Source organism: Muscardinus avellanarius, assembly GCF_963383645.1.
Source record: "Muscardinus avellanarius genome assembly, chromosome: 22".
NCBI lineage: Eukaryota > Metazoa > Chordata > Mammalia > Rodentia > Gliridae > Muscardinus > Muscardinus avellanarius.
Window position 1 is genome coordinate 12,119,918 of NC_137808.1, and position 136,589 is coordinate 12,256,506.

The 136,589-nt window shown below is 41.6% G+C and overlaps 1 protein-coding gene across 3 annotated transcripts; it reads left to right on the forward strand.

Moving 5' to 3' along the window:
• Positions 1-47,398: 47,398 nt before the first annotated feature.
• On the forward strand, positions 47,399-121,011 carry CHL1 (cell adhesion molecule L1 like; the record flags this gene model as incomplete). Of its 3 annotated transcripts, XM_080718208.1 has the most annotated exons (26): positions 47,399-47,489; positions 52,170-52,278; positions 53,861-54,048; positions 63,827-63,949; positions 66,028-66,198; positions 67,370-67,417; positions 70,312-70,432; positions 77,185-77,369; positions 84,637-84,768; positions 88,589-88,729; positions 90,092-90,203; positions 93,728-93,894; positions 95,076-95,241; positions 98,467-98,591; positions 98,953-99,054; positions 99,240-99,437; positions 102,438-102,508; positions 102,915-103,137; positions 107,590-107,705; positions 108,120-108,324; positions 109,738-109,860; positions 110,235-110,414; positions 113,575-113,736; positions 114,351-114,482; positions 116,999-117,071; positions 120,792-121,011. In XM_080718208.1, the coding sequence occupies 26 exons, from the start codon at positions 47,399-47,401 to the stop codon at positions 121,009-121,011; spliced, it is 3,684 nt and encodes a 1,227-aa protein (XP_080574334.1). The 3 variants fall into 3 exon arrangements, with proteins under 3 accessions (XP_080574334.1, XP_080574336.1, XP_080574335.1); XM_080718210.1 differs by lacking the exon at positions 113,575-113,736; XM_080718209.1 differs by lacking the exon at positions 67,370-67,417.
• Positions 121,012-136,589: the final 15,578 nt, after the last annotated feature.

Here is a 136,589-nt window from a genome sequence, read left to right on the forward strand (position 1 = left end):
TGGAAGTCATATATCTCAAGCTATTAAAAACCACATCACGATAAAACCCTGTTTTGATAACGTGCTGACAGCGAATTCAAATAAGCAGGCATTTTCTATAGAGTAGCAGGGTCTCAGCAGAATTGGGTAAGTGAAATTCTCATATCCCCAAGCAACATGCATGAATCAATGAAAAATCCTGTAGAGTCAGGTGTGGCGACACACACCTGTCATCCCAGCACTTGGGAGGCTGATACAGGCGGGTCACAGGTCGGAGGCCAGCCTCAGCAACGTCACAAGACCGTCAGCAACTTAGTGAGACCCTGTTTTACAAAACGGCAACATAATAGGACCTGGGGTATAGCTTAGCAGCTGAGTGTCTTCTGAGTTTCATCCCTAGTAGCACGATAAAATAAAGTACTATTTGAAATTTCCATTGGATTTTGCTTTAAAATATTATTGCATTGCTATTTAAAATTCATGACATTTGTACAAATATATCCAGAAATGCCAAAAATATTAGTTAAAATTTTAAATCATAAAAATAATTTCTTTTGCAATACTGGGGATTAAACCCAGGGGTATTCTACCTCCTAGCTATACTCCTAGCCCTATTTTTTATTCTTTACTTTTTTGAAACAGGGTCTCACTGAGCTGAGAGGGCCTCACTAAGTAGCTGAGGCTGTCTTCAAACCGCAGTCCTCCTGTCTCAGCCTCCCTAAAGCTGGGGTTACAAGTGTGTACAACAATGCCTGGATAAATATAAATATTTTTAAGTCTCAGGATTTATATTAGTTTCTATAGTCATTATTTTGCTTGTATCATCACCCTGTTCTTTGTCATGGGTGTATATATTCTACTGTGTACATCTAACTCTGGAGTATAGAAACAGCTATGTTTCCAGTACATAATTTTTGTTAATTTTATATGTTATGGTGCTATTTTTTTTTATTTATTTTATTTTTTTCTTTTTTGGGTGGTACTAGGGGTGGAACCCAGAGACTTTCTACCTCCGGGCTATACTCCCAGACCTTTTTTATATATTTTTTTGGAAACAGGGTCTCACTAAGTTGCTGAGAGCCTCACTAAGTAGCTGAGGCTGGCTTCGAACCTGTGTGATCCTCCTGTCTCAGCCTCCCAAGTGCGGGGATTACAAGCGTGGACCACCACGCCCGGCTTGGTGCTATTTCTGTTCACATGGGACTTATGATTTTCTTCAAAGTCTTAATTTCAGTAATGGATCTTTATTTCTTTCTTTCCCTTTCTTTCTTTCCTTCCTTCTTTCTCCTTCTCTTCCTTCCTTCCTTTCTTCTTTTCTTTCTTTCATTGTACTTGGGATTGAACCTGTCGGCATTCTACCTATGAGCTACACTCCAGCCCTTTTTTAAAAATTATTTGAATACAGGGTCTTGCTAGGTTTCTTAAAGTCTCACTACAGTGCTGTGGCTGACCTGAAGCCTGCAATCTACCTGTCCCAGCCTCCCAAGTACTGGAATTCCAGCCATGCACCACCATGCCTGGCTGACAATAAATATATTTCTAATCCATAAAATTCATACCTCTTTTATTTCTCCTTTTGTCTTCCCATCCCAGAATATGTTCCTTGAGATTGCCAGCCGCATTCTTTACAAGAGCCTCTGCTTTGGCTCTGTGGCAATAGAATGAATTACACCTTGACTTTGTCCTCGGGTACCATATTGTATGTAGTAAATTAGTATATTAGCTGTGACATTTTCAATTGCAAAAAGCCACAGGGAAAGGGAGTTTTAAAGTCTCCTTAGTAGAAATGCTGTGCAGCTGTTCACGTGTTAGAAAATCAGATAGAGGATCAGGGAAAAGTCTATATTTCAAATCATTCAAAGCAAGCTGGGCATTCAGGAGCCTGAGACTGGAGGATCACAGTTTGTGGACAGCCTCAGCTATTTAGGGAGACCCTTTGGAACTCAGTAAGACTCGGTTTCACAAATAAAAAGACTAAAAAATAGGGCTGGGAGTGTAGCTCGGAAGTACAGTGCCCTGGGTTCCATCCCTAGTACTGAAAAAAGAAAGTTTGAAGCAGCAGTCAAGACATACTGGAGATGGAACCATAGCACATTCTATCTTTGAGCCATACTTCAACACTTTTTTTTTTTTTTTGTGGGTCTGGGGATGGAACCCAGGGGCATTCGACCTCCAAGCTACACCTCCTGCCGTATTTTTATTTTTTGAAACAGGGTCTCACTGAGTTACGGAGGGCCTCAATAAGTAGCTGAGGCTGTCCGTGAACCACGATCCTGCAGTCTCAGCCTCCCAAGTGCTGGGATTACAAGTGTGCGCCACTACACCCAGAGACTTCAGCACTTTTTAATTTTTTTTTTTTTTGAAGCAGGGTCTTTTTGGGTGCTGAGAGTCTGATTAAATATACTGAGATTGATCTCAATCCTCCTGTCTCAGCCTCCCTAGTACTGGGGTTACAGATGTGAATCACCTTACCCGGGTTTGTTTTTAAACTATAATATCACTGGCTTTGTTTACATTAGAGGTCGTGGATGGTGAAAGTATGAATAAAATTTGTTTACCTACTAGATATGTTTCCTAACTATTCCAGTCAGCTCTTGGCCATATTGTGATACTCCACAAGCTACTCAGCTCACTCCTTCTGAGATACAAAGCCAACCATACCTTCATTCTGCTTAAAATTCATCGATAACACTCCATTCCTCTTTGGGGAAAGATAAGTTCCTCTAGTGGCCTCCAAAGCCTCACGGAAGAGGACCCAAGGACCCAGCATTGACCAAATCGCCCTTGACTCCAGCAGCAACTTTTGGGTTGAGCCTTTCCTTCCTGGTATTTTTGTTGTCTTCTGAAAGCAGAACCTTCCCTGTGCCCATGCATCTGCCCTCTATACTTTTATTTTTCATATTTAACCAGCCTGTCCATCCTGTAATCCAGCTCAGCTATGACTTGCTGAGAGTTGTCCTCCCTGGGGAGCCCCTCATAGCAGATTCTGCCCTTCCTGAATGTGGCGTGGATCGTTGGGAAAGGCCTCTTTGCAGCCAATGTCAAATATAACATTTATAGAAAGTTGGTGTAATTTAAAGGTTATTTCACACATAGTGGATTAGTTGGGCATAGTGGCACACAGCTGCCTATAATCCCAGTAGTCTAGAGTCTGGAACAGGAGGATCACATGTCTGAGTCTAGCCTCAGTAAGTTAGTGAGGCCCTCAAAACCTAGTGAGACTCTACTTCAATTTCAAAAGTAAAATATGACTGGGAGTATAGCTCAGAGGTAGAACGTCCCTGGATTCAATCCCCAGTGACAGACACACACACACACACACACACACACACACACACTTTCAGGTTATAGCCAGAAATCTATCTATAAACAGGTAGACATTATATTCTTTCATTATGAATGTGTTTGCCTGCCAGAAACTGTACTCAAATGAGAATACTCAAAACTACTAAGCTGACTACAGCTGTCTCTTTGAAAAGCAGAATCAAAGTCAAGCATGGTCGAGCACCCCTATGATCCTAGTACTTGGGAGGCTGAGACAGGAGGAGCGCAGGTTTTAAGGCCAGCCTCAGTAAGTAGCAACAGACTCTCAGCAACCTATTTTCAAAACAAAACAAACAAAAAAAAATAGCTTGGTGGTAGAATGCCTCTGAATTCATTTCTAAGTATCACAATAATGAATCAATTAAACATAAAATAAGCAAAATGAATATGCGCCATGCTCAGATCAGTAAGTAGAAAAAGAACTACTTTTTTGAGGAGCTTAAACGACACAGATATGATAATTTTCTGGTGCATTTAGCATTTTTTTCTGTTGTTGTTTTTTTTTTTCATTGTGGTACTGGGAGTGAACCCAGGGACATTCTACCTCCAAGCGACATCCCCAGCCCTATTTTATTTTTATTTTGAAGAAGTTGATAAGAATCTCACTACTTGTTGAGGCTGTCCTCCTGTCTCAGCCTCCCAAGTACTGGGATTACAAGCTTGCGCCACCGCGCCCGGCTTTAGATCAGGTGTTTCCGTTGATGTTGTCACCCAGCAAGATACTGTACAATAAAGAGGTCGCCATTTGCCCGTTTTCTTTGCAAGCCACGCGTTATTTGACTTTGCATGCTTCTAGCAGGATGCTCACGGTTTAAGTTGGATACCTGGGGCTCTTTTTAGGGGCACCAAAGTCATAGGCAGTTGGCAAATTTCTCCTCGCCAGCGCTGAACGGGCTTAAACCCATCCAGTCTTCTCTGCGTGTTTCTTGTATTTACCTGCTCCTTCCCAAATCACCACAGCACTAGAAGAATCCAGTCCTCCTCCTTTCCCTACACACTACTGCGATCCTGGTGGAGTCTCCATTTTTCTTTCTCGCAGCCCCTATATCTTATGCTCAGCATTTTTATGAGACAAGAAGCAATCTTGGCCGTTTCTAACCTGGCAGTCTTGACAGTAAAGTTCGGTTAGCATGGGTTCGCATCTAATCTTTGTTACCTCTGTGTCTTTAGTGCCTGGCATGACGCCATGTTCTTGCAACAGCTTTGTGGTTACTGTTATTCTGTTTACCAAAGATGTAACTGCCCCTTCGAGGGAGGGGTGAGCGAGCGTTCAACTTTACACAGCTGCAGAGTGACAGAAACCAGGCTCGAATTCACTGGGTGGTTTCTGATCTAACATCATCTTATGAAAGCATTTTGCTGTATTAAAATGATTTCTTGCCAGGCAAAGGGTCAAACACCTGTCATCATAGCACTTGGGACGTTAGACAGGGAGGTTCACGGGTTTGGGACCAGCTCAGCAATGTAGTGAGACTCTCGGCAAACTAGCAAGATCGTCCTCCAAAATAAAAATGATAAATGGCCGGGGGTATAGGTCAAAAGTAGAATGCTCCTGGGTCTAATTACCAGTACCAGGGGGGGAAAAAAAAAGGAGTTTGTTTTAAATTCGTATTTATGGGTCAGATATTTATTGTCAGCATGAGAGAATGAATTAATTGCAGGGCGGAAGTAAATATCACTTTTGCTTTATAGCTATTATGGGTGCTTTCAACATCTGTATTATTTCTTAACTTCTGTCGATATATATTGATGGCTGAGGTGGATTCAGGTTTGTCTCATTTCTATAGGGAAAAAAAAAACCCACACACATATTTTACAGATTTAGTTGCTGTCTGAACGGACGCAATTTTGTCTTCTATAGTAAGAAATTTACCACTTTGCTTCAGAGGAAATTAGCAGATGGTTTCCAAGACATCGCTGGCAGGGAGGAGGAGACGTGGGGAGACCAGGTGTGCTGTCTTTTTTCCTGGCAGTCTCCCTTATTTTGTATTCATGAGACTATTGAGTGGGGAATTTAATAAACCAGCTATTGTTCTTTAATGAGAAGTCTTTATTTGCTGCAATTGAAAATAGCCATCACTGTGACTCAAAAGAATAGTTCTTACTTGGAAAAGAACACTCGTAAGGATTAATGTATGCAAAAGGAAATTTAGTCAGGTGTGGTGGTGCGTGTCTGTCATCCTAGTGCTTGGGAGGTTGAGACAGGAGGATTGCAGGTTTGAGGCCAGCCTCAGTAACTTGATGAGACCCTTTTTCAAAATTTAAAATGAGCTGTGTGTGGTGGTGCACACTTGTAAACCCAGCTTCTGGGAGGTTGAGACAGGAAGATCGCGGTTCGCAGACAGCCTCAGCTACTTAGACCCTTTGCGACTCAATGAGACCCTGTTTCAAAATAAAGAATAAAACAGGACTTGGGATGTAGCTTGGAGGTAGAATGTCCCTGGGTTTCATGCTCAGTAGTGCAGAAAACAAAAACAAAAAACACAAAACCAAAAAAAAATTAAAAATGAAATAGGGTTGGGGTTTAATCCCTATCATCATACACACACAAAAAGACTTCTCTCTACTCAGCAATCCCATTCGAAAATAATAGTTCTTGCTTTGTTTTATTATTATTGGTAGTAGTAGTAGTGTAATAGTAGTACTGGAGAAGGGACCGGGGGCATTCTTCCTCCAAGATATACAGGTCCTAGTCCTTTTTATTTTGTAATAGTAGGAATTAAACCCGGGAGCATTCTACCTTTTAGATGCATCCCCAACCCAATTTTTGAAATTTTATTTTGAAACAGGATCTCACTAGATTCCTGAGGGTCTCACTAAATTGGCCACCATTCCAGGCTCTACGAGTTACATTCTCTTACTCCGTTTTCTCGGTTTTCCATAACATCCTGTTATATCTGTAGTGACACTCAGAATAGATCTAGAAAAGAGGATCGGCTCAGAAATCGGTCAAGTGAAACTGTGGCTCGCTCCTCTGTTAGAGGATGCAAGTGTTTTGCTTTAGTCTGGTAACATCTTTCTTTTCCGTAATGAAGAGCTTTAGAGTTACAGTTTTCAGAGCTGACATCTGCGCCTGCAGTATAATTATAGAGCTTTGCGAGCTTGGGCTTTTGCGTTTTCTTTCGCAAAGCAGAGATTCGGCGATTCCGAATCCGTATGTCCATCCATGGGGAGGAAGTGGGCCGTCTCTCATCCTTCCACAATTCATGACTAAAACGCTTGTTCCAATTTAAGGAAGTAATAAAGCGCTCTTCAAAGTGCCACACAGAATCCTGTATTCATCTGCTCTATGGAAATTAGGCCAGGAAGTAAATTAAAATTGCAAGAATATTCAAAAAGGGATGGTTTGACTTAAAGTCAATATATGTGGTCGCTGCCTTCTATGATTTTAACCTTTTACATCTCCTGTTTGGGGATGGCGCTCTTCATGGACCAGAAGGGATTTGATTGAAATAATTTACACGATTCTCCACTCCCCCCCCAACCCCCCCTATGCTAAGCAGCGTCTAACCAGAGAGTTGTCGTGTTTGGAAAACACCACGAATCCGTGAGTTAATTTCATACCTGTCACGAGATTCCACACGAGGGCTCAGGGGACGTTTCAGCACGTCACTCTACCACAAACATGCGGTGACCCATGGCCAAAGGACCGTGTCCTAACATATGGAGACAACTGTCACCAGGCTTCAGGATTGGCATAAAATTAACCTCTTTTCCTCTTTGATCTGCTGCCTTTCTTTTTCCTGTCTGTCTTTCTTTCTTTCTTTCTTTCTTTCTTTCTTTCTTTCTTTCTTTCTCTCTTTCTTCTTCTTTTGCACCATCTGTCCAAGGAGAGATGGTATGTTTGGAAGCAACGGGCTAAGGCTTTAAGGATGCATCCTGGTAGATTTTGTGTGCTGAACTTACTGAATAGACAGAGGGTTGGCTGAAGCTGTCCTGCTCTTGCCCAGTAGAGCTGGTGTTTTATAAACACCAGGGGAGCAATCTACAAATGTCACATAAGAAGTTATGCTTTAGCATCTGAACTTCTAAATTGTGTGTGTGTGTGTGTGTGTGTGTGTGTGTGTGTGTGTGAGAGAGAGAGAGAGAGAGAGAGAGAGAGAGAGAGAGAGAGAGAGAGAGAGAGGGAGAGATATGCTGGAGATTGAACCTAAGGGCATTCTATCTCCAAGCTATCCCCATAGCCCTATGTTTCATTCTTTTTTTTTTTTTTTTTTTTTTTTTTGGTGGTACTGGGGTTCCTGGAAGCCCTTCTACCTCCGGGCTACACTCCCAGACCTATTTTAACGTTTTTATTTGGAAACAGGGTCTCCTAAGCCAGCGCGATTCTCCTGTCTCGGCCTCCCAAGTGCGGGGATTACAAGCGTGTGCCACCACGCCCGGCTTATTCTTTATTTTGAAACAGAGTCTCACTAAGTTGCAGAGGACTTCACTAAAATCATTATCATAGACACATATATCTATGAATTTACAACTATATTTTATTTTGCGGTACTGGGTATGGAACCCAGGGACATTATTCTTTATGTTGAAACGGGGTCTCACTGAGTTGCAAAGGGCCTCACTAAGTAGCTGAGGCTGTCTGCGAACCTCCATCCTCCCGTCTCAGCCTCCCAAATGCTGGGATCACAAATGTGCTCCACCACACCCAGCCTATTTTCAGATCTTCTCACATAGTTTTTGTACATATCCTTTGCTTCTTTTATTTACTATGCATAACTGTAATTACATTGCAGTGTATAATTACATCACAGTTGGGCATAGAGTGATAGGATACACACACACCACATCTGCTCTGTTTCCTTCTGAAGCCCACCCCATGTCCTTCCCCTCCCCGTACATATCATTGAGACTGGTGCTGATAATTGTGTACACATGCATAGTATCACTTAAACTGCACGCCTGCATTTTATCTCTACCCTCTCTGACCTCCCTGAACCCCTTCCATCACTCCATTGGAGTCTCTGCTCCTCTATCTAAAATTCTTTTAGTTTCCCAATTTCTGGCTTCCAATTGTGAGAGGAAAAAAAGACAAGTATTTGCTTTCTGAGACAGACTAACCACTTAGCGTAATATTCTTGGCTTCCCGTTTGTCTTCCTAGAGGAAGCTACTTTCTACAGCGAGTCTCTTTCCTCTTACGTTGAATACCTCTTAGGTTTGGTGAGTTCTGATATTCGAATACAATTAAGAACAAAGATGAATCCCCCAGTGCTTTCTCTACGCACCCATTCTGGGCAATAAATAGTGACGTTCTTCCTCAATCTCAGCCTCTTGCCCCGAATCCTGAAGTCATCAATTTTTCCTGGCATTTCTTAAATGGACTTTATTATTCAGTGAATTCCCTTTGGAAGTATAAATGTTAGTCCTTATTCGGTAGCTTTAGAAATTGATGGCCGCTGTTCTCAAAAGAACTGGAAGGATGGAAAGAGCAGAGGAATTAAAACAAAGGTGGTAGACAAAATAGTACAATTTAATACAATCCTAAGACAATGAGAGGACTGGGCAGTGACCGAGAGCTGATATGAAGTGGGATTGGGACCTAAAGACTGCCGCGTTGTGATTAATAGAAGCCAGAACCGTGAAACGCTGAGCCAGGGGAAATCAGAACTGCTCGTGAAAAGTTACTTGGAAATGTGTTAATGCCTTTACTTGACAACCATCTTTTTCTTTTTCTCAAGATGTATATAAAATCATTGCATGAAGAAATATATTTTAAAATCGTATTACTCAGTGTCTGTCTCTCTCTCTCTCTCTCTCACACACACACACACACTCACACACACACACACACACATACACTGAGGATTAGACCCAGGGTTCTACCTTTGAGCTATACTCCCAGCCCTTTTTTTTTTTTAATTTCTTAATTTGAAATACGGCCTTGCAAAATTACTAAGGCTGGCATCAAGCCTGTGATCCTCCTATCTCAGCCTCCCAAGTACTAGGATTCCAGGTATATGCCACCACTGCTAATTATAGTCGCATTTTGATAAAATTAGGTTTTCTCTAGTCCAAAAGAAAACCAAGAAATAAAGACCAACGAGAAGAAGTCCTTGAAGATGTTATGTTGTTGTATCTGTACTTGAGATGCGAAGAGTTATGTAATAATTGTGCTAAGTCAGGATTAGGATAAAACTTAAACACATTTTCCGGGTGTGGTGGTGCCCACCTGAAATCCCAGTACTTGGGCGGCTGAGACAGGAGGATCACATGTTAGTGGCCAGCCTCAGCAACTTAGCTAGGCCTTCAGAAATTTAGTGAAGCTCTGTTTCAAATTAAAAAACAAAAAACAAAAAACCAGAATACAGCGGGGGATGGAGCTCAGAGGTAGAATTCCTCTGGGCTCCATCCCCAACACCAAAATAATAAAATAAAATAAAAAATATAATGCACGTTTTAAAATGTTCTTGGTAGCCCAAGAATTTATTTTTAGTGACATCAGTGTTGATAGGGATTTTGTGTCTAAAACAGCTCAGAGGCAGACTGCTCCTGAGTTCAATCCCCAGTAACAAAATGTGATACAAAAAACACAACACAACACAACACCACACAACACCACACACCCTTGACACTGTTCTGGGTAGCCCAAGACTTTATTTTAATGCCGTCAGTGGTGATAGCGATTTTATATCCGAAACAGTGTGGAATTGTGCAAGGCTTTTCAGGAGGCTGGTGCTGACCCGAGAGGCATTTGCCATGGTTTGAGGGATGTCCCCCCAAGGCCCTATGTCAAGCCTAGACCACCAGCTCGGTGCCCCTGGGGGTGGCGGAGCGTTTTTAGGCAGGGCCTCCTGAGAAGTCCTTCAGGCACCGGGGCCATGCCATCTAAGGGCTTGGGGGCTTCAGCCTCTCCACCCCTGTGTCTCCTGCTTCCCGAGACCCAGAAGGTGGTTCTGCCCAGACTCCCTGCCATTTCTATAAGGTCTCCTCACCAACGCCTCAAAACCACAGGGCCACCACATCTTGCAGTTGAGCCTCTAAGACGGGAGCTAAGTAAACACTCTTTTCTTCATAAGTAGCATGCATCAGACATTTCATTATAGTGCCAGAAAGCTGACTCCGTAAGCAGCTAAGCCGTTTTTCTAACAGTAGGTTTGTTGGTTTGTTTCTTTGTTTTGTGGTGCTAGAAATTGAACCCAAGAGTGTTGTCTTTTCAAGCTACACCCCCAGACTATATATATATATATATATATATATATATATATTTTTTTTTTTTTTTTTTTTTTTTTTTTTTTTTAATTTGGAAACATGGTCTGGCTATGTTGCTGAAAGCCTCCCTAAGTTGCTGAGACTGGCCTTGAACCTGCCATCCTCGTGTCTTAGTCTCCCAACTATTGAGATTACAGGTGTGTGCCACCACACCCAGCTACACAGTAAATTTTTAACAAAGAAATACTGTATCCGGTATTTTATTATAGCATTGCAAAGCTCACTTAGTACAGTACCTGAACCACTTTTCTAACAAAAATTTTTTGGGCAGTTCTAGGGTTCCTGGAAACTCTTCTACCTCTGGGCTACACTCTCAGACACCTATTTTTTTTTTGTATATATTTTTTTTAAATTGGGAAACAGGGTCTCTTAAGCCAGCGAGGCTGACTTCGAACCTGTGCAATCCTCCTGTCTCAGCCTCCCAAGCTCAGGGATTACAAGTGTGCGCCACAACGCCCGGCAACATTTTTTTTTTTAATCAGTCTTCTTAAAAGCAAAGAAAGCCAGTTTGGTTTTATACAGTTTTAATCCCAGTACTTAGGAGGCTAAGACAGGAGGATCACAGGTTTGAGACCAGCTTCATTAACTTTGCAAGACTCTCGGCAACTTAGCAAGATCCTGTTTCCAAATGAAAAAATAAAATATCACTGGTGATGTATCTTGGAGGTAGAATGTCTCTGAGTTCAATTCCTAGCACCACAAAAATAACCAACTCACTAACTTAATGAGTTGGGATTGTAGCTCAGCCGTAGAATGCCCCGGATTCAATTCCCAGTACCAGCAAGCACCACCACCAAAGCAACAACAAAGTAAAGAGGGGAAAAAATCTATGGGAAATTATGTCCTTTTTAACAGCAAACTGAGAAGCCATAGACCATTTAGATAAAAATTAAAGTGCTGTGACTTTTTTAATGACCAGTAAAGACCAATTCAAAATGGTTGCTGATGTGTTTACTGTGTTGAAATGGGAGAGGAAGTTTCACCATTTGGAAATATCGCCTTTCTCACCGTCAACTGACTAATGTTCTCTATGAGGAAGAATCAATGTCAAGTAAAGAGATAATCCAGGAACATTTTTGGTTTGGGGTTGGGTGGTTAATTTAACAAACACTCTAATCTCTTGTGTCATAGGATGGAAGTAGCCTTTCCCCCATGGTTTTAAGACTTAGAGTAAACACACACATACCCACACAAACACACCGATAAAAAAAAAAACACATGCAAACAAACTATGGGTTAGAGAATTTCTAATTTTAGGCTGCACATTCTCTAACCCACTATTTGTCAGCTGGAGTGATTGTGTACGCCAGGCGACATCTTGGAAGAGCAAGGGCTATTTCCTGGCCTCTCAGGTGTGGAGCCCAATGATTCTTGTAGATTCTACGATGCCCAGGTTATGTGCACTATCAGGACTTATCCAGTGTTAATTTTCAGTAGCGTGCAAGCTGAGAACCCTTGTGTCTGTTCCAGCTAGCTTAATCTTCCGAGGATTTGAGCAGTAGGTTTCTGATTCTTCTTCTCTGCTCCCCAGGAATTTCCCAGAAGCTTGGTGTTACGGTTGTAGGAACCGTTCCGGGGACCCTATTAGGCTTCCAGACACAGTTCCCGTAGCCGCGGGTTCTTGTTCCAAACTAGGAATAGATATAACACGAGTCCGAACTCTTTCTGAAAACTTAAATGAGTTAATTATTACAAAGATAGAAATATAGGAGATAGCATAGGGGGGTGGCTCGAAAAGAAGTCACCAGAGTTCTAAATACAAAACAGCTTTTATAGATACATAGTCCCCCATCGTGCTCTACCAGGTCATCCTGTGACCTAGGTGTAAGTCCGCCCCTTAACTCCATGCAGGCCCCTTTTGGTATAATTACGGGGATCTCTGGCCCAGCAAGTAAGCCTAGGTCTCTTTGTTAGGACCAGAATGATCCACAAGGTCAGGGGCCACATGGTATCTGCTCCTCATTCACAGAGGTCAGCACGCTCCTCCCACACTCTTGGGGAAATCTTAGCTTCTTGCTAGATATTATTTATTATGTAAACCTGTTTTTAGAATGTGAAAGTCCTAGGTCCCACCTCCTCTATCCACTTGCTAGTTACTTTTATTGAGGGTACCTTGCATTATAACAGCTGCCTGAGTGCCTGGTACTAACCAGGCCCTAACTGCTTTTCTTTTTACAGATTTGAACTCCGCTTTTGATAAACTGATAATATATATCTCAAAACTTCTTTTTCAAAAATTTTTTTAAGCTGGGCATGGTGGCGCACGCTTGTAATCCCAGCGCTTGGGAGGCTGAGACAGGAGGATCACACAGGTTCAAAGCCAGTTTCAGCTACTTAGTGAGGCTCTCAGAAACTTAGTGAGACCCTGTTTCCAAATAAAATATAAAAAAGGTCTATGAGTATAGCCCGGAGGTAGAAAGCCTCTGGGTTTCACCCCCAGTACCACAAAAAAAAAAAAAAAAAAAAAAAATTTTTTTTTTTAGGCCATTTCCTAGTACTGGTACTTGGGAATGGAGATGGCTCCAGGAGCACTATAGAAAGTGGCCTCTCACCCAGGATCAGGGTCCTGAGCACCTTCTGCTTAGCATTACCATTTCACTCTCCCATTACCACTCAGTGTCAGTCACCCAGGCAAGCAGGGCTTGGTGGTACACACCTACCATCCCAATATCCCAAGTAATCTCTCTTAAGAAAAGCTAGGCACTGTGGTGCATGCCTGCAATCCCAGTATGTGGGAGCTTGAGACAAGAGGATCACTGGTTCAAGGCCAGCCTCAGCATATATATACACACAAACACACAGGCACATATACACCATCTAGGCAAAGCCTCCACCCTTGTTTCTTGTAAGTCAGGCACTTGGATTGTGTGCTTCTCTTGGGTGACCAGCTCCCAGGCAGGGCCAACCGATGGTGCATCTCAGGTTTGGCTGGAGCTACCAGGCCTCTGGAGCCTCTGCTATATCATTATTGGGCCTTGCAAAGGGCTCTCGTCCTGGTTAATTTTGTATGCTACCTTGGCGTGGCTATGGGGCCAGATGCTTGGTCAAAAATTATTCTGGCTGCTTCTGCAAAGTCTGTGGTTGGTGTTTGATGAGATTAACAGTTAAATTGGTCAGCTTTTCTTTGCGTAAAGCAGATTGCTGTTCATGACTTGGGTGGGCCTCATTCAAGCCTTTGAAGGACTTAATAGAACAAAGACTGACCTCTTTGAGCAAGGGGAAGTTTTGCCAACAGACTGCTTTTGAACTCAAACTGTAACTCTTCCCTTGGTCTCCAGCCTGCTGGCCTGCCTTGCAGATTTGGGTCTTAGAGTTTATCTGATTCCTCCATTTTTTGTCTGTCTGTCTGTCTGTCTATCTATCTATCTATTGTGTGGCATAAACACAAATATATAGATATACACATGTGCACACACACACATATATATGGAGAGAGAGAAATAGATATCCATAGCTGGCTATCTATAACACACACACACACACACATACACACACACACATACACACACACCGTTTTCTCTGGGAATTGAGATAAATGCAAAAAATGTTTTATGTTGGTTTGCAGTCTATAATTACTATTGTTAAATTTCTCCTTTCAATTTTGTCAGTTTCTACGTAGATTTTAGAAAAATATTTCTAAAACAAAAAAAAAAAAAGAAAAAAAAAAGATCAAGGTATGGTGGCACATGCCTGTAATTCCAGAACTTGGGAGGCTAAGACAGAAATATTGCAGGTTTGAATCCAGTCTCAGCAAAGTAAGGAAACCCTGTTTCCAAATAAAAAATAAAGAGTTAGGGGTGTAACTTGAAATAAGAATAGCTCTGGTTCAATATATATTCTTGCTAGGTACGCATATATTTGTGGTTGCTTTATTTTCCTGAAAAATTAAAAAATCCATTACTATGTCCCTTTTTATCTCTACTTACTTTTTTTTTCTTAAAGTCTATTTCAATTTGGCATGGTAGTACAGCTGTAATTTCAGTGCTTGGGAGGCTGAGACAGGAAGATCACAGATTTAAGACCAGCCTCAGCAACTTAATGAGACCTCGTTTCAAAATAAAATAAAATAAAAAGGGCTAGGTGTATAACTCAGAGGTAGAATGTTCCTGGGTTCAATCCTTGGTACAAAAGAAATGAGAAGGGAAGAAGGAAAGAAAGAAAAATAGAGAGAGAGAGAGAAAGAAAGGGAGGATGGATAGAACATCTAATATTTATTATAGATGCCCCAGTTCTTTTGGTTACTTTTCAAAAATATTTTTTTTCTCATTTTTTAACTTTTGATTTTTTTTTTTTTGGTGGTACTAGGGTTCCTGGAAGCCCCTCTACCTCTGGGCTACACTCCCAGACCTATTTTATATTTTTATTTGGAAACAGGGTCTCTTAAGCCAGCAAAGCTGGCTTCGAACCTGCGCCATCCTCCTGTCTCCACCTCCCAAGCGTGGGGTTTACAAGCATGCGCCACCACGCCTGGCGTTAACCTTCAGTCTGTTTTTTACCTTGGATTTTATCTCTTCTAGACAGCAATAGAATTTGGACATTTTAAAAATGATTCTGCCGCCGGGCGTGGTGGCGCACGCTTGTAATCCCCGCGCTTGGGAGGCAGAGACAGGAGGATCGTGCAGGTTCGAAGCTAGCCCCGCGCGCTGGCTTAGGAGACCCTGTTTCCAAATAAAAATGTAAAAATGGGTCTGGGAGTGTAGTCCGGAGATAGAAGGGCTTCCAGGAACCCCAGTACCACCCTAAATAAATAAATAAATAAATAAATAAATAAATATGATTCTGCCAATCCCTGCTGTTAATTACAGCATTTAATTTCTTTTTATTAAATGTCATTACAGGTAAAGTAGAATTACTGTCTAGCTTTATTTTTTAATTCTCCTTATGTCTGTGTCTTTAGTTATCCATTTGTCCATTACTGTATGCATTTACGTTAAAATATTTTCTAGCATATCATTTTATTTTTTATTTGTTTATTTTACTGTATTAAACATTGTGGTAGCTTTTGTAGAGATTACCTACTGGTATCAGCCACTGGTATAAAGGCATTCTTCCATTGTGTATCATAATATGCATAATTAAGGCCAAGTTGACAAATCCAGGGCTAGGGAGCTAGCCCAGGAGTAGAGTGCTGGCCTAGCAGTTGCAAAGCCCTGGATTCAGTCTCCAGCACTGAAAAGAAAAAACAAAACAAAACAAAAAAATACTTAGCAAAGATTACTGACGACGGTGTTGAGCTACGCACAGCGGCACGTATCTTTAATCTCACTACCTGGGAGGCTAAGATAGGATCACAGGTTTGAATACAACCCCAGCCACTTAGCAAGACCCTGTTTCAAAACTTAAAACGTTGAAAGTATTGGGGGTGTAGCTCAGAGGCAGGAGGCTCCTAGTTTAACATGCAGTATTGTCCCCAAAAAGGGTGGCAGTTCTCATTGGATGAGCGAGCGTGTTTACAAATGCCCAGGCTCCTGCGTTGGCTCAGCTGCCAGTATATCACTCGGCGATCTCTACCGAGTGTCTACCGTGTGCGGTTTCGAGTTAGTGGATTTACATTAGTGAAGTGTCAGTCCTTTCTGGGGTGAAATTTAGTGGGATTAGAAAAAGTGAATCAAAAACTCAGTAAAAGAAACCATCTCATGTTGTTCACAATAAACAGAAGGCTGGAAGGGGAAACCAGGGGCTACATTAGGTTATTGGACAAGAAAAGACTTTTGGAGGTGATGTTTAAGGTGAAAACTGAATAATAATAAGACATCAATGAAAAGATGGGAATGAATTATTCATTAATGTTGTCCTGAAAGTCTTAAGATGGACACAGTTCATCCTAAGTGTGCAAGCAGATGGTCATTTGGTCACATATCAGCTTACTTTTCTGTCTATACCTGTGAAAAACTCTGGAGTACTTATGTGAAAAACATTAGGAACTATTTCTGATTATTTGAAAAAAAACATTTTTTAAAGAGCTGTATATTTCTACCAGTATAAAAGTGTCCAGTCTTGTGATCATGCTTAAAATCTGGCAATACTTATTAAAGCCCACCATGGTGTATACAGGCCTTAAAACGGTCTATGCGACAAGAAATATAAATTGTTTAGGTAGGAACGGAAATGTGATTTCTAGCTTCATGAACTTTTGTCATTTGGGGAAATATTAGTGACCAGATAAAATTATCTACAGAAAAAAATCTGGCTTGATATATTGCAAAGGGAGCAGGGCAATAATATTTTTTTCTCCAGCCTCTGTAGGTCTAAAGACACTAATCAGATTAATTAATTTGCCGTGAATTTTAATTGTGCAGAGAGACCCATGGAAAATGGGTAAGCTGAATTAATGGGATTGTGTTTTGCATAATTATGTGTGGCTTTGGTAATGGAAACAATAAACTTCTGTGTAAGGGGCTCATTTTTATTTCTGTTGGATGAAGGGAATGAAATTAGGTATAAAATACTGCAGAATCTATTTGGTCATGACGTAGGCCGGTCACATACTCTGTTCTGCATTTTCGTGTATACGTTGTGTCCGCATGCACCTGCCACAGAGCTGATGTCTTGTGGCAAAGTGGTGAACAAGACAGATGTCACCACTGGCCAGTTGAGTCTAATGATGGAAGTCTAACGATCTCGTGATGAAAAATCTAACGATCTAATAATGGAAGCCTAATGATCTCATGATCTGGTGATGTTAATCTAATGGCATAATAGTGGGAATGGAAACATAAATGAAATAGCACATGGTCAGGGTCAACGCCACCACGCGGAAGACAAGCCCGGTGCTCTAACCCAGAACTGGGTGGGTGTGGACATCCTACACAGGGGCCTTGTGGGAAGACCCCCTGAGGAAGTGACCTCTGACTCAGATCTGAATTGTGGAAATAAGAAGCTGTTTGGGTTTTGTTTGTTGTGCTATGATCTATAATTTTTTTTAAAGGGCATCGCTAAATTGCTGGAGGTCTTCACTATCCTCTATCCTTCTATCTCTGCCTCCCAAGTGCCAGGATTACAGGCATGCACCACCACACTTGGCCCTACAGGATAATCCCAACTTGTTCATAACCAGCTTAGACCACAGAAGCATAGGGAAGTTCTTGTTTTATTTTTTTATTATTTATTTACTTATTTATTTTGTGGTGCTGGGGATCGAATCCAGGGGCATTTTACCTCTGAGCTCCACCCCCAGCCCTGTTTTTGATTCTTTATTTAGAAACAGGGTCTCACTAAGTTGCAGAGGGCCTCACTATGTAGCTGAGGCTGGCCGCGATCTGTGATCCTCCTGTCTCAGCCTCCCCAGAACTGGAATTACAAGCGTGCACCACCACGCCCGGCTAATTGTTGTTTTAAGTTACTTCTACATGAAATGAACATTCCTAATAAATAAGCTATTATTTGTGGGGCACGGGCTATGTCAGGTGCAGGCTGTGCATAGTGTTTCATTTCATACGACAATCCTAGAAGAAAAGAATTCTCGTCTTCATTTTACAGGTGACTCAACTGAGGCCAAGTATAAGTAATTTAGCTGGCCTTATATACCTGGGGAGAAGTCAGCTTCACAGAGGTGCTTATGAGCCTGTGATTTTTTTTAACTTAATTTTTATTTTTTGGTACTGAGGAAGGACCCAGAGGTATTTTACTTCTGAGCTACATCCCCAACCCCTGTTATTTATTTTTTATTTAGAAACAGGGACTGACTGAGTTGCTCCAACCTGTAATCCTCATGTCTCAGCCTCCCACGTCCTGGGATGAGAGGTGTATACTACCCTAACCAATGCAGTGATTTTTTTTTTTTTTTTTTTTTTTTGTACTGGGGTTCCTGGAAGCCCTTCTACCCCCGGGCTACACTCCCAGACCTATTTTTACATTTTTCTATTTGGAAACAGGGTCTCCTAAGCCAGCGCATGCGCCTGACTTCGAACCTGCACGATCCTCCTGTCTCTGCCTCCCAAGCGCGGGGATTACAAGCATGCGCCACCACACCCGGCAGTGCCGTGATTTTTAACCACTACGATTGAAAGCACAATTAAGGAAATGCTAAAATGGTTGTCTTCTCTGGCTCCCTTTATTCATGGGATTGCATCCTAAATTCTCTGCACTAAATTTTATATTCATGACTTAATTGCAGTATAAAAATATCCACTGAGCTGGGCATGGTGGAGCACACTTGTAATCCTAGTACTTGGGAGGCTGAGAATGGAGGATCATGGGTTCGCTGCTGGCCTCAGCTTCTTACTGAGAGCCTCGGCAACCTAGCGAGACTGGGATTGCAGGTAGGTGTCTCCCTGCCTATCTTGGTACCAATAATTTTAGCTATCTTTCTTTTCCTGGGAGTATGGTTGAAATACCTCTTCAGAATACGTGATAAAGCAAAGATAACTTAAGGTCAGGGCTCCAAGTTCGACATACTTAAGACAAGTGGTCTCTTTCCACCACAAAGTGAGCCGCTACTCTTAGGATTCATCTTTATTTCCCACCAGGGGCTATCTATCATTCTAGTATCTCCTCTCCCTGACTCTAATGATCATATAAAATCTCAGCAAACTTTAGGTGCCACGCATATCCAGGATTCCCAGAAACACAAGTAGGCGCGTATATAGTTTACTAACTAGCCAGAAGGTAATTCGCGATTGGTTGCGGTTTGCTGCTAATGAGGTGAAGGATACAGACCCTCTGGGTCCGGGCTTTGGACCACATCCATTGCTCCTGATTCTGCCCCAGCCCTGGGCCGCTGTTTCACAAACACTGTTGGCCGCAGGCGGGGCCCTGTAGGAGACTGGAGCCCTCCTCTGCCAACTCCCTACCTCCCGGGAGTCAGAGATCAGCCTTCCCATGACCAATGGTAGGTACAGGTGGCTTTACCTGGGTCTTTTCATTTTTGCAATCCCTTGCAAGGCACACCGGAGAAGCAAATTTTAAAGTTTTTCTCATGTTGATTGTAGTTTCAATTTTTATTCTTTCTTTCTCAGTGAGAATTGAACACTTAATAAGTAGAAAAAAGAACTCATCACTCTGCCCCTGTACGTGGCCTATGTCTGACAACATTTGGAGACTCACTGATACACACTTAAGAAATAGTAGGCTGAATGTGGTGGTCCATGGCTGCCTTTAATCTCCGTACTTGAGAGTTTGGGGATTGAAGGTTCAAGGCCAACCTCACTTAGTGTGACTCTTAGCAACTTAGGGAGACCCTGTTTCCGAATAAAAAAAATAAAATAGGGCCGTTTGTGTAGCTCAGAAGTAGAATGCCCCTGGGTCCACTCTTCAGCTCCACAGGAAAGAAAAAAGGGAAGAAATAACCATTTTGGTTCTGATTAATAGGCAAGTTAGAAAACTTTCTAACTTGGCTTTCAGTGAAAAACATAGTTACCCTGCAGATACAAGATTGGTAAAGGTCACTCCTCCGACCTATTTCTGGAAATATTGACACATTCGTATTAGCACTGGCTGACCAAGAAGCATTGACGTATGGTCTTTCAGAGGCTGTCAGGGAAGGTAATGAGCCTTGGTGCAGTCCCTCGCCTTGCCAACATTTTGTCTGCGGAAGGATTTTTAACATCCCGCTGACTTGGCGGGTCCTGTGGAGCTTCCCAGCAGGGAGACTGTCTTTTGCAGCTCAGCTTATAAATACAACCTTTACATGTTTAGAAATAGCCTTTTTGAGGCAGGACTTAAGTTCACCCGGGAATCCACATGCTCCTTTTGGCCTCAGTGCTGAACAAGAGAAAGAAACGCTCCAGAGGCTCCATCTCACTCTTCCTTTGGTGGCGGAAACGTGTATTATTTTCATTTCTGGCTTTCTTGTCGTTTCTGCCGTCCTGGAAGTCGTGAGAGTGCTCCTTATAAATTGATGCTGCAGACATGCTGAGTGCGTGTTTCAAAGCCTGTGGAAATCGCTGAGCGGCAGACACACTGTTTCCATTAAAGATGCTTTCGTGGAGACCCTCAAGCACTGTGTTTACTGCCGACAGAGGAGGTGCTGTTTGAAGGAAGCTTAGTCTTTGGAGGTTGCTAGGGGCCCTCTGTAGGATCCTTACCTATTTAAAAGCCAACGTTCGGTTTGGCTTTTACCATATATTTACCTATTGCTGTTCTCCTTGCAACAGCAATCACGAAGTCCTTGTAAAATCTTCCCTAAATAAAGATTATTCTAATAGAAATTGTTTTTATAGGACCACATGGGAAACTAAGATAGCCAACATAATTAGTAACTAATTTGCCACACCTCGGGAGATTAAACATTTTTTTTTTTGTATGTGTGATGGGAATTTAATGTAGAAGTATTCTACCTCAAAGCTATACCCCAACCCTTTGATTTTTGGCTTTTTGAATGGGGGTCTCACTAGATTGCCGAGAGTCTCACTACTTGCTGAGGCTGGCTTTGAACCTGCGATCCCCTCTCAGCTTCCCAAGTACTGGGAGGGACACTGGGATTACAGGCTTGCAACACCACACCTGGCTGAGATTAAACATCTGTGTGTGTGTGTGTGTGTGTGTGTGTGTGTGTGTGTGTAAGAGAGAGAGAGAGACAGACAGACAGACAGACAGACAGACAGACAGACAGACAGAGGATTGAACCCAGGATCATTCTACCTGTGAATTATAACCCAGTCCTATTTTTTTCTTTTTCTTTTCTTTTTTTTCTTTGTTTTACAGTATTGGGGTTTGAACCTAGGGTCATTCTGCCTCCACACTACACCCCCAAAAGAGTTTTTTCCTTTTTTTTTTTTTTGAAACAGAGCATTGCTATGTTTCTAATACCTAATATTTATGATGTTCCTGTCTTAACCTTTCAAGTACTGGGATTATAGGCGTGCACCACCATGCCCTGCTGCCCTCTCCCTATTTTATGTTTTAATTTTAAAACAGGGTCTCACTAAGTTACTGCAGACTGGCCTCAAATCTGCAATCCTTCTATTTCAGCCTCTCCAGTACTAGAATTACACATATGCACCACCACGCCAGACTGGAAGATTAATCTTATTAGGGGAAAAAAATGGATATTTTACCCAAGTTCTACCAATGCTTTTTAATGACTGTTATCAGCCTAATTCATAGGTTTACTATAAGGTGCAGTAAATATGTATTGATTGTTTCTCTGGATATAAATAAATAAGTGTGGCAGAATGTTTCAGGTTGGTTGGGGCTTTGATGAGGTACCGCCCCTATTTCATTCCCCTCTTTTCTTCTAAGATTCCAAAGGATCATTCTGTCACATGAGCAGAAGACATCATTGGACATATTCATGTATGTTTAATTCTGCTTCAATAAATATGTGTGTGTGTGTGTGTGTGTGTGTGTGTGTGTGTGTGTGTGTGTGTGTGTGTGTTATCGGGTTAAACCCAGGGGCCTTGTGCCTCTGAGCTACATTGCCAGCCCTTTTTAAATTTTTTGTTTTGAAACAAGTTCCAGGTAGGTTGCTGGGGGACTCACTAAGTTGCTGAGGCTGGACTTGAGGCTGTAATTCAGCTTTCTCAGCCTTCCAAGAACTGGGATTAGAGGCATGTACCACCATACTTGCTTGATTTCTCATATTATTATGTGAAAGAGCTATATATTTTAAAAAAATAAAAATAGGTTTCAAGAAGTCTATGTTTGGAATTCATTGAGTTGACTAGAAAGATACATTAATCATGCCCTTCCTAAGCTAATCATCTATTAGAGTCAGTCTCTCTGTTTGTTTGTTCTCTTATCCCCACTTTTATCCACGTATGAATGTTCAGTAAACCTATAATCCCAACACTTGGGAGGCCGAGACAGGCTGATTACAGGTTCAAAGCTGGGGTATGGTTACTTAGTGAGAGCCTGTTTCAAAATTAAAAAATAAAATAAGACTGGCAGTGTAGCTTAGTGGTAGAGTGCCCTTGGGTTCAATCCACAGAGCCATAAGAAAATTGGGTGCATTTCTTCTCTACTGAACAAATATGGAAATTTACAAAATTATTTCCTAAACAATAGTGTAATTAATAGGATACTTACATTGTATTAGGTATTATGTCATCTCAAGATATTTTAAAATATGCAGAGGATTTATGTAGGTTATTTTCAGGTACTAGGCCATTTTATTTTTATTTTTATTTTTTTATGCGGGTCTGGAGATGGAACCCAGGGGCATTCGACCTCTGAGCTATACTCCCTACCCTATTTTTTATTCTTTATTTTGAAACCGGGTCTCACTAAGTTGCGGAGGGCCTCACTAAGTAGCTCAGGCTGTTCAGGAACTGCGATCCTCTGGTCTCAACCTCCTGAATGCTGGGATGACAAGCGTGAGCCACCACGCCCAGCTTAGTAGGCCATTTTGTATAAAGTATGTATGCATCCGAGGCTACTGGCATCTGAACAGGATCCTGGAACCAATTCCCTGTGGCTACAGAGGAATGATTATATTTATTTGCAAGCGCTTAGAAACACTCTTGCTTACATTTATACTAGGATTCTAAACATAACTGCGTGGCCCTGCATAACATTGGGTATTTAAGAGAATAAGTCTTCTATTTTCTTTCTTTTTACGTATCCACCACAGTTAGGAGACTGTTGAAAGGCACCATGGTCTAAATCTTTTTAAATGATGTAATCACTTCAAAACACAGTAGATCTTTCTCCCTGAACTCCTAAAACCTTAGCTGCTCCAGTCCCCTAGAAAATGACAGCGTATCTGCTCTAATCTCCACACGTCCTCTTACGCACTTTATTACCGCTAGACTTTTTATAAACCTTAATGCAATGTAAATACTATGTAAATAAGTATTATTCTGTATTGGTCATGGAATAAGGACAAGAAGAAATCCATATGTTTAGTATATGCAATATTTTTGCGCAATATTAAATGAATTCTCAGTTGCATCTGGGCACATCTGTGAATGTGAAGGGACACATGATTCCATTTTTTTCTTTCTTTTTTTCTTTGTTGGTACAGGGAGGGAACCCAGGGGCATTCTACCTCTGAGCTACATCCCCAGAGCTATTTTATTTTCTATTTGGAAACAGGTTCTCACTAAAATATGGAAGGATTCACTAAGTAGCTGAGGCTGGCCTTGAACCTATGAATCCCCTGTCTCAGCCTGTGCTGAGATTACAAGTATGCACCCCCACGCCCAGCGTGGGTCACGAGTTTTCTAAAGAAGCAATTATTATATTACTGTCAGGACATACATGACTACAAAGGAAATAAGTATTGTCAATGTCATTGATAAGTTTGATTCATCTCTTAGTTAGATGTAAAATATACTGACGTTCAGGAACGGAGTTGACCAAAAGACAGATCTCGCGCCCCCACCAGTGAGAATTCACTACTTTTATTAATTGTGTGTGTGTGTGTGTTTTACTGGGGATTGAACCCAGGGTGTTCTACCTCAAAATTCCATCCCTTCACCCTTTTTCTTTCATTTTTTTGTTTTTGTTTTGAAACAGCATCTCACAGGTTGCTGTGAGCCTTGCTCAATTGCTGAGGCTGGCCTCAAACCTAAGATCCTCCTATCTCAGCCTTCCAAAGTAGTAGGATTATAGGTGTTTACCACTGCATCCAGTTTTTATCAATTTCATAAATATCTATTATTATATCTAGTGCATGCTTATTATCTTTCAGTCACTGTAATGTCCAAAGAAGGGTTTTATTACTTATTATTGTAATTATATTTGATAAAATGATAATAATTTGTAGAGAGATTAGACTTTGACTTTTTATTTTTCATTATGTGGTACAGGGAATTGAACCCAGGGGCATTCTATCTCTGAGCTATACCTTCAGCTCTATTTTATGTTTTATTTTAAAACAGAGTCTTATTAAGTTTCTGAGGCTAGCCACAAACCTGCAATCTTCCAATCTCAGATTCCCAAGTACTAGGATTATCTCCATGCCAGGCTACTAAATTTTGATTTTTTTCTCTCCTACTTTTTAATGTTCTTTCTTTCCCCCTCCTTCCTGCCTTCCTCTCTCCTCCTCCTCCCCCCCACACACACACACGCACGCGCACGCGCACTCTACCTGCCTATCCGTCCTGCTGGAAATGTACGATTGCTCTCCCAACCTCCACCCGTTCTTGCAGGTTTTCTTAGGAGGGCTGACTTGACATTTCTTAGCAGGAGGTCTATCGGAGTGATAAAGGGTTAAAGGCTCAGGAAGAACTACTTATCTTACATAAATATCCACCATACCAAAAGGGTAAACAAAGAGTCCAAAAGCAAACCATATTGAATTGCAGGAGTTCCTAGTGCCCTGAAGAAACAGAAGCAGCAGCTGCTTAAACATTGCTTGCCCTTTGAGTTATGGGCAGACACCCCGAATGTGGGGAACTGAAAGGAATATGTGTATGTGTATATGTACATATGTGTATGTGTATGTGAACACACACACACACACACACACACACACACACGTCACCATCTTAGGAGTAAAGAGAACACTTTGGAGAGCACCAAGATGTCATGTGGAGAAAGACGTCACTGATGGAAAATCCACCATGTTTTGTTCTTTGAAAGTAAGTTGAACAGCTATAGAATCAGAATCTACAACAATCCCTCAAGATAAAAGGGAGGTGTTTGCATACTCTAAAGTGGCAAAGGCTCCGTGTTTTGCCTTTGAACTGGAAGTATCAAAACGCCAATTAAATGCACGTGCCTTCTCCTTTCTGATTCCTTCACTATTAACTCTCTGCTTATCTTATTAAACAGAGATGCCCATCCCAAGCTTCCTGGGATTGTATTTTTGTTTTCTTTTGTTTCGGTACTGGGGACTGAACCCAGGGACAGTCTACCTCTGAGCTACAATCCCAGCCCTATTTACTTAAATCTTTGTTTGTTTTTGAATCTTCAAACAGGGTCTAAGTTGCCGAGGCTGTCCTCAAATCTGCATGCAGTCCTCCTGTCTCAGCCTCCCAAGTACTGGGACAGTCTTTTATGTTTTAAACAGCGATGGTCAGTAGATTTGTGCAATTATCTACTATATCTGAGTCGCTCTCATTGGGTTTGGGCTTTGAAGATGGAATTATGGCACCACTCTTTCCCGGAGAAGTTTAAGGATCACAGCACAACTTTCCCCAGAGAAATATTCTTATGATTTCCATCCCAACTGGCATTTCCTTTCTATGTTATTTTCTCTTTCTTTATTTTAATCTACTTTTATTGGTGCATTGTAGCTGCACATCATAATGAAGTTCAGATTGATGACGACATGCACGCACACAGTCCTTGGTGAACTTCTCTCTGGCTCCTCCTCCCCTGTACATGACATTGAGATCGGCCGTGATAATTTCACATATGTACGTAACACCAATGGAAGTGTTGCCTTCACTAAGTCTCCCTCTCCTCCTCCCCTAGACTCCTCCCTGGCTCCACTGGGGCTCCTCCTCCACTACCTAAAGTTCCTCTTGGATCCTGATTACTCCCTAACTTCCACATAGGAGATAAAACAGCACCCCTCACTTTCTGTGACTGGCTGGTCTCACATAACATCATGTTCTCCAGCTCCATCCATTTTCCTACATGCCATAACGTTTTATTCCTCCTGATTGCTGAGTAGAATCCCGCCGTGAGCGTCCTCCGTGCTTGTATAATTCACCTCTCCGCTGGGGTCCGAGGCCTGTTCCACGATTGTGCTCCCAAGCCCCTTCTGGGTGAACGCCATGATTGGAGTTGCACATCTCTTGAAATAGACCACCCTGAGTCTTTGGTACCTCACCCCAAATTTTTACCTTCACATCCCATTATGCATTTATGTAGTCACTGCCCAAGCCATATCTGTTCTCTCTCATAATCAGTCATTACTTCTGGCCTCTCACTGTATATTTTATTATACAGATCTTTATATCTTTTGGAGAAGTTAGGACTGTTTTTTGTTTTTTTCGGTTTTTTTGGTTTTTTTTTTTTGTTGTTGTTGTTGTATTGAAGATCAACTTTAGGGACATTCTACCTCCGAGTTATGCTCATTCCCTTTTATTTTTATTCCTCAGGCTGAAACAGGGTCTTGGTAAGTTGCTGAGGCTGGCTTCAAACTGGTACCCTCTTGTCTCAGCCTCCCAAGTACTGGGAGGATTGGCGTGTACCTACATACTTGTTATTAAGACATTTTCGTTGTTGTTCTGGAAGTTGAATCACCTTCCAATCATATTCCAGGCCCCTTTCCTGCTTTTCTTAAACAGGGTCTCTCTAAATTGCTGGGGCTGGCCTCAAACCTCCTGTGTCAGACTCTCAAGGCCTGGGATCACAGGCATGTGCCACCATGACTGGTGCTAAGACTTCCTTTGCATGTGACAAAAATTGGACTTAAGCAACTTAGTACAAAAATGGAGATTTTTAAATATCATATATTAAACTTTTGTCGAAACCTGGGTATACCTGGTTGTTGTGTGCTATGGGACATGGATCCTCCCTATCTCTTTCTCTCTCTCATTCTCTCTTCTTCCTCCTCCTCCTCCTCTTCTTCTTCTTCTTCTTCTTCTTCTTCTTCTTCTTCTTCTTCTTCTTCTTCTTCCTTCTCCATCTCTCTCTGTCTCTCTCTCTCTCTGTCTCTCTCCTTTATACAATTTTCTGCTTCTCTTTATGTCTGTTTTATTGCTAACTTTACTGACTTCTCCATGAGTTTAGAACCACAGTCCTTGAGAGTTTCTGATTCATGTTTTATTTTGTGATTTCTTTAACAAAGAAGAAAAGAATGCCAGGTGTCGTGGTACACACAGTCATCCCAGTACTCGGGAGGCTGAAACAGAAGGATCATGGCTTTGAGGCCAGCCTCAGCAACTTAGCTAGACCCCTGTTTTAAAATAAAAATATAAAATAGGGCTGAGGGTGTAGCTCAGAGTTAAAATGTCCCTTGGTTCAATTTCTAGTACCAAAATAATTTTTAAAAAAAATAGGGAAAGAGCAGGGGGCAATTTTTTAATTGAAAATTACCATGCTTTTTTTAAAAATCTTTTTTCATTGTTATCTTTGGCATTATTAGGAAGCAAAATGTAAAATGAGAGTACAGCCACAACTGATTTCTGACTTATAAATGCCCTTCAGTACGCTCTGAAAGCTTATCATAACCGTTCTCAAAGAACAGTGCTATTTTTAATAATGGGAGAGAGAACAGATTATATTCTAAAATCGCACACAACTTGAAGCACCCTGGAGACAGAAGAAAGCTCAATCCAGTAATAAAGGAGCGGTGTGTACGACTTAAGTCCTTGTGCCAGCAGAACACTTCAAATGCCATTTGGTGGCTGCTCCTGCCTGGCTTTGCTTTGTATCCCAGGGAGATGATCTGACCTTAAGCTTTTGTGAGCTTCAAAGACAGCGCCGTTCCTGCCTCCTCTCTGCGGGGCCGAAGAAACAGACCCTCGCCGAACGACAGGAAGCCAAATTGATTTTAATATTGTGAATTCTTTACTCTGATGTGGGAAATGTTATCTGGGCCACCTCAGTGGGCTAGTGATAATAGAGCCAGATTAGACTTCAGAATGCAGACCAACTCTGTAGGCCTGGCAGAGCTGGAAGGTCTGGGGCTAGAGTGTATTAGAAGCCCATCTTGATAATCAGCTCTGATTATATTAATGCACTCCGGAGAGAGCTGTGGTCTCTACTTCAGGGTATACAATCAATCTTCCCTAATGTAGCTCAGGAAACAGATAATATAGCAGCATGTAAATGTTGATCAGGGTATTGTCACTCTTCCATTACTATAGCGAAATACCTGAGATAATTGGCTAAAGAAGAAAAAAGGTTTTAGCTCATGATTTCAGAGTTCCCAGGACAGGATTAAGCAGACTCACTGCTTCTGCTGGGGGAGATGGATGGCACTGGCAGGAACCAGAAGTAGAGCGAACCTGCCCAGCTCTCGGGCTAGGAAGCACAGACGGAGAGCCCTAGGGTCCCATGGTCTATCTGGAGGGAGCTCGCCCAGTGTACTAAGGACTTGCTGCTAGGCTCCACCTGTCACAAGTCCCACCACCTCTAGCCAGGCATGGTGGCCAATGCCTGTAATACCAGTGTTTAAGAGGCTGAGACAGGAGGATGGCAGGTTCAAGGGCAGCCTTAGCAACTTAGTGAGACTTTGTTTCAAAAAAAAAAATAATAATAATAATAATACATAAATAAATAAATGGGCTAGAGTGCTGGGCATGGTGGCACACACTTATAATCCCAGCATTTGGAAGCGGAGACCGGAGGATTGCAGTTCACGGACAGCCTCAGCTACTTAGTGGGGCCCCTTGCAACTCAGTGAGACCCTATTGTTTCAAAAATAAAGAATAAAAAAATTAGGACTGGGGGGTGTCACCCAGAGGTAGAATGCCCCTGGGCTTCATCTCCAGTAGTGCAAGATAAAAAAAAAAAAAAAAAAAAAGGGCTGGGGTGTATCTTAGAGATAGAATGTCCCTAGTTTGAATTACTAGTACCAAGCAAGAAAAAAAAGGCCCACCACCTCTCAGGGGCTCCACGGTGGGGACCAGTTCTTTATAACGTCACTTTGAGGAGCCTTCAGTGGTGGTTGCGTGGACTGAATGGGAGCTCACTCAGAATTCCGACCAGGTATAGAAAATAGGCATAAAATCCCATTCTTTTTTATTATTTTTAAATTTTTTATTGGTGCATAATATTCGTACATCATATTGGGGTAAGAAAAACTTGCGTGTACACGCATGTACACATCACCAATTTAACCCCTACCCAATTCCCACCCCATTCCCTCCCCGTCCCTCCCTCCCTTGCTTGGTTTAGTGGTTGACTTCGATATGTTTAAGTCCATTGTGTGTTTTAGAGATTTTCCTCTTCCCTCCTCCTTTCTCCTCCTTTAGGTTGTCTTGTTCGCCCCTCTATAGGATTTCCTTTTTCATCTAGAGTTTCTCCTATGACCCATTTCTCCTTAGCTTTCGCATATTAGGGAAAGCATCTGATTTCTTATTTTTTGTGACTGACTAATCCCATTCTTAACAGAGAATATTTATTGGATACTAACCTAATCCAATAGGTAAACTTTAAAAAACAAGACTTCCGAGCTGGGTGTGTTGGCGCAAGCTATTAATCCCAGCATTAGGGAGGCTGAGATCGGAGGATCACGGTTTGCAGACAGCCTCAACTACTTAGTGAGGCCCTTTGCAGTTCAGTGGCACCCTGCTTCCAAAATAAAAAGACTAAAAAATAGGGCTGGGGGGTATCACTCAAACGTAAAATGTCCCTGGGCTCCATCCCTAGTACCGCAAAAAAAAAAAAAAAAAAAAAAATCAAGACTTCTGTGAAACTCTCATCTGACCCATTATCAAGGCATCAAGGCTCACTAAAGATCTCAATTATGAATTACTACTCATTGTAATTTCTAATTCCTTTAACCCATTAAGTCCCAAGTTTTCAATTCTGCAAATATTTCAGTGAGTTGATACACTGGCATTAAAAAATCACCATGTAGGGCTTGTATGTATCATTATAATGATTGATTTTGCGGGGCGTGGTGGCGCACACTTGTAATCCCCGCGCTTGGGAGGTGGAGACAGGAGGATCGCGCAGGTTTGAAGCCAGCCCACTGGCTTAAAAGACCCTGTTTCCAAAAAAAAAAAAAGTATAAAATAGGTCTGGGAGTGTAGCCCGGAGGTAGGGCTACAAGAACCCCAGTACCACCAAAAAAAGGGCTTCCAGGAACCTCAGTACCACCAAAAAAAGGGCTTCCAGGAACCTCAGTACCACCAAAAAAAGGGCTTCCAGGAACCCCAGTACCACCAAAAAAAAAAAATAAATAAATAAATATATAATAATTGATGTCATCATATTATGGCATAATTTTATTTTTTTATTATTTACTATGTATTAGGTAATTGTCCTCACATAGTTATAACATAGGATATATATTTGCATAGAAATAAAGCATATATTATAATTATATCTAATTTACTATATATTATGCTATAATAATATATAGTACCATAAATATATACTATAATAATATATTATCACATGTATTATGATAAATACCACTTATAATAATGAATTATGATAAAGATAATGTATATTTGTATATAATTATAGCATATATTAAATTATGATTACATAATTAAATATATTGTGATACTATCATATATTATAAATATCATTTATAATGTATTATATTATTGTATTAATAATACAGCATTAAAACTGTTCATTATGCATATATTCATTACATATACATATTTATGGTAATATTATATTATAATATGATAATGAGCCAGGCATGGTGGCACACACCTGTAATCCCAGTACTTGGGAGACTGAGACAAGAGGATCGCAAGTTCACAGCCACCCTCAGCAACTTGTAAGGCCCAGTTTCAAAATAAAAAGTTAAATAAGCCTGGGGTATAGCTCAGAGGTAAAATGACCCCGGGAATACACACACACACACACACACACACACACACACACACACACCAATAATGAAAACTGAAAACTCTCAGGGACTCATCCTCTTTCTGAGGGGTCTGCATTAGCCGCGAGCTGACCATCTTTGTGCTCCCCGTGACTACCATTTTGGGGGCCACAGATATCCACAGCTTGCTTAGTGTGCTGACCCCGGTTCTAGGTCACCTAGACCTTCAGACAGCAGAGTATACATACATCCCTGGAGACAGGCTTCTGTCTCTAACAGTAACACCACCAACAACAAAATCAAGAAAATGCCAAAGCGCGGCATCCTGGGATGCTTACGTCCTTCACTGTGAGCCTCTCACCGGCCATCTAGCCCCAGAACCAGCACCGTGCTGGCTAGAGACAGCGCCATCAGCTCTCCGTGAATAACTCAGCACTTCCTGGAGGTGCTTGTTGTTCAGAAAAGAGAATCTTCAGCAGTCGTGCAGCTCAGTGAGGAGATTCGGCATTGTCTGGTTATCCTTGTGGGACTCCCGTGCGGGCTCCTTGCTGTGAAAATCACTGCTTCTAAAGGAATGCATCCTCCGCCTACAGTGGCGACCACTGTTGCAGTCGCTTGATGGAAATTGTCTCCCCATCTACTTCTTGTAAAAAGAAGTCACTAGGTGACTGGCTGGGAGCTCTTATTTTATCAATCACCCCCTAATAATGATAATGTAGTCATGTAGTCATAGGTAAAATCCATTTCCTAATAAATGATAATGTAGTCGTGTAGTCATAGGTAAAATCCATTTCCTTTTTTGACTGTTTAGCTATGTAGGGTTCAGATGATATGACCAACCTCAGCACTTATGAAAATTTATCTCTGGAGCTATAATTTATTAGTGTGACTCTTACGCTAGTGGCAGAAAATGATAGTTTGAATCCTACATTCAAGAGAAGAGCTCTACAAAGAGAAAGAAAGGAGCCAGATGTGGTGGTACATGCCTGTAATTCCAGTACTTGGGAAGATTGAGACAGGAGGATCACAGGTTCAAGGCCAGCCTCAGCAAGGTAGGGAGGCCCTCAGCAACGTAGTGAAAGCCTGTTTCAAAATAAAAAATAAAAAATAAGGCTGGGGGTGTAGCTCAGAGGTAGAATTCCCCTAGGTTTTATCCCCAGTACCACAAAAAAATAAAGTAAAATATTAAATTGTGATTACATAATTAAATATATTATGATACTATCATATATTATAAATATCATTTATAATGTATTATATTATTGTATTAATAATACAGCATTAAAACTGTTCATTATGTATATATTCATTACATATACATATTTATGGCAATATTATATTATTGGGGGTATAGCCCAAAGGAAGGTAGATTGACTCTGGATTCAATTCCTAGTATAAATAAATAAATATATATTTGCTTTCCTTTACTTCCACTTACTTCAGAATATTTATGGAACATTCTTAATCACTGTAGCTTGCCAGTCGCTTCCAAGACTATGTTGTTGTCTTAGGAATCATAATACTATAATACGATAGGAAATGATAGAAGAAAATCCACATCTAATGAGAGTATTGATGTTGGAAACTTGAACCAACTTAAGAACTTTCACAGTGATGTGAGTGATATCTGTCCTACTTATAAATCTATAGCTACAGAGCTTTAAGATGCTTCGTGGCGTTCACTGAAGTCACCCTGTAGACGGGGCACTGCAGGTTCACGGCCCTCGGTTCTCTGGGCGTTACCATACAACTTTTTCACTTAACATATCAAATATGTGCCATTTATCATAAAACATACTTTATATTATGTATGGTATAAATAGGTATGTAATACATACAACATAAATTATATAAAAGCAGTAATAAATACAAGCCATGCCTTAAATTTTTTCAACATAAATTGAGAGAATAAAAATAGGAAATTTTTTCCTTTTTTGGTAATGAGGGTTTAACCCAGGGGTGTTATATCTCTGAGACACACACCCAGACCAATTTTAATTTTATTTTTTACATTTTGGAACAGGGTCTCACTAAGTTGTTGAGGGTCTTGATAAGTTGCTGAGACGGGCCTTGACCAATCCTCGAATTTATGGCAACCTCCTGTCTTCAGAGTACTAGGATTACAGGCATGCTCCCCCATGCTCATCAGATAGGATACTCTTTAACTTCTTTACTCCTTGGTTCTCTGACATCATTTTTCTTTACAATGGGAACATGTTTTTATTGTAGGAAATTAGTAAACTTTTAAGATGATATGTTGTTGCTGAGCATGGTGACAAACACCTGTCATCCCAGTACTTGAAAGTCTGAGACAAGAGAATCCCAGCTTTGAGGCTGACCTCAGCAATGTGATAAGAACCTGGTTCAAAATAAGAAATAAAACAGGGCTGGGGATGTAGCTTAGAGGCAAAGCATTCCTGAGTTCAATCCTCAGTCACACACACACACACACACACACACACACACTCACTCTCTCTCTCTCTCTCTCTCTCTCTCTCTCTCTCTCTCATAAAAACGGACTATAGTTTTTAGAAATATTCTTGACAGTGGAGTAAAAAGCCCAGGCTGATAAAAACATAGGCAGTTAATTAAATCCCAGAAAGTTGTCTCTTAACTGGTATCATTCAAATAGGAGAAGCTAATCAATTCAAAATGACAGGTAAGCTGATAGCACTTTACTGTTCCTATTTCTTATTCATGGAAAGTGCTGGCAAGATAGTAAGGGTTTCGGGATCTAGGTCCCTGGCTCAGAGTTCTGCATTAATTCGCCTCATAAGAGCACAGAGAATGATCAATCCACGCTGGCAGAGCTGCTGTCACCATCAGCGCAAAGGATGAGCCCAAGGAAATTACAAGTTCGGTATACATTTCTCATAAGCGCTTGGAATTTATGCTTGGTATCATACAGCTTCCAGTGAAAAGTACGGCTTTGAGGATTTGTACAGTGGCAAGCTTAAAGTTCTTAGAAACCTCTCCTAGGCACTCATACATCTGTTAGACTATTATTTATTTACTTGTTTATTTACTTATTTATTTTGTAGTACTAGGGATTGAACCCAGGGCCAGCCTCAGCTACCTAGTGAAGGTGTCCGCAACTTCTGTTTCAACATAAATTTAAAAAAAGAAATAAAAAATAGGGCTGGGGGGGGGGTGTAGATCAGAGGTAAAATGCCCCTGGGTTCAATCCCCAGTACAAAAGAAATAATTAATGTTTTTCATATGATTATATGGCTTTTAGTGTTTCCAACCAATACATTTCCTCAGGTTCTTTAGAGATATGTGCACAAAATAAAAGAGTAGAAAATTATAATGCTGCAGTAATACTATGAAGAGCAGAGGTGAGGAGCCTTCAGCCATGAACTAGTTATCCCGATATTGTAGCCTGTTCTCCCAGAAAGAATCTCCTAATTTCATGTTTGAGAGTTTAATATTCGCTAGCAATTGATAACCATAGTGGCTCTGCTAATCGCTACACAATCCTCAAGTGCATTAGGATGATCACAAGAAATAAAAACATATTTAAGTACTAATTCATGTGCAAAAAACCTTGGGGATGGCCTTAAGTTAACATTAATGGTTTATAGCTCTCTTCATTTTATAAAAAGGTTCCTTTTCATTTTTCTTTCTCTTTCTTTTTGACAGTGCCTTCAGACACAAAAGTTCATAGCATATCCCAACTTTTTTATGTTTGTATTCCAACCTAATTTGTTTACTTTTAATCATTAGGTTATTTTGATAGATATTGGTGGTTTCCAAGGCTCTGAAGAAGATGAGGGTTTCAGACCTCTTTCTCCCTCAACATAGCTACCATCTACTATGTGACCAGGATGATCCCAAGCTAAAGTTTCCCAGGCAAACATATGTTTATTAGCCATCAGATATACACACGTGACCATAGGTACATGCATGTGTGTTTGCATCTCTGTACATACAGCAGTCTTCCTCTGACTGCCTTTAGGTCAGTGGAGTCCCATCTGTTTAACCTTTGAGGTACTCAGAAAGAATTCTGCAAGAAAACTTTGAGAGAAACAAAGAGATAGACGTTTCAGTGGCAAAATTGAGCTGCCTTTCCGACTGGAGTAAACGGAGGAATCGCTAATGCAAACATTAGTGGAATCCTAGAGTACAATGAAATTATCTGTAGGCTGGAGGAGGGCTCTTTACATTTTATACCTTGTTCAAGTATCTGTGTCTGGAAAAATATTTTTTCTCTCCTTCCTTCCTTCCTTCCTTCCTTCCTTCCTTCCTTCCTTCCTTCCTTCTTTTATGGAACTGTGGATGGAACCTAGGGGAATTCTATCTCTAAGGTACATCCTCAGCAATATTTAACTTTTTATTTTGAATCAGTGTCTAAGTTGCTGAGGGTGGCCCTGAACCTGTAATTGTCCTGTCTCAGCCTCCCAAGTACTGAGATCACAGGCTTGTGCCGCCATGCCCAGCTTAGACAAACATTTCTAGTTTTTCTACCTGTATTAAATACTACTTGTTTCACTCTGAAACATTCTTTTAACATTCATTATAGGAACTAACAAGTCACATGGTATTTTTTTTTTTTTTTTCAAAATAGTGATACCAAGCTGGGCATGGTAGCGCAGCTTGTAATACCCCCGCTTGGGAGGCGGAGACAGAAGGATCGCGCAGGTTCGAAGCCAGCCATGCTGGCTTAAGAGACCCTGTTTCCAAATAAAAATATAAAAAATAGGTCTGGGAGTGTAGCCCGGAGGTAGAAGGGCTTCCAGAAACCCCAGTACCACAAAAAAAAAAAAAAAAAAACCAGAATAGTGATACCTAAAGCTGGGCATGGTAGTGCATACCTATAACTCCAATACATGAGAGGCTGAGAAAGGATTGAAGATTCAAGACCAGCCTCAGCGATTTAGCAGGACCCTTTTTCAAAATAAAAAATTAAAATATAGGGCTGAGTGTGTAGCTCAGATCAGATGTAGAAGGGATTAAATACTCAGTACCACAAATAGAGCTGGGGGTATAGCTCAGAGGCAGAATATCCCTGGATTCCAGCCCTAATACCAAATACTGAATTTAGTAGTCAATTCTGTTACATTTGGAGACCTAGAATAGTTTTCACTAATTTCCTTTTACATGTTAATTAACCACCCTTAAGAGGTCGATTAAAATTCAGCAACATCTACATAATTATACCAGTCTCTGCTAAAGTATTTTTAAAGTGAATTTTAGAAAATCCCCTTCTTTGCATGTGTTACTGGCACTTGTCAAACCACTAAATCCTATGAATATAGTCAGCCTTAAGTAGACTCTGATAAAAATAATGAGATTCATGGGAACTTCTCTTTCTGTTAGCCTTTGTAGAATTATGACAGCAAGTCTAGCAATGTGTAGCTCAAATGTTTAAAACATCCAAACCCATATTTAATAAGTGTTTCAAAAAATTTAATCTCTTAGTTGTCCTTGGATGAATGAGAAAATAATGTATTTAAATTTAATTGACATTCTGTACCTATGCAGTCTATTCTTTTGTGGATTTATGGAGAAAATACATTAATTTTTTTTCTAGGAAGATCTGTTGATTCTGTTCTTCATTCTGGTACCACACGAAGGCTGACTAGAATCTGGTGCCTGTCTAAGAAAGTTAGCAATCTCTCACTAATAATGAGCATGAGACAGGTTAAAAAATACCTTTCAAGTCCTTGTTTGTTTGTTTGTTATTGTTTGACTGTTTGCTTTTGTAGTACTGGGAATTAAAACCAGGGGCATTCTACCTCCAAGCAATATCCCCAGGCCCGCTTTTAGTTTTTATTTTGAAACAGGCTCTCACTAAATTGTTAAGGCCTTGCTAAATTGTTGAGGCTGGCCTCAAACCTGAACCCCACCTGTTACAAACTCCCAAGTACTGGGATTATAATTTTATAGTTATTGTGTGCCATTAAAATCATTGGATATACATTAAAAAACCATCTATAACTTAGCTTTATTGTTCTAATCTTATTTTAAATGTAATATTTAGCTATAGTCAAGCATTGTATATAATGTATTCTTTAATTCCAAATCACTTATCACTATTTTTATCACTATTTTTATCACTATTTTTTATCACTATTTTTCAGATACAGTGAGAACTATTTTTATACTTATTCATTTATTTGTACTGGGTATTGACCCCAGAAGTATTCTACTTCTGATCTACATCCCCAACCCTTTTTAATATTTATTTTTATTTACTTATTTTTTGTGGACCTGAGGATGGAACCCAGGGACATTCAACCTCCGAGCTACACCTCCCTGCCCTATTTTTTATTCTTTATTTTGAAACAGGGTCTCACTAAGTTGCAGAGGGCCTCACTAAGTAGCTGAGGCTGTCCAAGAACCGCGATCCTCCGGTTTCAGCCTCCCGAATGCTGGGATTACAAGCGTGTGCCAGTGTGCCCAGATTATTTTTAATTTCGAAACAGGGTCTCACTAACTTGCTGAGGCCAGCAGTGAACCTGTGATCCTCTTGTCCCAGTCTCCCAAGTACTGGGATTGCAGGTATGTGCAACCATGCCTGGCTTCATATTTATAAAGCCAAGAGCTTTTTGTCTTACTTGGGAGTATTCTATTTTGTCTTTAAAAAAATCTTTTCATTGCCGGGCATGGTGGTATACCTGCAGTCGTCCTGTCTCCGCCTCCCCCAATACTGGAATTACAGGTGTATGCCACCACACCTGGCAGTCATTGATTTGTTCACTGTCTCCATAGCAAATAATCGTGGTCAAACATAATCCAAAATGACTTACCACACAGATTACAGGAAAAAAAAAAAAAAAGATTTATTTTCCCACAGTTTTCTTGGAGATTTCAGGTTCAGTCCATGTCCGGCCAGGTCTGCAGAGCCCAGAGCATCATCATTCAGGTCTGCAGAGCCCAGAGCATCATCATTCAGGTCTGCAGAGCCCAGAGCATCATCATTCAGGTCTGCAGAGCCCAGAGCATCATCATTGCAAGCAGAGAGAGGGAGAGAGCAAGGGCTCTGCTTTCACCCTGGAAGCCAGAATCAAAAAAGCAACAAGAAAGGAATCCTAAGACACAAGCACAGTCCCTAAATTTCATTAAAGGAAACTACAGCCCTCAGGACTTAATTGTATCAACTCCAAACCCGAATCCATGATCTCTTCATGGGGCCATTCTTTGTCTAACCATAATACACATTGTATAGCCTTCTTTGAACTGGCATTTTCCCCTTGTCATGCATTTATATTTCTTACGTGTCTTCAATGGCTTGTTCGCTCATCTCTTTGCAGGACCAAGATCCCACTGACTGACTGTCCCACACATTTATCTACTTGCCTACTGCAGGAGGATGTCTTGGTTGCTTTTCAGTTTCAACAATTAGGAATAAAGAATTCTATAAATGTCCACATTTAGATTTTTGTGAGACATATTTTCAACTCCTTTGGCTAAGAACTGAGGAGTATGTGGTAAAGATTTGTATAGTTTTCGGGGAGCCCAGGGGATTGAACCTAGTACCATTCTACCTTTGAAATACGCCCCAGCCCTTCTTATTTTATTTTTAACTTGAAACTAAGGGTCTTGCTAAGTTGTTGAGGGTTCCACACATTACTAAGGCTGCCTCAAACCTGCAATCCTCCTGTCTCAGTCTCCTGAGTACTGGCATTACAGTTGTTCACCACTGCAGTCAGCTTATATATTTTCATAAGAATAATTACAGCGTTCTCCAAAAGGAGTATTTCAATAATCTTGCACAATGCATACTATAATTTATTAAGCACACAGTTTTCTTTTCACCAGGCGTATTGGTATACCTCACAGTGAGGGCTGGTCTCTTTCAGGTAGGGCTGTCTTAACCTGGGCAGAACAAGTAGGAGCACTAAGGCTCCTTTAGGATGCATGACTACTCTCTCGCACTCGCTCCCTAGTCATTTTGACAGTCTAGCGGGCCCCCTGCCTATCCAGCTCCACCCGGGGGAGAGACACTAGCTGCTTAGAAGCCAGGACACTGGAGAGTTTACCCCCTTGTGAGCTGGCCGTCTGGAATCCTCTAGAAACTACGCTGATGGGGTGTTTTGTTGACTCCAGCTCTTTGAGAGATGTACGGAGTGGCTTCTCGGGTTTACAATCATGTGGAAAAATGTCCTGGGCTGCACTCTTTGGTTCTGTGAATTCCAGCACTTGTGTGCTATTTCCTTAATTTCAAAGCACATTCCCTGTCGGAACATCACCGGTATATAAGGCGTTTTGTGAAAAATGAGTGTGAAGACAACTTGCACGTTGGTGAGAAGGTCGGGCCGCCGTGGAAAGGCTTGCTTTCCTGAGAGGCAGCAGATGGGTATTAACTTCAAAAACTGCTGTTGGCACAGATCTTCTGAATGTGAGTGCGGAGGAGATCAGAAGCCTCCTGAGAATGACCGGCGCTTGTTCCTGCTGATAAGCAGTCCCAGGAGAGTCTAGGAAATGGTGTCTGAGACCCTCAACCAGAAAAAGAAGACAGAACAAAGAATACTTTCTAAGTCCCAGGAAACTGCCTCTGATATTCCAACTGGAAAAGAAAACTCGAAGACGTACATAAACCCAGACACTCTACATGGCCACCCATTCTGGGAACCCCCGCCTTGGGGAGCTTTTATCTTTCTTTCAGGTTACGTTGGCTTTGAAAGAAAGAAAGCAATCTGTAATGAGGAACTTGGTGCAGACAACTCCCAGGTAGTGACTAGAAAATACATCTCAGGACATTGAGGCTGACAGGCCCCTAGGGGTGGCATGCACCTACCTCTCTTGGGTAGATTGCTTGGACTTTGAAGAAAGCAATTAGCAATTAGCATGTGGCTTGGGCTATTCCCAAGTGGTGTCCAGAAGGCACCTGCTGCACCCCAGGGTCCCTGTCGCCCGCAAGTTGAGCTGCCTGTGTTCCCTTCCCTTTTCCCCACTTGCCTTTCTGTTGTCTACAAGAGTCCTTCTTCATATTTCATGGGTAAGAACCCCGGTAAGAGAAATGTCCGTTTCATGGGGAGGTAAGATTCTATACTTTGTTCAAAAGATTTTGAGTTTAGGATGGTTTTCTTTTTTATTCTCCTCTATGGAAAAAATCAAAAGGCAGGAGTGGTGGTGCATGCCTATAATTTCAATACTTGGGAATCTGAGACAAGGGGATTGCAGATTTGAGGCCAGCCTCAGCAACTCAGTGAGACCCTATTTTATAAAAAAAAAAAAAAAAAGAAGAAAAGAAAATAAGGCTGGGAATTTTGCTTAGAGGTAGAATGCCCTTGGGTTCAATCCCAGTAACATACTCACACACTCACACTCTCTGTCTCTCTCAGTGTGTGTCTGTCTCTCTCTCTCTCTCTCTCTCTCTCTCTCTCTCTCTCTCTCTCCACACACACACACACACACACACACACACACACACACACACACACAAAATGTTTGTCTTGTGACACACATTAAGAAATAAACATTTCAGAGCCAGGAATGTAGCTAAGTGGTAGAGCACTTGCCTAGCGTGGGCAAAGCCCTGGTTTCTATCGTTGGTATTATGAAAGCAAAAATAACAAACAAAACAACAAAAGAAAAAAATTGAATTAGGTATCAATATTATTATTGTAGTTATTATTATAATTATCATCATCATCATTATTATCATTATTTGTGATGCTGGGGATTGAACACAGAGGCATTCTACCTTTGAGCTATACCCTCAGCCCCATTTTATTTCTTATTGGGAAACGGGGTCTCATTAGGTAGATGAGTCTCACTACTTGCTGAGGCTGTCCTTGAACCTGTCATCCTCCTGTCTCAGCCTCTCAAGTACTGGGATTACAGGTGTGCACCACCACGCCTGGCTGAATTGTGTGTGCTTATAATGTCTATTTGTTGCATGTGTTGGTAAATAAAAGAGGAAACAAATGTGTGTGTATGTATGTGTGTGTGCATGTGTGTTACATACAGTTATATTTTCATTAAGCTCAACTATAATATTTAATTGAATAAAGGTATTGTTAGTGATACTCTTTAATCACCCATTGTTATTACTGTCGCTGAGATTTTCCCCCCAGTAAGATAAATTTGCCTATCATAGAATCCACGTCTTTGAAAATAAGACACCCTATAAAATAAAACACCCTATAAAAATAAGGCATCTCTTCATGTGCAGGAAGGACGCATTAGCACTTCAAGGAGCTCTTTGTCACTTTCAGGATAGGAAAGGAGTCTGAATGCACGCGGCCATCACTTACAGTATTTCCTTTGTTTTTCAAGTGAAAAGCCATTAGCGGTTATTTCCGAACGGCTGTGTTTATGACACTTAGAAATTGATTTATGGTATCAGCCAGGCAGGTGATTGAACAAAAGCCTTTTAATTTTCTCTGTGTGTGCGTCTCCTCCCTGGGCTTGGAGGTTTTGAGTGATCCTGATCACACTTGAGGCTTATGGAAATGTGGGCGACCTCTTCTCCCCTCCCATGTCCTGATTTCAAATCAAGGGACTAGCTCAGGAGTGTTATAAAGGGACTCGAGAGGTGGGGGGAGATGGAGGTGACATCCACTCCATCACAAAGTGACAGCGAGCTTGATAGGGCTCAGGAACTCCTGCGCCCGGCTCAAGAGGGGGGAAGAGAAAATTTACACCATTTCAAGTTACAACACTGGCTCAGAATATTATACAAACCCGCCAAGTTATTTTTAAGACTGTTCTTCGGACGCCAGTATCATGACATATTCCTTCCTGCTGTCTGTAATGAAATTGTCAACCTATTTCAAGCTTCTGAGTAGAAAGAAAAAAATATATTGCTTAGTGATTTGGCTTGCAGAAGTTGATCCCAGGCTCTGCGATTCATAGTGGCTGAAACAATTTAATGTTTTTTTTTTTAAAGCAAAGAGGAATGTAACACCATACTTTGGTTTCTTTTTTTGGGCTGTGTACATTCCTTGTCTCCCCTAAAAATGGCGAATAGACAAATGGACTGTAGCTGACAGTTTTCCTGCCTTGCCTACTAACTGCCAGAGAAATATAGTTTGTATAGTAGTGACGGGAACTGTGGCCCTTTACCTCCCGCTGCATCTGCCTGGTTCTATTTTCTCTTTTCAAACTTGACCAGTACATGCTGTGAATAATTATTGAGAGAACATCTAAAGCATTTCCTGTTATTGTTAGCTGCCTTTTAACTTATTTTTTAATTATTATTTTATTGTATTTACTATTATTATTATTTTTTAACTGCCTGTGTGTGTGTGTGCATGTGTATGTGTGTGTATTACTAGAGATTCAGGCATATCCTCTGAGCTACATCTCCAGCCTTTTTTTTTTTTTTTTTTTTGGTGGTACTGGGATTCCTGGAAACCCTTCTACCTCCGGGCTACACTCCCAGACCTATTTTATACTTTTTTAAATTTGGAAACAGGGTCCCTGAAGCCAGCACTCCTGGCTTTGAACCTGTGTGATTCTCCTGTCTCCGCCTCCCAAGCGCAGGTATTACAAGCGTTAGCCACCATGCTAGGCTGGGTTTTTTTTTTTGTGTGTGTGTGTGGGGCTGTCTGGGGATGGAACCCAGGGGCATTCTGAGCCACACCCCCAGCCCTATTTTTATTCTTTATTTTGAAACAGGGTCTCACTGAGTTGCGGAGGGCCTCACTAAGTAGCTGAGGTTCAGCCTCCAAAGTGCTGGGATTACAAGCCTGCGCCACCACGCCTGGCTTAATTTTTTGTTTTGAAATAGGGTCTTGCTAGATAGCTGAGAGGCTCGCCATGCTGCTGAGGCTGTCCTGGAATCTGCAGTCCTCGGGGTCTCAGCCTTCCAAGTGACTGGGATGATAGGCCGGCACTACCACACCCCATTGAAACCTTCTGATTTTTAAATCCCAGCCTGCCCATGCAAATGATTTTATCCACCAAAAAGACAATAAAGGCATTTGCATTTCATTAGGAGCATTAGTGAACTGTGGGGTCAAAGGTTCCCCATTAACAGGGGACCATATTGTGAGGTCAAAACAGCCAGCAAATTTAAGGGCGTGGTCTTCCATTCCTAACACATTAAGAATGGCTTTTGACCTTCAAACTAATTTTAAAATCCTATGTTTACCTGTTTAGTTGATAGGAGTGGACCATATATTTATAATGGTAAGAAATCAGAATCCATTCTGATTTTTCACTTTTTTCTCATTTTGGCCTCTCTACACTTTATTAGTAGAATTTAAAATAACCTTCAACGAGAACAACAAAAAATTAATGAATTTAGGGGGAAGCATAAGAGAAAGATGGAAATGTGTCATGCAATTCGCTAACAGCTACCAAGATTTGCATAATCACCATAAATTTTTTTACGGTTTCTTTGGTTGTGCTGTGACTTTATAACCTTCTAAGCCAATAAAGGAAAAACATTGATTTATGTGATTTACTTGCATAGAATATACCAAACACATACACTGACACCCAAAGAGTCTCCATGTTTATCTGTATGTAACTCCTAACAAGAGATGGGGATTGCATGGTGGCATCAGGAATTCATATTTTCTCTCCCTCTCCCCCCCACCTGTTTTATTTTTATTTTTATTTTTGCGGTACTAGCAATGGAACCCAGGTTCCAGGGTCATTCTATCTCTGAGTTACACCCCCAGCTCTATTTTTTTTTATTTTTATTTATTTATTTATTTATTATTATTATTATTATTTTTATTTTTGGTGGTACTGGGGGTGGAACCCAGAGGCCTTCTACATCCAGGCTATACTCCCAGACCTTTTTTATATTTTATTTGGAAATAGGGTCTAAGTTGCTGAGAGCCTCACTAAGTAGCTGAGGCTGGCTTCGAACCTGTGCGATCCTCCTGTCTCAGCCTCCCAAGGCGGGGATTACAAGCGTGCGCCACCACGCCCGGCTCCTTTTTGTTTTAAATAAATGCCAGTAGGTCTTTCCATCATTATATCCACCTTCTGCCTAAAAGAATCATCTCACTGATGTTAGAATATGTCAGGTTGATTTCCGATTCCCGCAGTCTGGGTGATTAGTAGGGAATGTTTAGTATTTAAAATATATTAACAATAGCCAGAGACATTAAAAATGTCTCTGCTGTGGAAATGCTCAAACATACTTCAAAATGGACAAAGTAGTGTAAAGAATCTTTCTTTCTTTTTTTTTTTTTTTGCAAAGTTTCCACAATTATAATAGTGTATCAGTTTGAGGGCATGGTGGTGTACACCTGAAATCTTAGATTTGGGGAGGGTGAGACAGGAGGCTCATAGATTTGAACCTAGACTTAGCCACTTAGGAAGACTCTGTTTCAAATTAAAATATAAAAGGGATTGGGGATGTAGCTTAGCGGTAGAATGCCTCTGGGTTCAGTCTCCAGTATCACTAAGTTAATGTTAACTAATAAGTTAATTACTCTTTTTAAAATAAAGCAAAAAAAGAATTTAAGGGAGTAAATTGCTTCTAGATTTACAACCATGGAACTCTTTTATAAATCGGAGGAGACTGGAAGTCTAGTCCAATGATAGGGCGCTTGCCTAACATACACAAGGCCTTTGGTGGGACTCCCAGGGCATCCTTCTTGTTTCCTTATTGTTACTTCAGAAGCGGCCCTAACAGTTATGCTTGTCTAGTTTTTTGGGGATGGTGGTGGTGCTGAGAGCCAGAGGCTTTCTACATCTGAGCTACACTTCCAGACCTATTTTATTTTATTTATTTTATTTTTTATTTTTAAATTTTTATTTATTTTTAATTTTTTTTTTTTTTGGTACTGGAGATAGAACCCAGGGGTATTCTACCTTTTTCTAAATTTTCATTATTTAAAAAAAATTTTATTGGTGTATTATATTCATACATCATATTAGGGTAAAAAGCTTGTGTGAACATACATGTACACATCACCCATTTAGCCCCTACCCAATTCCCACCCCATTCCCTCCCCATCCCTCCTTCCCTTGTCCCCTTTTTTTTTTTTGTTCTTTATTTTGAAACAGGGTCTCACTGAGTTGTAAAGGGGCCTCACTAAGTAGCTGAGGTTGTCCTCGAACCAGGACCCTCCTGTCTCAGCCTTCCAGATGCTGGGATTACACATGTGCACCACCACACCCAGCTTTTTTTTTTTTTAATTTGAAACAGGGTCTCACTGAGTTGCTGAAGGCCTTGCTAACTTGAAGAGGCTGGCTTCTAACCTGTAATCCTCCTGCCTCGGCCTCCCAAGTACTGGTATTAGAGACCCGCATCTCAACACCCAGCTTGCTTGTCGATTTTATTTCCAGTGTGCTAATTCTTGTCTCTCTGGTGACTCTGTCAAAGCTGAGCTGTCAGGAAGGGTCAGCTACGTGATGTGACCCTAGAACTTAGACGGTGGAGGGGGTAGGTTTTTTTTCTTCCTAAGGATCAGCTACAAAATTGCAAAGACTTAACCCAATATACATTCTAATTCTTAAAAATTAATCGGCTTGGTTTTGGACCTGAGTTTGTATCATTCACAGGAGCTTTCTGACATCAGCTTTATCCTCATGTAGTTTCAAAAAGATAAATGGAAACATAATTTTGTTGCTGTCTTATTCTTACGAAACAAGATGCCTTTTATGAAGCTACTTGGGGGGAGTTGTTTCCATCACTTAATGGGATTTTACTTTCAGGGGGTCACATTTTAACTTTCAGCAATTTTACCCTTATAGCCTGGTATTTATACATTGCATAGATTCAGTAATCCCTCGAGAAGATAAGGTTAGAAGCAGAATTTTTCAGTATCAGCCGGGCGTGGTGGCGCACGCTTGTAATCCCTGCGCTTGGGAGGCGCAGACAGGAGGATCGCGCAGGTTCAAAGCCAGCCGCGCTGGCGTAAGAGACCCTGTTTCAAAAATATAAAATAGGTCTGGGAGTGTAGCCCGGAGGTAGAAGGGCTTCCAGGAACCCCAGTACCACCCCCCCCCCGAAAAAAAAGAATTTTTCAGTATCTATAGTTTGGAAATTGATGATGTCATCAATGTCTTATATGCCTCAAAATACACCATCTTACGTCGACGTGGGGGTCAAAGTAGCATCTGTTTTTGTGTATGCATGGGATAATAAGGATTGCTCTCGGGCATTCTGCCTCCAAGCTTCATCCCCGGCCCTATATTAATTAATTAGTTAATTTATTTATAGGCTTTCTAGGTTCCTGAGAGTCCCGCTACTTGCTGAAGCTTTCCTCAAACCTGCAATCCTCCTGTCTCAGCCTCCCAAGTGCTAGCATTACAGGTGTGCACCACCATGCCCGGCTTGTAGCATCTTTTTATGAAAGAGAATTTCTTAGGTTCAGACCATTCACTTAATACCATTAAAATTCCAAAGTCTAATCACCACTACTGAACAATTAGTATCTAATCAGCCTACAGTGCTTCGAGACCATTGAAGGTACCAGCTTAAATGAGGGGAATAGCTGGAATGGAGTCTTTTCTTTTTTTCCTCTCTCTTTATTGCAGGGTAGATGATATATGAGATAGTAATCAGGAAATATGTCCTCCTAAAAGCATTCTGGATTTAAAATTCTTGCTCCTTACAAATAGAGGGTAACTCATTATACCCACACATGGGACTCCATTAAAGCTATCAGCCTTGAATAATAATGTAACAGAATATTAAATAAATAATAGATTGAAAATGGGGGGCGATCTGTGGCTGTAAGTAATGAATTTATATGATTATTATCAAATTGTTTCAGGAAGTGAGAAGAGAAAAAACGAATAGGAAAAGCTATTCGTCTTTTTGTCCGTTTTTCAAACCAAGATGTAGCTTGGTGTGCCCAACTTTGTACAGATGTGGAGAGCTCAGTCACATATTTGAGTCAGTATCTGTCTTTTCTAAGTAAAGAAAGATTTTCTGAGTTGAATTTTGTTGATGAAGATAATCCGTTTCATCAGAATAGGGGGTCAATCAGCAAGGCAATTTGAGAATATTTCTAATATTACTGATACCACTAGTTATCTTAGCAAAATCCTGGAGTGACCAAAGATAACTTTTTTTCTAGTTCCCAGTTTATTTACAGATGGGAAACCAAGACTGGACAGAGAAGAGGATTGCTCTTACTCTAATCCATCGCTCTGGGGGACATGTTAACGGATTGAGAGATTTTCCTTTATGATCAGTGTAACTGCACTCAAAGTAAAAATATAAATGGAGCTGGATGCGGTGGTGCACCCTGTAACCCTGGTGCTTCAGAGGCTGAGACGGGGGCTCACAGGTTCAAGAACAGCCTCAGCAACGTAGCAGGACCTTGTTTTAAAATTTTAAAAAATTAAAGCAGTTATAGGGGTGTGGCCCAGAGTTAGGATGCCCCGGATACAATTCCCCAGTACTATATACCAAAAAAATAAATAAATAACTTGGCATAATAATGCATACCTGTTATCCCAGTACTTGGGAAGCTGAGACAGGAGGATCTCAGGTTCAAGACCAACCTCAGCAACTTAGACTCATTAACTCAGTTGTTTATCAAGAGTGGAATACATATTTCTTATCTGTGATAGTGACGTTTTCTGTGAGCTGATCTATTGTTCTCTTTTGTTTTTTAAGTTTCCAGGTCATCCACATTCTCCTTGGCTTTAAAGGAAATTAGGGAGGAGGAGATACCAGGGTCTTCTCTCTCTCCGAGGCGTCTTCTTCCCGAAGAGCAATGGGGACCCTTTTAAGTGGCAGCGGATTCATCGTCTCTCTCATTTTTCTCCTGGCAAAGCTGTCAGCAGCTTCTGAAATTCCCCTCTCAGGTAAGTGACAGCATCATGGCTATCCTGGAGTTGTATATTTGCATTTTGATTTTCAAGTAGGATACTCTTGAGTTGAGAGAATAACTTTTCCATCACATTTGCACAGATTTTCCTGCAATGTGTCATAAGAATTAATATCTCCCCCTCCCCATTTCTTCCTTCTCCCCCTCCCTCTCTCTCTCTCTCTCCCTCTCTCCCTCTCCTCTCTCTCTTTCTCCCTCTCTCTCTCCCTCCCTCTCTCTCTCCTCTCTCTCCTCTCTCTTTCTCTCTCTCTCCCTCTCCTCTCTCTCTTCTCTCTCTCCTCCTCTCTCCTCCTCTCTCTTCTCTCTCTCTTCTCTCTCTCTCTCCTCTCTCTCTCTCCTCTCTCTCCTCTCTCTCTCCCTCTCCTCTCTCTCTTTCTCCCTCTCTCCTCTCTCTCTCTTTCTCCCTCTCTCTCTCTCCTCTCTCTCCTCTCCCTCCTCCCTCTCTCCTCTCTCTTTCTTCCTCTCTCTCCCTCTCTCTTTCTTTCTCTCCTCTCTCTCCCTCTCTCTCTTTCTTTCTCTTCTCTCTCTCTCTGTCTCCTCCTCCTCCTCCTCCTCCTCCTCCTCCTCCTCCTCCTCCTCCTCCTCCTCCTCCTCCTCCTCCTCCTCCTTCTTCTTCTTCTTCTTCTTCTTCTTCTTCTTCTCTCTCTCTCTCTCTCTCTCTCTCTCTCTCTCTCTCTCTCTCTCTCTCATCGTTGGCCACTAAGATTATTTCACAGTGCAGGCTTTCTTTCTTCATTTTTGCCTCTTCTGCAAATTTGGTCTGTAATGAGAAATGGAGCCGATGGGCCAGGTGGTATTTTGCTGGACATCTTCAACAATTAGCAGCGCTACAGTTTTAAGCTTATGTGTTCAGGTGAGTTTGTTTTCAGGAGAATTAGGATTTAGAAGTTACTGCTGTTCAGCTCATCATGGCAAAAAGGAGGTGATTAAACTTTGTGTTCTTTGTGTTGAAAAAAGAAAACAACGGATCATGAAATTAACAAAATGCTGCTTTACAACTGAAAGTATAAGCTGATAATGATTCTAATCCTAGTTTGTTATATAGTTTAAATTTGTATAACAGGCTAGTCAGGGTAGTCAGTGGTCTGATGAATATATTAGTTAAAATATATGGCTAAAACTGGATTCAAACTTTTACTGCCTGTCATCCTAGTACTTGGGAGGCTGAGACAGGAAGATCTCAGGTTTGAGGCCAGCCTCGGCAACTTAGCAAGACCCTTAACAACTTAGAGACATAATACAACTCTCTCAGCAACCTACTTGAGACCATGTTTCAAAACAACAATAACAAAAAAAAAATAACAAAAAAGGGCTAAATGTGTAGCTTCTAGGTAGAATGCCTCTGGGTTCAAAACACACACACACACACACACACACACACACACACATACACACACACACGTACGTTAGAACAAATATAGTAATTAATAGTTCCAAAAATAGCATATCTGGGGACAGAATTATTATAATAGTATACCAAGTGTAAAAAGGTGATATATGAAGATGAGATATAAAAGAAGATATTGAGATATCTGTATTTTATAATTGGACTACAATTTCTTTTGTCTCTTTCATATATAGTCTGGAGAGTTATAACACAAGAGGCGGTGATATTCTTTCTTAGAACTTTTTAACTTTTTTTTTTTTTTTTTTGAGGATAGAACCCAGGGACATTCAGCCTCTGAACTATAAAACAGCCCTATTTTATTTTGTATTTGGAAACAGGGATTCACTAGATAGAAGATGGTCTCACTAAAGTCTCTGAGGGCCTTGCTACGTTGCTGAAAATATCCTTGAACCTATGATCCTCCAGTCTCAGCTTCTTAAAGTACTAGAATCACAGGTGTGCGCCACCACGCCTGGCTATTTCTTAGAATCTTGATGTTGGAAATGTTCTTTGTGGATAAACTAAATTCTAAAGAAATAGCCCTGACCTCAGAAAAGTTAATAAATTTAGAGAAGTGCTAACATTGAGCTGCAATTTTCCTTTTGAGATACTCAGACAGGCTGACTCTGAATGGGGGAGAGCTCTGTGATTATATAACATAACGTGTTTGAAAGCCATCTCTGAGGCTTGCTTTAAGTTACTTAATACAGCAATTTTACATCACAAAATGCACTTGTACTTCAGCCTCCTGACTTTCCCAAGTGAGAAACTCTTCTCAGCCAGCCATGGTGGCCCAGGCCTGCAATTCCAATCCTTGGGAAGCGGAGACAGGAGGCTCCAGGTTCAAGGCCAGCCTCAGCAATTTAGGGAGGCCCTCGGCAACCTAGCAAGACTCTTGTTTCAGAGGGGCTGGGGTGGAGCTTGGTGGTAGGATGTCTCGGGGTTCAATCTCCAGTACCATAAAAAATACCTTATTTTGCTGGGCCTAGTGGCTCACGCTCGTAATCCCCGCACTTGGGAGGCGGAGACAGGAGGATCGCGCAGGTTCGAAGCCAGCCTCGCTGGCTTAAGAGACCCTGTTTCCAAATAAAAATATATAAATAGGTCTGGGAGTGTAGCCCGGAGGTAGAAGGGCTTCCAGGAACCCCAGTACCACCCAAAAAAAAAAAAAAATCCCTTACTTTTTTATTCCTAACAGACAGTTAAGTCTCTTTTTTAGTCTTCTCAATTCTTACAGAATTCTACTTCTCTGCTCTACAGAAAAATAGACTTTGGATATCCCTTCACATTAGCTGAAATCTTTCAGCCTGTATTTAATATATCGGGTTTCATCATTGACCAGCCTGGCTGTACATGTTCTGGCTACCAGTCTAATTTTCCATGTTTTATTTTATACAAATATGCAAAGTCAAGTTAGGAGCGGAAAAGGTGCCTGTGGCATTCATCGTTCAGATTATTATTATTATTTTTTTTTTCTGTGTGTGTGTGTGGTATTTGGGGATAGAACCCAGGGGCATCCTACCTCTGAGCTTAACCCTAGCCCTATTTTCTTTTCTTTTCTTTTCTTTCTTTCTTTCTTTCTTTTTTCTTTCTATCCTTATCTTATTTTGAAATAGGGTCTCACTAAGTTGCTAAGGGCCTCTCCAATTGCAGAGGCTGGCCTCAAACCTGTGATCCCCCCCTCTCAGCCTCCCAAGAACTGAGATTACAGGTGTGCAACCCCATCCCGACTCCATTCGGATTCCTGACCATGTTCCTCCTTCAGTACATTCGTTCTCTGTCTTTTCTCGCTGGCTCACCAGCGGTGCAAGATGTGACATCTCCTATGTATTCAGAGCACGCATTTTTATGCTGGCCGCCTTGGCCGTTTATACATTTGCACGCTGTAATGTCCTGAGATAACAATTGTATAAAATATTAATGTTGTGCTTTCAGAACAGCTGAATATCATCCATTTAGTTGGGTCCTCCGGAGCACTCGCGGGCGAGCACAACGGACGCAGGTCTCCTGTTTGAATGCCAATGTGCCCGGAGTTTCTGTAATTGGCCTAATTAGAGAGGAAAGGATTTATAGTGGAGAATCTATATTCATATAAACACGCAAAGGTTATTAGCTCCAATCCCTGAATAATTAGTCACTGCCGAGCCTTTATAACCTTAGCAAATTTAAGAAAGAGTAATGTTGTAATAAACAAGTTGTTCGCACGTTATTAGCTGCTGTCTCAGGGACTGTTGTCTGGCGGGTTCTTCCTGGTCATTTATGACTCTAATACAATTCAGATAATCAGAATTTTCCAGACGGGCGGAGTGGCGCACACCTGTATATCATGGATATGCTATGTTCAAGACTTGAAACGGTCGCTTTGGAAAGCACGTTAATGATTCTTGTAAAAGTAAACAAGCCATGCGTGCTGGTGGCATGCACTGATAATCCCAATTCTTGGGAGGCCAAGACAGGAAGATTACAGGTTGGAGGCCAGCCTCAACAACTTATCAAGACCCTCGGGAGCTTAGTGAGAGTCTATTTCAAAATAAAAATAAAATGGGGCCGGAGGTAGGGCTCAGAGGTAGAATGCCCCTGGGTTCAAACCCCAGCATCAGATGCACAAAAATTAATTCTCCACCCTTGAATATTTTCTTTCTCATCATTGGGATGAAAGGAGAAGTAGCCAGTGAAATAATCCTGCGGTCCCAAAGCCTGATCTTCCGTCTCATTTTTCTGCCTGGGCTACACGACCATTTTTTCCTTGAAAGTATGACTGGCAAATTCCAGTTGTTCAGGTGGTTGACAGGGCGAATATTTTCCCCCACAATGAACTGAGTGAGCCTGTCACTGCCAGATAAACAACTGACAACATGTTGTCAGTGATAAAATGTGAGCGTCCAATCAGACATGAGAAATGCGGCCTGCTGGGCACGTTCATAATCCCAGTACCTGGGAGGCCGAGACAGGAGGAAAGCAGGCTCAAGGCCGGCCTCAGCATCTCAGTGAGACCCTGTTTCCAAGGAGAAAATAGGAAGGGTTGGTGATGGGGCTCAGATACAACTCCTCTGGGTCGACCCTCCACTCAAAGGATCATGAGGACATCTACGGTAACGGGAAGCAGGCATCCTGTTCCTGAGAAGTGACCCTCTAAGGAGAATTCTGATTTGTTCTACGGTCCGCCTTTTATCATCAGTCTAGAACTCCATTAAGAGTCTGTTCTCACTAAATCGCTCTCCTCCAATGTTTGCAGAGCTTGTTCTTTAAGCGTCTATTATGGCATTTAAGTCCAACAGGTCCCAACCATCACGAGACAGTCGAGCAGCCAGCAAGTGGCCTTTCCCTTCGACGAGTATTTTCAAATCGAATGTGAAGCCAAAGGAAACCCAGAACCCACGTGAGTAACCTTCACACCCGGGCGCTGCCCTGCAACAGGACCCCGCGGCCTGCCGGGCCCTCAGCCTGCAGCGCGAGCGCAGCGCAGGGTTCAGTTCATAAAATTATACCTTGGCTACTTTACCCCTCGCCGACAGCTCTTCCCGTCATGCAGTTCAGGCTTGCTGGTAACGCAGTGGGAAGTTAACTGTGCACAGATTTTCTATGGTTTAGTTATGTATTATTTTAGTGTAAGTTTATTATAATATACATTTATATATATAAAATATATATAAGTCAACAAATATATATATACTCATATGTACATATGCATATACTTATAAGTGTTTATATATAAAAGCATATGTAAGCCTGGCATGGTGGCGCATGTCTATAATCCCAGAACTTGGGAGGCTGAGACAGGAGGATCGCAGGTTTGAAGACAACGTCAGTAAGTACTAAGACTCTCCTTAACCTAGTGAGACCCTGTTTTAAAAATAAAGTCAGGCCGGGCGTGGTGGAGCACGCTTGTAATCCCAGCATTCGGGAGGCTGAGACAGGAGGATCACGGTTCCAGGCCAGCCTCGGCTACTTAGTGAGGCCCTCTGCAACTCAGTGAGACCCGGTTTCAAAAATAAAAAGATTAAAGCCGGGCGTGGTGGCGCACGCTTGTCATCCCCGCGCTTGGGAGGCGGAGACAGGAGGATGGCGCAGGTTCGAAGCCAGCCGCGCTGGCTTAAGAGACCCTGTTTCCAAATTAAAATATAAAATAGGTCTGGGAGTGTAGCCCAGAGGTAGAAGGACTTCCAGGAACCCCAGTACCACCAAAAATAAAAAAAATAAAATAAAAATAAAGTCAGGCTGAGGGTGTAGCTCAAAGGTAGAATGCCCATGGGTTCAACTCTTAGTACCACAAAAAGCACAAATAATATATGAGACTAAAAAGTACCAATGAAAGTATATATATACATATATATATATATATGTATATATATGCATATATGTGTGTGTATATGTACAAATCGATATAGACTTCATTGGTACGTTGTATTCTGACATCATTCAGAATGATAGGGACCAACACGCCTATAGCCCTTTGATGAGCTTCCCCCGAGCCAGATACTTTTTCCTGGAATATAATTCTGCCACTTTCATTTAAAACTATAAAGACTTATTTTATTTTTGGTCAGCCGGTCTCATTTTGAAGGAATTGGCCTAAAGAAGTGTTTGGACAAGTACCAGGAATGTTTGTGGAAAATAATATTTTTTACAGTCTTATTTGTAAAAGAAAAAAGAATGCCGTGGTGATAAGAATGTGTTTAGAAGCGTTAGCAAACAGAAACAGTGCAGCTGGCTGTGGTGGTACGCATGCCTGTCATCCTAGAACGTGGGAGGCGGAGACAGGAGGATGGCAGGTTCGAGGCTCAGCAACTTAGTGAGACTTTCATCGACGTGGCAAGGCCTGTTTCAAAACAGAAAAAATAAAACGGGGCTGGAAGGGTGCCTCAGAAGTAGAATGCCCGTGGATGAAGTCCTCATTATCACCAACAATTGAAGACCTGTTAGGAATTTTTAGGGTCGTTGATTTTACTTTCATCTTACAGTTTTCGGTGGACGAAGGATGACAAGCCCTTTGACCTCTCCGACCCGCGGCTGGTGCTGTCTCCCGGCGCAGGGACGTTCAGGATCCCGAACGAGGGGCACGTGGCTCCGTTCCAGGGGAAATACCGCTGCTTTGCTTCTAATAAGCTTGGAGTGGCTGTGTCTGAAGAAATCGAATTTGTAGTTCCAAGTAAGTGGGCAATGGAGACCGCGTTTTATGGCTGCGCTGGTGAAGTGTTTGACGGTTGTTCCCTTGGGCTATTGAAGATAGTAGTAACCAGAAGTAGACCAGTGGAGCTGAGCAAGGTGCCGCACGCCTGTCAACCCAGCACTCGGGAGGCTGAGGCCGGAGGATCGCGGTGCGCGGACAGCCTCGGCTACTTAGCGAGGCCCTCTGCAACTCAGTGAGACCCGGTTTCAAAATAAAGAATAAAAAATAGGGCAGGGAGTGGAGCTCAGAGGTCGAATGCTGCTGGGCTCCATCACCAGACCCACAAAAGAAAAAGAAAAAAAAAAAAAAGAAATAGACCAGTGGTAAACCAAATAAAAAGATGTGTGTGTGTGTGTATATGTGTGTGTGTGTGTGTGTGTGTGTGTGTGTGTGTGTGTGTGTGTGTGACTGGAGATTCTACCCTGGTGTATACGGATAAGGGACACCTGTTTCTACCTCCAAACTAATCCCCTTCCCTGTTTTAATTTTTATTTTTGAAAGAGGGTCTCACTCAGTCGCTGAGGGCCGCACTGAGTTGCCGAGGCTGTGATCCTCCTGTCTCAGTCTCTGAGGTGCTGAGATCACAGGTGTGCACCACGAAACCCAATGTAATAAAAGCATTTGATGCCACCTTATTGGGAAATATGCGTGTCTGAGAGTTACAGAGTTCAGTAGGAAAATGCAGCCATGGGCATACTTACCCACCACTAATGAGAGGGGAGGGATTGCCTCCTCTTTGGAAAGCACCTTGTCCTCCCCTCATTAAGAACACACTTACCTGTGACCCAGCTAGTCTACGCCTGGGCCTAGGCAGAAGGGCCTCTTGTCCATACATACCAGGAACATCTGTGCTACAACTGCCTATTCAAAATAGAATGGAGAGACTCCACCAGGCCACTCAGAGTAGACTGCATAAAGACACTGTGTTACATTCATGCAGAAAATATTCCTCAAGAACTTCATGAGTATACTGATCTATAAAAGCAAATCTTGGAGCCAGGTGCAGTGGTGCATACGGGAGACCTAGGCCTGAGAGGCGGAGGCAGGAGGATTGCGGGTTGAGGCCAGCCTCAGCAACTCAGAGAGACTCTGCACACAACTCTGCAACTCCGTGAGGCCCTGTTTCAAAGGAAAAAATACAATAGTTCTGGGGGGATAGCTCAGAGGTAGAATGCCCCTGGGCTCAATCCCCAGTACCAAAAAAAATCAAATTTTCGAGAAATATATGCAGTGTCATTTTTTTTTTGTACTTACATAAGTTCAGAATATGTAATTCTTTAGACAGTATGTTTGGGAGGATATCTTATTTGGTTAAGTTGTAATAAAAGTCAAAAACACGCTGGACACAATATTGAGGATGATGATTATGTGTCATGAATGTGAGGAGCCTGGCATCAGGTCTGTACAGAGAGCGAGGCTCATTTTTGTGTGTGTGCATTGAATGGCGCATACAAGGGTTTTAGTTGCATTTCTTTCTTTCTTTGTATGCTTGTGTGTGTGTGTGTGTGTGTGTGTGTGTGTGTGTGTGTGTGTGTGTACGCGCTACTGAGTACTGAACCCAGGGGCCTCATAACCTGCAAGCTAAACCCCCAGCCCTATTTTTAATTTTTTTACGTTGAAACAGCATCTCCCTACGTTGCCGAGGCCGGCCTCCAACCCGTGATCCTCCATGTCTCAGCCTCCCAAGTACGGGGATACCACAACTGGCTTACATATTTTACAAATGGCTTATTTTATATACTGAAAATGAGCAAGACTATAATGTACTGATTCACCTAAAGTAGACACTCTGGAGTTTGGAGATATTAGAGCGAAAACAATAAGGATAGCAAGAGCCTGTGAACTTGGAAATCGGTAGTTTAAATTTGCAGTGACATTCAGTAGGAAATACCCATGAATTCTGAATCAGAAAATATCACTGTAAAAATTGTACCTGAGAGTAATGGAGTTGTTTTATTATATATACAGTCAGCCCTCTCTATCTGTGGGTTTTACGTCCGTGGATACAGCCAAACTCAGGTGAAAAATATTTGAAAATAAAATCACATTTGTATTAAACATGTACAGTCCTCCTCCTCCTCCTCCTCTTCCTCCTCCTCCTCCTTCTCTTCCTCCTCCTCCTCCTACTCTTCCTCTTCCTCTTCCTCCTCCTCCTCCTTCTTCTTCCTCCTCCTTCTCCTCTTCCTTCTTTACATAGTAGTAGTAATAGTAGTAGTATTTTATTTTATTTGTGATGCTAAGTGTTGAACCCAGGGGTATTTAACCTCTAAGCTATACCTCCAGCCCTATTTTATTGATTATTTGGAAACAGGGTCTCACTAAGTTGGTGAGAGCCTCACTAAGTTGCTGAAGCTGGCCTCAAACCTGCAGTCCTCCTGTCTCAGCTCCCAAGTACTGGGACTACAGGCATACACCATTGTGCCTGGTCTCTGGTCTTTATTTTCTAAAGAATATAGTCTAGGGCCGGGCGTGGTGGCGCACGCTTGTAATCCCCGCGCTTGGTAGGCGGAGACAGGAGGATCGCACAGGTTCGAAGCCAGCCGCGCTGGCTTAAGAGACCCTGTTTCAAAAAATAAAAAATAGGTCTGGGAGTGTAGCCTGGAGGTAGAAGGGCTTCCAGGAACCCCAGTACCACCAAAAATAAATAAATAAATAAATAAATAAATAAATAAATAAATAAATAAAATAGTCTATCAGCTATTTTCATAGCATTTACATTGTATTAGGCACAATCTGCAGACGATTAAAAATATATAGGAGAGTGTGTGCAGAGGATATGCCAGTATTATAGCCTTTTATACAGGAGACTTGAGCATTACTGATTTTTTATTCAAAACTGATTCTTCATGGAGGCTTTGAGGAAAACCGCATATAGTTAACTGAAGTAAGTTAAGGGCATAAATATAAGATAGATGATAGATAGATAGATAGATAGATAGATAGATAGATAGATAGATAGATAGAATATCTGTTGCATCAGGGATGCCCCTAAACTGAATCTTAGTAGTTGCTATGGAGACACAGAGGAAGGGAGTAGCTACATCTAGAGCAGAAAAAGAAATAACAGGATATGGAATATGATTCTTAGATTTTTGGAACTGTTATTGATATATCATAGTTTTAATTAAAGTATACAGTAAATTGCTTTTTTGGTTAAAAAGTTAGTGCAGCATCATCGTGATGTAGTATTAGAACGACTCTAACATCAACCCCCCATTACTTGCATCCTTGTGCGGTTCCTCTGTCTTTCTACCCCAGGTAGCCTCTGTTCCAATTTCTACCTCTCTAAGTTTACTTCTCTGAATATTTCAGAGAAGAGGAACTGTGTGAGCTTGCAGCTTCCTCGATGTGGCTCCTTTTGCTGAGCATGTTTTGCGATTCACTCTTGTGGTTGCATTTATCAGGACTGTGTTTCTTCATGAACAGTAATCTATGATACAGCTATGTTCCACTTTATCTCTTTGCAAGCTGATGGCTCTCTGGCTTATTTCTGCTGTTTACTATTAGAAACAGTGCTATTATAAATTCTTTGCAGTTTGCAAAGTATTTCCTTGTGTACTTTTAAAATTTGTCATAACTATTAATATACTTAAAATCAGAGGACAAAATGAGCTGGCCATGGTGGCACACACCTGTAATCCCAGCACTTGGAAGGCTGACACAGGAGTTTCTCAAATGTGAGGCCTATGCTTAATAACTTAGCTAGGCTCTTTGCAACTTAGTGAGACCCCGTTTCAAAATGAAAAATAAAAAGGACTGTGGGTATAGCACAGATTGATTCTTGGATACGCTGACCAAAAAATGAGTAAAAGCCGGGCGTGGTGGCGCACGCTTGTCATCCCCGCGCTTGGGAGGCTGAGGCAGGAGGATCACACAGGTTTGAGGCCAGCCTCAGCTATTGAGTGAGGTTCTCAGCAACTTAGACCCTGTTTCCACATAAAGTGTAAAATAGGTCTGGGAGTGTAGCCCGGAGGTAGAAAGCGTCTGGGTTCCACCCCCCAGTGCCACCAAAACAAAACAAACAAAAAAAGAGTAAAAAGCAGTAGTGCAATCTCAATATGCTATTAAAATAATCTGAGGAAAAAGATTTAGAGGTGAAATTGTCTATAGAAATTTTAACAAAGCCTAGTCAGGTGTAGTGGTGCACACCTGTAATCCCAGTACTTGGGAGGCTGAGAAAGGAGGATTGCAGGTTTGAGGACAGCCTCAGCAACATGATGAGACCCTTGGCAATTTAGTGAGACCCTTTATCAAAATTGAAAACAGTAATGATGGTGTTGATGAAAGGTCTGGGATTAGCTCAGAGGCAGAACGCCCCTGGCTTCGATCTCTCCAGCACCACAATAAAATAAATAAATATATAAATAAATAAACAGTAACTCAGTTGATTAATTAACTAGATGCACTATTATATTCTCAGTCTCTCCTCCTTTATCTTTTGGGTAATGCAAGGATGCATATTATTAACAGCTGATGGCATTCTTTGATAGTCTTACAAATATAAGAATGAATAAAAGTAAGAATGCATTTTCCACATGCTGTTAAAATAACCTAAGTAATGATGGATTTGGAGATGAAATTTTCTATGCAAAGTTTTCTTTTTAATTTTTTATTGGTGCGTTATATTTATACATCTTAATGAAGCCAAAAACTTGTGTAGACCTCAATGCGCACCTCGCCCAGCCCGCCCCACCCAGTCACCACCCCACTCCCTCCCCAGCCCTCCCTCTCATGCTTGGCTTAGTGGTTGACAAAACCACTTAGGGTGACTAGGTGCTAGGTGTCAATGTTTTGCTCACCTTTGTTAATTCTTCAGGACAGTTTCCTTGAGACAAAAAAAAAAAAAAAAAAAAAAACAGGTTTTTAACCATTCTGACCTGGGAGAGAGAGAAGTAAAAAGAACAGAACAGAATAAAACAAACAAAAAAACACACAGTAGAGTGGCTTAGGCGTCCTTCTACTATGCATAAGCCCGTACCAATGAAAGAGGACTTTTCATTCAATCCCGAGTCCCACTCTGAATTTGAAAGGTTCCCGTAGCCCCAGGGCTCCGCACCGATTCATCTGAGTTTGTGAATGGTCCTCCGTGAGACTGGGTGAAGTGGGCGTCCAGCCTTGGCAGGAACTCATTACAGGCTTCTGGACTGGAGTCCTAAGTGGATTAATGGGGTCCTCTACAGGAAACAGGAATCAATTAAATCTCCTTACAGATGGAAAGTGGAATTAAGGGTAATGTGGCCCGCGGAGCTCCTTAGCAGGCATTCATGATAATCACCACAGTTTGCAAGCAATTTGCTAAGACATTCAAAGAAAATGGAAGACAACACCGACCCGGCCAGTCTGGTAAACAGAGCTACAAGTCACAATAGCAGAACCTCTTTGCCATGGGAAGATTAGCCCAGCCACAGGAAGAAACCAGACAACTCAGTCAATAAATCAGTAAATCATAGGTTGCACACGAAAGATTCCCCTAAAAAGGGGATTCAGATATCTGCATAAAATTGCATCCTTAAGACCCAGCCGGCAAGAAAAATCAGGGTTAGCAGTCAGAGAAAAGGCCTTGTTCCTTTGAATATCTCATCTCTCTGTGTATGGCTGTGTGTTCCAGGTCAAGTTGAAATATTTTTTTTAATTTGTTTTTGTGGTACTAGGGATTGGACCCAGGGGCTTCTACCTCCGAGTTACACCCCCAGCACTTTCTATGTTTTTATTTGGAAACAGGGTCTTGCTATGTTGCTGAAGGTACCACTCAGGTGCCTAGGTTGGCGTCCAACCTTTGATCCTCCTGTCTCAGCCTCCCAAACACTGGGATTACAGACATATGCACCACCATATCTGGCACAAAGTTGAAATATTTGAATAGTAGTCAGTGTGCATTGAGTGTTTTCTTAAATGTCAGAAACTATTTTAGTTGGTTTATATGAAATATGTATTTCAGATGGCTTTGATGGTTCATATCTGTAATCTCAGTTACCTGGGAGGCTGCGATAGAAGGATCACAGGTTTGAGAACAGCCTCCAAAAGTAGTGAGATTCTCAGCATACTAGTCATTCTCTGTTTTAAAGCAAAAATAAAATAGGGCTGGGGGTGTAGCTCAGAGGTGGAATGCCAGCTCACAGAAACTTAGTGAGATACTTTTTCAAAATGTAAAAATAGCTGGGCGTGGTGGCACACACTTATAATCCCCGTGCTTGGGAGGTGGAGACAGGAGGATCGTGCAGGTTCAAAGAGACCCTGTTTCCAAATAAAAATAATATAAAAATAGGTCTGGGAGTGTAGCCCAGAGATAGAAGGGTTTCCAGGAACCCTAGTACCATCATAAAAATATATTTAAAAAATAATAAAAAGGGCTGAGTAGACAGCTCAGTGGTAGAACTGTGCTGAGTTCAATCCCCAGTGACACACACACACAAAACCACACATGCATACACACAGCTGACAAGCCAAAGGAGTGTAGTTGTTCACACACACACAGATTATTGGTTACAATTTTTTTTAAAGCATTGATCGGTCTACACTAAATAATGCTAGTATTTATCATCAGAGAAATGCAATTAGTAAAAGTTAGTGCATTGATCGGTTTTAAAATGGAGTCTTATTTGAATTGAGGTTGAATTCATGTCTGCTATTGTGTTACGGTAATTAGATTTAACGTTTATCTGTGAGTGTTGAAATTTTCATTTTCTAACATAGCACTGGATGAAATAGTTTCAAAGTCAAGGCATATGACCTCCAAAATAATTTCTGACAAATTCATTTCCTTTACAATGTTTCTTTGGAAACCTTAGTTAATAAATATATAATTATTCTTCCCAATTTCCTGATATTAATTTCTCATGTAGTTAAAACCTGCCCCAAAGATTTATGACATGTGTTCAAGGTTTCAGTAGACTTATACATTTCCCCTTCTTTTCCTTCTTATGATTGATGCCTTAGAAGCTAGGTGGATTACATATTTATATTTTCAGAACTAGAATTTTATAATCTCAATTCAGTCACTGAGGCAATGATAGTGTCTCTCTGGCAGTCCTGTTTGAACCATCAGAGTTTTCTGCATACACTGAGGTAGTAGTTATCCAATTAGGGAACAATGCGTCCTTATTAATCATCTACTACAGATACCATCTATTGAGCTGAGCATTTACATTAAGCTTTGTAAAACTTCGTCATTAAAGGAGACAATTAGATGCATATGGTATTTTATAATCTTTATTCTCTTCCTGTGTTGCCCCTTGTAACTGAGCATAAATAGGGTTGACAATTGACTAACATCATCGCTGACTTCTCCTCAGCGTGCACGGACTTTAGTTACGGCAAATACATCTAAGCATGCCATTCGTATCTGGAGCTGTTGGCCCAGGATAGTTTTGTATAATCTACTCCATCTTATCTGTGTAAGGCTTGCTTTCTGCGGAATGACTCACATAACACTGGCCTTCAGTCAGAACCAACACTCTTATCAAGTGGCGGACATGTCTTTTTTCCCTACAGGATCTTAACATAGTAAATACATTGGACACACTTTCTTGCGTTTTGATGGGAATTTACGGCTACCTGTAGCAAAGGTGCAGCTCAAAATGACTGTTGATAAACGTTCCTGTAGTTGTCGGGGGAAATCTCGTAGAATAAGGTGACCCAGAGGGGATCGGTCTGCTACCGTTGGACTGCCGGAGGGCTGGATGTCCAAGGAGGACCGAATATATCTTCCTGGATTGGAAAGACTCTGCTGTATCCACACTCTCTCCTGCAACACTTAGCTCCAAAACATCCTTGCATCCAGACAAAAAGCCATTTATTCTAAACAGCTGGTGCATCAGTAAGAGAAATGTCAGCACATTCCCTCAGCCTCTGAAGAGTTGGGCAGAAGCTGACAGGGGTATATGATGTGCATACAGGGAACACGTAAAGCTTTTTTTTTTTTTTAATTTTAAAGTCTCAGCCAATGAAGAGATCAGTACATTTCCAAAGGGAAAAAAATGATGTGTGGTGAATCACAGACTTACTGAGACCCTATTTCAAATTAAAGAACAAAATTGGGCTGGGGGTGCGGCTTACAGGTAGAATGCCTCTGCGTTCAATCCCTAGTTACCCCCACCCCAAATCCCCAACTGATTTGAAAGGAACCCATAGAATTTGAGATCAATATCTTTTGGATATACTCATGAAGACTCATTAAAATATTAAACATTGATGTGAGATTTCAAATTCTGCAGAATTCTGACTTATATTTTCATTATAAAAGCATTGCTCTTTTAGGAAATTAACTCCAATATGAGTAGGAAATAAGAGATTGAAATATGAGAAGGATTTCCTTTCCTCTATCAATTTCATGTATTTGCAGTCTCATTACTGGAATTACTGGAGTAATTCCAGTGTGGGTGGCTTGCTTTGCCACTTAAAGGGAGCACATTTGACTTTTATTTGCACTCATACTATTTCGCCCAATATGAGCTTTGAATTTTTCATTTAGTGTGGTTGATGCTCTGAACAGAGTATTTGGTGATCACACTCACCAAAGGCCTTTGGGATAAAGTGGGGGGAGGGGGAGAGAGAGAATGAATGAATGAATGAATGAATGAATGAATGAATATCTACAGCTTCCAAAGAGAAATTGCAGTGTTTGGAAAAAATGATTTCACATCCATCACAATTAAAATACGCAAAAAATCTGTGGCTCGTAACTCAGTTCCTGAAACAACGTGTACAAGTATAGTTTTGCCTTATTAAAGTCATGCAGCAAAATGAACTTTTGTCTAGATGGGTTTCAAAATTCAGGGATATTTTTTAAAGTTCTTTAAGATATACACAAAATTCTTAATAGTATGTGTCTCCGCGGGAGAGGACTGAGAAGGAGGATGTGCCGTGTGAAATTTCTTGAAAATGCTCAATTAAACCGGGCCTGGTGATGCATCCCAGTCCTTTTGAGGCTGAGAAAGGAGAACTGCAGATTTGAGGCCCGCCGGGGAAATTTAGCAAGACCCTGTTTCAGAATAAAAATAAATAAAATAGGGCTAGGATGTGTCTGAGAGAGAGAGAAGATCCCACTCCTGGGTTCAGTCTCCAATAGCTTAAGAAAAGGTGAATTGTTGAGAAAGGACCATGTATTAAGATGGTAGCTCTGATACAGTTGGTATCTTTCCAAAGAAATCCAAGTCAGAATATTGTGGTAGTCCATGCACATCCATCTTCCTAGCAGCACAATTCACAGGAGCCACACTCTGGGGCCAGCCCAGGTGTTCATCGACAAATGAACGGGTTACACGACGCTGCTCTAGACACACCGTCCCAAGGAAAGAACACAGTTACGTCCTTGGCAGGGAAATGGGTGGGGCTTGAGAATATCAGCTAAGGGAGATGGGCCAATTTCAGAAATAGAAGAGCTGTATGTTTTGTCTCCGATGTGGACGCTGGAGAGAAAATGGCTAACAAAAGAGACCTCAGGTAAAGGAGCAGAGGCTCCCACGGAGCGATGGGAGGGTTCAGGGGAAGGAGGAGGGCGACGAGAGACATAGCGAAGGTAATAGTTTAAATGATGCCATGTATGTGTATGAAGTCATCAAGAACAATCTCCCTGACACATGGAGGGAAGGGGAGCGCTCGGGGTAGGCTCTGGTGGGAACTCAACCGAGTGCCGTGTGTGTGTGTGTGTGTGTGTGTGTGTGTGTGTGTGTGTTGCTATTACTTTGAACCTCATTATAATCTGTAATTAATATTTGGCAAGGTTTAAAGTCATGTCTTAAAATGATCTTTGCACCAGGTGTTCCAAAATTCCCCAAAGAAAAAATCGACCCTCTGGAAGTAGAGGAGGGGGACCCCATTGTTCTCCCGTGCAACCCTCCCCAAGGTCTGCCTCCTTTGCACATCTACTGGATGAATATCGGTAAGTGCGGCTCTGTCCTGTTAATTTTGGGGGTGCTTGAATTTCAGCATTATGAAAATAACGTAAAGAAACCGAGGACAAATATTTGTACTGAATTATCCCTGTGGAATCTGATAGATGTATCAGGTTTGACCCTGTGAAAGTCTGCCCTGCCCCTTAATATAAGCCAAAAAAGTACATACGTGAAGGCATGAGCAATTGCGACAGCTAACTCTGGATTTTGTTATCTATATTTTATTTTGAAGCAGGGCCTCGTTAAGTTGCCAGGGGCCTCACTAAGTATCTGAGGCTGGCCATGGACCCGCGATCCTCCTGTCTGAGCCTCCCAAGTACTGGTATTACAAGTGTACATCATCATGCCTGGATTCTTTATTCTGGAAAAGAAGGAGATAACACAGGTACACTGGTAATCCCGTGACACGAGAGGCAGAGACAGGAGGATCACAGGTTTGAGGCCAGCCTCAGCAGGTAAGTAAGGCTCTCAGCAACTTAGTGAGAACCCATTGCCAAAAATAAAAAATAGAATGGGGCTGGGAATGTAGCCTGGAGGTAAAATGTCCCTGGGATCAATTTCCAGTACTGAAGAAAAGGAAGGAAGAAAGGAAAGAAGGAAGGAAAAGAGGAAGGAAGGGAGGGAGGAAAGGAGAGAGGGAAAATATTCACATTATTTTATTTCTGTGAAATCCAATGGATTTGTAAAATTTGAGCCAATAAAAGCCTATCCCTGTCCCTAAATATAAACTTAAGTGTATATATTAAAACACTAGACACTCACTAAAGGTACTCTTGATGTGATCACATTTTTTTAAGAAAGAAGAAACTTGACAGAGCAGAGTATGTTTCTAAAGAAAATATTTCCTATATTTCAATCAACCCAGTTTCCTTTGGCATACGGTTCATGTTAGAGTTGAGGATTGTCTGTGTTTGTGTTATTTCTTAGTTGTATCTGTTTTCGCAACATTCTACCTGTCGGCTATAGCCACCCACAAAATACTGAGAATCGACTTTTATCCTTAATTTTCCCAAAATGTGACTCTTGCTATGAAATCCCAGGTTCTTAGGAATCCCACCGCTAGCGTGGGCCCGAGCATTGCTCCCTAGAGCTTTTTCACTGAAACCCACAGACACACATAATACTGGTGTAGCCTTCAGGAAGAAGACGCCAATAAAGCTGCTCTTGGCTGGAGCCCAAATTCCCAGACTCCGGTCATCCTAGAAGTTACAGGCTGCACCCTGGACAGCAGAGACGTTCATAGTAGCTGACCCCACTTTGTGGCAGCTCTGTTTAAAAAAAATAGTATCTGAATAAAATGAAAGTTGTAATTAAGGTATTAAGTGAATTGAGAAGTTTTCAGAGAAACCCTTGTAGAACCATGGAGGATTAATGGAGACCAGGATGGTAAAAAGAATCAGAGAAGTTGATTAGTGGGAGGGGATTGATTCACTGAGGAGAAATGAGGTATGGAAAGGAAATGTCATGTGATGTTAATGTGCTTATACGACTATATCCCTGCGGATGTCACTATCACGTACAATCATAATGCAGGAATAAAAATTTTTTAAAGGTCCTGGGCAGGGTGGACAAGCCTGTAATCTCAGCACTTGGGAGGCTGAGACAGGAGGATCACAGGCTGGAGACCAGTCTCAGTAAATTAGCAAGGCCCGCTGCAACTTAGCAAGATCCTGTTTGCAAATAAAAAATAAAATAAAATAGGGCTGGGGGTGCAGCTAAGAGGTAGAGTGACTCTGGGTTCAATCGCTAGTACTAAAAAAAAATTAGCATCTACAACAGCAATAATAACCATAATAAATAAATAAATAAAGTGAGGTCAAAGGCATAGACAATCTGCCCAACAGGGCTCTTCCTGGTTTAATGGACAAAGCATATTTCCGGGAGCTTCCTTGTTACTTATTTATTTTATATTTGCTCATTTGTCGCCCCCATAGCCAGAACAGGAGGGATGGACAAGAGAAGAAAATCATATCCAACAGCAGAAAAACACAAAGGACAGAAGGAGGAGCGGTGGCGGAAGGGACTGTTGCCCTTCTTCAATGACACGGTGTGTGTCTCTTTGCAGAACTGGAGCACATTGCCCAAGATGAGAGAGTGTACATGAGTCAGAAGGGGGATCTGTACTTTGCCAACGTAGAAGAAAAAGACAGTCGGAACGACTACTGCTGCTTTGCGGCATTCCCCAGACTGAGGACGATCGTCCAGAAAATGCCCATGAAGCTCACGGTTAACAGCTGTAAGTGCAGACCCTGTCGGACTCAGGCCCGTGTGCTGCATGCACGTGCGCGTCTGATTTCCTCTTGCCTTGGGGCACGTGAACCTGGGTGGTATTTTCAGCCATTGTTCGGTTCAACTCTAGAGATTTCTTCCAGATGAAAGAGACAGCTGTTACACAAAGATCCGCAGTCGCTCTGTCTCCGGCAGCCAGAAAAAACAAATCTCAATTCGCAGGCCAAATGTGTTCCATTGGCTGGCTGCAGGACCCAGCCAGTTCTAGTGGGCAAGAGACACGATAAAATTTCAGGCTTGGCTAAGCCACAACCTGGGCATTGACCCCCTGTGACCCCGGATGATCCCCCAGCTTAAAAACGGGAGGAAAAAATAACAGAGTCCAAAGGAAAAAGATTCCAGGTTAACATTTCTATCATGGCAAGCTATTGCTTTGTTCTTTCCAAGTTGGCAGAGTGATTTGAATGTCTCTTCTTTCTTTCTTGATTTTTTTTTTTTTTGGATGCCTGTCTGGGTTTCCAAACGAGAAAATGTAATTAGTAAAGGAAGAATCGTTAAGATTCAAAGGGAAGAGATAATCCCTAGGAGCTCCCGGGCTGAATACTTGGCCTTGGTGCCTTGCAAAGTTGGCATTACCATTTCATTGTCTAATTTGGTCCACAAGTTTTTCATTATTATGTGTGAATACACCATGCCACCAGGTCTTCACTAGAACATTCTCTTAGTGGCCCGGTTTCTCTCCATTGGAGATGTCTTGAATCCTGTCCACCTGAATTAGCATGTGATAACTTACTTTTAAGTACATTCAAAATTTTTCCCCTAAGCTGGGTATGGTAGCGCGTGCCTGTCAACCTAGTACTTGGAAGACTGAGACAGGAGGATCGCAGGTTCGAGGCCAGCTCAACTGAGATCCCGTTTCAAGATAAAGTAAATAAATAAAAAGTGCTCGGAGCTCAAATGGCCCCAGGTTCAATCCCCAGCATCATACATTAAAAAACATAAGAAAGTGTGGTTTTTTTCTATACAAAACTCTCTTGCCATAAGTGATGTTCTAGTGGAGCGAGATTCGATCTCATTTCGAAATTTTCCAAAGAGAAATGTTTGACTTCTCATCCTCGATCGATATCCGCATCTTCATTACGTGTGTTTTGTTTCTTTCATTTGTTTTTTCATTTCAGTAAAGCATGCTAACGACTCAAGTTCATCCACAGAACTTAGTTCCAACGGTAAGTTGAACGATACGTAGAGAGTTGGTGTTAACGTCCACCTTATATAACTCATTGCCATCTCGAAATCGGACCTCTGTAAGTTTATTTAAAAAGTCCCTTAAGCACAGAGAGTCTGTGGGTCTCTCTTCTCCTCCTGAATAGATGCAAAAGGAGTGATTTTTACAACTGTAGAGCTATATACCTATAATGACGCATTTACATATAATTAAAATATGTAGATGTGTTAGAAAAAAATCCATGGTATCTTAAGATACATATTCCAGTGTGGTTCAGCAAGGCGAGTTTACTTTTTGCAGAACGGGATCTTGTCACCAGTCAAGTTAGGTAGGCAAGAACAACGTGGTGGATAACTGCTGGGTGTTTTATGAGCCCCTCAATCTTTACGCCATTGGCTGAAGGGTAAAATGCCCCTGGGTATTCCAGTACCTGCCAACACACACACACACACACACACACACACACACACACACACACACACACACACAAATAAATTTATGAGAAAAGATAGAATTTTCAATCTTTTTTCTTATATTTGGTGGTGGTGGTGGTGGTGATGGGACTAGGGATTGAATTCAGGGGCATTCTCAGTTATACAATACCCAGCCCTTTTTATGGTGTTGTTTGTTTGTTTGGTTGGTTTTTTGGGGGGTTTTTTGGTGGTACTGGGGTTCCTGGAAGCCCTGCTACCTCGGGGTACACTACCAGACCTATTTTTACATTTTCATTTTGGAAACAGGGTCTCTTAAGCCAGCGCGCGCGGCTGGCTTCGAACTTGCGCCATCCTCCTGTCTCCGCCTCCCAAGAGCGGGGATTACAAGCGTGCGCCACCACACCCGGCGTGTTGTTTGTTTTTTAAAAACAAGGTCTCACTAAGGTGCTAAGGCCCTCTCTGTGTTTCTGAGGAATCCAGGCATGCACCACCATGCCCAGTTCCTATGAGATCTTCCTAACCTAATTTTTTTCCATCGAACAACAACTAAACTTGTGTCTCAAGTAAGAGGCCCAGGAAAACTGGAATTCTCTATCAGGCTGTATAATTTCTATGAGGAGAATCATGCCCATAAATGCAACAGTCGTTCTTTATATCTTGTGGACTGGTGACTTATATCACGAATGCACTGGTCATGTCAGTAGAAGGGATTCATCCCACATAGGAATATTTTGAGCTCAATATCCTAAATCTATATATTTCTCTTATCTTCATACCATTCCGTAAAAATCACTGAGCGTAGTTCATGCATGGCCATTATTTCTCAACAAACAATAGCAAGAAATTATACAGCAGGTGCACATTTATTCTGATACCTCACATTCCTCTTCTGATGGTAGGATGTCAGCTATCTCTCCATTGATTTATTTCCCCAGTGACATTTAATGAGAGGGAATAATGTATGTTTGCAGTTGAAGATTAAAACAGAATTGGCAGTGAACATGGAGGTCACTTTATTTGCTATTACATTTGCAAATTATCAAGAAATAAAAAAAAATAAAACCTGTCCCTTTGTAGTGACGGTACTTAGCAATCATTTTCTAAAACGTCATCTGTTTCTGAAGGCCTGAGACCATAAGGAGTTGTCTGAAAAGTCTGTTAAATTCACTAGCACCACACGTCGACCATAGAGTTCCTCAGTCAGAATGTGTGGACTGGAGACAGGCATGGTGGTGCATGCTTGTAATCCCAGGACCTGGGAGGCTGAAATAGGATTGCACATTTGAGGCCGGCCTCAGCAACTTAGCGAGGCTCTCTGCAATTTAGTGAGACTCTGTTTCAAAATAGAAATAAAATAGGGCTGGGGGGCTGGGGGTGTAGCTTGGAGGTAGGATGATCCTGAGTTTAATACCTAGTACAAAAATAAAAAATGTGGCCTGGATGCAGAGTCTGTGCAGATCTTTGCAATAGGAACCACATCGAATATTTAGAAGCATTAAATAAAAAAAAAATACAGCCATCAAACGTGCCAAGACACATGTATGGTCTATACATGATTAAGGACTAGAACAGAAGCTACACAAATATTCATTCAACACATTCAATTCTACCCGTGACTAAAGTGCAGACAATAAACTACACAGATACACTAAATCTGATTATATTTGACATGTGATTAAAGTGTAATATAAACTCAGAGTCTATGAATTAAGGCCTTCACCAAGAAATTATTTCTCTTGAATGATGTACAAACTTCTGAATGAGAAGAGGTGGTATACATCTTACCATTTATAAGTCTTAAGTGCTAGGAGTAGTACATCTGAGGCACCACCCGGCTTCGTGTGAGAGGTGCGGTCTATTAAATGAAAACACATTGACATGTGTATATGTACATATACTCACATATTCACAGATGTACACCTACATCGATTCATACGTTTTCATAGCGCTATAGAGCCAGGCATTGTGGCGCCCACCTTTCATCACAGTCCTTGAAATGCTGAGACAGGAGGATTGCAATTTTGAGGCTAGCAACTTAAAGAGACCCCATTTCAAAATAAAATAAAGGACCCCAACATGGTGGCGCACGCTTGTAATCCCCGCGCTTGGGAGGCGGAGACAGGAGGATCAGGCAGGTTCGTAGTCAGCCTCACTGGCTTAAGAGACCCTGTTTCCAAATAAATAAAAAAATATAAAATATAAACTAGGTCTGGGAGTGTAGCCCAGAGGTAGAAGGGCTTCCAGGAACCCCAGTACCACCAAAAATAAATAAATAAAATTTAAAAATGAAAAATAAATAAAATAATTGAATAAAAAGGGTTGGGGGTGTAGCCCAGATGTAGAATGCCCCTGGGTTCCATCCCCAGTACCAAAATAAAATAAGATAATATGACATAGTGATACCAAGTTTTAACTAAATTAGTTTGAAAATAATCTTGACATTTCTCCCCCTCTTTTCTAGCAAATTTGATCAAGCAAAGAAAACCCAGACTGCTGTTGCCTCCGGCGGAGGGCGGCAGCAGCTCTGTCAGGACGGTCCTCAAAGGGGACACGCTGGTGCTGGAGTGCTTCGCCGAGGGCCTGTGAGTAGCCGCCCACCTGCCCGGGCCTCTGGCCCTCCCCTGTAAAGGAAGAGACCTCCATTACGAATGCGCGTGCAGACACAGTCCTAAGTTCTTCTCTCTATTCTAATGATCCTGTGACTCTGTCTGGAGGAAGCCATTTGTACTTCACTCTACAGACTTCAGACGGAAATCGACAGGGAATGAGATGTCGGTCAATTTGTGACACTGGGAATGGAGAGCCATTCTCCTACCTCCTGGGGAGTCTAGACCAAGGCCGTCCTTCCTGCCCGACCTCGTCCACTGACCAGACTGTCTTCTTGCTCCCCAGTTTTCCCTCCGATCTTTTGTCTTGACCTACTTCTGTTTGTGAGGGTACTAGCTCTGCTTCCTTTTATTTATTTATTTTTTGTTTGGGGCACTAGGAAACTGAACAGAGGTATTCTGCCTCTGAGCAATACCCCCAGCCCTATTCTATTTCTTTTTTATTTTGAAACAGGATCTCGGTAAATTGCTGAGGCTGGCCTTGAATCTATCTATGATCCTCCTATTTCAGCCTCCCCACTACTAGGATTGTAGGCTTGCACCACTATATCCAGCATCTACTCACTTTTATTTCCCCCAAAGCCCAATTTCTCTATATTTTACCCTGCTGTTCTTTGTAAACAAAAAAGTCCAGAGGATGAAATTTAAGAAACTTACACATCGAAACCTAATGAATAGAACTTTCTTTCCACCTGAGAAAGCAAAACATTCTTTTTCAAACAGTCCACCAAAAAAAAAAAAAAAAAATCCTAAAAAAAAATCCGAAATGACTTCACTTGGTCATCTCTTGAAATGGTTACATTTATGGAACATCTGCTGTAGGTCTGTGTAGACTGATAGCTCCTTATGTAACGTTTGGTCATATAAAGTCACCAGATTGCCGGGCATGGGCACGCACACTGGTAATCCCCGCGCTTGGGAGGCGGAGACAGGAGGATCGCGCAGGTTCGAAGCCAGCCTCAGCTGCTGAGTGAGGCTCTCAGCAACTTAGAGAGACCCTGTTTCCAAATAAAATATAAAATAGGTCTGGGGTGTAGCCTGGAGGTAGAAAGGCCCTGGGTTCCACCCCCAGTACCACCAAAAAAAAAAAGGTCACCAGATTCCATCACTATCATCCCTAACTTGTGCGTGCGTGTGTGCGTGTGTGTGTGTTTGCAGTACTGGGGAATAAACCCAGGGGCCTCTACATCTGAGCTACACATCCAGTCTTTTTCTTTTTTCTTTTTTTTATTTTTTTAATTTATTTATTTATTTATTTATTTGGTGGTACTGGGGTTCCTGGAAGCCCTTCTACCTCCGGGCTACACTCCCAGACCTATTTTAACATTTTTATTTGGAAACAGGGTCTCCTAAGCCAGAGCGCGCTGCTGGCTTCGAACCTGCGCGATCCTCCTGTCTCTGCCTCCCAAGCGCAGGGATGACAAGCGTGCGCCACCACGCCCGGCTCTTTTTTATTTTTTGAAACAGGGTCTGCCCAGGTTGTTGAGGGTTTCACTAAGTGGCTGAGACTGGCTTTGAAACTGCGATGCTCCTGTCTCAGCCGCCCAAATACTGGATGACAGATGTCCAACACCATGTTCCCCTGTGCTTCATTACGTAACCATCCTCCACTCCTACTAGGAATCCCAGCAGGAGTGTCATGGGGAAAGGCATTCCATATCCCCAGCACCCAAGTTTATCCATGCTAACCTTAATCAGAAGCCAGGCATAGCGGTGCATATTTGTAAACCCAGCAAAAACAGGAGGATCACAGGTTCAAGGCCACCCTTAGCAACTTAGTGAGACTCAGCAATCTAGTGAGTCCCTGTTTCAATTAAAAAGTAAAAAAAAAAAAAAAAGAAAGAAAGAAAAGCTTGGAGGTGTAGCTTGAAGGAAAACAACCCTGGGTGCAATCTCCAGTGCCACACACACCTTCACATGGTTTAATCAGTCTGTTAGCTTGAGATTTGGGGCGTCTGTTTAATAGGACAAGGACTTAAAATTTTTAAATTTCAGATTCACTCATAATTCAGTGTATATTCTGACTGGCTTGTTTTAAATCAGATCATAAGTTGAGTGGTTTGACAAGCTTTGTGAATTTTTCTTCCCAGCCAAAATATCCTGGTTGTGTTTCTGTGTGAAACTGCCCATATATCCTGGCATAAATGACTCAGATGTGCTGGGACGCGCTCTCAGGTCAGGAAGTTTGGGTCTGTGTTATTTGAGAAGATCAAAGCCTCAGCGTTCAGCTTCAGTTATGGTGGTGCAGCCTGCTTTGTTGGCATTTAGACTTCTCCACAGTGGTACAAGTTACATTCTTTGGGGATTCCTCACTATTCTGGTTTGGGCAGGGCAAACCTTTTCAGTATTGATTTTTAGATTTCCGCAAAATGTCATCAGTTATTTCTTAATATGTTGGCAATGGCACAGATTATCTTCCAAGTTATAGCAATGCTGTCTTGAGCATTTTATTTTTTTTTAAAGTGTATAAAAGAGAAAATGTAAAAAAATATAGAAAAAGAAAAATAAAGTTGGGTGTGGTGGAGCACACCTGTAATCCCAATACTTGGGAGGCTGATGCAGGAAGATTGCAGTTTAGAAGTCGGCTTCAGCAGCTTACCAAAACCCTCCACAGCTCAGCGAGACTCTGTCTGAAAATAAGAATAACTAATATAGGGCTGGGATGTAGCTTGGAGGTAGAAGCCACTGGGGTCAGACCCACAGAATGCCTTTGAATCTGAGGAGCTTGCCTAAAGCACATATTTCAGTAAATGGTTAATGATAATAGAAATGTTGGATAATATTAGACAGTAAAACTTTCAGAGGACTATGAATGTTGAGCTTGGCGTCTATAGATTCTGCGAGTAAGGAGGAAACTGGGAATAGTTAAATGATACTTAGTTAATAGCTGAGCAGTTAAAGTGAGATTTTGAATCCCATTAAGAGATAAAGTATTTACACCCAGAGACCCTATTGAAAGATATGGCGGGTCCCCCCGGTGCACAGATACACGCGGAGATCCATTATAGATGGTATGGATGCCTTTATTCGTGGGGAGTCGGCCGCCAGCCCCCGAGGGGGCTGGTGGGGGAGAGTGCGTCTCTCTGCCTCTCCATCGGGCTTCTCTCTCTGAACTCTGAACTCGCTTCTTCTCTGATCGAGAGGCGTGGTCCCCTCTCAGAATCACCAGGCTCCGCCTCCTAGTTTCTGGCCCCGCCCCCTGCGGGCAGGGGCTCCAACCTTTCACCTATGTTCTGTGAAAAGAACACATTTGCAAAACATGTACAATGGCAATCGATCTACCATGAATTTAAGCTGAGTCACATCCCAGAACTTTTATTTATTATTATTATTATTATTTTATTATTTTTATTATTATTATTTTGTAACCAGATCTCGCTAAATTCCTGAGGCTGGCCCCCAACCTGTGATCTTCCTCCCACAGCCTCCCAAGTACTAAGATCACCGGTGTGTGCCACCACACCCACTGAGCTAAGTATGATTCTATTGGTAGAGACAACAATATAAATAACAAGCATAAGAATAAAAGTTGCTCAGGCAAGAACCTAACTAAGAATTTGAAATTGTTGCCAAGCATGGTGGCACAGACCTATAATTTCAGTCGGTGTTTTGGGAGGCTGAGACAGGGGGAATCAAAGTTTCGAGGTCAGCCTCTGCAACTTAGCAAACCCTCTGCAACTTAATGAGATCCAGTTTCAAAATTAAAAAATAAGCCGGGCGTGGTGGCGCACGCTTGTAATCCCCGCGCTTGGGAGGCAGAGACAGGAGGGTCGTGAAGGTTCGCAGCCAGCCGCGCTGGCTTAAAAGACACTGTTTCCAAATTAAAAAGTATAAAAAAAATAGGTCTGGGAGTGTAGCCCGGAGGTAGAAGGGCTTCCAGGAATCCCAGGACCACCAAAATTAACAAATAAAATAAGGCTGGGGGTCTAGCTCAGAAGTGGAGTGCCTCTGGATTCAACCTTCAATAACACACACACACACACGCACGCACGCACGCACACACGCACACACACACATGCACACACACAGGAGATTGATAGAGTAAACATGCATACAAAGAAAACGCAATAATCAATGTATTTTCCCTGGAAACACTGATGCACAAATATTGTTAGGTAATTTTTTCTTAAATTTAAAAAAAAAAAAAAAAAGCAAAAAGAGGAAAAGAAAAAAATTGGCAAGAATACATCCAGAGATCCTTGCAGGGATATAAACCCACTCCTAGATCATAATCTCCGGTTCATCTGAAACTTAAAATCATTTTATTTGATCCTGGAAAGGAAAAGGCATGAGAAGATTGGTAGTTTTCAAGGACTGGGAATAAAAAATTATGGTCTTGGAGAGAGTGAGATGCTTCCTTTATTAAAGCCCAGACTCATAATAAAAACTCCCATATTATAGAAACCAAGGTCCAGGACAGCCTATCGCTTGGCAGGTTGCCGTGTTGACAGATGGAGCAGAGAGACTTGGGTTTTGCATCCTGTGAGGGGCTGTGTGCAGGAAATCAGAAGCAAATACATGTGCCCACCTCACGCTACAGCCCTACAGCCGTTTCCTAAAGCAGCACGCCCTGCATTTTGCCCTTTTCAAATGCAAAGTGGTTGCTTCAGATTCATAAGGCAGCTAACGCTTGAGCCTTACAAGAAGAGAACAAGGAAAGTGTGTTAAGGGCCTTCATCGTCTTTTTTAATTTTAATTTTTATTCATTTATTTTTTGGTACTGGAGGTGGAAATCAGGGGCATTATACCACCAATCCTCATCCCTTTTGTAAAATTCTTTTCTTTTATATTTTGAAACAGGATCCTGCTAAGTTGCAGAGGGTCTCACTAAGCTGCTGAGGCTGTCCTTGAACCTGTGGCCTTCTTATCTCAGCTTCTCAAATCCTGTGATTGCAGGCCTGCACCACCACACCTGGCAAGGGTCTTCATCTTAATTTTCAATGTGCTTTTTGTTTTGTTTTTGTTTGCATGATTATTTAGTTATGTTAACCATTGCCTATGTAAACAAATAATTTTAGATAATTGGCACAAACACTTTGAGGCAATTATTTAATTCTTAAGTAGTAAATAACAGGTATTCCGTCCACAAGCATGTATTCTCAAAGGATATACAGTTGAGAGGAATGCAGATCTCTATGAAAAGCACAAATCTAATAGAATACACTAAATAAAAAACAGGATTAGATTCAGACATTTTCAGTTTATATTATGCCATTTATTTTTCCAGAGACATTAAGCCTATTAGTTAGCTTCTTAGAGTTTCATATTTCTTTATTGGTAAAATGATGATAATACCTAATTCAGTTGGGCATGGTGACAAGTACTTCTAATACTAGTTCTTGGGAGGCTGAGAGAGGAGGGTTGCAGGTTCAAGGACATCCTCAGCAGTATAGCAAGATTTTGTTTCAAAATAAAAAATAAATAGTACTAGGGATGTAGCTCAGAAGTATAATGCCCCTCAGTTCCATCTTCACTAGCATAAAAAACCAACACACAGAGAATACCAACCTTTATTCTATATGCAATAACCTCTCTTTTTTTCTTGCTGGGAGCTAAATTCAAGGGCGTCTACCTTCAAACTTTACACCAGCCCTTTTTATTTATTATTTTGAAACAAGGTCTTGCTAAGTTGCTAAGGGTCTCAGCAAGCTGCTGAGGCTGCTGGCCTCTATCCCATGATTCTCCTTTTTTAGCCTTCCAAGTACTGGAATTATAGGTGTGTGCCACCATGCCTGGCTTATGCAATATCTTTCCGCTATTAATAGTTAAAATGAATATGGTGAGGGAAAAACAGTACTAATAAAAATTTAAAAAAATAAGTTTTATCCACTCATTCATGTATCCCAACTGAGGAAGGGGAAAAAAAGTTCTCTGTCACTTAAAATCAACCATCAGTGCTTTTCACATAATTTTAAAATCATATTTGTTTTCCCAAAAAGGGAACTTTTCTAAAACCTCTTTGGCCTGACTCGACAGTCCTCTGTCCCTTCATCAAAAGGTGGAGAAAATTACATTGGTGCATGGCAGGCCGTTGTTTTGGTCTTTGTTTTTGTTCTCTTGTTTCTTTGTTTGTTTAGACTGAGTGAGCTAATTGTTCCTTCGCCCTAGACAAGGGAGTTCTGGTTCTTGTCTCTTTTCATCTGTTCCTTCAGGGTAAAGAAGTCAATTGAGCTATAGTGTCTGTGCTGGGGACTCAACTTTCCCAACAATGAGTGGGCTGCTTCTCCTTCCATTTGGCTTCAGATTTAACCCAGTTCTCCAGTATCTGCTTTGATAAGATAAAGGGGGAATTATAACTTCCCTCTGTTGAGTTGTACTTAGCCGTATTTTTCAGTCTGATACAGGAAAGGGGCTTTGAGGACTGACTTGTCAAAGAGAGTCACCAAGAGATTTTTGCATTTGGAAAATATCTGGTAATATTATTTACACAGACTCTACGTATGTTTTACCCAGCCACTCCCATTCAGGAATTACTTGTGGCTGCCCCTCTTAATAGAGAGGACAGAAGAATTCAGTGGAAATAGAGTCGAAGTGGAGCTTGCAATAAGAGGCTTACTTAAAACTTGATATTTACAGCTGGAGGGTTCTGTCCATTGGTCCGGCTGATAGAATTCAGTGGAACTTGACCACATATTTAAAACCTAGGTGAAGGGTGTATCCCATCCCCCAGGTTCCTTTGTGTTTAATATTTACTCATTTATTCATTCCTTTATTTAATATGTTTGCAGACCGACCCCACAGGTGGAATGGAACAAACTGGGTGGTGATTTACCAAAGGGAAGAGAAACAAAAGAAAACTACGGCAAGACTTTGAAAATAGAGAACGTCTCCTTCGAGGACAAAGGGAATTACCGCTGCGTGGCCAGCAATTTCTTGGGAACAGCCAGTCACAGCTTCCAAATTGCAGTGGAAGGTACACTGCCCGTCACGATTTATGTTTTTACTTTCAAGAAATGAACTCATGTAATTAATGGGCCTTGGCTTCTCTGGTTAGAAGTGTTAAGACAGTTCAGGGGTTTTTCCTTTTCACTGATAGCCCGGGCGCTGAATTATCACACCCGAGTTCATGTGGTTCAGCATTTACACGCCCACACCACAGGGAAAGGGCAGATGACAAGAAAAGACTTCATGTGAGGGATGAAATACAGGTGAACGCCATGATCTGTTGACGCTTTCACTGAATCTACTCTCCTGAACCTTTTTTTTTGTGAGAAATGATTTTTTTATGGTAATAACGTATGGCTGTATTTCCTAAGAGATGGAAATATTTTGATGATGTCTGGAAGAAAATGTAAATGTTGGCTTCTGGTCTCGTCTTCAGCTGCCGTGTCTCTGTAGCTCTGGTTCACCTTTCTGTACTTAAATTTATTTTCCTGCCATAGATACTAGATAAAACAGTTGCTGTTCCCTATCTTAAGTTTGTATATTTTTTGGTCCACATCTTGAGTTTAAGTGCTTTTCTTTTTTAATGTGGTATTAGGGATTGACCCCAGGGGTGTTCTACCTCTGAGCTACATCCACAACCCCATTTTATTTCTTTACTTATTTCTTTAAATTTTTTTATTTTATTCTATTTATTTATTTATTTATTTATTTATTTTTTTTTTTTTTTTGCAGTACTGTGGATGGAACCTAGGGACATTCTACCTTTGAGCTCTACACTCAGCCCTAATTTTTTTTTAATTCTTTTTGTTTGTTTGTTTTTGTGTGTCTGGGGATGGAACCCAGGGGCATTCGACCTCCGAGCTCCACCCCCTGCCCTATTTTTTATTCTTTATTTTGAAACCGGGTCTCACTGAGTTGCAGAGGGCCTCACCAAGTAGCTGAGGTCGTCCGTGAACCGCGATCCTCCTGTCTCAGCCTCCCGAATGCTGGGATGACAAGCGTGCGCCACCACACCCGGCTTATTTTTTTTTTATCATTCTTTATTTTCAAACAAGTTCTCACTAAGTTGCAGAGGGCCTAAGTAGCTGAGGCTGTCCTCGATTTTTGAAACAGGTTTAAAAGTTTCAGAAGGCCTCGCTAAGTTGCTGAGGCTGACATCGAACCTGCGTGGCTCCGCCTCCCAGGTCCTGGGACTATAACTGTGCGCCATCATGCCTGTCTTCACTACCTTTTAAACTATCGCTTATGAGGGAATAAGAACAAACTGTATGGTATTTATATTAATTCCTTATCAAAAATGACCCCAGAAAAAAGCACCTTGTATTTAAGCCATCTTTTCTCTGTAAGTTTGAGCCTTTCACATCAACTGAGGTTTTACTATCTTTTGTGCTTACAGAAATCAGTAGGCAAGCTGGACATAGTGGCACATGCTTCGAATCCCAGACCCTGGGAGGCTGAGACGGGAGAATCACGGGTTCGAGGACAGCCTCAGCAATATAGCAAAACCCTCAGAAACCTAGCGAGACCCTCCACAACTTAGTGAGACCCTGTTTTAAAGCACAAAATAAAAAAGGGCTGGGGGTGTAGCTTAGAGGTAGAATGTCCCTTGGGTTCAATCTCTAGAACCTAAAAGGAAAGAGAGGTAGAGAAGTGAGGAGGAAGGGAGGGAAGGAAGGAAGGAAGGAAGGAAGGAAGGAAGGAAGGAAGGAGAACGATGAGAGAAGTTAATAGAAGCTGGAGCCACGTTAGGTAGATATTGGGGCTGTACCTGGCCGGCATAAGGAGAATTATTCCGCCCACCAGAGAATCTGATCGTCGCTGACAATTTTCTGTGGGTCTGCCTACGCTGAGACCTTCTCTCCGTCTTCAGTTAGTTGACTGTATTGATGACGTTAATGGAATGGTGACTACATTTGTACTTGTTTAGTGCCAGGCGGGCTGAGCTATTGGAGGGAATTGTCTCTCCCAGCTACTGTCTAGTCAGCTACTGCTCCAGGGCTCCCATTATTGTTCCAATAAAGTCCACATCCCAAAGCTCCAGTGTGGTCCAGGAACACTTAAGTGATGGCCTATTGTTTTAATTAACAGGGATGAGGGGAGAGGGTCAGACACAAATTCCAGTCAGCAGTAAATGTTAAGATAATTGATTTAGTCACTGTCCGGTCCCCAGTCACACGGTTTCTACATCCTCGCCAGCGTGTGCGTTGAGAGTTAAGATAGGAAAAAAAGAAGACCATAGGTGAGACGGGCATGGTGGTGCGCACCTAGAATCCTGGTCCTTGGGAAGCGGAGACACGAGGAACCGGGAACACAGGTTCGAGGCCAGCCTCAGCAAATGCGCAACTTAGCGAGACCTTGTTTCCAAATAAAAACTAAAAGAGGGCTTGGATGTAGCTCAGAGATAGAATGCCCCTGGGTTCAAAGCCCAGGACCACAAAAAATAAGCCTGGCAATGTTGCTCAGAGGTAGACTACCTCGTACCCCCCCCCAAAAAAAAAATTATACATACATACAGAAGATAAAAGATAAAGAAGATAAAAGGTGAAAATTTCATTTTTTGTCTTGCAACAAAAGAAAAAAACCTACATAGGAGAATTTTTAAAAAGCCTGATATCTTGCATTCATAGCAACAGCTGGCAAAAGTGATCTCTTTTACTGGCAATAAATTATTCAGAGAGAAATTCAGAGAGCCAGGGTTTGAAAGACTTAGCTGTAATTTCAGGCATCATTCTTTGCTTGCGTATAATTTGGCTGAGCACTGCAATAAGGTATTTTTCTGCAACCCCTCCCATCCCTAGTGTACGTGCGTGCGTGCACATGTGTGCGTGCACGCACATACACACGCACACATCAGATGTGCCTAATTGTTCACTGTTCCTACAAGCAAGTTGCTGACTATTAGAAATACCTCCAGATGGCTGGGACATGGCGGCAGTAGCTGCATATTTTAACAATCTGGCCACAAATTTCTTGAGTCGGAAACTGGAGCTTTCAAAAGAATCGCAAGGGTTGCAAAAAGTAAAAAATAAAAAGTCGAGCCCATAAAATTAATTATGCAATTTAAGATGTTGTCTCTGGGTTTGGAAGGCAGGCAGGGTTCCTGAACAGATTGTTCGCAACCATTCACAAAGCAGTTGTGAGTATCACCTGCACACTGTAGGATGCACAACCGATGGGCGTACCATTTTTAGGAGGAGCATCTGATCGTGTCCCCTTAGCGAGAAATTGCCCATTGTCCCCCCTTGTATATTTCCCGGGGGTTTTCTTTACACATGTGAGGACAGGAAGCCTTGTTCTCAAAAACCCTTTATATATTTTTTTCTTAAAGTATGAAATCAGTAGATATAACCTTTATTAATAAGTTCACTTTTATTATTATTTTTTCTCTCTTTGTGAATGATCTGGGGCTAGCCATAAGGGAAAATAAATGCCAGTACCACTGTGGGCTTTGCAAATCTAGCCTTTTCTGAAAATCCCCCTTTTGCATATAAAAGCATAGCTGATTCTATACTGTTACCTTCCTTTTTTCCTTCCTTCCTTCCATCCATCCATCCATCCATCCATCCATCCATCTTTTTTCTTTCTTTTTGTTGTACTGGTGATTGGACACAGGCACATCCTACCTCCAGGCTACATCCCAGCCCTTCTAATTGTTATTATTATTTTTTAAACAGTTTCTCCTTAGGTTGCTGAGGCTGTCCTTGAACCTGTGATCCTCCTGTCTCAGCCTCCCAAAAGTACTGGGATTACAGATGTGTGCCACCAAGACTGGCTGTGATATTTCTTCTCAATCACAAAGCACAATCAAATTCTATAGGCTTATCGTTTAAGTGACAGTATATCAAATATATATATATATAAAAAAAATCACACTGCAGGACAAGTGTGGTTGAACACATATGCCTATAATCTCAGTGCTCCTGAGGCTGAGATAGGAGGAGCACAGATTTATTTATTAAGATGTCAGCCTCAGAAACTTAGTGAGACTATCTCAAAATAAAATTAAAAGAAGCTGAGGTTATATCTCAGAGGTAGAATGCCCCTGGCTTCAGTACCGCATGCATATACACATGTGTGCGTGCGTATGCACACATACACACAATAAATAAGTAAAATAAAACTAAAACTTAGATCCTGTGCTGTGTGTGAGTAAAACCATATCTTACTTCCTAGCTGCCCATGATTTGAAAAATTACACATGCAATAAAAAAGATATGTTAAAATCACATCTGGAACATTCTAAAATAAATCAATATGTGACTTGACTCATGTCACCAGATTCTAAAAAAATAACCTTTCACTCACAGTTTTTATTGTGCAAACTTTTGAGACATTTAGGACTTTAGAATTTTATAAATTTAATAGAGACATTTTTAATAATTATATCTCCAGATATAATCCGCATGGTTTGAGTTTTTAAACAGTGATGTGAACTCCAGTGAAATTTACCCAAAAATACTTCTGAGGAATCCTAATCTGGAAACCAATTACCATGGCACATGCCTGTAAAAGGGAGGCTGAGACAGGAGGACTGCAGGGCAGGGAGGTTTGAGGCCAGCCTCAGCAACTCAGCAAGACTCAGCAACTGAGACCCTATTTCAGAATAAAAAAGAGAGAGGGTTGTAATTTACAGGTAGAATGCTCTGGTTCAGTCTCTAGTACCAAAGGGGAGGGGAAGGAAAGAAAAATGAAAAAAATCTCATTTCAAATCAACTTGTGCCTAAAAGGTTGCAATTAAATCTAAGTGTGATGAGCCTCAAGTTTATTAGACAATAAATATTTAATATAAACCTATCAACTTAGACCCTGTTTCAAAACAGAAAATATAAAGGGCTGAGGGTCTAACTCAGGTGGCTCGCCCCAGGTTCCAGCCCCACTACCAACAAGAACCAAAAGAAATGATCACTGCATGATTTCCATTTTTACATATTCTGAAAGCAACAGTGCTGTATTTCTACGGTAAACATGGTAATTTTTAGTGTTGTAGAGCTTTATTATGTAACCTAATGTTTAATTGTATTATGTTGGCATAAAAAGCCCCCCCCCCAAAAGGGGAAGGATCAGTAACATAAAAAATAGAAAACAAAAATGCACTTCATGTCAATAAGTGATCCACAACTTATAAGCCATTACATTTTCGGGGTGGAGACACTGGAGCTTGAACCCAGAGGCATTCTACCTCTAAGCTACTACACTCCCAGCCTTTTCTGTTTTTGTTTTGAAACAAGGTCTTAATACGTTGGCGAGGGTCTCACTGAGCTGCTGAGGCTGGCCGTAAACCTGTGATCCTCCTGCCTCAGCCTCCCTAGGACTGGGATCACAGGCGTGCACCACCCTGCCTGGCTGAGACAACTGTTCCCTGAGGTATGTGACTAAGTATCTACAGATTCTGAACACAAGTATTCCACTTGGAATTTAACAATTAAATACACACCCTGCAGAATAATTACAAAGGTATTTCTCTTGCTCAAGCTTGAACTTGGCAGTTAGATGTGTATTTTCTTATTTTCCCTGGTGAGTTTATAGGTATTTGTGCATAATCCCCTATTTCCTCCTTTACTTAAGAAAGTTTAAAAGACTTTTTTTTTTCATTCTATGCATGCAGATATTTAAAGATTTTCTTTTTGAATAAAACCAGATATTCAAAATGTCTTGGGGGAAATAACCCAGCAATAGTCCATGGGAATTTCTACCTGCAGGTTTTGTGCAGTTTTCTCTGAAATAAAATCATCTCAAACATCCATACTTTAATCAACATCTTTTATTCAATGATAACATAGTAATATTCTCAAGGTGACAAAACTTAACAGTAAGATTTAAACTAAAGAAAAACGTTTTATTTTCCTTGTTGCACTGGGGCTATTTCTGAGCCACACCCACAGCACTATTTTATTTTTTTAAAGCAGGGTCTCACTAAAGTTGCAAAAGGCTTCACTAAGTTGCTGAGGCTGGCCTTGAACCTGTGATCTCTTGTCTTAATCTCTCAAGTATGGAGATTATAGGTATGTGCCACCATGCTTTTTACAAAGAGAAAAACTCTACCAAATGAAAATTTATGAATCAATAAGTTAGATTAATAGGAGTAAACAGGCATATGTAAAAACGGGAACGTCATTAAATCAAGGAATAAGACAGGCATGGTGGAACATACCTGTAATTCCAGTACTCCGAAGGCTAAGAGGATTACAGGTTCCAACCAGCCTTGGAAGTTTAGCAGGACCCTCAGCAACTTAATGAGACCTGTGTCCAAATGAAAAATGAAATAGGAGCCGGGCGTGGTGACGCACACTCGCAGTCCCAGCGTTTGGGAGGCTGAGACAGGAGGATCTTGGTTTGCAGCCAGCCTCAGCTACTCGGTGAAGCCCTCTGCAACTCAGTGAGACCCTGTTTCAAAAATGAAGAATAAAAAATAGGGTTAGGAGTGTAGCTCAGAGGTAGAATGCCCCTGGGTTCATCCCCAGTACAAAAAAAAAAAAAAAAAAAAAAGGCTCTAGCTAAGAATTAGAATGTCCCTGGGTTTTCTCTGTAGCACGTGCGTGCACACACACACACACACGCACACACTCTTACAAAAAATTAAACTAGGCATGCAGGCATGCTGACGTACTGTAGTCCCAGTACTTGGGAGGCTGAGACAGGAGGATCACAAGTTCAAATCCAGACTCAGCAACTTAGAAGTACCCTAAGAAACCAAGCAAGATCCTGTTTAAAAATAAAAAAATAAAAAATAAAAAAAAATAGGGGTTGAATGCGTAGCCCAGAGGTAGAATGCCTCTGGATCCAACCTCCCGTACCAAAAAAAAAAAAAAAAAAAGGAAAGAAATATTTAAAATCACTGAAAAATTTACTCACTCTTCCTAGAAATATTCTCAAAACATATTTCTCAGGTATCAATCACTGTCAGAGACTATGCATTAGCCTGAAAGCAAACTGGAGCCGGATCTAAATGAACTTACCTTACATTCTTTCCTTCCTCCCTCATTTTCTCCTAGAGAGAAACAAGGTTGTATTTAACTATTTTTAGCACGTTCATTTATTATACATGCTTTGAGTCCAAATTAAGTACACACACGTACAGTCCTCATTGCGCACGCGTGCGCACACACACACACACACACACACACACACACACACACCCCCAAAAAAACCCTTTTGCTTTGCAGAATTTCCCCCAAAGGTCCATGAAATAAATACTTTGTGGCGTGCGCCCTCTTCTGGTGAAGAGCGGAAGTGCAGGCCTCGACTTCGGCCTGCTCTCTGGATGAATTCTCTGAACACATCTCTGTTTTGTCCAGAGCCTCCGAGGTGGAAGACGAGACCTCAGAGCGGCGTGTACAGCACCGGGAGCAGCGGGATCTTGCTGTGTGACGCGGAAGGGGAACCTTTGCCCACGATCAAGTGGAGAGCCAACGGCCTCCCCATCGAGAGTATGTTACAAAGCCTCTGGCCACCCAGTGACCAGATACCTGCTTCTGTGTAAAACGGGGTCGGGAAGTGACCGGGGGGAAAAAAACTATAAATCTTCTATTTCAAAGTGTTCCATAGCATTTTCTTTGCTATAATCCCAAACAACTGACCACACAGCTTAGAAGAAGCAAGATGTATTTTCTCACAGTTTTTAATGATTTTTGAGGTTCAGTCCACGTGAGGCTGGGTCTGCGGAGCTCAGGGCATGGTGGTGAGACGCATCACGGTCCCTCAGGCCACATCCCCAGGGACCCACCTTCTCTAGTCATATCCTACCTGCCTGGGTGACCACCCAGATCCTCTGATGTGACTACCTCTCTCAGGACTCAGTTATTGTCAACTCTGAGCATTAATACATGAGCTTTTCAGGGGACGTTCTCTTTTATCTAACCACCCCACTAAGCAGTTTTATTATTGAGATCTAATACTCTTAGGGGAGCCGACCATTGACATTTGTATGGTTAGGCCATTCCGTTAGTTATATCTGTATTGGATACTCCCAGCTCTGTAACTGTGCTTGACTGAGCTCAAGTACCCAAGACCCGGACAGTTATCCTGCCCAGTCATCTCTGAGCTCCTCCAGATGGGCTGACATGGGAAAGTCAGGTGAACCAGGACCGAGGTCCCACTCTCTCCAATCGCCGTGTCCCCGAATCCTTAATTTGAGCCGTATCATTTTGAATGAACTTGTTCCGGCAGGAGAGAGGACATATTGTATGTGCCAGTTGACTAGCAGGTTGACAGTGGGTGCACTATTAGCTGTGTATTTGTGGTTTCTGTTTATTCTTTTGCTCTAGGACCACACGTAGCAGGTGAACCACTGGGTGCTGCATAGATCCAGGGTCAAATTAAAGTTGTGCACCTATCAGCTGGGGATGGTGGTACACGCTTATAAACCCAGTACTTGGGAGGCTGAGACAGGAGGATCTCAGGTTCAGACCCATCCTCAGCAACTTAGTGAGATGTTTTCAAATAAAAAATAAACTAGGGGGCATTGTTCAGAGGTAGAAGATCCCTATGTTCCATCCTTAGTAACACACACACACACACAAGAGTCTGTGTGTGTGTGTGCGTGTGTGTGTGTGTGTGTGTGTGTGTGTGCGCGCGCGCGCTGGGATTGAACCCAGGGATGTTCTGTTTCTGAGTTGCACCCCCAGCCCTATTTTATTTTTAAAATATCTTATCACTAGGTTGATAAGAGTTTCACTACTTGCTAAGGCTAGCCTCGGCTCTGTGATCCTCCTGTCTCAGCCTCCTGAGGACTGGGATGACAGGTATGTGCTTTCTCACCCAGTTTCTCACAGTGCTTGACTAGTGCTATCTTCTCTTCCCAGCAGACAGGCCCCAGACGCCTACATGTTGGGATATTGATGCAGTGGCCTCAAAAAGGAGCTGCCATCTCTGGCGATTTAGACTTTTAGAGATTCATAGTCTTTATCTGCCTCATTTCAGAGTTACACCAGGATGAATATTGTCCTTAATTAGAGTCCAAACCTTTTATGTATGCTTGACTTACAGCCATTCTTTCTGAGACAGGTAGCAGTCTCAGAATGGGTTTTTGCAGGTATAGCAATTGAGGCACAGAGTGGATATTATTATTATTATTATTATTATTATTATCATCATCATCATCATCATCATTATTACATTTATTTATTTATTTATTTATTTATTTAGTTTGTGTGTGTCTGTGTTGCTGGGGATGGAACCCAGGGACGTTATACCTCTGAGTTACACTCCCAGCCCCATTTTACTTTTTATTTTGAAACAAGGACTCCCTAAGTTGCTGAGAGTTCCACTAAGTTGCTTAGGCTAAACCTGCAGTCCTGTCTCGGCCTCCCGACTACTGGGATTACAGGTGCGCACCCCCATCCTGGACGTGATATTACTTACTTGAGGGTGCATCCCCAGTAAAACTTAGAGCTGGAGATGGAAACTGAAAACGAGTTAAGTCCAAAGCTGAAGTTCCCCCGCTATACGCGAGGTATTATTTGCATCCATCTAACCAAAGACAAAACAGAACACAGAATTCCCAAAGTGGATGGAGACTGGTGTGGTTTGCCTGTTGTTGCAGAAAAGCCTGGTTTTCTTGCTTTCCCAGGGCTCCTGTTAGGTCTTGTGGATTATTGTGCAATATCTGGGCGGATTTCTGCACCATATCCCAGATATTGTGCAATAACCCAGAAGCAGACTTGAGCGATGTTTCATTGTTTTTCATGGCAAACCTGAGGCCATGGTCTCATTTCTTCCTGGTGCAATGCTGTCTTGACTCAGAGCTGCTTACGTGGCCAACCGTTTAAGAAAGACTAAAGGCGCTGCAAGCTGAGACCTCCAAGTGTGGTGGGTGGTGGTGGGGAAAGGTCAGACCAAAGACTCAGTCCCTTCGAGCGCTCTCTATGAGTTCAGCCTTCAACGGCTCAAAAGAGCTCTTTATCGTGTTCATTCCCAAGACACAGATGATAAAAATTGTCCCAGAGCATTGCATTTGTTTTCTGAGGTTGCTGTAAGAAATTACTGGAAACTTGTGTGTATAATGTAGGATGCATATGCTATTTGACAATCCCGTGGGGTAGAAGTCTCATAAGAATCTCCCTGAGCTAACGTTGGGCGTAGGCACTGCAGCTTCTTCCTGGACGCTCTGGGCAGGGGATGTCCCTCGCTCTACCAGTGTCTAGAGCCTCCCACAATCCTTGGCCTGGTAGCATCTTCCATGCCAGCAGCTTTGAAGACCATCCCTATGATCACTTCTCCATAATCGCAGCTCCCTCTGGCCATAACCAGGGAAATGTTGTTCAGATTTTAAAAAGCCGCGTAAGCTGGACATAGTGGCACATGCCTATAACCCCACTACTTGGGAGTCTGAGACGGGAGGATTGAAGGTTGAAGGCCAACCTCAGCAACTTAGCAAGATGCTCAGAAACTTAGTGAGGCCTTGTTTCAAGATAAAAATAAATAAAATAGGGCTGGGGGTGTAGCTCAGAGGTAGAATGCCCCTGGGTTTCATCCCTAGTACACAGATGTGTACACACACACACACAGAAACATGTTCAAGGATTCTGAGGGTATCTTTCTAAAACAGTCATGAGTGAGTTTTCACTAGGTAGAACATGAACCTTAAATGCAGAAAGCATAAGCAAGGGTCTGTTTATAGAACCTGAGCACCAAAACAGACTACCTGGGATGCTTTTATGTACGGGGACATGCAGGGGCAGTGAGCCGCAGATCAACAGATATTTTGAGCAAAAAAGCAAATTCAAAGAAATATCGAAAGTGCAAAAAAGAGTCTGAGAAAGAAAGCCACAGTTTATATTAAGAAAGCTCAAAGGGCTGAATATGGTAGCACAAACCTGGAATCTCAGTACTTAGGAGGCTGAGACCAGAGGATTGCAGGTTTAAGGACAAACATAGCAATTTAGCAAGACTGTCAGCAACCTAGGGAGACCCGGTTTCAATTTTTTTTTTTCAAAGAAGAGCTGAAAGTATAGCTCAGAGGTAGAATGCTCCTGAGTTCAATCCCCAGTGCCACAAAAAGGAGGAGGAGGAGGAGGAGGAGGAGGAGGAGGAGGAGGAGGAGGAGGAGGAGAAAGAAGAAGAGGAGAAGAAGAAGGAAGAAGAGAAAAGAAAAGAAAAAGAAGGCTGGCTGAAAAGTTGATTTTCAAAAACTATTATTCACCCTAAACTGGCCTTGAAATATAAATACTGTGTGACATGCTCAATAAATGGTGTTTAAATATTTGATGTCCTATTCTTTATCAGGCTGACATTCTGAATCTCTTGCAGATCACCCATTTGCTGGTGATGTCGTGCTAGCCAAGGAAATCAGTTTTACCAACCTACAACCCAACCACACTGCTGTGTACCAGTGTGAAGCCTCGAATGCCCACGGAACTATCCTTGCCAATGCCAACATCGATGTCGTAGGTGAGCACACCTGGGGCAGACTGAACCTGCTGTGTTCCAAAGAAATATGGCCATCAACAGAAGTGCCCACTGAATTCCTGACACACAGAAAATGGGGGGAAAACATCTGAGCATCGTTTTCCTTACATACAGACATGCACCATCATACTGAAATTGTGCTTTCAAAAATGTACCAAATTTAGCTACTTTTCTTTTTTCTTAACATACTTTTCTTGTTGCATTTTAATTGTACATCACGGGGAGGTTCAGAGGGATGTGAATATACATGTATACAGTACTTGGTGTGTTTTCATCTACATCCCACCTGCTTCACCTGCCTCCCCATATGTGTTAGGGAGACTGGTAGTGATACCTTAATATATGAACATAGCATTATTTGAACTGTTTTCCCTCTCAGTTCTTCTATTTCTGCTTCCTACCTCCTACCCCCAAACCCTTCTGCTATTCTACTGGTCTCTCTCCTACTTTTTTTTTTTTTTAGTCCCTTCTGTTTATTTTTTTCCCTATCATCCACATATGAGAAAAAGCCTCTAACCCTAGACTAAAATTGGCTAATCTCACTTAGCATAATATTCTCTATTTCTATCTATATTCTTGCAGATGACCATAATTTTGTTCTTCTGTATGGCTGAATAAAATTCCATTATGTCCACATACCACATTTCCTATATCCATTCATCTGTTGATGGACACCCGGGTCGGTTCCATAATTTGGCTATTGTCAATGGTATCACTACAAACATGAGCATACGTATGTCACCACCTTATTCTGACTTTATTTTATCTCACTAATTTTATATGCAATTTATATATCTCATTTATGCATTCATTTACTCATTTACTCCTCTGACTTGAATTCTTTTAGAAAGATACTGAGGAGTGGTAGAGCTGGGTCACATGGTGGTTCCATTCAGAGTCTTCTAGGAGCCTCCATAGTGGCTGTGCTAATGTGCCTTCCCACCAGCAGTGTCTAAGAGCTCTTGCGTCCCTTTTTAAATTTAAGAATACAAGCCGGGCGTGGTGGAGCACGCCTGTAATCCCCGCCCTTGGGAGGCAGAGACAGGAAGATCGCGCAGGTTCGAAGCCAGCCGCGCACGCTGGCTTAGGAGACCCTGTTTCCAAATAAAAATGTAAAAATTGGTCTGGGAGTGTATCCCGGAGGTAGAAGGGCTTCCAGGAACCCCAGTACCACCACCAAAAAAAAAAAAAAAATAATAATAATAATAATAATAAATTTAAGAATTCACACCCTACTTTCCTTCATTCTTATTAATATGGTTAAGACAGAGATGAATGTAAGTTGCACCTATATACTCATCAGGGGAAACCTAAAAACTGTGTATTTCTGTTATTTTCCAATAGACGTCCTTCCACTGATCCAAACCAAAGATGAAGAAAATTATGCCACCGTGATTGGGTACAGCGCATTCTTACACTGTGAGTTCTTCGCTTCCCCTGAGGCGACAGTGGCCTGGTAAGCTGGCGTGTCAGTTTCTACAGAGACTTCCTGTGGGGGAATCTGCCCCCTTTTCTTTCTTCCATCGTTTGACTGACTATATTGGGTCCATATTGCTACATGAAGACGATTCCTTTGAGAAATAAAGAAACCACCTTAATTACCTGCCGCTCCCGCAGACACTGGCGAGGTTTCTAAGATTATCCCACACGGGGAAATCCTGAAAGCCGTTTGTGTTCATAAAGGAAAGCCAATAATCAAAGTGATTCCTAAGACACGTTCAAAGGTAGATTTGGGTGTTCATTACGCGGATACCTCAGGCCATAGATCACTTCACGGATGTTGTTTTGGGATCCTCTAAATAATTATCTGAACCTACATTTAATTCCAGATACAGATGTTTAAGACTTCACCAACATTTCTTTTGATTATTTTTAAATATACTTTAATTGGTGCATTGCATATATATATCATGACGACGTATAGAGTGAATATAATATTTGCTGCGTTTTCTGCCAGATCTTACCCTTCTCTGTACACTGAGATCAGTATGGATAGTTTTGGCATGTGTATATAGCATTATTTGCACTGTTTTCTTTAACAAGTTTCCTTCCCCCTCCTCTCTTTCCTAAACATCCTCTGTTGAAATCTCTCTTTTGCTATCCGATTTCTCTCTAGCTTCTACACAGGCAAAAAGTAAAATACAGCCCTTCCTTTTCTGAGACTAGCTAATCTCATTTGTCTTAAGATTCCCTAGTTCTGCCCATTTCTCTGCAAATGGTGTCATTAACAACCCAAGCCAGGTGTGGTGGTGCACGCTTATAATCCCAGCATTTGGGAGGCTGAGACAAGTTTGTAGGAAGGCCTCAGCTACGTAGCGAGGCCCTCCACAACTTAGTGTGACCTTGTTTCAAAATAAATAATAAAAAATAGGGCTCGGAGGTTGAATGCCCCTGGGTTCTACCCCTAGTACCACAAATAAATAAATAAATAACCCAATAAAAATGGACACTTGAACTTAACAGATACTTCTCAAAAGAAGAAATACAAATGACCAATAAAAATATACAAAAATGTTCCACATCATTAGTAACCAGGGAAATATAAATCAAAACTACACTGAATTTCTAATTCCAGTTAGAATGGGAGTCATCATTTTGATTTTAGATTCAGTATTTTACTCAGTGTCATGAATCCAAACACATTGTCATATGGCTCTACAATATTGGTTACTTTGCTGAAAAAGCTTGGTTGAACTCCTGCTAAATAATTTTGCACCGCTTTGCATGGTCCTGAGTAGCGTAAGACAGTAAGCCAAGGACATTCTGATAGAGTCAGCATTTGTCTGTCCTTAAAACTGTGATATCTGAGCCGGGCGTGGTGGCGCACGCTTGTAATCCCAGCGCTTGGGAGGCTGAGACAGGAGGATCGCACAGGTTCGAAGCCAGCCTCAGCTACTTAGTGAGGCTCTCAGCAACTTAGTGAGACCCTGTTTCCAAATAAAATATATTAAAAAAAATAGGTCTGGGAGTATAGCCCGGAGGTAGAAAGCCTCTGGGTTCCACCCCCAGCACCACCAAAAAAAAAAAAAAAAAAAAAAAAAAAAAAAAAAACCTGTGATATCTGGTTCATCATGGATTCTGTTTGACATTATTTTCCATTGTTAAAAATACCACCTTAAAATATTTATCTCAGCTGGGCATGGAGGCACATGCCTATAAGCCTACTACTGAAACAGGAGGATTGCAGGTTCAAGGCCAGCCTCAGCCACTGAAAGAGACCCTGAGCAACCTAGTGAGACTCGGTTTCAAAACTGAGAAATAAAAAGAACAGAGGGGGTATCTCCAGAGGTAGGATGGTCCTGGGTTCCATCCTGGTACCAAAGTATAATTAAGAGGATGCCATCACTTCAAAAGATAAATAATACATATGTATAATATATTCGTAACATGTTTATTATATTATGCTAAATATATGTTCTAAATATACACATAATATATTATGAATGCTAATATATTTATATATTGAAAATAGATATTTAATTTATGTTAAATATAATATATTTACATGCGATTGTATAATTTATTAAATTTCTTTTTACATTTTATATAAATAATTACAGACATTTATATCTAATTTATCTTACTGACATGCTAGCACCCTCCTAAATTTGGCCCCAAAGGCAAGCCCATCACTCAGCCTAATCTCTGCTCTGTATGGTTCTATCTGAGTAGCAGCCACAAAAAAATCCCTTGTGATTTTTACTCTAGTAGACACTTATTATAAAATGTGCAGGCTAAATCAGGTCAGGCAGGAAATACTTGGGAAATGGATGGACGTAGGAGAAAATGACTCAGGGGCCAAGGGGGTAAATGTTATTCATGTCCCCAGAACAGGCGAGACTTCTGACTTATAATATTTCTGAATGACCAATGTTCTCCCAGGACAGCGGGAGGTTGGGAAGGTTCATTATCTCTTTCAATTACCAGCTACTACCCTGGAGCAATCATTAACTAAAAAGCTCACCATCAATAAGCCAGAAAATATTTATTAAGCTCTGAGCACAGAAACAAAGTGGCGCTGAAAGCTAGGGGAAAGATAGGCCAAGTGGTGAGCTGGGATTGGATTCCCTTTAGCTGAAGCCTGTTTGGACAAATAAGCTATATACCCATGACCATTTATGAGGGGGTGGTGTAAATCCTAGCGAGGCATTTATTTATTTTTATTTTTATTTTTTACTGGTGTAATGTATTCATACATCATAATGGTATAAAGAAAATACTTTTGTAGACATACATGCACATATCGCCCAGTTAGCCCCTACCCGATCCCCACCCCGTTCCCTCCCCATCCCTCCTTCCCATGCTTGGCTTAGTAGTTGACATCTAGTTTTATAGCAGTTTATCCAATATTAACGATGATAATCTCCTAGTGAGGCATTTTAAAAGGTTTGCTTGCCGGGCATGGTGGCATGCACCTGTCATCCCAGTACTTGCAGACTGAGACAAGAGGATTCCAGCTTGAGAACAGCCTCGGCAACGTAGAGCCTCAGCAACTTAGTGAGACCCTGTCTCAAAATAAAAAATAAAAATAGGGGTGTGGTCCAGAGGTAGAATGCCCCTGGGTTCAATCCAGTTTATTGGGTATGTTGGCACACACCTGTAATCCCAGTCCTTGGGAGGATGAGACGGGGGTGGGGGGCTCCGGTTCTAGGACAGGTTCCAGGGCGCAGGTTTCAGGACAGGTTCCACGACAACCTCAGCAACATAGTGAGACTCATGCCAACTTAGTGAGACCTATTTCAAAACAGAAAATAAATTAAAAGGGAGAGCTGGGGGGTGTGGCTTGAAGGTAGAACACCCTTCGAGTACCGAGTTCAATTCTCAGTACCAATAAAGACAAACAAAATAAATACAAATAAAAATAAATAGGTCCACTAAGTTCCTAAAGAAGAATGAGCTTGAAGAGTATCTGTTACAAGAATGCAAAGAGCCTACAGTTTTGCTGTGCCCCAAGTTGAATTCTGCTCTGTCCCTCCGCAGGGAGGCCGCGGATGAAGCGCAGCCTCTGCAAGGCAGGCGCTACCACGTCCACAGGAACGGCACCTTGCAGATTGACCAGGCCACGGAAGAAGATGCGGGCTCGTACTCCTGTTGGGTAGAAAACGCTGTGGGAAAGACCGCCGTCACTGCCACTTTGGATATTAGAAGTATTTCTATTTCCTATACATATATATATATATTTTTTGAATGGATTCTTTGCACAGGTTGACTCCTTTTTCATCATCCCAAGTGAAGCAATATGTTCTCGTTTGTTTCGAAATAGGGTCTTGCTAAGTTGCTAAGAGTTTCAGTTGCGGAGGCTGACCTTGAACCCGCAATCCTTCTGTCTCAACTTCCCAAGTACTGGGATTGCACAGATGCACCACCACACCCAGCTTGAAGCAGTCTGGTTGCAAGTTAACACTCCACAGCCCCCCTTGAAATGATCCTGGGTTGAACTTCATCTTTGAGGCTGTTGTAAGCAAGACGGGATATGCTTTACATGCCTCAGTCAACATTTCACTGTTGTGACCCGATAAGCCTGGCCACACAACCGAGAGGAAGACTTATGTGCTCATGGTTTTTGGAGATTTCAGGGTACGGTCCATGTGAGGCTGGGTCTGTGGAGCTCAGGGCGTGGAGGTGGAAAGCAGAGAGAGAAAGGCGGAGGCTGGATATAAAAGAGAGCCAGCAGGCAAGGGAATTCAAAGACACAAGCAGTGTCCAAGACCACACTCCAGGGACCCACCTTCTCCAGCCACACACCACCTGCCTAGGCGACCACCCAGTAAGTCCATCACAAGGGATTCACCCACCAAGGAGATTACAAGCTCATCACTTAATGACAGCAACTCTGAACATCAGTTCATGAGCTCTTTGAAAAACATTCTGTATTCATAATATTTTACACAGATTTATATGATTTTAAGAACAAACTATATAGCCCTGTATTTATATTTATTTATTTATTTATTTATTTATTTATTTATTTATTTATTTAATTTTGGTGGTACTGGGGTTCCTGGAAACCCTTCTACCTCCGGGCTACACTCCCAGACCTATTTTTTTTTGGTAGATATATTTTTATTTGGAAACAGGGTCTCTTAAGCCAGCGCGGCTGGCTTCGAACCTGTGGGACCTCCTGTCTCCGCCTCCCAAGCGCGGGGATTACAAGCGTGCGCCACCACGCCCGGCTATAGCCCTGTTTTTAGATGACCAGAAGTAGTCAGAGATTCTTTGTCGTATTCTACGATGTTGGCATTTTTATTTGAGTCAATCGTAGGTGCGTGGCCACAAAGTAAGCTGCACTCTCTGAGTCTCACCGCGATCTTTGTTTGTTTGAAACCAGACGCTACGAAGCTTACGATTTTCCCTAAGAACCCTCGAGTCCCCAGGTCACACGCACTCGAGCTGCACTGTGAGGCTGTGTGCGACTCACATCTGAAGCACAGTTTGAAGCTGTCATGGAGCAAGGACAGAGAAGCCTTTGAAATCAACGGCACGGACGATGGCAGGTAGGTGACCCACTTTGACAGGTGAGATGTGTGCTTGGGCTTAACACCTCACATTGGAAGAAAGCAACTCTAAAAGTATCCACGCCGAATTAAAATACAAACGCTGATGAGTGTATGTATTTTAGTCAATATTTAAAAGGTCCAAGCCGGGCATGGTGGCGCACGCTCGTAATCCCCGCGCTTGGGAGGCAGAGACAGGAGGATCGCGCAGGGTCGAGACCAGCCGTGTGCAGGTTCGAGGCCAGCCGCGTGCGCTGGTTTAGGAGACCCTGTTTCCAAATAAAAATGTAAAAATAGGTCTGGGAGTGTAGCCCGGAGGTAGAAGGGCTTCCAGGAACCCCAGTACCACCAATAAATAAATAAATAAATAAATAAATAAATAAATAAATAAATAAATAAAATAAAAGGTCCATACAGCCAGGTGTGGCAGCACACACTTCTAATCCCGCTACTTGGGAGGCCGAGGCACACAGGTTTGCAGCCAGCCTTAGCAACTCAGTGAGACCCTGTTTAAAAATAAAAGAAGAAAACAGGTAGGACTGGGGCTGTAGCTCAGAGCTGGAATGCCCCTTGGTTCAGCCCGTAGTACCACACACACACACACACACACACACACACACACACACACACACACACAGAGTTATATAACACTTGATTCAGTTTTTGATTGTTTGTTCATACCTTTGGTGGTCTTGCTGGTAGCTTTTGACCTAACACCTGCCACTCTTATAGTCTACAAAATGGGAGCCTCTCCAGGTAATGGAGGCAGATTGATTCTGTGGGTTCTGGTGCAAACAAAACCCTTTGAAAGACTGGACGTGCCAAACCTCATGGGGTCTGTTTGCTTTTACTTTGGGTTTTTGATCATGCCATATTGCAGCTGCGACTCTGGTATCTGGGAACTGCAGTCCCACAGCTCTCGGGATTTCCGAGCCCTTGCCTGCTCCCCTGCAGGTCAGAGCCACGTTCTGCTAAGAAAACTTCAGAGGACAATGGAGCCCCTTTCCCTCTGCCTCGCTAAATTACCAAAATCCTTCTCACCAGCAGAACCTGGCTTCCAAATGGAACTGGTAACAATAATCAGTTCTTGGTATCTGAAGAAGACTGGTTCTAATAACCTCCACAGATAACAATATTTATGAATGCTCAAGGCTCCAATAAGAAATGGTCCAGTAATTGCACTCTAAGCACAAGCCTTACTTGTGCTTTTGTGTGTGTGTGTGTGTGTGTGTGTGTGTGTGTGGTGTGTTTTCATGTGTATGAGAGAGAGACAGAGAGACAGAGACAGAGACAGACTGAGGATTGAACCCTGAGTCATTCTACCTCCAAGGTACACCCCCAGCCCTATTTTATTTTATTTTATTTTATCTTATCTTATTTTATTGTTTTCAAACATGGTCTCACTAGGTTGCTCAGAGTCTTGCTATTTCGCTGAGGCTGTCCTTGAACCTGCAACCCTCCTGCCTCAGCCTCTGGAGTACTGGGATTATAGGCATGTGCTATCATATCCACCTTGAGAGTGCTTTTCTATAAATCAAACATCTCATTATAAGTTTTAAATTAAAATTTTGAAAGGTGAAAGAAATTGCCTTCCACACAGAATACACAAAGAATGCTCTTTCAACTCAGTGCCCACTACTGTCACTACAATTTAAATATAACAGAACTTCATTTTTTAAAACAATAGGTGAACAGTTATTGTGATAATGCATAGGTAGAAGGTTAAAGATACAATTTATAAAGATGCAGTTTTCATGTCCTACACACTTCTACAAGATGGCAAAACTAGTATGAATACTGAAAGAACTAGTGGGATGATTTGCGGAAAGAAGTCCTGTCCTGCCACCTACTGGTCAAATCACGCAGCTGACTGTTACCAGATCTTACTGTGCTTTTTACTTGGAAGCGCAGGCAGAGAGAAAAGAGAACCCTACCAAAAAGTTATTGGTATTCTTGTATATAGATAACCCAGTCTGTGACATTTAACTGAGATTCAGAAGTCTCCCTTTGTTAGCAACATCATAGTCGACCTTCTGTAGGATTTCTTGTTCGTATCTGAGGAGTCATTCCAATAGGTCTCTGCTGTCATCAACTCTGATGCACTCTTAGAAATGACATGCAGCTTCTACTTCTACCTGCTCCCTGCTTCAAATATAGACACATGCCGTGGTTTTCAAAACCCCGATCCCAGCTGAGCACAGTGGTGCTTGCCTTTAATCCCAGTACTTGGAAGGCTGAGACAGACTTTTAGGTTCGAGGCTAGCCTCTCAGCAACCTAGTGAGACCTTGTTTCAAAAATAAACAAACAACAAAAACAAAAACATGCTGGGCATGTAGCTTGGAGGTAGGATGTTCCCCTGGCTCAACTTCTGTGTTTAGGTCAACATTCTCCCTATTATCATTGAAAACAACTCTCCACACAACTTAAGAGTTTTGTATTTGCTTACAGTTTTGGGAGATCTCCGGTTCAGTCCATGTGAGGGTGGGGCTGCAGATCTCAGGCCATGGTGGTGGGATGCAGAGAGGGGGAGATCAAGGGCTCTGCTCTTACACCATTACAAAGGATTTACCCACTGATAAGGCTGCAACCCTCGTAACTCAATTATGTCAACTCTGAACATTAGCACATGAGCTCTTCGGGACACATTCTGTATCTACCCATAATGCTCTAACACCACACACACACACACACACACACACACTAACACACACTGTGACCCCACTTACAACTACAGAGACATTTGTGTATATTTGAAGGATTCTTGAGCTCTGGATTCTATCTGCAGTATTTTCTTTCTTTTTTTTCTTTTTTCTTTTTTTTTTACGGTACTGGGGATGGAACCCCAGGGGCATTACACTTCCAAGCAATACCCACGGCCCTTTTTAAAAATTCTATATTATATCTATTTTTTAAATTCTATATTATATCTATATATTCTATATTTTTTCTAATGTCTATACTATCCTATATATATGGCATTTAATTCTTTATTTTGAAACAGGGTCTCACTGAGTTGCAAAGTAGCTGAGGTTGGCCGCGAACTGCGATTCCCCTGTCTCAGCTTCCCGAATGCTGGGATTCCAAGCATGCGCCTGATAGAATATTATTATGTGAAGCCGGCTTTTTGCTCTTCCTTAAGTCCTTCTCTGTTACTCTTTGGAAGGCTCGTGTTTCTATTCTTCTGTTGTCTTTTTCTTCATCACGCATTCTTTCTCTTTGGCTAGGATAGTGATTGATGGGGCTAATCTGACCATATCCAACGTTACCTTAGAGGACCAGGGCGTTTACTCTTGTTCTGCGCAAACTGCTCTGGACAGTGTGACGGAGGCCACGCAAGTGACCATCATTGGTAAGTGCCCTTGCTAGGGAGGCATCTGTTCTTAACGCCTGCATTGCTGCTCAAGTTTCATGATGCTTAGAGGGTAAAGTCCACCATTATTCCAGGCCCTGCATATATAACCTATCATTTGTGTGCATGTAAAACAAAATAAACAATAAAATAGGGCTGGTGGTATAGTACAGAGGTAAAATGCCCCTGGGTTCAATGTACACACACATATATTAGTTTGAATATATATTATAGATTATTATATACCTATATTACATATATATATTATATATACCTAGATTATTACATATCTATATATGATATTGTCTATGCAGGAGCAATGGCCAGCACTTCTCTTACTCTGTCTTTCATTATCAATTAGATGTTCCAGACCCACCAGAGAACCTTCACTTGTCTGAAAGACAGAACAGGAGTGTCCGTCTATCCTGGGAAGCTGGAGACACCCACAATAGCAATATTCTCGGTAGGAAGACTTGGATAACTATTTCCTTTACCCAATATAATCAAAATTAATATTATAGCCATTATTTATTACCCTGGATGGATGCTCAAAATACCCCTTGAAACAATCAATGTGGTGTGCCAATCTTAGCAACACTTAAGCATATGCAACATGGTCTAACATTTTATACCTGTTCTTGTTGCTAGAATATATTGTGGAATTTGAAGGCAACAGGGAGGAGCCTGGAAGGTGGGAAGAACTGGCCAGAGTCCAAGGAAAGGAAACCACAGTTACGTTGCCCTTGGCGCCATATGTAAGGTACCAGTTCAGGGTCACAGCTGTAAATGAAGTTGGGAGAAGCATACCTAGCCAGCCCTCTGAGCACCTTGAAACACCCCCCGCAGGTAAGTAGCTTCTCAACTCAGGATTCGCACAAACCGTTTCACTTTGGGCCCATCTTTGAATGTGTGAATCAAAAAGAGTGCACCCGTTAACCCAGTATTTGGGAGGCTGAGACAGGAGGATAACAGATTTGAGGCCACAATAAGCAAAACTCTCTGCAACTTAGTGAGATCCTGTTTCATGATAAAAAGATAAAATAAAGCTGGGGGTAGAGTTTGGTGGTAGAATGTCCCTGAATTCAATCCCTATTCCCAAAGAGAAAGAGAAGAGAAGAGAAGAGAAAGAAGAGAAGAGAGAGAAGGAAGACAGAGACAGGCAGAGAAACAGACAGACAGACTAATTAAGCAGTGTAAGGTTTTTAGATTTCCATCAACACTTCTGTAAACAGAAAGCATAAAATATTTGACGTGCACATATACTAGTCTCATATGTATTACATACTTGTTCAATAGAGAGCAGGAAATTGGGGTGGATGGTATATGAGAAAACTTTATTCTGATTAGTTTTCAGCACTAAATACCATGTTTAAACCAGATATCTTGAAGTAAGTTCAGTGTATGGAGAAAGTCTAGAATTTGGTTGTCCAAAAGAAACTTTTGACTCATTATAGAGAAATTGTTAAATATTCAGTTTATCTCTAATATTAATTCTTATTTGTGTGCGTGTGTGTGCGTGTGTGTGCGTGCGTGTGTGCGTGTGTGTGTGTGTGTGTGTGTGTGTGTGTGTGTGTGTGTGTGTGTATTGTACTGGGAATTGGATCCCACATTGTTCTAACTCTGAATTATACCCAAGCCCTATTTTATTTTTTATTTGGAAACAGGATCTCACTAAGTTTTTGAGGCCCTCACTAACTTTCTAAAGCTGGTTTCAAACCTGTGATCCTCCTGTCTCAGCCTCCCACGTACTAAGATTACAGGCATAAAACATCGTACCTGACTTGTGAAAAAAAACTTTTTGACTCATTAGAGATACTTTGTTAAATATTCGATATGTATAACATGATTTATTCATTCTTATGCATTGGCATTTTTTGCATCTATCTCAAATGCCAGAATGCCAAATTTCAGGAATAACAAGGCTCACATAATTTGTGTTATTGCGCTGACACTTGGCACCATTGTGATAAGAACATGACATTTATTTTCTCTGAGTGAATACACATGCTAAGATAGAATTTCCTTTCATGGGCTGAGAGAAAGCAAGACGAGATAATAAGTGAATCGGATACTTGTAAGATGTTAGTGCACATGGAATTTCGCACTAAAATCACTGCCAAGCTCTTCCGAATAAAATGATTGCCACTGAATATATTTCAAGGTTATACTACACGCTGTTTTCAGTCTCATGTCCCTAAAACTTGGCTGTTGGTGTTAATGCATGAGGTCTAATTTTATTCTCCTACAGGCAAACACTCACTACATGTATTTCTATCAACAATTCTAAAGGAAAGCTTATAGCGGGTTTAAAATGAAAAGAAAAACATTTTAAAAAGCAATGCTTAGAATTTCAACTCGAGTTTAAGAATTTAATATATTTTTCTTGAGTGTCTGTGCCACGGCTTTGTGATCTATTCATCTGTTGGTAGACAGGTAGACACCGACTTAGGTTCCATAATTTTGTGACTGTGAATTGTGCTGTATAATATTCTGACTTGAGTTCCTTTGGAAGGATGCCCAGGAGAGGTAACGCGGGCCCCAGGGTGGCTCCATCCCCAGTCTTCTGAGAAAACAACACACTCATCTCCATGGTGACTGTAAGAGTTTGCATTTTACCCAGCCATAGTAAAGAAAAACAAAATTATGTCCTTTACAGGAAAATGGATGGAATTGGAGACTATTAGGCTGTGAGATTAGCCAGTCTCCAGCGGTGAATGATTGTGGGCTTCCTCTAATATGCAGAAGCCAGAAAGAAACTGGGGAACAAAAGTAACTTCAGTGAAGAGGCAGAGACTCAGGTGGAGCGATGGAGGGGCTTGGGGAAGGGAGGGGGGATGGAGACCTGAAAAGGTAATAGCTGAAGCCGGCGTGGTGGCGCACGCTCGCGCGTAATCCCTGCGCTTGGGAGGCTGAAACAGGAGGATCGCACAGGTTCGAAGCCAGCCCCAGCTACTTAGTGAAACCCTGTTTCCAAATAAAATATTAAAAAATAGGTCTGGGAGTATAGCCCGGGGGTAGAAAGCCTCTGGGTTCCACCCCTAGTACCACCAAAAAAAAAGAAAGAAAAAAGAAAAAAAAGGTAATAGCTGAACTAATGCTGTGTATGTGTATTAACGCACCAAAGCCAATCTCGAAGACACATATGGGGAAGGGAGGGAGAGGGAGAGAAACACCAAGGGCTGGTGCATGTCTGCTCCTGTCACTCTAAACCTCAGCGTTACAGTGCACAAAATAGACATTGTAGTTATACATTATAGTGAGGTTCAGTGTGATCCAGAATATACATGCATACAACACTTGGTATAATGTGTGCTAAGCCATGTAGTATGCATTAGTTATTAATTATATAGCTGGGTGTGGTGGTACATGCTTGTAACCCCAGTAATTGGTAGGCTGAGACAGGAGGATCACAGGTTCGAGGCCAAACTGAGCTACTTAGTGAGGCCCTCCACAACTTAGTGAGACCCTGTTTCAAAATAAAAAAATAAAAAATAGGGCTGGGGGTATAACTCGAAGGTAGGATGTCCCTGAGTTCCAAAATTCAATCCTTAGTACAGCAAAATAATAATAATAATAATAATAATAATAATAATAATAATAATAAATGATGATTATAATATGACATAATTAAGAACACCATTTTACTCTACAAAATATACATTGAAACAAAAATATACATTTATAGTTACCTAATATCTTTTTAGGGACAGGATCATATTGAAATTACTATATCTAACAAAAGTCATTTAAATATTTGTGTTTTTTTGGGGGGTGGGATATATGCTCATTTATCTGTTGGTTACAATGCAAGGAGAAAAATGATTTTAAGGCTTACTGTCTTTTCAGCTCCAGACAAGAACCCACAAAACATAAGGGTCCAAGCCTCTCAACCGAAGGAAATGATTATAAAGTGGGAGGTGTGTATAGCTTTGCATGGTCCGTATTTCCTTGAGTGTTTTTCCTTCCTTTTAGGTCTACATGACAAGTAAAATAACAATATAATATAATTTCACACATTCATTCATTCATTCTGGTGCTTGGGATTGAACCCAGGGACATTTTATCTCTGAGCTACACCCCTAGCCCTATTCTACTGTTTTTTTAATTTTTGAATTGGGGTCTCACTAGATTGCTGAGAATCTAAGTTGCTGAACCTGAACTTGAACCTATGGTCCTCCGGTCTCAGCCTCCCAAGTGCTGGGATTGACTGGCATGCACGTACCACCATGCCCAGCTAATTTCATTCTTTCTCATGACTGAATAATACTCCATTGTCTATACATACCACATTTTTTTAATCCATGTGTCTGGCCTTTGTTATAGCCTCTGAAGCCCATGGAGCAGAACGGGCCAGGGCTGGAGTACCGAGTGAGCTGGAAGCCCCAGGGAGCCCCCGTGGAGTGGGAAGAAGAGACGGTCACAAACCACACGCTGCGGGTGATGACGCCCACTGTCTACGCTCCCTACGATGTCCAGGTGCAGGCCGTCAACCAGCTGGGCTCTGGGCCGGAGCCTCAGTTGGTGATTCTCTATTCTGGGGAAGATTGTAAGTTCTGCGCCTGACAACCCTAAGCACTGCCCCCCCGCACATCGCTTGTATGTCCACAAATATTTTCAAGCATCTACAGCATGCAAAGAAAGTATAAACGCTGCAGAAGATGCAAAGAAATGGGCGCACAGTTGCTACTTTAGAGTCAGGGCGTTGATCAGTAGAGAGGGTGCAAGTAAGGGCTTTAGAAATTCAAACTCCATCCATTTACCCAGCACAGTATATTTCTATTTTGAAAGCCATCTGCAATTATCATTCAATTCTATTATGCAGCATGACAAATTATATATACATATACATATACATATACATACATACATACATACATACATACATACATGCATATATATATATATATATATTTTCTTTTGGTGGTACTGGAGTTCCTGGAAACCCTTCTACCTCCGGGCTACACTCCCAGCCTATTTTTAAAAATATTTTTATTTGGGGCGACCAAGAAAAGCGGGGCTTAAGAGCCCCGCTAACAACAAATCTCCATTACCACAAAATCAGCGCCTTTCATAGCCAGAAAACACCATCACCAGGAAACAAAAAATCACCAGGCTCCAGAGAGAAAGCGGACTGAGAACAGAGCCACAGAGGAGATACACCGGCCTCGTGCCCGAGGACGCGGCAGATGCGGCAGCAGCGCCATACTGCCGGCGGTACCGGCGAATTCACGGGATGGCTACAGTAAGCCGAGGTGAGCCACTGCGGAACAGCCAGGCGGGATTTCTCCACGCAGAGAGCGTCTAAAGCTCCCAGTGGCTGAGCTCAGCACACGCTGCAGGGATTCAGAGTCGAAATCAAAACCAAGAAGAAAACGCCAGCCCCATAGCCGAGGGTGTAGCAGCAGCGCCATATTGCCACCGGCAGCAGCAGCAGCGAATTCAGCGAGGCCAGTACAGCTACATCTGCGCACTCAAGAACAGTGAGTCAAATTGTGGGCCACAGAGGAGAAATCCCAGTACTGTACTCACTGGGACTTGACCCAGTGGGGGAGGGGCGGCGGCAGAGATATCACACCATAGGAGAACGTGCAACCTGGCACCCCCCACAGTCTAAAGCAGCCTCTATCGACTCTCTGGGTTGGAGACTCTGTGATAAAACCCAGTAAAGGAGTAGTGGGGTCTGAGATACTACTGACTCGAGATCCAGAACACCTTAAGTGAAGTCATAGTGACCCAAGGGAAGAACCCAGAGAAGGCACAAACATCCGAAATCATGGGAAAGAGGAATAATACTGGAGCAATTAATGCCCACAACCCCACAACATCAGAACCTGATAAAACAGAAAATCAGAGATTTCTAGAAGATCAAATCAGGAAAATAACTGTAGAAATAATAGAGGTGCTTCGAAAAGAACTCAGAGAGAGCCAAAAAGAGATAAAGGATGCAATTAATGAAGTAAAGGCCTCAATTCAAAGCACAAACAACCGATTAGACCACATGGAGAACAGAATCTCACTCTTAGAAGATGAGCAATCCAAAAATGAACGCATAGTTTCTAATCTAGAAAAAAATATCCGACAGCAGGAATCTGATATTGAAGAAATATGGGCCCATTTTAAGAGAGCTAACCTAAGAATAATTGGAATAGAGGAGGGAAAAGAAAGTGAAATCAAAGGGATCAACAGTCTCTTCAAGGAAGTAATAGCAGAAAATTTTCCAGACATAGAGCAAGAGGTCGATACACAGGTCCAGGAAACTTATAGAACTCCCTTTAGACAGGATCGGAAAAGAGGATCCCCACGCCACATAATTGTCAAAATGACCAATGTGGAAGCCAAGCAGAGAATCTTAAAGGCAACAAAAGCAAAGGGCCAAGTGACATTCAGAGGCAAACCAATTAGAATCACTCCAGACTTCCCAAACCAAGTCATGAGAGCCAGAAGGGCTTGGAGTAACATATTCCAAACTCTGAAAGAAAACAACTTCCAGCCAAAAATTTCCTACCCAGCAAAACTTTCTATCAAATTAGATGGAGAAATAAGAAGCTTCCATGACAAACAGAAACTGAAGGAATTTATGTCTTCAAAACCAGCACTAGAGAAAATACTCAAAGAGATTTAACTACAAAGAAGAAATAGGTAACACACAACAAAACTAGAGAAACAAGATTTTCCATCCAACAGACAACTAAGACTGATTATCTGTGGAGATTCATTATTTATGTTAGTCTTTTACCTTTCTCTAAAGGGTATTGTTTGCCTTTATTGTTGTTAATTTTTAGGATTTCTAGTTGGAATATTAATATACCTTCAGATATAGCAATTGGAAATATTTTATCCCATTCTATTAGTAACTGTTAACTCTGTTTACATTGTCTTTGGATATACAATATTTTTTTTATTTTTTAGGGAGTTTGTATACGCTTCTGTTGCCTGTGCTATTGAAATCATACCCAAGAAATCACTGCCAATTTCAATGTTGTGAGGTTTTATGACCCAGATTTTCTCCTAAAAGTTTATAGTCTTAAGATTTATATTTAGGTCTTTTATCTATTTTGAGTTAATATTTGTATATGGGATTAGGTAAGGGTCCAATTTTATTCTTTTCCATGTAATTATTATGTTTCAACAATATTTAGTTAAAAGATTAATATTTCCACCACCAAATGTTCGTGGAAACCTTGTCAAAAATAACTTGACAATATAGGGAAGAATTTAGCTCTAGGCTTTTATTTAACTCCAATGGTTTATATATCTGCCTTTAGAATAGTACTACACTGTTTCAATTATTGTAGCTTTATATGGTTTGAAATCAGAAAATATATATCTTCTAGCTTTGTTCTTTTTCAAGATCGTTTTGGGTACCTAGAGTCCATATTCCATTTTAGGATAGATTTTTTTCTGAAAAATAAATATACAAATATATGATAGCTTCACCTAAAAAATAGAAAAAAAATATTCTCTGGTAAGAAAGAAAGCAAAAAGAAATATTGAAATGTCATCTTTAAGTCATCAAAAGCTTGGTATCAGACAAATGAAACTGTTATGTGAGATTACCATTTTTAATTTTAGATAAATTGCCATAATACTAGATGTCAACTACTAAGCCAAGCATGGGAGGGAGGGATAGGGAGAGAATGGGGTGGGGATTGGGTGGGGGCTGACTGGGAAAAGTGTGCAAGTATGTCTACAAAAGTATGTATCCTACTAAAAAAAAAAAAAAAAAAAATTTTTATTTGGAAACAGGGTCTCTTAAGCCAGCGTGGCTGGCTTCGAACCTGCACGATCCTCCTGTCTCCACCTCCCAAGTGCAGGGATGACAAGCGTGCACCACCACACCCGGCTTATATTATTTGAAAATAGGGTCTTGCTAAGTTGCTGAGCCAGGCCTCAAGCCTGCCATCCTCCTGTCTCAGCCTCTTAAGTCCTGGGATGGACCGGAAGCCCTACCATTTCTGTCTGGACTATTTGTCTTCATTACTCTGTTTGTGGTCATCTTTCCTTAGAATGTAGTACCAATACCCATCTCATAGGGTTACTCTAAATATTCTAAGAGCCAACCCAGGTAAAGCTCTTAGAACAGTGCCTGACCCTTCACATATGTGTAATTGGTATTAACTGTTATTAGCATTTACTTAATCTAATCCCCTATGTTTTTCATATGTTTGATTTGGTGCATTGGGATTGCACATCATACTGAGGCATAGTGTGATAAGAGCATCCGTGTACAAAACTCTTGGAGCGTTTTCCTCAGGGCCGCTCCCTTGGCCCCTTCCCCATACATGTCTTTGAGATTATTGGTGGAAATTTATTATGCACATATGTAGCATTATTTTACCTGTTATATTCTGTCTGTCTCCATTCCAGGTTCCCCTAACCTATCTTCATCTCTTCATTTTTTATATTCCATCCCTCTGTTTTTCTATTTGATGTCTGTTTTTACTGTTAATAGTGTAGTTTATTAGCCGGGCGTGGTGGCGCACACCTGCAATCCCAGCATTTGAGAGGCTGAGACGGGAGGATCGCGGTTCTCAGACAGTCTCAGCTACTTAGTGCGGCCCTTTGCAACTCAGTGAGACCCTGTTTCAAAATAAAGAACAAAAACTAAGGCTGGGGGTTTAACTCGGAGGTAGAATACCCCTGGTTTCCATCCTCAGTACTGAAAAGAAACAAAAATACTGTCGTTTATTGTTTTCCAAAGGCAAGATGCCCACAGAATATCTCACTGGACATTGTTTAAACTTCCATTTCAGTCTGCCTACCACATCGTTAGCATCTGGAGAGCTTCATTTCTCAGTAGGGAACTGGCTGTCCTCTTCTAGAATCCCATTTGGGCCGAGAAGCTCTTCTATTAGGATAAATTATCGGTTCCACTTGGAATTGATTTCACAGGCGTGCTTCCCCAGGTTAAACAGTCTGAAAACCCCTGTTTGGAAGAGGACAGTCATGATCATGTTTGGAGCTTGTTGAAGGCTAATCAGTTTTCCTTGCTTAACAGACCCTGATACAGCTCCAGTGATCCTTGGTGTAGATGTCGTCAACAGCACCCTAGTAAAAGTCATGTGGTCGACAATCCCCAAGGACAGAGTACATGGGCATCTCAAAGGATATCAGGTTTTTATTACCTTTTTATTTTCTTAGTTGAATTGTATCTTTCCTGAGAATAGGAGTTCATTTCAAAAGAACCCAGAAGAGCTGGGTGTGATGGAATACACTTGTAATCCCACTACTTGGGAGGTTGAGATACGAGGATCACAGTTTCAAGGCGAGCTTCAGCAATTCAACTGGACCTTGTTTCAAAATAAAAAAATAAATAAAATTGGGCTGGGGTATTGTTTGGAGGTAGAATGCCTGTGGGTTTGATCCCCAGTGAAAGAAGGAGGAGGAGGAGGAGGAGAAGGAGGGAGAGGAGGAGGAGGAGGGAGAGGAGGAGGAAGGAGAGGAGGAGGAGAGTAGGAGGAGATGATGATGATGTGGTTGTCCCAGTAGGGTCGCCATATTGAAGTATTATTATTATTGTCATTGCAGGTCAATTGGTGGAAGACGAAGAGTCTACTCGATGGGAAAACACATCCCAAAGAAGTGAATATTCTCAGATTTTCGGGACAGAGGAACTATGGCATGGTTCCTTCCCTGGATGCCTTCAGTGAATTTCACTTAACAGTCTTAGCCTATAATTCGAAAGGAGCTGGACCAGAAAGTGACCCGTACATATTTCAAACACCAGAAGGAGGTAAAAGAACAATAAAGAATAGTGTCAACACTGGAAATTATCCACTGGCCACAGCAAACACCTCTTTTCCTCTTAACAATTAATTGTGTGCTTGATTTATTTACATATACATCATATTTTACTTATCCGCTCCTCCATCGATGGGCATCTACGTTGATTCCATATTTTAGTCATTGCAGATAGTGCTGCAGTAAGGGATACAAGTATCGTTTTGGTATCATGATTTCAACTCCTCTAGATATTCCCTGCAGTAGACTTGCTGCATCAAATGTTCATTCCTACTTGTAGTCGGCTGACACTTCTCCATATTGTTTTCTATAATGGCTAGAGTAATTTCCATTCCCAGCAACAGGGAATAAGAATTCCCTTTCCTCTATACCATTCCCATTGTTTGTTTATATGTATCCCCTCCCCTCCCTCCTCATGCTTGGCTTACTGATTGACATCGATATGTTTGTAAAGTACATCATGTGCATTAGAGAATTGCCCTCTTCCCCCCTTTCATACCCTCAAATCAAAATTACCCTGAGCTTTCACCTAACTCCAACCAGAATGGCAATCATTCAAAACACAAACAACAACAGATGCTGGCGAGGATGTGGAGAGGTGGGAACTCTGAGACATTGTTGGTGGGATTGCAAATTAGTGCAACCATTTTGGAAAACAGTATGGAGAATCCTCAGAAGAATGGGAGCAAATCTACCATTTGATCCAGCAATACCACCTCTGGGTATCTACCCAAAAGAAAGGAAACCAAACTACCAAACTAATGCATGTGTATCTATGTTTATAGCTGCACAATTCACCAGAGCCAAACTATCAGCCAGCCAAGATGTCCATCCACAGATGAATGGATTACAAAACTGTGGGATATGTACACCATGGAATTTTACTCAGCCATAAAGAAAACCATAATCACATTATTTATAGGGAAATGGATGGAACTGGAGGACATTATGCTAATTGAGATTAGTCAGTCACAAAAAATAAAAAATAGGATGCTCTCACTAATATGCAGAATCTAGGGAGAAAATGGGTTATTTGAGGAACTCTAGACAGAGAAGGAGATTCTATAGATGAGCAAATAAGGTGACCTAATTATGTTCCTTTTATGAAGGAACTTCTCAGTTTTTTATAGCAATTTATCACCTACCCATGTATGGTGGTGCATGCCTGTAATCCCTGTACTTGGGAGGCTGAGACAGGAGGATCGCAGGTTCAAAGCCAGCCTCAGCAACTTAGCAAGGCCTTCAGCAACGTCAGGAGACCTTATATATAAATAAAAAATAAAATAGGTCTGGGGGTATAGCTCCGTGTTGGAATGCCTCTGGGTTCAATTAAAAACATAAAAATAATTATTTTAAAGGAATTTTCCAATTTATGAGTGTTCCTTTATGACCTTGTATTTTCTAGTACCTGAACAGCCAGCTTTCCTTAAGGTCATCAAAGTTGATAAAGACACTGCCACTTTATCCTGGGGTCTACCTAAGAAACTAAACGGGAACCTAACCGGCTATCTGTTGCAATACCAGATAAGTAAGTGGGAATCTGAACTGGGGTTAGCCTACTAGTATTTAACCTTCTGCTTGAGTATTTGGCTATATTTATATTAAAGACCTAGCGATCAGCCAGCTGTGGTGGCACACATCTGTAACCCTAGTGCATTGGAGACTCGGACAGGAATATCGTGGCTATGAGGCCGGCCTCATCAATGTAGAGAGCCCCTCAGCAACCTAACGTGACTTTGTTTCAAAACTAAAAATACAAAGAACTGGCGGCACAGACCAAATATACTATAAGGCCCCTGGGTTCAATCCCCAGAACAAAAAAGAAAAAAAGAAAAAAGAGAGAATTTAGCATGAATGAAGTCATAGAAAATGTGTCAAACAATTGTCCATTTTTTTTTCTAGTTAATGACACCTATGAGATTGGAGAATTAAATGATATCAACATCACATCTCCATCCAAGCCCAGCTGGCATCTCTCGAACCTCAACGCAACTACCAAGTACAAGTTCTACTTGCGGGCTTGCACCTCCAAGGGTTGTGGCAAACCCATCACGGAGGAGAGTGTCACCTTAGCAGAAGCGGGTAAGTACCCCGGCTCTGCACACTGCGTCTTTTGGAACAGCCATCCCAAAAGGCGGGCGCCGTTGTCCACCAGGAACGGTTGTGATACGATGCAAATCTCCCTGACTTTCCTCTCCCACCGACAGAGGTACAGAATTCATGAATCCTCTTTGCAGAGATCACCTTGACGACTCACAGATTTCTAAGCAATGGAGATCAAAGCATAGCTGTTTATAAAATCAGCGGCCATCGTCCTACTGAATTAAATGAGGGGGACATAAGGTCATCCACTCATTCAAAATGCTACCACAAGGCTATTTCTTTCTTTTCTAGAAAGGAAACCTATTTGCCTTTTGCCTTGGGGTAGGCATTATTCTGCGACACGGACCTAATATCTCTCAATCCCGTGTTTTGATTTCTGTGCACATTGGTTCATACATCTGTTTAATTTCACCATCTGCAAGGTCGATGCCAAATAACCGATTTGAAATTTGCTCACAAGTCTATGATTTCCCCTCGAACAATTCTCCCAATTCAACCTGCATCTTTCTGTTTGTTCCTAACTTACAACCAATTCCCTTCCCAAATTACCTCCCCAGTTGTGATTTTAGCAGTGTTTCTACTATGCCTTCTTTAATATCAGTAGTGCATGGTGGCGCATGCCTGTAACATTAGTATTTGGGAGGCTGAGACAGGAGGATCGCAAGTTCAAGACCAGCTTCAGCAACTTAGTAAAACCCTGTTTCAAAACAAAAAAATACAAAGGGCCGGGGGTGTTGCTCAGAGACAGAACATCCTTGGGTTCCATCCTCAGTCACACACACACACACACACACACACACACACACACACACACACACACTGCTTTGCAGATACACACATCCTGTATATTCTAGTACACAGATTAGAAAACTGAGGCTCATTTTCCTTTATGCCTGACACATTGGTTCTTGGAGCATGCAAGTGCTGTTTGTGTGATTTCATAGCTGACACCACATCTTTTCTGTAAATTAAAGACACAGCTAATGCGCTCCAGTATCATAAAGCAGATTTCTTCACGTCCTGTGCCAGTAATTTAGCAATGTTGCCTATAAGTCTGTTTGTGATCTTTTTTAGGAATCTCCATTTTCAGTCATCTGGCCACTGATCCCGATTCCTCTTCTGTTAATAGGGCCTGTCTTGTCATATGAGCAGGGGGAAAAAAATTGTAATCTCTTTTCCCACTAGCTTTTAACCTGATCTTTAAAAAAAAAAAAAAAAACATATGTCTTGGCACCACTCAGCAACCTCCAAATGATTGGAATCTGCGTGCCTATCATCTCCTCTTTCTACCCAGCTAGCATTCTGAAGATTATTTGGCATTTGTTTACAGCGTAAGATTTAATAGACTTTCTTTCTGATGGTTTCCTGGTTGTTCCTCCAATTTCTAAGTGATTCACATTCCAAAATCTGAGTTATCATTATTTTTTTCTTACATGATACTAGAAATTGAATCCAGGAGCATGCTACCTCTGAGCAACACCCCCAGTTATATTAGTATTAGTATTAGTATTAGTATTAGTATTAGTATTAGTATTATTTTACTTTTTATTTTCAAACAGGGTTTGGCGACATGGTAAAATTCTTATTACGTTACTGAGGCTGGCCTCCGACCTGTGATCCTCTTGTCTCAGTCTCACAAGTACTGGGATTGTAAAGTATGCACCACTGCACCCAACTCCTAAGAGTTCATTTTAACTCTTAGATTTAGCTATTGCAAGCCGGGTATGCATTTGGGAGGCTGAAGACACGAGGATCACAGATTCAAAGCCAGCCTCAGCTACTTAGTGAGGCCCTTTGCAACTCTGAGACCCTGTTACAAAAGAAAAAAGAAAATAATTGGACTGGGAGGTAGAATGCCCATGGGTTCCATCCCCAGCACTCCCCCCCCCCCAGATTCAGCAATAGCTATATTCGTAATTTATGAAGTTAAGTACAAATGTCTTGTGTCATTAGTAGGTTGAATAGAATACTTGGTTTTTCTCTTTTTCAAAAGCTTGTACTGCTTAACATTATACTAATATTTCTGGTTTTTCAAGGGCAAAATTAATCACACTTTATTTCAATGGTGGCCAATCTTAAAGGCTTTGCTCAGCTGCATAACTGAACTGATTTTTTCCATGGTGCATTTTAAGTAAACTCAGGAACTACATAATCATAATTTTATTCTAGGGTGAAAATTTATAACCAAATATCAAGTGTAATACATACCCACCTAAAAGAGTTTCATAATCCCTTATATTTTCAGTAAGGGGTATATTTTATTTCATGCATAAATTGCTAATATTTTTTGGTTTATATTTTACAGTCTTGAGTTGATTCCTAGCAGAATTATGAATCAAATGCAAAAAATATTTCACACATTCAGTTGCAAGATAAGAAATTATATATATATATATATATATATATATATATATATATATATATATATTTAAGCTTGATTCATTTTCATCTGTTACTGCGAGACTCTACCATTAACATGATATCATAAGCATCATTCTTTTTGGACAAGTATTCATTTCTCACATTTTCAAAAAGTCAGTGAACCCATCCCATGTATATGTGCCTATAAACCTGCATTTTATGTAGCTTCCGATCCTACTAACTTTAGATATTTTCTACACGACCATTTTATGATGTGATTCCATCAGTATTTATGGAGAATAGCAAGGCAAAAAATAGCATACATACAATATACTTCTTAATATATAGGCATATTAAAATACTCAGTTCATTAAAATGATGTCTCATGCTATCGGATATAAGTAAAAAATGTTCATTTACCCAGTAAGTCTGTGAAAATCCAAATTATACAAAATTATATTGTGTCATATATTTAAAAAAATATCTGTGCTTGGGCTTGAACCATTCACGGGACCAGGCAGATTCATAGCACCTCTTGTCAGCAGACATTTCATCGTAGGTGACCATGAATTGAGGTCACTTTCATTCATTTATTTTAGTATCAAAAAAGGAAAGTCTTAGAATGTTGGGTTCCTGGATCACATGGTTGTCAACTAGCTAAGAAAAAAGTGCTAAAATGGCTCTTCTTTTTCTGTTTTTAATCTCAAATAACAGTATGTTTTCGAGCTTTGATGTGCTGCCTTGCAATTCATATGGCTTAACTGTGTACCTTTCTTAGGTAAAGGTGTCAGGAAGATATCAGAAGGAATAAATCTCACTCAAAAGATTCACCCAGTAGAGGTATTTGAGCCGGGAGCGGAGCAGATAGTTCACCTAATGACTAAGAATTGGGGTGATAACGATAGTATTTTTCAAGATGTAATTGAGACCCGAGGGAGAGGTGAGCAATGAGATTATATCCGGGGTAGCCATAGACCACACATCTGTGTTCCGTGCGTTCATTTGACCTACGTCCTCCATCCAAGACAAAAAACAAAAATAAAAAAAATACAGAGTACGTCAGCTGCCAAAGTTCTCATTCCATCTTTTATTGGCAGAGCATTTTTAAACGATCACAAAGAAAAACGCTCCGCAGTGGTCCAACTTATCTCTGTCACTGCCTTAAAATAGCTCTTGCTGATTAACACGGGCTAATAACAAAAACTAAGAAAGGAAGTAAAAACCGGAAAGTGACGGAGCCGCACAGAAGCCCCGTGGCGATCCGGCCTGCCTCAAGTCCAGCGGCTTCCGCTCCTCTTGCCCTTTCCTGCTCTGTATTTAACGTCCTCCATCACTGTCCTCCGGTTTCCATCTTTAGAATCAAATGCAATTTAAATAAGGCCTCTTCTTAATAAAGATCTGGCCTTCCGTCCTCTTTCCTTTGTTATCCTTCCAAAGGAAAAGAAAATGGATTCTGTTTTGTGTGTTTAAACCCCACGTCTGACTTGCCCAAACATCATATGATGCCAGAGATGGCTTCTAGAGTTCAATGCTGTGACTTCTCTCTGTACACAGAATATGCCAGTTTATACGAGGACATCTCCACCCAAGGCTGGTTTATTGGTCTCATGTGTGCCATCGCTCTTCTGACGCTGATATTGTTAACTGTTTGCTTTGTGAAGAGGAATAAAGGTGGAAAATACTCAGGTAAAATGGTATCCTAAGGCGGTTTTCATCTTAGACAGTATTTTTCTGGGAGCTATTCTTCAGATGTGCCTTTGAGCTTTTATAATTACACACTGAAGCCAGGCACGGTGGTGGGTACCCGGTCATTCTAGTAGTTGGGAGGCTGAGGAAGGAGGATCACAGGGTTGAGGCCAGCCTTGGCGACTTAAGACTTTCACAACCTAGTGAGACCCTATTTCTAAACAAACAAAAACAACAAAAAGAGCTGGGGGTGTAGATCAGAGGTATAAAATTGTGGGTTCAATCCCCAGTACTGCACATACACAAATAATTACACATTGAGTTCAAATTTATATTAGCCAATTGGGAATACTATATACTGTGTGTGTGTGGGGGGGGGGGATATTGCTTAATTCATTAACCAAGAGGATATGCAGCCTATAATTTTATCACTAAATAGTGACCTACTTTCTAGATTCTCATACTTAAAATGGGCTCTACCAAGACATAATATTTTCAAACTTCTATTTTCTATTCAAGAAATGTCAGAGATATTGAGAAGACATCTAAGGTGTGACATTACTCAGCCATACATTTTTTTAATTTTTTTTTATACTGGGGATTGAATTCAGGGCATTCTACCTCGAGATACATTCCCAGGCCATTTCATTTTTATTTTTAATTTTGAACCAAGGTCTCACTAAATTGCTGAGGCAGGCCTCCAACTCAATATCCTCTTGTCTCAGCCTCCCAAGTATAGGGATTACAGGTGTGGGTTACCACACTCGACACGTACACGTGTTTTAATGTCCTTAGAAGGACAAGCCCTTCTAGTCTGCATTGCTTTTATGTACGTGAGAACACATTTGGTATTTCTATGACATACATAGGCTGTACTACCTCTTGGGTTCATGACACAGCCAGTAGAATTTTTTATAAGTCATCCAATTTGTTAATGTTCGGATTAATGTTAATTTTCTCCAAGTTCCAGACTTACTTTGTCCTGCTCAGATATTCATATTATTATGATAAATTTTGCTTAGTAATTATGGTGCTTTTGCTGAGAGGGAAGGATTTTGAAGCCACACTTACACACTGGGTGATGTCTGCATTAGAGAGAAGTTCTCTATTGGCATGGGGCTCAGCCAGCCACAGTATTTATTGGGAATACATCATGTACATAGAACCACCGTGAGTGTGATGTATTGCCTTTTATAAAATTACATGGGTGATTTATGAAGCTATACATTTCACTTTTCCCTCTGAAGTCTGAATTATTGTGAATTGTATTTTTGATGACTAATGGGTATGGTAGGCAATTCACTGGCAAGTTTAAAGAGATGTAGCCTTCCCTTCAGAATTTCTCCAACATAGAAGTATTGGTAAACTGTGGACTCACAGATTCCGAAGAACTCTGCCTGTACGGGAACACGATCCAGGCTGGACTGGGCAGTGCGCACCTGCAATCCCAGTACTTAGTAGGCTGAGACAGGAAGCTCGTAGGTGGAGAGCAACGTAACAGGGCTCTCAGCAACCTGTGGGACTGTGTTTTCAAGCAAAACTGAAAAGGGCTTAGGGTGTAACTCAGCGGTAGAATGTCCTATACCTACTTACAACAACCACCCAAGAGAAAAAAATTAATATTTTATATTGTAGGACAACGAAGAAAATCTTCTAGGGAGTAGTAGTGAAAAGTACCACAAGAATTTTTCATTTATTTTCCAAGGAAGGAGAGGCAAGAGCTATGTCTTGTGTCCCGTTATTTAAAATAAATCTAAACTTTAAAATGTTACTAGAGATCCTGACATTCTACCTGCGCGCACGTGTGTGTGTGTGTGTGTGTGTGTGTGTGTGTGTGTGTGTTACTAGGGACTGAACCCAGGAATATTCTACCTCCAACCTACACCCAAAGCTCAGTTTATTGATTTGTTTTGAAACAGGGTCTGGCCAGGTTGCTAAGAATCTCACTAAGTTGCTGAGGCTGGTCTGGGACCTGCCTATCTTGGTCTCCCAAGAACTGGGACGACAGGTGTGTGCCACCACGCTCAGGTTGATATTTCCATTGTTGAAGCAATGTTGAATAAGATACTGACTCAGGAAAAGCAAATGGTTGCTGTTTTTCATTCGTACTGGTTTAATGACATAGGTCTAATCTTGCATCTTCCAAGATTTTGGAGAGTACAGTGAATATTGAATAATCTGACCTTTGTGGAGACACCAGTGTCCACAATAAGAGTTGTCTCTTTGATAAGAGTTCTTCATGTATTATCCAGTGGATGCATAAAGATCTGCAAGGTGCTGTAAGCTTAAGGAAAAATAGGCAGAACCCAGAAGATCCCTTTTCTCTCATGTTCACATAAAGAGGCAAATTATGGGCCATGATGTAGCCACAGAAAAATGTGTACACTGGTCTCTCAAAACCTGGAGTGAGGCTCTTCTTTTTATAATTTGCTTTTCAATAATGCTGCTGAAATGTCACTAAAAGCCTTTGCTTCTCCCGCCCTCCCGCCCTCTCCCCTCTTCTCCTCTCTTTCTAGTGAAAGAAAAGGAAGATTTGCATCCAGACCCAGAAGTCCAGTCAGCAAAAGATGAAACATTTGGTGAATACAGGTAAACGTTAACTACCCTCTAAACACGTGTCAGCATACACGGTCACCAGGTTTGTAAAACAGACAGCAACGTGTTTCTTTTTTAAAACAGCCAGCCACCAGGACTATAGTGTAATACCTCTAGAAAGAACACGTCATACAAACATGGCTTTCTTATATGATAGAGAACAAATTTATTTGTGAATAGAGGTGTGTTAAGAACTACAGTGTGCCCAGGCGTGGTGGTGCATGTCTAGAATCTCAGTACTTGGGAGGCTGAGACAGAAGGATCACAGATGCGAGTCCAGCCTCAACCACTCAGTGAGACTCCGTTTCAACATCAAAAATAAAATAAAATAGGTCTGGGGTGTAGCTCAGAGACAGAACACCTTGCATTCAATCCCAAGTACTGAAAAGATAAAGAAAAAAAGAAGGCAGAAAAGAGGGAAAGAAAGAAAGAAGAGAATTGTCTAGTTTCGGAATTTGAAAAATCATGCTCAAGTCCTAAGTTGGTTTTTAACCCCCATCTGCAACACCTAGCAACTTCAGGCAGTTGATTTTGGTCCAGAGGGACTTAGCTGCGGGGCTGTGGTGCACCGTTTCCCATGAGGCTGTAGCGTGACGTGAACCTGGGCAGTGGTCTCCTCTGGCGGCTCGGCTGGACCAGGATTCCCATTTCCCATGCCACGCGTGGGGTTGCTGGCGAGATTTGGCTCCATTTAAGTGAGAAGCTCAGTATTTGCCAGGCCAGACGTCCTCCTTAATTCAGTATCCTGGGCACTGTTTCTGTAGGGCAGCCCCAGCCAGGCAGCTGGCTCCCTCCAGAGCAAGCAAACAGGAGAGCACACCCGAGTGGAAAGTCATCTTGGAAGTTACGGCCCACTGCTTTGGCTAACTGTACACTCACTGTACATCACTAAAGTGATGCTGGGGACTGAACTCTGGGCTGTTCACCTCTCTTTGGCCAAAGCAGGTGCCACAGTGATGTATAAATTAGAATGGGCAAGGAAGCCCCATCCCGCCCGTTTCCAGAAAGGTGAGAAATGGGCATACTTGGTGAATGGTGTAGACCAACACCACCAGTGATAAAAGTGCTCTGCCCGCTTTATTTATTTATTTTTTTCAAATTCTTCCTTTTTCAGATCCTCTCAAATTGTTTTTATTTGGTACAGAGTTTGCATTGAATACTGGTTGGTGCATTAAAAAAAAATCTTGATTGGAAACTTAGGTTGTATCATTTGAGACAGTTGACAGACTCAGCCTGTCTTTTCTGTAAGAATAAAACTTGTGCCATTATTATATTATAGTATTTGTAGTTTTTAAAATGCCAGCCATTTCTTTTGTAATTTTCAATTTTAAAAAATCTGAGTTTGTTAACTCTTAGCATACTTGTAGTTTATGTTTTTAAAATGCTAGCCATTTCCTTTTACTTTTTAGTTTAAAATCTGTTTACTAACTTATAGCATACTTACGTAGTATTTATCCTTTTAAAATGCTAGCCGTTTCTTATTTTTTCATTTAGTTTAACAAATCTGAGTTTTTTTAACATCTAGCATAATATACTATTTATATTTTTTAAATGCTAACCATTTTTTTAGTTTAACAAATCTGAATTTGTTAACCTCATTAATAGATTAACTTGAGCTGGGCGTGGTGGCGCACACTTGTAATCCCAGCATTTGGGAGGCTGAGACAGGAGGATCCGGGTTCACAGACAGCCTCAGCTACTTAGTGAGGCCCTTTGCAACTCAGTGAGATGCCATTTCAAAATAAAGAATAAAGTAGTCCTGGGGGCGTAGCTCAGAGGTAGAATGCCCCTGGACCCATCCCCAGTACCGCATAACAACAACAACAACAACAGCAACAACAACAACAACATAATAGACTAATTTGATTCAACTTTTTCCAAAACAGGATAAAAACAAAAGGAAATACCAAGACTTGGGGGCCAGGAGCTCCAAAAGTGTGCGAAACAGGGAAAGAATATTTGTGCTTTGTCTTACGTCCTTTGGGTTCTACCAAATAATACCATCAACTAGGTGGCCTATAGTTAAGAGAAAAAGTTTTATCGTGGTTCAGAAGGCTAAAACCTCTAAGTGCAGGCGATGGTGGACTCACTGTCGGGTGAGGATCAACTTCTGTGCTCTTGGGTGGCCCAGTCCTTCTGTCCTCACACACCGGCAGGGGCAGGGGGCTCTCTGGGCCTTTTGTTTTGGGTTATTAGAAGCTGCACTGAGGGAAATTCTACCTCCAAGCTACACCCCTAGCCCTGGTTTATGTTTTATTTTGAGACAGTCTCTTTAAGTTGCCGAGCACCTCACTAAGTGGCTAAGGCTGACCTCGAACCTGTGATCCTCCTGTCTCAGCCCCCCAAGTCCCGAGATGACAGAGATAGGTCATCATGCCTGCCTTTCTGTGATTTTTATTAGGGTACTGATTCCGCTTGTAAGGACCTCAACCTCATTGACTAATCACCTCTCTAAAGCTCCACCTTTTAATATTTTCCAATTGGAGATTAGGAATTCAACATATGGATTTTGGGGGCTTACTTACATTCATCTGGGAATCTCTGTACGAATTGCAAAAGCTTCCAATCGTGTGTGTGTGTGTGTGTGTGTGTGTGTGTGTGTGTGTGTGAGAGAGAGAGAGAGAGAGAGATTGAACCCAAAAGCATTCTACCTCCAAGCTACACCTCCAGTCCTATTTCTTTCTTTTTGAAACAGGGTCTTCATAGTCTGTTGAAGGCCTCATTAATTTGTGGAGGCTGTCCTCAGACCTATGATCCTCCTGTCTTAGCCTCCCAAGTACTGTTATGACAGGTATACACCACCGCACCTGACTCAAAAACTCCATAGAAAGTCACTTTTCAGAATGATGAAACTTGACCGTGGCTTTTTATTATTTTATTTTTATTTTTTTTTTATTTTTATTTTGTTTTATTTTATTTTTGCGGGTCTGGGGATGGAACCCAGGGGCATTCGACCTCCGAGCTACACCCCTTGCCCTATTTTTTTTTTTTTTTATTCTTTATTTTGAAACCGGGTCTCACTGAGTTGCAGAGGGCCTCACTAAGTAGCTGAGGCTGTCCGCGAACCGCGCCCCTCCAGGTCTCAGCCTCCCGAATGCTGGGATGACAAGCGTGAGCCACCACGCCCGGCTTTGGCTGCGGCGTTTTAGACGCTGTCTTCTTCAGCATTCTCACTGATGTCATCCATAAAACATGACCACACAACTTAGAGAGGAAGGAAGATGTGTTTTCCTGGAGCTCTGTGGGTTTCAGGGTTCGGGCCATGTCAGGCCAGGCCTGCAGGAAGAAGTGAGAGGGAGAGAAAGGTTCTGCTCGCACATCATGGAATCTGGAAGCAGGAGGGCGGGCCGGCAGAGGAGATTCAGAGACGCAAACACAGGTGCTAAGGTCACAGCCCCAGCAGACACCCACCTTCTCCACTTACACCCCACCAGCCTAGGTGACCGCCCAGCCCATCTGTTACAACAGAGTTATCCACTGATGACATGACAGCCCTCGTGACTTACTTAGGTTAACTCTGAGCCTTAGTACACGAGCACTTCCGGGGGACATTCTATACCTGACCGTAGGAGACATTCATTTCCAGATGTGTGCCCTGGGTTTTGTGCCTCTGTCTTTGATGCCGGCGTCAATGTTGTGAGCGTTAGAAAGCTGTCGTGAGTGAGGTGAATATTCCTGTTAGACTTCCACACACTGTTCTTCCTTGTTGTCCAGCGACAGTGACGAAAAGCCACTTAAAGGAAGCCTTCGGTCCCTCAATAGGGACCTGCAGGCCACGGAGAGTGCGGACAGCTTGGTGGAGTACGGAGAGGGCGACCACGGGGGTCTCTTCAACGAAGACGGATCCTTCATCGGCGCGTACACGGGATCGAAGGAGAAGGGGTCCGTGGAAAGCAACGGAAGCTCCTCGGCCACGTTTCCACTGCGAGCATAAGCCCGGCTCGCGTGCACAGCGTCACCTGCTCTCCCTGCACCTCTGAGCAAGGGACCACGAAGGCCACCTAGGAACAGAGGCGCGTTGGCAGATCGCGGCCAGAAGGTGGCGCCCTGCCTCCACTCTCAAACGGCAAACCCTTCAGACCGGTCTTTCTTCTTGTCCTTGTTCTCCTTTCTAGGTGCTCAAAATGGAGAATGCAAAACAGATCTCGTATGTAGGTCAGCCTCGACTGAATCCAAAGCACGCAACTCAGCATCACCCCGTCCCCACCCGATTGGACTCGGGGTGTGTGTGTGTGTGTGTGTGTGTGTCAGTCACTACCTTGTGGGTGTATCCACGGACGCACTTCTGTCTGGGGCCTCTGACGACTGTCCTCCTGGCTCTGCTGCACGACAGGTGGACAGGTCGGAAGCAGGACAGTTATTTAAGATGTAAAAAGGATTATGAATGTCTTATTAAAAGCAGCTCGTTGAATAGATACAGTCTAAATTTATCATTTAAAGTTTAGTGGCGAAAGTCGTAGACAAATGGACTAGTATTTATTGACCTCCTAACTATGTGTCCAGAGATGGTCATGTTTAATAAGAGAATTTTTTTTTCCAGTTCGGATGTGCATTATTTTTTATTCCTATGAGCATCTTCAATTTTTTCTTTATTTTATGTGTTTCTTGGACTAACTTTAGCCAGAGAGAGAGAGAGAGAGAGAGAGAGAGAGAGAGAGAGAGAGAGAGATGGTGTTGGTCTGAAGGTTATTTGATGAACAACAGGTGTAAGATGTCTATGATTCTGGATGCAAATAGATGTATCTATTTAATTTCTTCATTTCCAAGTGGATCACTCTCAGTTTTTTTATTCTTCTCTAATTCTAAGCTTGCCTCTCTTTCATGAATGCACTGTACCTATTGTGTCAATGTTTACTCAATTTTAAATAGAGATATGTTTTATTTTCAAGCATTTTAAAGAGCAAAGCAGGCATGTGTGTGTAGCTAGTGTATTTAGTAAGATGATATCTCATTCTTTCAAGGACACCAGGCTCCCAAACTGAGGACTTTGTATCAAACATTTCGATTCTGCTCTCATATTGCTTTTCCCAATAGTCTCAAAATAAAATGCCGTAGAAATAACTGAGGTACATGTTTTTATATTTTTCAGAAGAAGTTTCTCTTACTGAGCGTCCTCCTTCCCCAGCCCCCAATTGAAACAAGAACAGAATATTTACAGTGGAAGTCCTTATACACATGTTTGTCTGTATCACATTTTAAATGTACTTATGGTGAACCGTTTTTGTAATCTCTGTTCTCCTCCGTCAAGTCAATACAAATTCAGGGGATTTAAGTCCTGGCATGCGGGCCAGTGGTTCTTTTAAAATGATACGTGAAAATGATTTAGAAACAGTATGAAGGGCGATGGCTACGTATGGGTAAAATTTAGCGTTCAACTTATCATCTTATGGAAATGTGTTTAACCTCCCTTTGATATTGTGAACCAATTAGTTGAAAAGACATTGACTCACAAGTTCTGTTTTGTGTTACTTGAAGTTTGATGATTGATGTATATTGTTCACTCTTCATCTTTGATGTGTGTGACCCATTATGTCTCTTGGGGACCAGAATCAGAGGCATTGATAACTGATGACTCAGTAATGCACATGGATCGTTTAATTGTCCTTTTAATTCTCCTTTGTGCTTCCAAATGCATACGCAGAAAAAGCATGTCTCACTTATATTTAATAGGATTTGAGCACACTCCTGGAAGCAGGAAAAAGATATACTTTTCCCCTGCCCCTCATCAGGACCAAATACTCATCAATGGTGTTTGAACTCCATCCTTCTGTGACGTCTAAGGTGCAACTTTTCTGGAAGAAGAGTCCTCCTGTATTGATTTATCTGGGAGGAATTTCTGGTGGTCAGCTGCTGAGAAGGTAAAGGTTGTATCTTCCAAGTTTAATCCTATTATCCTATCTTTTTTTCCCCTCTCTGTTGAACATGATAAAGTGGTTTTAAGAGGCACATGCAGAACCAGGTGTGGTGGTACATGCCGGTCATCCTGGTACTTGGGAGGCTGAGACAGCAGGTCGGCAGGTTCAAGACCAGCCTCAGCAATTTAGCAAGATGTTATTTTAAAGTAAAAAATAGAAATCATTCTGGGGGTATAGCTTGGAAGCAGAATGCCCCTGAGTTCAATTCACAGCACCAAAACAAAACAAAAAAAATAATAGGAGGTGACTTATTAGAAATGATTCTTATTCATTAAAAATTCATTAGAAACATTTTTTTAAGTTCAGAAGTTAATACAAATATGGAAATACTCACTTTTACTGAGTATACCATTCTCTTTCAGCTCTCTAAGAAACAGGAGTTTGTAAACATATCTTTAGAATGTTCAACTTATACAGGTATAAAAAACGAGAGTAGATTATGGATGTTATTTGTGATCACTGTCCATTAATTTTCTCAGTACTATCCGGCTCCTCCTGGCAACTTCTCGGCATAGCTGGAATCTGTCCACGACTTTTCATGATTGTAATAATGATGAAATTATGTTATCCGCATGCTCTATAAATCAGAATCAGTTTCAGATGAAAACAAAGTCAAGTAGGTTGGAATGTATCTTGTTTCTTCTTCAAGAACTGTGCCAGACTCTGTGGTGTATAATGGTGATCGTAAACGGGCAATAATTATTTCCAAGATGCCTACCACGTGGTAAGAGAGCAGCCGGTCCTGTGCTACTGTGGATAGATTACTTTGATGTAATCGGTTGTATATAATCTCAAGGATCGTTGATGGAGGCAATTTCCTAGAGAATCGTCCAAGGGTCAGGAATATCAAAATTCTCTTTCTGGTTCCAGCACTGATATTGTACATAAACCTTAGCCAAGCTGCTTCAAGCTTCAAGTGCTAATAATCTTCGTCACAGGGTGTAATTTTTTATGAAGAAAAATCTGCAAATGGTACAAACTAAAGATGCCTTTTTAACTTCATAAACATATACGTGATCAAATTCTGTATCTGAAAGTCACCCACGCACAACAACTCAACTTTTTCCTGTGAGCACATAACTATATTTTTTATAAAAGAACAAATCTAAGAAAAAAAAAATAAACTAAATACACTGTTCGCTGAGCGGTAGTATTTACATGTGCCATTGAAAATTATTAGTCAGAAGGAAAAAAATGAAGCAGGGTCTTTGCTATACAAAAGCATTTTTGCATGCATATTTATAAGAAAATGTGAATTTGGTGGGTTTCTACTGGTATAAAGGCATCTGGTATTTTAGATGTAACCCATGTTTATAAAAATGTAGAGCACAATGAAATTATGCTGGAAGTCCCAAATGATATTTTTTTTTCCTATTTTATACTCAAGGAAGAGAAAAGGTAAAGAGAGAAGGATATGAGAAGTGTTGGTGTGTTTTTCTAAGCATTTGAAACATAGTTGCCAATTGAAACCCTGAATATGTTTACATGCCCTCAAGATAAAATTCTTGTAACAGGTTTAAAACTGGTTACAGTGGGATTAGGTTTGTAAAATGTACTAGTGTAGCTCTTGGTGTTCCTGAGTGAAATTAGTTCGGTTGAACCAAAGCTTGCTGTGTTTCTGTATTTTAAATTGTTCAAGTATATCATCAAAAGACTTCGAAGTCATGGAGAGCAGGTCCCCCCCACCCCCCACCCCCATTACCTGTCTCCTTTTTTTTTTTTATGTAGGTTAATAGTCACGGTAGAACTTTATTAAGATGTGTTTGTATCGTAGGTGATGTTTGTACTATGCTTCTGAATATGTACAGTTCAAAACTACTTTCATTACACAAGAAATTCAGCTTTCCAAATAAAAGTTCAACTTCGTGTACTCTAAAAATGTTTCTATTCTTTTCTATCCACTTGAAACTAGTCAGAATTCACAAAACAGCCTTCAGTTCCTTGATTCCATCGCTGGTCTTCTGTAAATGTGAGAAACTAACTCAAGTGTGGGTGAAGTCGAAATAAAATATTTTTATTTGATTATTATTATTATTATTTTTTTTTTTGGTGTTTGAGGTTGAACTCAAGGGCATTCTACTTCAAATATACACCCAAGCCCTGATTTATTCTATTTTATTTTTTATTTTATTTTAAATTTTGAACCAGGGTCTCCCTAATTTTCTGAGGCCGGCCTCAAAACTGTAATAGTCCTGTTTCCATACCCAAGGATCGGGATTCCAAGTGTGTACCACCATGCCCGGTTTGGATCACTGCTTTAAAAATAGACTACTTGATATGGTCACGATCTCTCACAGGTAATGTTCTAATAAAGTCTTTATGAATGCTGAATACAGCTTTACAACTTTTTTTTTTGTGTGTGTGTTTGTGTGTGTGGTATTGGGGTTCCTGGAAGCCCTTCTACCTCCGGGCTACACTCCCAGACCTATTTTATATTTTTATTTGGAAACAGGGTCTCTTAAGCCAGAGAGGTTGGCTTCGAACCTGCGCCATCCTCCTGTCTCTGCCTCCCAAGCACGGGGATTACGAGTGTGCGCCACCACGCCCGGCTTGAATACAACTTAAAGATGACTGTATAGTCATCTGGGATTTTTTTAAATTTAAAAATGTGAAAATGTAGCCGGGCGTGGTGGCGCACGCTTGTAATCCCCGCGCTTGGGAGGCAGAGACAGGAGGATCGCGCAGGTTCGAAGCCAGCCGCGCGCACTGGCTTAGGAGACCCTGTTTCCAAATAAAAATGTAAAAATAGGTCTGGAAGTGTAGCCCGAAGGTAGAAGGGCTTCCGGGAACCCCAGTACCACCAAAAAAAAAAAAAAAAAAAAAATGTGAAAATGTTACTTTTCAAGAAAATCTCCAATATGTTGTACCTTCAGATATGTCTAGCAAACAATTCTGACATAGACTTTTAGAATTGGGACACCCAGGTTGGCTCAATAGACAATCTGTGAAAAATGTAATTTTTAAAATCTATTATCTAGCCGGGCGTGGTGGCGCACGCTTGTAATCCCCGTGCTTGGGAGGCTGAGACAGGAGGATCGCGCAGGTTAGAAGCCAGCCTCAGCTACTTATAAGTGAGGCTCTCAGCAACTTAGGGAGACCCTGTTTCCAAATAAAGTATAAAATAGGTCTGGAGTATTGCTCAGAGGTAGAAAGCCCCTGGGTTCCACCCCCAGTTCCACCACCAATAATGCTAATAATAATAATAATAATAATATTAAATCTATTATCTGCCAGGCATTGTGGTATTCAACTCTCATCTCAGTACTTGGGAGGCTGAGACAGGATTGGAGGTTCAAGGTCAGCTTCAGAAACTTCCCAAGACTCTCAGCAACTTAGTGAGACTCTGTTTCAAAAAAAAAAAAAAAAAAAAAGTAAAATAGGGCTGGGGGTGTGGCTCAGAGGTAGAATGTTCCGGTATTCTATCTAAAATTAAACAAGAGAAGAAGGAAGGAAAGAAAGAAGGAAAGAAAGGGAGGCAGGGAGGGATAAGGGGAGAAATTAAAAGCAGGAATATTTGACTCCAAAACTTAGGCTAATAGTCACTATATAGCATTTTTCCATTTTTCTGTGTCTTGACATGTTTCTATATATTATTCTAATGGAAGGTATATTTAATGGTGGCTCACTGATTGCATCTACAAACTTCTTGGTGTTACAATGTATGTTGATGACATACAATAAAGGTTGAACATGGTGGTTCATGCCTGTCATTCTTATATTTGGGAGGGTCACAGGTTCGAGGCCAGTCTCAGAAACTTAGCAAGGCCCTCGGCAATTTAGGAAAACTCTGTTTTATTTTTTTTTTATTTATTTATTTATTTTTTTTTTTGTGGTGGTACTGGGGTTCCTGGAAGCCCTTCTACCTCCGGGCTACACTCCCAGACCTATTTTCACATTTTTATTTGGAAACAGGGTCTCCTAAGCCAGCGCGCGCGGCTGGCTTCGAACCTGCGCGATCCTCCTGTCTCCGCCTCCCAAGCGCAGGGATTACAAGCGTGCACCACCACGCCCGGCGAAAACTCTGTTTTAAATAGAAAATAAAATGGGGCTGGAGGTATGGCTCAGAGGCAGAACACGCCTGGCTTCAATTCCTGCTACAAACATAACAACACAAACAAATGAATGTCAAATCCTTTTTTGCTCTGGTTTTTCAAAAAATGGAATTTGTCAGTGTATTGTAAGTTTTTTTGACATGCACCTCAGTGATTGTATTGAGAGGGATTAGTTACCAAAAACTTGAGAGCACAGCTAACAGTTAAGTCACAAGCAGTGAAATTAATTGCAGGACACTATATATTTTGAGTGATTACTATGAATTAAAATGTTTGTAATTATGACAGTAATTTTCTCTTGGAAACACTTATACTCTAAAACAAAACAAAACAAATTACTGGAGAGGATAAAAATTAGCTGTCTTTGAATTGAAGTTTAGAATTTCTAACACATCTGTGTTTGATGACTGTAAGCACCGGAAGTATCAAAGTCTCATGTCTTATAATTGTAATGTTTTAACCACTGGGTGGAAGTGTTTCAGAAAATAAAATCCGATCCAGTCAGAATGTTTATCAACTTGAAGGTACTTTATAGGGCTTTGTTTCACTTTTAAATTGAAAACCTATTGTAATTATTACTGATTTTTTTTTTTTTGGTACTTTAGTTTGAACCCAGAGGAGTTATACCACCAAACTATATACCCACTTATTTTTTTCTTTTGAAACACAGTCTGACTAAGTTGTGGGGACTGTCCTCAAACCCGTGATCCCCCTGTATCAGCCTCTCCGGTACTGAGTTTGCACATGTGCACCACCGGTTGCCTGACTGTGATTGACATTCCTTAGTGGAAGTGTTGCAATCATACAGATCTTTTCTAATTGTGAAGAGATTAAATGTTGACAAAGTGTGATAAAATTATCGAAGTCCTAATACCTAGGACTTGCTAAAAATATTTTAGCTTTTGAAGTTATGGTAGATAGCCGGGCGTGGTGGCGCACGCTTGTAATCCCTGCGCTTGGGAGGCAGAGACAGGAGGATCGCACAGGTTCGAAGTCAGCCGTGCACTGGCTCAGGAGACCCTATTTCCAAATAAAAATATAAATAGGTCTGGGAGTGTAGCCCGGAGGTTCAAGGGCTTCCAGGAACCCCAGTACCACCAATAATAATAATAATAATAATAATAATAATAATAATAATAATAAATTATGGTAGATAAAAATGAGAGTGATCTTATAGTGATTTATATCACCTATTTCTAAACAAGTTGAGCTCTGTCTACTGAAGGACTTGTTCAGGCAGGTGGAAGGAATCAACCCTCAGGGCTTCTAGTTGGTAGACCCGTGGCTGGGTACCAGAATTTGCATTTTTGTTTATTAATTTACTTGGACCAGGGGATGAATTAAAGGGCACTCTATGTCTGAGCTACACCCACAGCCCTTTTTAAATTTATTTTTATTTATCTTTTTATTTTTGGAAATGGGGTCTCGGGAAGCTGTTGCGGATCTGGATAAGATGCCAAGTCTGGCCGCAAGCCTGTGGTCCTCCTTTCCCAGCCTGTCAAGTACTGGGACGACAGGCGTGAACAGCTGGATGGACCAGGTCGAATGTGCTCTTGTGATAAGTTTCCAGGTGTTGCTACTGCTGCTCCAGGATCACACCTGGAGAATCTGACTGTCCGTCGATGTGAAAACAGCCACCTCCACCCAAGGCAGTTTGAGGAAGCGGGAGAGTAAGTCCTGTGTATAGTAATGCCCCTTCCATTCTCTGAATATTCTTTTTAAAGAAGTAGCAAATTGGCATACATTTGATTGATTAATGAATTAGTTAATTTTGTGGCACTGGGGCTTGAACCCAAGGGCATCCTACTTCTGAGCTGCACCCCCCAGACCTATTTTATTTTATTTTATTTTTTTAAGTTTTGAAATAACATCTCACGCTGGGCACGGTGGCGCACACTCGTAATCCCCGCGCTTGGGAGGCAGAGACAGGAGGATCGCGCAGGTTCGAAGCCAGTCACGCGTGCTGACTTAGGAGACCCTGTTTCAAAAAAAAAAAAAATGTAAAAATAGGTCTGGGAGTGTAGCCCGGAGGTAAAAGGGCTTCCAGGAACCCCAGTACCACCAAAAATAAATAAACAGATAAATAAATACCGTCTCACTTATTTAGGAAGGCCTCACTAAATAGCTCAGGCTGGCTGCAAAACGTGTGATCGTCCTGTCTCAACCTCCCAGGTACTGGGATTATAGGCACCTGCCATCATACCTGGCTCCAAATTGGATTTTAGAATGAAAAAAAAAAAGTTATGGCACATTTTTTTCATGATTTATGGACTAAAATGTAGAGCACACTAATATAAACTTTAAGTGAACTTTCATGTCTGGCAGATCATTTTTATTTCTTGGCCTAAGAAATGCTAGCCTAAGAAAATTCACCCAGCTTTCTATTTGATTTTTTTTTTTTTTTTTTTTTTAGTCAAGCCAATAATCAACAGCTAGTCTTGGGAGACTCTGAGAAGCTATAAAATGGTGGTAAAATCAATCGCCGCTACATCATTTTGGTTTTGAGGAAGAATCACGTTCACTCCTTCCTCTACACATCTGGGGAGAAAGTGTCTCTGGTGTCTCTGCAGAGGGATAAGGAACAGAAAACTTTCTTAATGCTATAATATCTCAACTTGGCTCCTCACCCACTCCTATCTGCTGCTTATTTCCCTAGAAACTTTTGAGGTATACACCTGAGCCAGACCCTGTGGCATATACTTGTAACCTAGTACTAACTTGGGAGGCTAAGACAGGAGGATCACAAGTTCAAGGCCAGCCTCAGCAATTTAACGAGGCCCTTAGCAACTTAGACTTTGTTTTGAAATAAAATATAAAATAGGGCTGGGGGGGCGGGGTATAGCTCAGAGATGGAATGCCCCAGAATTCAGTCCCCAGCACCAAAATAAAAAATAAACAAAGGAAAAAAGATGGACGTCCCTACAAGAAATTCTAATAAAGCCTTTATAAATCATCTTCCCAGAATTCTGTTTCCCTGCTTCACAAGTCCTTAGAATGTCCTGCGGGACCACTGGAGTCTGTAGATAAAAAGGGTCGACTTTAGTCCTTCTTGGAAACAGAGCTTATCTGAAGGGTGACATTCTGTTCTTTTTTTGTGGTGCTGGGGAAGGAACCCAGGGGGTGTTCTACCTCTGAACTACACCCCCAGCCTTATTTTAATTTTTTTTTATTTGGAAACAGGGCCTTACCAAGTTGCTTAGAGCCTGGCTGATTTTGCTGAGGCTGGTTTTGAACCTGCAATCCTCGTATCTCGGCCTCCCACGCCCTTGGGTGACAGGCCTGTGCCCCACGGTTCACTGCCCTTTGCATTTTCATCAGGACTCTGGCCACCTGGCCAGCATGTTCCCGATCTTACCCACCAAAAGTATGTATTTCTCTTTTATTATCTCTCCTTACACCATTCTTGCTTTCTCTGCTATCCTTGGGGAAATCAGAGAACACATACAAAGCAGCTAATTGCTGGCAAAACTCCCCATTGTATAGTAAAATTCACTGGTAAAAGCATTATACCAGAATCCTGCAGATGGTCGGGCACATGGTATGTAATCCGTTATTTAGAGTTTGGAACTAGTCACGGTAAGGACGCTTGCATAAATAATTTAAAAAATGCACACTCCATATAAAACGGACGCTTTGAAAATCACATGCATGCTGTATGCATTGCGGTGCCAGATTAACAATCATTCTTCTCGTTTCTTCCTTGTCAAAACCCAAACACTTACAGAAATATCACTGTGTGGAGTTAATGATGATGAGGTCATAATAATCTATGATAATACATGCTAGCTTTTTTTTAATCCCCTTCAGAGCACATCTCAATGAATTACAGGATGAACTTTAAAGTCAGTAGAGTTCATAAAAGAACCGCAAGCAATTTTTCATGCTAACTCCATTTCCGTGGGAGGCAAGAGTTCTTGAAAGGAGGGTGTGTCGCGGTAGAGTCAACAGAGACATTACAAATTGACGGAGTGATGTCTGTGGTCCACACAGCAATAGGGAGGATAGAACATCAACCGCGTTTTCCACCTTTCTGTGGTTTGTGGTTATCAAACCCTAGGCTTCGAGAATCAGACACACTGGTGGGTTTAACAACTGGCACCAAGCCTTACTAGCTACCTAGCTAAACGACCCCCAAAGAGTGTCTCAGTTTTTTTGTCTGTGCTACTAAAACAAAATGGCTTAACCCAAGTAACGGGTCAAACAGATGGTTGTGGAGGCTGGAACGTCCAGGACCAAGAACAATGCCGTTGGTGTCCGGTGAGGCCCAATCTCTGCTTCCAGGAGGACGCCTCGTTGCTGGGTACTCCAAAGCGGAAGACCGCGTCGTCCTGATGTGGTAGGAGAGATCAAGGCAGAACCGTGTCCCCTCAGACTCTGCAACGTCTCATTGCTTTCTAAAATACTCAGCTCTCCAATCTGCCACGATTTAAGCTCCCACACGAACTTGGGGATTTAATTCTTGAATCTCTCAAGAGTGTGGCTTTTATTTATCCACCATAAATTGAGGAAACAGATTTCTCTCTCTTCCTCTCAGTGGTTATTCTATTTATTGATTGGTTTTATCCATTTATTTGTTGATTTTTGTGGTACTGGGGATTTAACTCTAGGGCGTTCTACGTCTGAGCTGCACCCCTAGCCCTATTTTATATTTTTTATCTTGAAATGGTGTCTTTCTGTGTTGCAGAGGGTCTCACTAAGTTGCTGACTGGTCTCCAACCTGAGATTCCCCTCTCTCAGCCACCCAGGGACTGGAATGAGAGTTGTGTGCTGCCACCACACCTGGCTCGGCAACAGTCTTACCGCACTCAGCCATGTGGAGGGTCTAAGGGAAAAGTGAGCATTGCCTTACAGCAAAGTGGGTTTTGTGCAAAAGATCTCAAGCGCTCCGTTTCCTAAAGCAGCGTGAGTGTCCCTTTACCAGCAGAATTTACCTCCAATTCTTTCAGTGCTAGAAGGAATGAGTATGACTCTTAACAACATTTGAAATCATAAATAAATTAGACAGGACCCGAGCCTTCCCCTTGCTAACAGCTGTTCTTCTCTGGTTTTTACTAAAAGAAGCTGCACTGCCTAGCTGTCACAGCCTCCCCCTGTGTGCACTGAGCTTGCAGATGGCAGAAGGAAGTTCACTGTAGCATACAGCGTGTGCGTGGCATTACGATCAGTTATCTCAGCTGGGAAATCGCTGCTGCAAGAAAGACTGTGACTTTTGGTGCCCAAAATAAGCATGTCTCACTTAAACATTTTCAATGAGAAGCCAAAGTCTTGCTATGGGTCCCCAGGCATGCAAGCTGGCTTGTTAGGTTGAGCGTGTGGTCTCATTATACAGTCTTCCTGCGGTTGGAACTTGTGACTTGGGCACATACCTTCTTTGCCCACAAAACATCCTGACTTTTGTTCTGTAGATGAAAAGACCTCTGTGGTTCTGACTCCGTTTCTCATCCAGGAAAGACATCTAAAGTGGATTTATTAGAGCCATTGCTTCGCCTTGTGACTACCCAGATGGCCATTTCTTGCGAGCTCATGCAAACACTGTGCCCAGTTTCATTGTGTGTTACACTTTTGATAGGCAGTGTCCCCCAAAAGAGGTTCATGTGTGGATGGCCGAGCAGGTGCCTTGGTCTATATTCTCACTAATATAATCCAAAAAGAGTCTGATCATACAACTAAATGAAGGATGATTGATTTGCTCACAGATTTTTTGGAGATTTGGGGTTCAGTCCATGAGAGGCCAGGTCTGCAGAGCTCAGGGCATAGCAACAGAAAGCACAGATTGGAATGGGAGCAAAGGTGCTACTCCCATACCTTTTTAGGCCAGAAGCAAGAGAGAGTGAGAAAAAGAGAAAAAAAAAGAAAGAGAAAGAGAAGAGAGAGAAAGCAAGGATATTCAAAGACACAAGCACAGTCCCTAAGGCCACCCCTCGAGGGACCCACCTTCTCCAGCCACGTCCTCACCTGCCTAGGTGACCACCCAGTAAGTCCATTACCGATGACTTTATCTACTGATGTGATCACAACCCTCATGACTTAACTGCATCCACTGTGAAAAACAACTTATGAGCTCTTCAGGGGATAGTCTACATAAAAATATCACCTCGGGCTTCGGGAAATGATTGGATCGTGCAGGCTCTGACCTCACTAATAATAAAATCCATTCATGGAGTCCAATCTGAATGGATTGTTGAGAGGTGTAGAATGTGGGGCCTACTGGAAGGAGTGGATGCTTGGGTCCTGTATCGTATCCACAGCCCCTTCCTCCTTTCTCTTTATCTCTCTCTTTCTCTCTCTCTCTCTCTCTCTCTCTCTCTCTATATATATATATATATATATATATATATATATATATATATATATATATTTATAATCAAAACTGAAGGCCCATCCTAAGGGATCCTAAATCATAGTTCTTTCCAGAATAGCAAAAACCTTAGTCTATTTACTGAATTCTAAATAGTACATACTATAATTACTATCAAATGGAAACCTCTTCATCAGAATCCTATAAGATTATATAATCAGATCCATCACTCTCTACAGCAAACATAATTTAACCTTTATAAGATAACTCATAAGCCAAGCATGGTGGTCCATGCTTGTAATCCCAGCATTTGGGAGACTGAGACAGGATGATTATGGTTCATGGGTAGCCTCAGCTACTTAGGGAGGCCTTTTACAACTCAGTGACACCCTGTTTTAAAAAAAAGACTGAAAAAAAATAGGGCTGAGGGTGTTAGCTTGGAGGTACAATGCCCCTGGATTCCATACCCAGTACTGCAAAAAAAAAATAATAATAATAACTCGTAAAATATCTCAAAACTGATTTGGTCAAGGAGCTCGGTCTTTCTGCTGTATGAGAATTGCAAAATAACACAAACCTTCTTTAGAATTTTGAGAACCGGATTAGACAGAAGATACCCTTGAGACAATCTTCCTAAAAGGTAGGTAAAGTTTCCCTCATCTGATTATGTGTTATTTGATCAGAACCACCTATTTCCAATTACAGTGGCGGAAACTAAAACAGAGGCAGAAACTGGAATTCAGGGGGTGAATATTCGAGAAGCCAATTAACCTGAGACTCCCGGAGGCCTCTGACACATTTTTATTCATTGGAGTTCCCTTGGTTGCATAAAATGTGAATCTGAATGTAGGTAAGAACAAAGTATTGGAAAGAATTATTATAAAGTGGTGAATGGAGGAAGGAGGCTGGCAGACCCTAAGTTGAGCAGCTAAGACCTCGCGTGTCCCCCAGAGGCTGTGTGTGGCGGTGTATATCTCTGATCCTACAACGTAGGAGGCTGAGACAGGAGGATCTCGGGTTCCAAGCTAGCCTCAGCAACTTAGTAGGACCCTGTTTCACAATCCGAGTAAAAAGGACTGGGGGCATAGCTTGGAGGACGCATGCCCCTGGGTTCAATCCGCAACATTACCTACGAAACAAGTCCCCCAAGTGCTCATGTGTTGGCACAATTGCAGGGTGGAGAAATTGAAGAGGCGGAGCCTGGCGAGAGGCCTTGGGGTTTGGGGGCGTGGTCTCAAAGTGGGCACTGAGATCCCACCCCTCTGCTTCCTCTCTCTCTTTCTGTGCTCAAGGTGAAATATTTTCTCAACACACATATAAGCAACAACACTTGTCCTGGGCTGAAGCCTGAAAACTCTGAGCCAAAGTGACCTTCTGAATTTTCTCAAGTGTGACAGTGTCAGAAAGCTTAACACAGCAAATAGCACAAGGGTCGGCAGAAAAATTGTTTCCTTTGTAAATTGAGAAATTAAAACTGTCTAGATTTGGGGGAGGGGGTAGTATGTCAGAGGAGGTTGGACCGAGGGACCGCCAAGGAGTGACGTTGTGGTCATTCTTAGGCTCACAGTGAACCCCTGAGCTCAAGGGCTTGGTGGAAACAGAACACATACTAAAGTTTGGTCAGTGGCAGCTTTATTGTAGTCACTAAGAGGCACTAACCAGTTCAGCTAAGCTTTTCTGAGGTCAAAAAGGTGTACTTAGTGATTCTATGTCTGGCTTCATTTTAGGTTAAAAGGGAGCACCATGCTGGGAATGGTGGCACACCCCTGTAATAACAGTACTTGGGAGGCTGAGATAGGAGGATTGCAGATTTGAGGCCAGCCTCAGCAACTTAGTGAGATTCTCTTCAACCTAGTGAGAACTTGTTTCAAAATAAAAAGGGATGGGGGTATAACCTGGAGGTAGAAGGAGGAGGAGGAGGAGGAGGAGGAGGAGGAGGAAGAGGAGGAAGAGGAGAGGAGGAGGAAAAGAATTGGTTAAGATAATTCCAAATTATAAGGGTAGGAAAGGAAATCAATTAGCCAACAGCCAGGTTGAGCTTGAGTTGTGACAAAACTAAGATTTATTCTGAATAAAATAAACAGGGGATATAAATTGGAGCTGACTTTCAAATCCTCCATCAGACAACAGATTAACTTATCTTCATTTCAACCCCTTCTCTCTACCCACAGTCTCTGCCGCCACAGTCTAGACAGTTTGACGGGACTGTAATCACTTTCTTTATTTTCAAAGTCGGGATAATAACCAGGAAATTAGTATTTGATAGACTTCTCTGTGATGGAATATATGGATTATTTTTCCCATAATCTTGAAGTCGTCATAACCAGTTACTGCTTATGATTATTTTTTTAATCCACCATCAAGTGTATTTTACTGAGCCTAACGTCGTAAAACTAGGGACAAAAATTTGGTTCATTTAGTGATACAGCATAGACAGTATATTTTGTTTTATGATATATTCATCTACCCAGGTATTTAGGGAAGGAACAACACTGATTGTAATGTGAGACCATACTCACTGGCATACAACGGGTGTTCATTACAGCCCAAGTTCCCTGGGAGACAGACATATTTGTATAGTTAATAGTTTTTCAGGCAGACCTCTTGAGATAATTTGTTCATCTCTACTTACTCATATCCCGAAATCTGCTTTTTAGGACCCTCCCTTTTATGCTAGAAGTATATGGACTTTAGGGGGCTTTGCAACTCAAAAATTGCACAGTTCAGAGCTCCTCCTAATAAACCAGGCTTTACACTTTTTTCAACTAAAGAAAATAATACCAGCTGAACAAAACGGGGCATGCTCGTAATCCTAGTGCTCGGGAGGCTGAGGCAGGAGGATCGCCGCATCAAGATCTACTGGGTTCACAGTTTCCGAGATTTTCGGGCGGTCGGGTTGAAAAACGTTGAAATGCTTTCACTGCAGGGCTACCAGGCGCTGAAATTTCACCATATATAATCTTTCCTACGAAATAAGCAGTGATTGTTGTACACAGAGTTTCCTTCTGTTATGAATCAACTTGCTAACATCAGGCAAATTAAGCCAGGTAGCGTGATGCCCACCCACGATCCCGGGACTTGGGAGGCTGAAATAGAAGGATGCTGAGGCCAGCCTCGGCAGCTTAGCGAGACTTTTTTTTTTTTTTTCCCCCCCAAATAAAAATAAAAAGAGCTCGGAGTGTAGCTCAGAGACTGAAGTGTGTTCAGACCCTAGTTCCACATGCATACATTAAAGAGTAAGTTGATA